The following is a 140,335-nucleotide window of genomic DNA, read 5'->3' on the forward strand; positions in this document are numbered from 1 at the left end:
CGGACGCGGGGGTGGTTTTCCCGTTTGGGGCTGAACGCAGAGTCCCTGAGATTTAGGGACGCTTGTGCTCAGTCCCCACTCGGGGACGCAATGCAGGGGCCCCTCTGGCCTGAGGGGCACTGAATGCCGCACCGCCCCCCTTCCTCTGTGGCCGAGAAGCCCACGTAAACGGAGTGGTGGGTGCATTTAAACAGCCTGTGTGCCCCGCACCCCTGGGGGGTCAGGACCATGGGAGGGACCTGGCCTCGGGGGCAGGAACATCCCCTGATGACAAGCCACCCCCTCCAACAGAAAGGGCCCTTGTGCTGAAGCTGGAGGCTCCCCCACCCCTCACCCCCGAGCCCTGCTCACTGATTGGCCCAGAAATGGCGCCTGGAGCTCTGTGCTGAGGACACTGGGTGGGTTTGTCCTCGTACACATCGGTTCACCCCTTCCGAGACCGGAGCTGCGGTGGGGACAGGTCACTGCAGGACTGGGTGTCATGGGGCCCGCAGAGGAGTGCACTCAGAGGTCGCGTGGCTGACGGGACCTTTCTCTCATGGTTATTCCTGAAACAGCGCAGAGCAACCACCGTTCACCCAGGCCCCGCGTCCTCGGTGTTGTAGCGAATCGAGAGAGGGTCGAAGGTTGACGGGGAGGGTGCAGGTGGTGAGCAAAGGCTGCGCCTTTCCACACAACGGGCTGAGCATCCTCCGGATCCTGGGCCCGGCCCCCCGGGCACTGAGGACGACGTGCGTTTGTCATTTCTCCCCTGCGAACTTCCCAGTGAGTGAGGTCTGCCCTCCTGTCGCTCCAGCTTCCTCCCGCCAGACGGTCACGTGCTAGAGGCAGTGGCTGATGCTGTTTCTAGAGCAGCCCCGGCCCACGGGGGGCACGGGGCAGGCCCGTGGGCAGGCACCCTCCTGACCGTGTGTGTGGGACGAGAACACACACGCCTGTGAGAGTCCAGCAGCACTTTCATCTCCTCACGTGGAAGCCCACGAACTTGTCGTAGGTCCTCCGAGACTGAACTGCCTGCGGTTTCGGGCAGAGACCCGGTTGGCACCGGTCACCGGTGCCTTCTGCTTGAGCAGGAATCATGTTTGCTTGGCCGTGGTGACAACCGTCTGCCTTCCCGCAGCATTTAGACAGAGCGACGCCTTTGGGGCTGCCAGAGCAGCTGCCATGCTGAACGTTCAGGTCGGGGGTGGTGGCCCCGCGGTCCCTGCTCCTGGGGTTCTGCAGCCCCTCTCTCACCTGTGCTCTGCTCTCTGGCCACATACACGCGTTAAAAACTTGGGGACGTGTCCGTTGGATTCGAGGTAAAACCCACACAAAGCCGCTGCCGCCTGTGTGTCGTCCACAGAAACCGTGAGTGAGCCACATATGTGTTAGAAACTTGCCGCAACGCGTGACCAAGTGAAGACCAGTGGGCCAGGCCCTGAGCCTCGGCCCTCAGACTTGCCGGCACCTTCCTGAACAGAACGGAGCAAAGAAGCAGCCCCTGTGGCCCCGCAGGCGGGAGGGCGACCCCGTCTGCTGGTCTGTGCCCGGCTCAGCAGCGGCTCAGCAGCGGAGAGCATCTGAAAGCTGCGTGGTGCCTCCTGCGCCCCAGCCCTCGGCAGCTGTGGCGGCGGCAATGAAGCAACGGAAGGTAACAGTTGTGGACTTGGTGAATCGCACTCTTCTTATTCCGAAACATCACCAAAAAGGTTTCCTAGAGAGAATTTCGAAGGTGCAGCGGGACATAAAGTCCGAGTTGTGTCTGTCTCTCTGAGTTGTAAGTGCGGCAGGAACAGCAGGGGTGGGGGGCAGCCAGCCCGGCCGCGCAGCCGCTTGCGGGGTCAGGAGCTCATGTTCAGGAGCAGCGCCCTCGTTTTCCTTCCGGGAAGTGACCCAGCACGTCAGCCACGTGGCCCAGCCACGGGGAGCGGCCCCTCCCGCAGGCTGAGGGCCCACCAGGACTCGCGCTGGGTGCAGTGTATCCAGGTGTTTTCTCTCCTTCATTTTCGCCAAGTGATGTTTTGGGGGGATGCGTGCCCACCATTCCCGGTTCCCGTGTGGGCTCCTTCCACGCAGGTCGGTGTGCCTCCCCTGTTCTGCCTGGCAGCAGGGACTCGCGGCCTGAGCCTTCTCCACTTCCCTCCCCCGACGGGGCTTCTACAAGGGGGCTCACCTCCCCCCAATCTCCTTCCGCTCTGTGTGGGTGCTCTTCCATCCACTCCCTGTCCCCACCACCAGGTGGCCTCCCCGAGGCCCCAGGCAGCTGTCCCCAGTCACCCCAGGGGTCCTGTCCCGGCCGGCCCTCATTTCTGCGCCCGCTGCCACCTGGCCTGCGCAGGTCTCGCCATCACCGTCCCCGCCCAGGCCCCACCTGAAGCATCATTCGCCCGTGAGAAGGCCCCGTGCACAGGCAGGTGCGGTCGGCACGGAAAAGACAGCGTGAGGTGTGTGACCAGGCGAGCCTTGAACTCAGCTGTGTTTCTGCTGTGTCATGGTCCTCGGCCTGCGCTGTCCCCACTCCAGCTGACGTGACCGCCACCCCAGGCCGCCCTGGGGTGTCATTGTGACCACTGTCCAGGCCGACACTTGGTGTCCCTTCTGAACACACTTTGCCTCACACTGCGGCCTGACCGCCACCGCTCACACAGGCAGGGGACAGAGCAGGTGGTCAAGGCCACCGGTCAGGGGGAAGTGACGGTGAACACGGGCTTTACGTTCTCCCTCAGCCGCCGGCTTTATTAATGGCTTCCCCGGGTTTCCTCGATGAAAGTTCGCATGATTGGGGGGAAACCCGCCCCCTCACTGCAGAGGAGCTGCCGTCGGACAGACGCTTCTCTGGGGTCCCGGGTCCCTGCAGGGCGGCCGCGCGTTGGCCGTCTGTCCCCTGCCAGCCAAGGTGGGGCTGTTGCGCTGCCCTGTGTATTGGGAAGACATCCAGCAGCCTGTCACAGCCTCGGGGGACTTGGTGAAGTCTGGATGCCAGCCGGTGATTTTTCCGTTATCCCAGTGAGTCTGTGTTCTGCTCCATACGTTGTAGTTCTAACAAGGCAGCCACAGAGTCCTGTCTGCCCCTGTGTGCGAACTTGGGGTAAAGCGGGAGAAGCCCGTCCGCCCTCCAGCAGCGCGTCTGACCGCCGAGAAACCCGTGCTGGCCGTGACTGTCATTGCAATTACGCTCTTAGTTGTGTTTATTGGAAATGGTAAAATTATTAGCTTTAATTAAGGCAGCCATTTAGCATTTCAAGATGATAGAAATGAAGGTTTTCCAAAGCTAAGTAAGAGCTTTAATTTTGTAGTGTGCTTTAAAAATGCACTTCCTTTCAACACAATGTTCGCGGGTAAAGTTAGAGTGTGGTTTCTCTGGCTCGTCCTACCAACGGCCCGTATGGCTCAGGGGGTTTGGGGTCACATCCAAACACAAAATTTAAGTCAGTTCATTACTCTACAGGGTGGTCAGTTGCGTGTAGCGTTTTGTCTAAACCCTGATTTCCAAATAAAGCCGAGGCATCTTGAGCCACCAGTGTCAGGGAGGGAGGACTCCGCTGCCTACAGACCTTGGTTCCTGAAGTTTCCCTGAGGTCCCGGGAGGCCGGGCTTGTGCACAGCTGTTCTTCGACATTTAGAACCCTGCGCGCCAGACTCCGAAACCTCCACTTCCCTCTTTCCTGACTCGGTGTGGGGGGGGGAGCTCACCTCGCCTGCCCCCATGCCTCTGGCTTGTGATGCTGGGGGCCCCCTGGGATTTGTGGGTGCCGACCTCCGGAACCCTCCAGCTGTGGGTCTCCGTCCGTGCGAATGCGCAGCTACAGGATTTTATCAAAGTCCTTCCCTCCACATATAAAAGGGGGAGCCCCACTCTTAGTCATTATTCGACTGGTTGGGTTGAAAAGAGGACCGAGGGGAAGCCGGGTACAGATAGGATAGCCCCCCCCGCGGGTCCTCAGTAAGTGGCCGGCTCACAGGGCCTGGGGTGAGCGCTGGACAGAACGAGGTGGCCCCCCTGCCCCCTGGAGCCGGGCGCTGCCCCTGCTCTGTGTCCTCCATCCACTGGCAGTGCCACCGGGTCCGGGCGACGCCGCGTTGCTGTGGGGAGGAAGCGCATTGGCCTGCGCTGTCGGTGGTCCGTCCAGGTCTTCACGCCATCGCTCCTGCCGGCTTGGCGGTGGCTGCCGTGACGACGCCCCGGTGTGTGGTGGGGGCCGTCAGGGTGGGCGCCCTTCTCCCCATCGTCTGGGTGACAAGCCGAGGCTGAGAGAGCGCAGGGACCCGTGGAAAAGCCACGCAGGCTTTGGGACGAGAGCCAGGGACAACAGCCCGGCCTGTTTGAGAGGACAGCGATGGCCCGCGTCTCCGGTGTGAGTGAAGGTGAGCATGAAAAGCAGGCGAGTGAGTCGGCGGTTCTGCGCCCGGGTCCGCCCTCCACGACAGGTCTTTCCCGAGCTCGGGTGAGACTGCGGTCCCACTGGCCGCTGAGCGCACAGTCCCGGGTGGTGCGTGTGGTGTGTGTGATGAGTTCTGACCGATGACGGCCTGTGTCTGGCGTCATTAACTGCTCACAGGGCCAAACGACTGGCCGGCGTTTTCCGCGTCTTTCTGGGGTCGGACCCCATCCCGCACATCTGGGCGCAGAGCCCCTGACCCCTCATACCCCCTCCCCGTGCAGGAGGAGGCGGCCTCTTCTAAATGTGGGTCCCTCGCACACACACGTACACACACACGAGCACCGTTCCTTCTGCACAGGTGCTGGGCGTCTGGGGTGGGAGCTCAGTCGGAGCCCACATCCTGGGGTCACCGGGCGCCCTTGTCCGCACAGGCCCACCGCCCCGGTCGGGGTTCTGGCCCCACCTCCCCGCCCACCTGTGTCTTCCATGGCAGCCGTCCCAGCACCGGGAAAGTGTGTCCTGCCCGGGGTTTAATCTGCATGACTAATGCCGTTAAGCATCTTTTCATGGGCTAATTTGTCACTTTTATGTCTTCTTCAGGGAAGTGTTTGTTCAAGTCTATTGCCCATTTTTATAGGGCTTTTTATCTTTTCGTCATTTCCTTGTATATTCAGCCTACCAGTGTGCTGCCGATTTTCTCCCAGACCTAATGAATTTTCTTAGTAATTAATTTTCTTAACGGTATCAATTTTCTTAATGATGCTATTTATGACAAGAGATGGTTAATTTTGAAGAGACCCAGTTTATCATTGTTGATAATCGCAGACACAGCCGCACACCTTTTACTGGAAGCTTCTTGGTTTCTGATCCCACGTTGGCGCCGTGATGCGTGGCCGGTGTGTGCCTGCCGTGGAGCAAGCAGAGACAGGGGTCCCTCCACGCAGACGCTCCGTTCGCAGCGACTCTCCTTAAACACCCTGCCCCCACGCCCTGCCGCAGTGCCTTGGTTCAAAAAACAGAAAACAGGCCCTGGCTGGTGTGGCTCAAGGACTGAGCACCGGCCTGTGAACCAAAGGGTCCCTGGTTCCATTCCCAGTCAGGGCACAGGCCTGGGTTGCAGGCCAGGTCCCCAGTAGGGGGCGTGTGAGAGGCAACCACACTTCGATGTTTCTCTCCCTCTGTCTCCCTCCCTTCCCCTCTCTCCAAAAATAAACAAATTCTGCTGAATCGTCTCAGGTGGAGCTTGGCCCATGTTTTGCAGCTGCCGTTTCATCCGAAGGGCCGGCCGGCATTGGAAGGGAGCGACTTGGGAGCGTGGGGGTCCCAGGGCCGCGCCTCCCTTCCCCCCTGCTCGTGGTCGGCGGGTGGTCTGCGCCTCTCTCAGCGGGGCTCCTGGTGGAGGGCGCGCCCCACACGCGTTAGGCTTCTTCTCAGATCGTTGGTGTTTTATACGCCATTATGAGAATGACTTTTACACTTCCGTTTTGCAGTTACATTTAGAAAAACAGTTGATTTTAGTAGCGTATTGACCTTGTGTTCTGCAGTGTTGCTGGTTTGCATTACAATCCAAGTGGGCTTTGCTTTGACGGGTTTTATGGGCTTTTCTTGTATACAGTCATACTGTCTGTGAATAATGAGCTTTATATTTTTCCCATCCGAATGCCTCTTTCTTTTTTTTAAAGAAGGCTTTTTTTTTAGATTTTATTTATTTATTTAGAGAGAGAGAAACACCAATGTGTTGCCTCGAGTGCACCCCAACCAGGGAGGGACCTGACCTGTCCCGCAACCCAGGCATGTGCCCCGACTGGGAATCGAACCAGTGACCCCTCGGTTTGCAGGCCTGTGCTCAGTCCACTGAGCCTCACCAGCGCGGCCTAGAGGCCTCTTCCTCTCTGGGCGAACGGCGCAGAGAGGGCCTCCGGGCCTTCCCCGGGGGGAGGGCCGTGTTCCCCGTGAGAGGCAGGTGGGTGCAGGCTTGCCAGCCCCACCCCTCGCCGCCGGGGCCGCCCCCTTCTGCGCCTGCTTGGCTGAGACTTCGTCCCGAAGGCGGTGACGTTGTCCTGACGCTCTTCTCCCTCCACTGAGAACCTTGTGTTTTCCATTTCATTCTGTTAATGAGGCATTTCCCAGGACGGGTATTTTAAATGCTAAACGAAGCCCGTTGTTCGGGGACAAGTCCCATTTTTCATGACATTTTACCCTCGTTTTAATATTGGTGTTTGACCTGCTAATATTTTCAGGGATTGTTGTGTTTTTAGAACTCTCTGGGGTCCTTTACGTGAGAAGATACCAGGCTGTGGTTGTACTGGAACGGCCGTCAGATGTTGGGTGTCCCGCGTAGGCCAGCCTCCCCGGGCGAGGGTGGGTGTTGCCTTCTTCATGTTGGAGCTCCTCCCACAAAGGGGAGGCCACTGCCGTGGGAAGGGTTTCGACTGCGAGCTCAGTCTTGTTCATCGAAATGCGGTTCCTTTGATTTTCTGCGTCACCTCCTCAAGTCACCTGTAGTCCTTCCTGTGTCTGAAGGCGTCGTCCTGTTACCAAGTGGACTGAGTTGGTCTGCAGGACATTGTTTCGGAATCTCCCCTCCCTGTGGTCGGTCTCCGGGAGTGTGTGGGGTCGGTTGCAATGTTGCTCTTCTCCCTGCAGGGGGCGTCGCTTAGGCTCTGCCCTCCCTGGGCTGTGTTGCCTGTGGTTTATCAGCTGTGTTCACGTTTCTGAAGAAACGCTGTTTCACTGTTGTTTAGTTTCCCCTGTTGTTTGCCCTCTACGTTTTTAGTTCACTTGTGCGCTTATTTTTTTAGGTTTTCTTTGTTACATTTATTTTGAGCTTCATTTGCTTCTCAAAGTGGGAATCGCAGACTTAATTTGAAATCTTTCCTCGTTGCTGTTAAGAATTAAAACTCTAACAGAGAATGTGAACCTGTTTTCATCATTATTCATTTAAAAATGGTTTGTATTTCTTCTTTAATCTATGGGTTATTTAGAAGCATATAAATTTTAATCCTGGTGAATTTATGAATTTGCCCTGTTATTAATTTTTCATTTATCATTTTATTGTTAGGGAACATACCCTTTGTTTCCATTCTTTGGTGATTTTAGAGCGTATTTTCATGGAGCCGCCTGCAGAGGTCGCTCTGTGGAGGCTGCGCAGGCGCCGAGCAAGAAGCGTCTCTGGGTTCAGGACAAGGTGATGTAATGGCCAGGGAGTCCAGTCGCTGACGCTGGTTCCCAGGTTCCTGTGCCTGCTGATCCGGGGGCAGGACTGCTCTGCTCGTTCTGTCCGAGATGAAGAGGGCACTCTGAACATCTCCACCGCCTGGTGGGGTGTCCGTGTCCCCGGAGCTGTCCGTGTGGGCGTCCAGTACTGGAAGCTCTGACAGCGATCAGGTGGCCGTGCACTTAGAGTTGTCACCGCCGTTGCCTGTTGCTTCTGGTAACACTCTCTGCCTTTAAGTTCTACTCAGACTCTGGGACATGACCCTGGCTGCCGGAGACTTGGCTCGCACACTCGCTTTTCACAGCCGTTCCCTTCGAACGTGCCTGCCCGCCTATATTTAAACTGTATTTCTGGTAAACGGCACGCGGTTGCTGCTTCTCCGCCCGGTCTCGCGGCCTCTGCTCCTGCTGGCCGCGTGGGGTCTGCTCGCATCCCCATGTGGCTGTGGCCCGTGCTGGGCACAGGCGTCCGCATGGGAAGCCCGAGTTCTCTCTTGACACTGCTGAGGAAGAGGACGAACTCCAGGGCTCTCTGTTTCATGCACCTAGTTTTTCAGCTCTACTACGGCAACAGGACAGACAAAGCCTTGTTAATGGACAAGGGTCTAAGATAGTTAAAGCTTTTATTAAGTCTTTTGCAGCGAGTGACTGACACCCTGCTGTTTGGGCCCCGTCCCTCTGTCCTCTCCGGAGCCTGTGGAAAATGCCAGGGGAGCCGCTGGGGCGTCCGTGGCTCCTGGCTTCCTGATGGGCTTCCCCCAGCCCCCCAATGGCACCGGCTCTGCAGCTGCTGCCTGGGCGCCCAGAGCAGGGTGCGAGCCGCGGGCTGGGATTTCGGCCTGGCCTTGACCTGGACAAGCTGGCAGGGGACAGCCTGTGGGTGGGAGCGAGGCGTCCCCAGGTGGGCAGCTCCTGGGGCAGCTGGGTATTTGCAACTTTGTACATTAACTTCTGACCTTGGGACCATCCGGGGCCTCCGGCCGTAAGTGGCTGGGCTTCATTTTATTTATGTCCTTTTTCCTGCAGTGATCTTAGTTTTCACGTTTTCTCTCGCCATTTATAACCCGAGTTTGCTCAAGGGGTTGTTTATTATTCTGTTGATAACTTGCCAAACAAAAGCGTGAATTTTAAGTATACAGTCCTATAGGCTTTCTTTAATAAGAAGTTAATAAATAGCATTAACTTCACCTCAGGAGGAAGTGGATACTTTCAGCATTTACTTGCAGATTGGTAAGGATTTATCTTAAGTTTATTGCAATGAAAATACGGAATATTTAGAACAGGTATCTTTTCTGCACATGCAAGGTGAAGCTTCCGTCAGTCGGACACGTCTGCCAGCTGCGTGTGCGTTGAGAACACAGTCGACGTGGAACATCTTGTCACAGGCTTTTGTCAGTGACATCCTTCGTTGGTGACAGATGAAACGTCTGGCGAAAGTCAGTGCTGGGGTGTGACCAAGCCGCGGGCCCACAGTGGTTATTTTCTGAGGCCGCCTGCCCCCCTCCACTCATGGAAAGCTGGCGAAGGAGGCGGCGCCATGGGTGCCGGGAGTGACTTCAGGGCCGGCATGGGAGTGACGAGGAAGCTCACACGCTGCTCTGTGGGTCTGCGGTCACCGTGGTGACACGTGGGCCCCGAGGTCCTTTCTCCCGCACTCCTGGAAAGGGAGGAAGTCATGCTGGGGTCCCTTGGGGAGGTGGGACGGGCTGACACAGCAGCTCCCGACAGAGCAACTGCTGACATCACTGGTCTAAGGATCCGTTTCAGCGAAGCCTCTTTGTGGTCGTGCTCACGTGTTCCGCTGGAACCTCCGGACTTCGGGGGGCTGTGCTGTGACTGTCCCCCGGCCGGTGCCTGGGCCCCCTCAGGCAGGGACACAGCACACCTGAGAGGTGTCTGTTCAGGTGACTCTCAGAAGCCTCTGCCTTCTACCGCGTCAAGGCCACCTCTCCTCAGAAGGTCAAGGGCGGTGAGGAGACTCCACAGGGACCAGTGGTCAATCTGAGGAAGAAAATGAGCTTAAAATTGGGAGTTTGAGCCCAGAAAATAGACACTGCGTGTTTCTAGGAGGGAAGTAGGCTTTAAGGCTTCATTTCAGTGTTTTTATTTTCAAACCATGTACTTTAAAAAGTATATAGTAATACTTTTTATTTTCTAAGTAGAAAACGAAATTAAGCATCAGGATATGTGCCCCTCTTTTTTTACTTAGTGTGAACTACAACTCTACACACACACAACAATCCAATAAAAAATGGGCAGAGGACCTGAGTAGGTATTTCTCCAAAGTGGACACACAAATGGCCAACAGACACGTGAAAAGATGCTCAGCGTCACTGATTATCAGAGAAATGGAATTAAAACCACAGTGAGATATCACCTCAGGGCCGTCAGAATGGCCGTCATCAGTCAACAGACGAGAGCTGGTCAGGACGTGGAGAAAGGGGACCCTCCGGCCCTGCTGGGGGGCGTGCGGACGGGGGCAGCCACGGCGGGTGCGGCGTGGAGATGCCTCACAAATTAAACACGAATCTGCCTGCGACCCAGAGAATGCACTTCTGGGAATACACCCAAAGAAATGCAAACGTTGATTCAAAAGAATATAAGCACCCGTGTCCGTCTCAGCGCTATTTATAATCAAGCTATGGAAGTGGTCTCAGTGTCCAGCAGTACGTGGGTGTGTAGAACCACTCCGGACATTTACACAGTGGAATCGGCTGTTCAAATGGGTGGACCCGGAGAGCATGACGCTCAGTGAAATCAGCCCGTCAGAGAAAGACCGTATGATTTCACACATATGTGGAATCTAACGAGCAAAACAGACAGACAAGAAGCAGACCCTTCGGTACAGAGAACAGACTGGACGCTGTCAGAAGCGAGGGCTTCGGGGGCTGGGGGAGACGGGATTAAGCCAAAACAAACCATGGACCCCCACACAGTGCGGCGAGGGCCAGAGGCAGGGGGCAGGGGAGGTGGAGGAGGGTAGAGGAGGGTGGATGCTGGTGAAGGAGACGAGACTTGGGTGGTGAACACACGGCACAATAACATGCAGTTGATGTGCCATAGAATTGCACGCCCCAAACCTATATAATTTTATTAGCCAGTCACCCCAGTAAATTCAATAAAAAATTATAATGCGAGAAACACAAAATGCTATTTAAGGGTGTTTTAAATAGGATAATGTAGGATAACTGATTTTTTTTTATCTCAGCCATAAAAAGAACTTCTTTTCTGGTTTACATATAAATGATTAATGCAGTTTCAATTTTTATCGATTTATGAAGTTGTTTCCCCCTTGCTTGTGGCTTGGTCAGGAATTACTTTTTCTGGGCTCCAGAAATGGCGTGTAGCCTGGTTTGGGCAACGAGCCTCTGTCCTTCTATTTTGAGTGGACGGGATGCAGACTATTGATTTCTTCACTTTTTTAAATGGACAGGAAGAGGCTATGCAGACCAGCTGTCCGGCCTCTTCTGCTTTATTGACGAGGACACGGGCAGTTCACCTGAAGCGCTCGGGTGGGAGACGGGGGTGTCCTCACACCTGTGCTCAGCCGGATGATCCCCGAAGACAGGAGTCTGGGGGACCCCTCTGCGCTCCGCACAGTGTCCCTGCAGACGCTGGGTTCGGGCGATGGGGTGCGGGGTGCGGGGCTGGGAGGGAGGAGGCTGCCGGGTCTGGAGTGGGGGAGCGTGCTGGGGCCACCTGTCATGGGGGCGGGGCCTACCCTCGGGCTGTGGGTGGGGCTGCGCTGGGCGCCCTGGGCACCATGATGCCCTGTTGGCAGAGAAGGCGCTCAGCCCAGCCTGGCTCTGAGCCGACTCGCTGGACGCCCAGGAATGGGAAGGGACCGGGGGCCCGTCCACAGTCGGTGCCGGCAGAGGACCCCCCGGGAAGACCCCGGCGTGTCGGGCAGGACACCCAGGGTGCAGGGCACAGAGGGGAAGCCAGCCACAGACGTGCCTGAAGCAGAGGCCCAGACGGGGGGACCTGACTGACTGCAAAGAATGGCCGCTGGCTCTCGGCAGAGTGACCAGTGTCATTACAAGTGAGTGACAAAGTGCTGCTGGGAGGGGCATGATCTCCCGCCCCTGGCCTTGAGCACGGTGCCCCCTGACACCCGGTGTGCTGGGCGGCAGCTGGCCTTCTCACCAGCCGTGTGGGCGTTCTCGGTGGTGACACCGGGCCCATGGAGGGAACGTGTGCCCACAGGGACCAGCAGGAACGGAGCTGGAGGTTGACCTGCTCAGGGACCCTGGATGCCAGCGCCGTCGGTGGGTCCCGGTCCATCCACCTGGGCCGCTGAGTCCAGCGGTGGACAAGGGACAGTCGGTCAGGGACGGGGCCGCCCGCCGTCAGCACTTCCAGGGGCTTGTTCCTCAGCCTCACCCGGTCACTCGGTCATTGTGATAAACTGAATCCTGAAATTCCCAGGTGACACTTCTGCCCAGAAGGACTCGTCAGACGATTGCGTCTGGTTGTCACTCCCTGTCATGTGTTAGACTCTCGCCCCTTCGCGACGGACTCACATCCTGGGGACCCCATGTGACAGGAAATGGCCCACCGGTCCTCGTGAGGACAGTATGTCACCTCCACCTGGCCCGGGGGCAGCGACGGGGCAGCCACAGGCCCAGAAGGGGCTGCAGACGCAGCAGTTCCCTGACTGGAGGTGCTTTCGCGTCCGCAGCTCTCTCTTCCTCGTCTGCCCCATTCCTGCCCCCGGAGCAGGTCCCACAGGGAAGCACACCCCCTACCAGGGACCTAGAGGTCCCCACACCCTTTGAATCCTTTATCTCATCAAATATTTGGGTTTTCAGAATGCCCCAGTGATAAAAGCATTATCCACTCCAGTGCAGACGCTGGCGACCTGGGGCGTCTCTCCAATGAGCGGGAAGGTTTCATTGCCGTTCCCATTGGACCCCATCAGTGCCTGAAGCTGCGCATGGAGGCACCGGCTTCACAGACGACACCACCGTCCTCGGCCCCGGCACGTAACCAGGCTCTGGAGGAGAGGGCGGGAGACGGAGCTGGGGTCCGAGTTCTCCGGATCTCCTTAGGGGCACGGAAGCCCAGTCCCTCGGCTCTGACACTGGGAAGTCAGTGATTATGTAGCCAAAGAAAGGAGCATTTCCCCGCCACCCACCAAAGCGTTTCACCACGGGTGCTAATTAACCGGCATGAAACCCTTTCAGGCAGGCAACCTGGGAGGCGTACCCAGCGGGATGGGCAACCCACCTGCCCATCAAAAGCCTCCCTGTAGACTGTGTTCGGGCCGGAGCCGCCCCCCAGCTCAGGCAGCACACGGAACCCGCTTCTTGGGTTCCTGTGACTCTGTTCAGGTGGTTTTCCGGTGGCAGACCCTCCGCACCCCCAGCTGTCCTCCTGTGGTCCCCAGGGTCTCCCAGGGACCACGGCTGTGGTGTGACAAGGATGAGCCACATTCGGAGGGTGGTGCTGGTCCTCGCCCTCCCAGGCTGCCGGGGACCACGTGTCCCTTCCGGCCGGGCGGCCTGTCCCGGCTTCTGTGTCTCCGTGCCCTGGGATCATCCGAGAACTGCAGGTGACCGGTGTCCTCTGTCCCCCCGTGGCCTTCACAGCTGCAGGCCCCACAGCCGGGGGCCCAGGGAAATTCCTCTTCCCTGCTCCTGTTTCCAGCCGAGAGCTCGGCCGAATCCTCCCCGTGGATTTGGAAGCACCGTGTGCTTTTGGGGACAACTTGGCCTCCGCCTCTGGTAAGGAGGGACCACAGAGATGGCAGATAAGCCCGCACCCCAGGGGACAAACCGCCGCAGAGGCAAAGGTGCGCGTCTCCGACACGCCTGGCCAGCGTCGGAAGCTCAGCCGGTTCCTGGGAGCGTGGGCATCCCCAGGGCAGAACTGCTGTGGGGAGTTTAGAAAGCAAACAGCAGCGATTCTGGGCCCGGTGCCTGGGAAGGATGAGGCAGGCAGACAGGGGACCCGCGTTTCTGCCGAGCTCCCCCAGACGGTCGGGGACGGGGCCAACTGTGCAGCCAGGGCCCGAAACCCGATGTTCATTAATTCCGCACGTATTGTTCAGCGTGTCTGCTGGGGCCCCGCGCGCGCGAGGCAAGGGGCGGCGGGCGGACGACGGGGCGTGTCGGCAACCGCCCGGCGGGATGTGAGCACGGCGGGCTCAGCGCCACTTGAACAAGTCCCCGCAGACGGCGCCGCTCTTGCTGCCCTTGTGTGGCTTCTCCTCTCGCTGCGGGAAGAGACCACGGACCCCTGACCTGCAGGCCACGTCTGGTCTTTTTGTTGGGCCGGCCTGTGTTAAATTAAAAAAATGAGTCGTCAACACGAAAACCGAGCAGTGAGTGAGCACCTGTCCCCTCAAACCGGGAAGCAGCTGCCCCTTTGTCCGGGTGGCACGGGCCACCCTGGGCCGCCCACCGGGCCCTGTTCATGAACCTGAACCTGCAGCACCTGCCGGCCCTTTGGTGCCCTCACGTTCTGCTGTGCCCGGAAAATGGGACGTGTTCCTGGAGACGCTCACTTGTCTCTGTCGGTCTGGACCGTGGAGGCCCTGTGAAGGGGCCACGCGTCGGTTCTGCTGCTGAGATTCCTGTTTGGGGGTCCACGGGGCAGGGCCTTCTCCGGAGGGTCTGCAGAGGCCGGGAGGGAGCGGGGCCCGGGGTCTGGACCCCGGGCCCACCCACAAGGCAAAGCACGTGTATCATAAAGTGACTCCCACAGGAGAACCGGGGAGCCCAGCGACAGCCCGCTGTTCAGAGCGGGGAGACCCCTCGGGTCTGCAGGGAGCGTGTGGGAGAGTCCGGGCCGTCTGCCGAGGCGGCGCCTGTGGGAAGATGGGGCTCCGCTGCCCCTCAGGGTCTCCGTTAGGGTCTGAGCTTCTCCTGCCAGTCCTTCCCCCGCATCCCGGTCCTTCCCGTGGCAGGCGTAGCAGAGGTGGCATCTGTCCAGTGCTCGGGGGCAGCGGGTGGGCTCGGAGGCCGAGGCAGCCCATGCACAGGGCCCAGAGAATGCCCTCTTGGGGCACCGTCTTGGGGACCCGCTGAGCCTGGGCCACCCATTAGGCTCTGGGACAGGAGCTCTCAGGGGACGAAGGGGGACGGTCTTGCTGACGAGCACGTGGGTCCCCCGGTGTCACGGGTTCCCTCCTTTGGATGGTGGGGGAGCCCCCTTTCCCCATCGCCGCCCCCCCACCCAGGGAAAAGACTGGAAAGAGTCTCGAAGTGGGTCGGGTACAGTGTCGTGTGTCCCCGGGCACTGGGTGACCCAGGACCCGAGTCAGGGTCTCGGGTGGGGAAGATGCCTTAGGCCAGACGTTTAGGGAGGGGCGGTGTCAAGGTCGCAGACACATGTTGTTCAGTCCACATGAGTGTTTGGAAGTTGGGGTGTAAGTGGGCTGCTTGCTCACGGTGACAACGAGGGGACCCCTCGTAACACCCGGCACATCGGCTCTGTGGGGAGGGGACGCCCCAGACCGAGTGAGGCGACACAGCCTCTGGTCCCGCCCCTCCCGGTGGCCTTGATTCTGGGCTCTTCCAGCTCGTTCCACGCAGGCAGACGTCCGAGGCCGCTCCCCACCCCGTGTGGTTGGAGGGCTCGGCCCAACCATCGCAGGGAAACGGAGGGGGCGTCGGGGCTGCAGTTCTTTTCTTTGTCTCCTCAGCCAAACCCGTCCTGTGGGTAGAAATCCACGGTTTGCCTCCATTTGGATTCACGCTTCTGAGCCGACAGCGTGGGCGGTTTGCACACCTATAGGTGCAGCTAATGGGTGTGAATTCCAGGCAGGTAGCTATTCATAGCCGCGATTAGCATCTCCAGAGGTGTCAAAATCACTCCATTCATTGTGGAGAGAGGCAACTTTTAAACACACAGTTAAGCAGAATAATAAGCGTTAGGAGCAGCTGATGTCTCATTGAAGCCTGTGACTTGTCACCAGCGAGGGTGCCAATCATACTTAATTTCCGGAAGCCTCCCTGGGGGCTGCCGGGTCCTGAACCCCAGGGCGCTGGGTCGCAGCCTTCCCGCAACAAACCAGGCGTGTGCCTCCGCACCTGCCCCACCGCAGAGGTGCCAAGTTCAGGGCCAACGGGGCGTAACTAACAAGTCACTTGCCTGATATGGTACACGGCAAGTGTACCACATGTAAATACATATGTGTACACATATGTGTTTACCCTGCAGTTACACAGGCACACACACACACGCCCAGTTTAGCCACAACTTAGTCCGCTTCTCATGGTGCTCACACTACTTTTGACCACCATTCACAGAAAGGAATTCCGGTTATTTCAGCTTAGCACATAATCCGCTGCAATTTCCCAGATTTCCTGTGTACACCCAGAGTCTCCGGTTTGCCTCAGGGCAGCAACCCCGGACATCGCCTGGGCGGCCGCCCCAGACACTCAGCAGAGAGCCCGCCCCCACTCCTGGGTGGGAGTCGCCCCCCACACCCTCTCCCGCCCGGCAGCTGGGTTGTGAGCCGGCTCAGAGCCACACCTCCAGGCTCTGTCCTGGCGCCCGCCCTGCCTTTGGCGGTGACCCCCCTGTGGGCCCTTACAGACAGACCCCTCCCCTCACTCTGGAACCCTGGGTGGGACGGTCTCCGTCAGAACGCTTCTCAGAGTGGAGGGGCTGGGGGGCCACAGGGGTGATTTGTATTTTAAAATAAAATGTCCTCTCCGCACCCGACGAGCCGGGGGCCCCCCTTCACCCCGAACCGCAGGCGGGGACGCCGCCCTCTCTGCTCCCGCACGTCCGTGGCTCCACCCTTTCAGTCCCTCTCCCCGAGACGTTATCTCGTCGGAAGAGAATGAGGTTTCCCCTTTTTAAACATGCTTGGTCATGTCTTCATCCGTGAGCATGCGTGTTGCAGAGGAATGTGTGCCCAGCGCAGGGGGGGGTGTCTTCTCTCCGCCCCCCGGTCCTGCGTGCCCGGCTCCCCGGGACACACCTCCCTCCCGCCCGGTGCTTCCTTCCACATGCCTGTGCTCACGCGTGTGTTTGTGGGTGGGTTTGTGAAAGGTGTCATGCCTTTCACATGCATGCGTCCCGCCCCATCTCTGTAGCCCGCCGTGTCTCCTCGATCTCGTGACTCAGCCCCAGGGGTGGCCGCGCCCTCCGACCCCGGTGTGCTCGGAGGAGCCAGCGGCAGCCCCTCCCTGCGCAGAACCTGGTCAGTGCCTCCAACGCGGGTGGAGTCCCTGCATCGTCCTCCTGCACCTGCTGTCCCTGCTGCAGAAACAGGGAGGACACCGGGTTCCGCTTTCCGGGTCCCCAGGGTCGGGCCTGGGGACGCCTGTGGCGGGCGGTGACCTGTGGGAGGTTAGGGTCCTGCCTCCGCCCCCCCAGAGGGGGACGATTCTCACCTCGTCTGTGTCTCGGCCTCTTTATCCACCACAGGGGGAGGGGACAGAAGCCGCTCGTGGGCTGGCGCGAGGACAGAGGGGTCAGGACCGGCACGCGTGACCGGCACGCCGTCCGTGCAGGCCGGAGGGAGACCCCCGTGCTGCGTGAGCCCCGCCATTGGGACCGCGTCTCTGTGTAGGAACATTCCCGTCGGACGGGGCAGCGCAGCCGTGTGAGAACCCCAGCGGGGTCTGCGGCGGCAGGGACGCAGTGGCGTGGACCCGAGGAGGGCCGTGGCTCCCCCTCGCGGTGTCCGGGCCTGGCGGGGCCTCTCGTGGGAGAAGCAGCAGAGAAAGCCCATCGGCCTCTGTGGTTACAGGAATCTGCTTCTCTGGTTCCTCGTTTATTCTGGGAAATGCTGGGGATGAGAATGTGTCTCCAAGCTGGTCAGCTCCGTCAGGCTGTATTTGGAGACGGGGCTGGTTCTCCAAGGGGCTGAGCACGTGAGGGCCCGGGTCACTGTGTCCGGCAGGGTGTCATCCGGAGGCGAGAGTCGCAGTCGCCCTCCAGGGAAAGGCGAGGGAGGGTGGCCCGGGCAAGGAGGTGACATGCGGGTGGTGTTCTCCGCAGCGGGGGGTGGCTGGCGGCACGGACCTTCCACGTCTGTGCCGTTGTGGACACAGAGCCGCTGGGGGAGCGGTGACCTTGAACAGGCTCCCTGCAGGGTCCCCTCTCCTACCCTGGCACACACTTGTCACCTGTGGGGGGACGTGCGTGGCGTCATCCGGACTCTGGGAGCCCAGCGTTCAGTCTGGTTCCATCCCAGCAGCAGACACCGGGTTTGTGGGCCGGGTGGACAGGCAGGTCCACGGGGAGGAGTGGATCCTGAGCGAGAGGGTCTCACCCGAGACCTGCTCAGTGGGGACGCGTGGCTCACTGTCACCTCAGTGCCCCAGCGTGCAGGTGGCCTCCATGCCGGGAGTTGGAGACGTTCTGGAAGACTCCGTGCAGACGGCGCCCGGCCAAGAAGCTCTTCCCAGTTTGTGCCTGTCCCTGCACTTGACTTCTCTAATCTGCTCAAGGGGGTGGGGTCTTTTTGGAGGGGGCGGGTTGGGGCTGCTGGCTACAACGTCTGTTCGAGAGTGGAATTTGCTTCTCGGCGTCGAAGTTGGAGGTGAGCCATGTGTTGCCTTGGTCTCTGAAAGGACAGCGCATGGCAGGAACCTGCCGGTCTGGTGGGAACGACCAAACTTCCCACCCGCAGAGCAGCCTCGGCCCTGGGCGTCCGCGGGCCCGGCTGCAGTCAGCGTTGCCCACTTGCGTGCCAGGTTGGTGTGCGTCGGCGCGTCCCGACCCAGAGTCTCAGCGGCAGTTTGGGGGTGTGTATGGCTCAAGCCACGGACGGTCTCAGAGCGGAAACGAGAACCGTTTAGAGCCTCTCTGGTCTCGGGTCCGAGGTCTAGCATTTCTCTGAGCTCAGCCAACGTTGAGAGTGGCTGGTCCAGTCTCCAGGCTGCAGCAGGTCTGGGGGCTGTTCCGGGGCAGCCAGAGGGACGTGGTTCGGCTCAGTAAGCTCCAGCCACTGGATGCAAATGTCTGTGAGCCGAGGACACTCCAAAGGGCACCCGCCTTTTCTTGGGCCGAAAATATTCCCGTGAATAGCGAAGACTCGCAGCGAGCCGATGGCATTTCGATCTGTGTTTGTCTTGCTTGGGCGGCTTTGAACGCAATTATTTAGCTTGGCAGTTCCGGGCGCAGGACCAGCTCTTGCTCGGCCCCTCTCTCTGCGACGGCTCTCGACGGAGCAGCGAAGTCGGGCCTCCATTGTCCTAATTGCCCTCGTTATTTAGGAAGCCGGTGCTCTACTTAGTATCCGTGAAAAACGAGCAGTGTGGTTTTGAACGTGGTATTCTGGGATGAGACACTTTTTCATCTTCTCACTTCACACAGTGGGTGCCTTTCTGAGAGCATCAGAGGGGCGCGATTTCCTCCCGTCAGGCCAGTGGCCTGACCTTTCCCACTGCGATTCGGTGAATTCGAGGCGGAGGGGGGGGGGATGGTAACGCCTCCGAAGTGAATGCCCACTGCCCGCCTGCTCACGTGGACGCCCAGTCAGAATCGCAGTGACTCTTCAAAGGGCGTCAGCCCGAGACGGGGGGGCCGCAGCCGGGCACTGGGGTCCAGCCCCTCAGGGGTCGGCATCCTCCTTCCTCGAGTCTCTTTCACGAGTCTTCCTTCTGCTCTTGGGACGAGTCCTGAGCCCCTGAGTCACAAGGTCTTTGCGAGACATTGACCTTGAAGTGGGTGCCTGCACTGAGCACTCACCAGGATTCTGCACCCCCCACTCAGTCCAACGTTAGCCCTTAGGTGGGGGAACCGGGCGTGGGAGTGGGGTCTGGGCAGCCTGGGGCGGGGAGGGGAGGCGGCCGTGAACAGGGCAGGTGTAGGGGGGCACCCGCCAGCCCGGCCCCCCACACACACAAAGTTAGAAGGAGGGGCGGGGGTTATGCAGCGCCGGGTGTGCGTTGAGTGTGGGGTGACCCAGTTTTCACTCAGGCCTATGGCTGAAAGCAATCATTGGCCGGGAGCATGTCACAGACGGGGTAGAAGAGAAGGGGGGCAGGCCGAGTCTGCACGCTCGGTCCAACGTGCAGTGACTAGGTGGGCAGCGTACCCCCCACCGTGGGTGGAAGGAAGCACTCGGGCGTCGGCCCTCTGTGCCTGGCACCTGACGCCACTGAGAACAGCTTCCCAGCCTGTTTCACCAGCCCCGTGTGCCAGACGCTGCCGGCGCCCAATCCCAGGGCTGCCCTGTGCCTGCCGTCACCGATGGCAGCGGCTGGGCAGTTAGTGGGCCTGGCAGTGATGGAGGGGTGGGCGTGTGTAACTGCCCGGCCCTTGCTGGGAGACAAGGAAACCCTGGGCACCCTGGCTGGTGCAGCTCTGGATTGAGCACGGGCCTGCGAACCACATGATCGCGGTTCAACTCCCAGTCAGGGCACATGCCTGGGTTGCAGGCCAGTTCCCAGCAGGGGATGCACGAGAGGCAACCATACATTGGTATTTCTCTCCTTCCCTTCCCCTCTAAAGATAAATAAATAAAATCTTAAAAAAAAAACCAACCCTGGGCAGCCCGAGGCCCGCCCCAGGGGGCCCTGCGGCTGCACTCTCCGAGTTCCCCGGGCCCCCCGCAGTTGGTGGCTGCAAGTCTCATCTTCATGGCCTCCCGCCTTTCCCGCCCACCTCCTGCGGCCCCAACTGTGCTGTCTTTCACCTGCCAGGTGATCTGCTTGCACGTGAGGTCATGATGTAGCCTGTGCGCTGGGTTCCATGGGTGGGGCCAGAGCTGCCAACCCCGCATCCAGCCACAGCTCCCCCCCCCCCTCCACCCCGCCGTACACTGGAGGGCAGGGAACACGCAGGGTCACTGCCGGAGCCCCCGGCTCGGTTTGTGGTTTTGACCGAGTAACTGGGCCGTTGCTGCACTTTTCCCTTCTGACGGGCTATTTGGGACACGGTGCTGACTGAATGCGTCACGTCCCACATCTGATCCTATTTTTAAGCACCTCCGTCTTGGGGAAGCTGAGATGTCTCTCCCTGGCTCCATGACAGCTCACCCGGCCCCATCTGTCACGGCTGCGGAGTCCGGGCGGGGCGCCTTCCCGCCGGCGTGAGGACCCCGCTGGTGTCCCTGTTGGAGCAGGTCCCTGGTTCCAGGTGTGCAGCTGGCCTGCCTGCCACAGACCACGCAGGGTGACTGGGCTTAACCAGCCGCTGGACAGGACCCGGGCTGCTCCCCTCGTTTGTCCTCTCCACCAGCGCATTCAGGTCGACGGGAATGAAAGGCGGGGAAGGAGGACTCCGCCTCCTCTGCAGGGCAGTTGGACCCCAGAGACTCCCCCTGAGCGTTTGGGGGCAGTTTTAGGCGGCGTGGCGGTCGGGGGCTGCCCGACAGTGCGCTGACCCTGCGCATCGGAAGCGACATTTCCAACTCGAGGGCCTCGGTTGGGGCCACCGTGAGCTGCGCCCGGGGACCTCTGCTGGTGGGACTCTGGGTTTTACCAAAATGTCATCGTTAGAGAGAAGGAGAAAAGTTAGCATTTCGGGTTATAGTTTATTTGCTGTATTTATTATCTAGCCAAAGCTTTAATATTTAATACCTTAATGTTTACTATTTCAGCATCATTGCACATTTCTGATATGGTGAAGCTACTCCCATCTGCCTCCCTGTAACATAAAGTGTTTTTTTTTAAGTGTCTATGTTTTGTATATCTTCTCTTTCGCATTCAAAAAGATTCATTTGACTTAGGATTTTGAGTGACTTACAGTTTTATGAAAAGAAGAATATCTGTTATTTAAGGCAACTCACTTTTCAAGTCTTAACTTCCTTGTACGTATCTTTTACAGATTAAGGGGTTTCCCTGAAGACAAAGCATCCTGCTCCTCAGAGACTGGACCAGAGCGGTCCTTGCTCTGGGCAGTGAGAGATGATGTTGTCATGGAAACAGCTGGTCCTGCTCTCCCTCATTGGCTGCCTAGGAGGTAAGAAGGCGCCGTGTTCTGAGTCGAGGTTAGCACGGTACTTGAGTCATATAGTCAATAATTTGAAATGTTGAAGTAATACTCTGCCAGCAGCAAAGAAAAACAAATTTTTTACAGGGGAAAAAAACTCAAAGGCCCTCTTCTGCCTATCAGCTTCTCATTTCAGCTTCTAATTTTGGCACATCGTTCTATTTCCATAGCAAATGTAATGCCTCCTTATATCACAGACGTCCTGCGGTGCACAACAGTAGCCGTTAACCAGAATTTGAGGATATTAATTTATGACTTTTTTTCTAAAAGGTGCTACAACTTATCTCTAATGCAAAGGGAGCATAGAAATGTTAAAGGAGACCGATATTTTAATATCTTACCTTGAAGACAGCACAGTTTTCCTTGAAGCAAATAACTTATTTAAGGGAATAAAGATAAGCATAGGCTTTTTACTTGTTAATTTGGAAATTTTGGAGTTGAGAACAAAATGGAAAGGGAAAGAGATAATTTTCCAGCTGTCCACCATATGAAATTCAGCTCCTGTAAGTAAATGTGGGGTTTTTTGTTGTTCATTTTGTTGTGTTTCCTGAAGGAATGCATAAGAGAAGAATTTTTTAAGTACTTTTGAGTTCATTGTTTTTTCTTTTTTATTGTAAAAATTCTCCAGCATCTAACAAATGTAAAGAACAGCACAGTGAACACCCATAGAAGCCCATTTAGATGGAACTGCTATGTCGTTTTACTGCATTTGTTCTGTTTGTGGACATGTGTGGATATACTGTTTTCTACTGATTAACTGATTGATGGATGAAGCTGTTGGAAAGAAAGTTACAGAAGTCATGACCTCTCACCCTTAAACATCTCAGCACCTGCCCTGGCTGGTGAGGCTCAGTGGATTGAGCGCTGGCCTGTGAATGAAAGAGTTGCTGGTTTGATTCCCAGTCAGGGCACATGCCTGGGTTGTGGGCCAAGTCCCCAGTAGGGGGCATGCAAGAGGCAATCACACACTGATGTTTCTCTTTCACACTTGCCCAGCTCTAAAAATAAATAAAATCTCTTTTAAAACCTTCAGCACCCATATCCCGAGAAGAACGACTTTCTAATACACACAGTGTCCTCATAAGCAGGGAACCGACTGAACATGGCCAAGTGTGTAAGGAGGTCACACGCGTGGTCGGGTGAAGCACGTAGTCAGCAACGTGCTGCACGTGTGGGAATAGACATCCGAGCCCTTATCTCAAACTGGAAACATGCCTCAAAAATTTAAATGAAGTGACAGTCTCCAACCTTTAAATTAAAGTTTTTCGGTGTTTCGGGTTTTTCCCTGTGGCACCTCAGTTCCGTTCCTAGAACGTTTTCTTTGACGGCCACGCCTCCGGCACTGAGAGGAGTCGTTACTTCCAAACACCTGCCTGTTTCCCTGGACGCTGGGGAAGGACCGGTACAGGCCTCCCCCCAAAACGTGTTCTTCTAGGGCTGTTTTCTTCACTTACAAGGTGTCAGCCTTGAGTTCTGTGGTAGAAGGAGGAACATGATAGTATTCACGACTCTGCTTTGATGGGAGCAACCTTCAAACGCCCCAGTTAATTGGAAGTAGGAATAAGTGAAGTGTGGCTAAAGGGAAAGATCCGTTTTTGAAAGGTTTAAAATTTTGAGCTGTGATTTTACACGGTGTGCAAATTGAATGAACTGTTTTCAGCATTTTTGAGAAATCTTTTACATATTTATGAACGAATTTACGGAAAAAGCAGTATCCATTTTGCTAAAATATTAATAGCTTATTAAAAAATTGAAAGGCCAGCCCTGACTGCTATGGCTTAGTTGGTTGGGTGTCATCCTGTGAACCAAAGGGTCGCCCGTTCGATTCCTGGTCAGGGCGCATGCCTGGCTTGCAGGCCAGGTCCCCAGTAGGGGGCGCATGAGAGGCAACCAGAAGTTGATGTTTCTCTCACATGGATGTTTCTCTGCCTCTTTTTCTTCCTCCCTTCCCCTCTCTCTAAAAATAAATTAACATCGTCCTTAAAACACTGGAAAGGCCAACCCAAGTCTCTGGATATGTTGATAAGGGGGGCGACTGGGTGAATCGGGCATCCGTGTAATTGTAGCCTGGAGCAGAATGGGGTTCCTACGGCTCTGGAGTGTTGGCCGCACTCGACCCTGCCCCTCCCGGACCTGTGGGAATTTCTCACTAACAGGCTGACTTGTTAATGGGATATTCTGAGAACCGGCACTGGGTCATTTTTATGCATTAAAGTTAGAAATCTGTTCATGATTTAGGGATGATCTCATAATAAAGGGCAAGTTAAAACACAGGATGCAGCACAGGTCACACTGCTTTTTATTATGAAATCATAAGCATGTGAGTCTGTAACGTCACAGTCTCACACTCGAGCACAGCCCACGGCATTTTAGGTGAAACGTTCACGTTAGGACGTGAGTTCTTCCAGTCCGGTTACTCCCCGGCCAGCCACACCCAGCAGGCGTGGCCTCCGCGGGGCCCTCACTTCTGTGTGTTGTGCCATTTGCTCGCTTGCAGAGCAGTGAGCAGCCGGAGACCCGGGCTCAGTAAATAAAGCAAACGCTCCCAAACGGGGTTCCCTGCCTTCCCTGGGGGCGGAACCACTGGCAATGGCAGTGACGTCAGTAACAGTGACGAGGCGATGAACGGACCAGGGGAGCTTCTCGTGGCCTGTTCGCTTTCCCCACGTGCAGTGAGGGAGCTATTTCCACTTCGGAGACGAGGACACGGTCTGAGAGCTCCGGGAACTTTCTCCGTCTGTCGTCTGCGGTACCAACGTGCCGTACCCCAGTCACCGGCATTCCCCGCTCCGGCAGCTTCTTCCTCCGGCCTGAAGTCGGGGGACAGGCCTGAGCTGAAAACCATCGAGGCCCCAAGGAGGCAGTTGGCTTTCTTCCTAACTACCTGCTGATCGCGTAGCCGAGTTGGAGACTCGGCGCTCACGGCCCTGCGGGAGGGCGGGGGACGCTGGCCACGGGTGGCCACGCATCTGTCCGTCCTCAACTCAGAGGTGGCGTCCATGTAAAATGGCTGCGGAACCTCAGGCCTCTTTCCAAAAATATGAAGGGTAATAATAACCAACTAAAATATCTCGATATCTTTCTGTTGACTAAATGTGGAACTGATACTATTGTAGATATATTTGGTCCAGTAAAATTAGTCTTAAAAGAACTGTCACTTGTTCCTTTCAACCCTGTCTACTGCGGCTCCTGGCAAGTTCAAAGGGACATGGGTGTGGCTTGCGCTGTACTTCTGTGGGTCGGCCGTGACGTCGGGGGAATAGAAGTTGTTCTTCAAAGGTTCCGTGACGTCCATCATCAGAAAGAGCCCCAGCGCAGCGAGATCCTGCCGACTCTGGGTTCCATGTGAGGAGCAGCAGCTGCTCCCCGAGTCCGTGTGGCCGCAGGGCCTTGACCCTCTGACCAATGAGCGCGAGTTTTGGGTGAACGTGAGCGTGTCCTCGATCAGGACATGTGGGGATTCCAAACTTGGCAGGGTCCAACCTGTTTTCAGTTTTAATCTTCTGGGGGGACTAGCTAGGTAAATGAAACTCTTTATATATATTATAAATAATCAATAATATATATTATTGATTATGCTACTACAGATGTCCCAATTTTTCCCCTTTGCCCCCCTTTATCTGATACCCCCTTCCCCCAGCAGCCCCCCTTAGTACACGTCCATGGGTCATGCATAAAGGTTCTTCGGCTTCTCCATCCCCCACACTATCCTAACCCTGCCCCTGTCTACTTGGTACCTGCCATTCATGCTCCTGGTTCCCTGTGCCCTCCCCCATCCTCCCCTCTCCCCCATCCTCCCCCTCTCTCACTCCCAGCTGATAACCCTCCACATGATCTCCATTTCTGTGGCTCTGTTCCTGTTCTAGTTGTTTGCTCAGTTATTGTTTTTTAGGTTCAGTTGTTGATAGTTGTGAGTTTGTTGTCATTTTACTGTTCATATTTTTGATCTTCTTCTTAGGTAAGTCCCTTTAGCATTTCATGTAATACGGGCTTGATAGTGATGAACTCCTTTAACTTGACCTTATCTGGGAAGCACTTTATCTGCCCTTCCATTCTAAATGATAGCTTTGCTGGATAGAGCAATCTTGGATGGAGGTCCCTGCTTTTCATCACTTTGAATATTTCTTGTCTGCAAGGTTTCTTTGGAGAAATCAGCTGATAGCCTTATGGGAACTCCTTTGTAGGTGGCTGTCTCCTTTTCTCTTTCGGCTTTGAAGATGCTGTCTTTATCTTTAACCTTGGGCATTTTAATTATTCAGTGTCTTGGGGTCGGCCTCTTTGGGCTCAACTTGGTTGGGACTGTCTGTGCTTCCTGGATTGTATGTCTCTTTCTTTCTCCAAGTTTGGGAAATTTTCTTTCATCATTTTTTGAAATAAGTTTCAGTTTCTTGCTCTTCCCCTTCTGGCACCCCTATGACTCGGGTGTTTGGAGATGCCCCAGAGACTCCTTCGCTTATCCTTGTTTTTTAAAATTTTCTTCTTCCTGTTCTGATTGGATGCTTGTTTCTTTTTTGTGTCCCAAACTGTTGATTTGATTCTCGGCTTCATCCGCACACAGTGATGTGTGCCTGGCTTGGTTGATTGGAGCATCATCCCATAGACCGAGAGGTCACGGGCAGGATAGTGGTCCGGGCGCACACCTGGGCTGCAGGTTTGGCCCTGATTGGGGCCCATGTGGGAGGCAACTGATCCATGAGTCTCTCACATTGATGCTTCTTTCTCTCTCCCTTCCTTTCTCTTTTTGTGGAATCGCTAAATGCATATTCAAAAAAGAAAGAAAGAGAAATGTTCTGAGAGAGAAACATCAATCGGCTGCCAAAAACCAGGCATGTGCCCTGCCCGAGAACTGAACCAGCGGCATTGGCTTTGTGGGACGGAGCCCACCCCACTGAGCCACCCCTTCCCCGGCTGATCACCGAATGCTGGGAAGACAGAAGGCTGTTCCAGTTTTCCCCGAAGTAGCCAAGGAGCCCCTTTCCGCTGGTTTGCACACTAGCGCCACCCTCGGCGTCCCTGGGGAAACGCTGGCGGAGGTGCTGTGGCCGCGGCAGTGGGAGCTCCCTGACTGCCGTCTCTCCCCTGCGTCTCTGCAGTGTGGCACCTGGTGACGCGGAGACAGCACCGACTTCTCACAGACCCGGCACCTGCGAGTCCGTGCGACACGCCCCTCCCTCGCAGCGCCCACAACCGTGAGGGCGTTCCGCTTCCCCACGCGGGTTTGGCGGTTTCTCAGAGAGTGTGCGTGTGGAAGCCAGAGAAGCAAGGTGAACATGTATGTGCATTTCGTCTCTGTTACATGGATCGGTGACAACTCCGTGCGTCAGGTCCTTGTACGCTTGGAGGCGACTAAAAAGGCATCTGGGGAACTTAAAAGTCATTTGTATTGAAAATGCTATGAGAGAGAGCTCAACGGACAGAAGGTGCAGCAAAACCCGCAACTTCGTTTAGCTTTTAAACCACTTGCTGTCTCCAAAGTGCCTCTCGACGGCTGCGCCGGCTCCTGCAAGGAACTGCTTGTTCAAACCGATTTATCTGACGGCTGCCTGAGTGTTGCACACCCTTGAGGACTCGTCATGTAGAAGTGTGTGCCCGTGTATGAGCGTGTGTGTGTGCGGGAACTGTGTTAGCTGAGTGGGGTGGAGTGGCCCCCACGCTGGACCGGCACAGGTGTCAGGTGCCCACGCGTGGAGGATGGCGCATGGGGCGGACGAGACACTCACACGTGTGTGCATACTCACGCATGCACACACACATGCATGTAAGCCACAGCAGAGGAGTCTCCGCTGGTGAGCAGCACACATCTTCCGGACATGCTGGGGGAAGGAGCAGCCCCGAACGTCAGCTCCTCGCCGTCCTTCCCTGTCCCCACGCGTGGCCTTCTCTCCGCAGCAGCTCGGGTCTCAGCTTCTCTCACCAGCTGCCGGCCCTGGCCTCACGCCCCCGTCTTTCCTGCCTTCCCCGGTGCACCCTGCACGGGCAGCCCGCAGCTCCCAGCACCTCCCCGGGGCCTGGCCCAGTGTCTGCTCGGTGTAGTGGCGCATGGGGACGAGAGGCGGGGAGGGCCTCTGGCAAACCGGGGTGCTGTCGCCCCACGGGCCACCTGCCCACTGTGCACACAGCTCCGGGGCCGGGTTGTGGTGCCCTGCAAAGCCTCAGGCCTCCCCTGAGCCCTGCGGGTCATCGGCCACGCTTTATAAAAGAGGGCCGGAGCCTCCGACAGTTAGGAAATTTCCTAAAATTCATGTAGCGAATACAGGATTGAGCTAGAATTTTTTTAAAAATCAGAACTACCAGGCAGCCTCTCGGCACAGCTCATGGACGTGGCAAGCCTGACGCTAAAGCGGGACCCGCCCTGACAGGACGCGGCCGTGTGCTGGCCTGCGTGGACCGCGCTAGGGATGTCCTCGGGTGCCGTGACGCTGCGTCCCGTATGATTTCGTAATCCCGGAGGTTCGGACTCCCAGCGCCCGGTGCCGGCCGAGTCCCAGCCCAGGGAGGCCCCTCGGTCCCGCGGCACAGCCGTCTTCCTGCCGCGTCCCACCAGCAGGGCCCCTCCCTCACGGCTTTGTTGAGACCTAAGTGACCCCCAGACCCCCCCTCGAGTATGGTCAGGCTGCAGGCTGAGGCTTCCACACAGTGGTTATTTCGGGGGGACACGGCGTACGGTCCAGGACAGGCAGGACACTGATTTAATCCCAGGGGAAGGGGTGGCCTGGAGTCGCCTCCTGGTGACACGTGGATGTGACAGGCCTGCGGCAGCTTCGATGACGCCAACGGCCTTGCCCGTGGGGACTGTCCCCGGGCTCCAGATGTGTTTGTTCAGTCCCTTTCCCAGATGAGTTTATGGGGTGGGTCTGGACACCGTCGCCTCACACGGAGAAGCTGAGGCACAGGTCCGGTTCGGAAGGGGACACGCATTGTCTGCAGCTCCCGCCCCCCACCCCCTTCCCCAGGACCCCCGAAGCAGGCCAGGCTGCCTACCGCCCCGGGGCCCTCTGGGTGTGGTTTATTCGCTTTCAGGTTTTGAAGCAGAGCTGCTGGGTTTTCTGGTCTCCCAGCGGGTTTTCCATTATTCACTGTTCTGTCATCGGTTTTCAGTCCTGTGAGCGTGTGGGAGCTCTGGGAGTGGAGTGGTGCCCGAGCACGTAGGGACACGTGGGGGGACGGCCCCACCGGGGCGTCAGGAAGGGGGCGGCTGAGCGGGGAGCCGCCTGTGTTTCTGAGCGACCATCTGTCTCCTCGTTCCTGGCCGTTCTCACTCAGCACGGCCCACCCGCGGGCGCCTTTTCCCCCTTGACTCTGCAGCCGGGCGCAGCTGTCGGCAGGATTCCTGTGGGGTGGGAACCCACCCACTCAGCTACAAGCCGCATAAAAGGCTGTAACGTGGTGTTTTGTGCTTCTCGTGGGGTTTTCAAAGCTCTCGGCTGCTCATTTGCCGGGTTTCCTGTTGGCTCCGCCTGGGCGGTGAGTGGCCACCTGCGGGCAGAGTGGGCAGTGAGTGCTTGCTGGAGGTCCTTCTCTCTGTGGGGACCGATCGGTGGCCTCCGTGGCGTCCCTGGTTTTTCCTGTGAAGCTGTGTCCCTCTGCAGGTTGGTGAGGGTCTGTTGTCTCCGACGCAGCACAGAAAACCACAGTTTCGCTCACACCCGGCGGCTGCGCAGAGTTGCGCCACCCGCCACCTCCCAGAAGACTGGCGGTCCTGTCCTGGGGTTCACGCCGTGCAGAGACAGTGCCCTGTCTCCCAAGTCGCTCTTCCTCAGTTAGGTACGATGAAAAGTCTGGCACGAGGCCTGAAAAACACGCCACAGCGACATCAAACACCGCTCCTTGCAGTGCTGCCGCCTTTAACACGTTGCCGGTCCCCGACCCCCACCCCCACGATGTGGCGGCTGTTGTGGCGTCTCCACCCAGCGGACGGGCCCCTTCGAGAAGCGGGGTCGGCCCACTTCAGGTGGCGATGTGGCGGCTTCCGGCCCGTGCCCCCCGGTCTCTGCGTCATGGTGTGCGCACCCGGGCGCGCGTGGCCGCGTCCCGATACAGCTTCACGGACGGACGCTGACCTGTGCCTGTGCTGCCATTTACACATCAGGAACCCATCTTCTTCTGGTCCCCAGGTCACAGTAGCTGTGGGGGTTCGAGGGAAGACACCTCGGGATTGGATGGAAGGGCTCGTTCGTCCTGTTTGGAAACGCTCCTGGCGCCCGGCGGTGGTTGGGCCCCGGCTCCTGTGCCCTGGGGGCGATCACGGGTTCCCCCATTTCTGCCACGACCATCAGTGTGGCGTGACTCCTCTCTTGCTCTTATGGTGAACCTTCCCTTTGAATGTCATCCCTGCCCGACGTGGCGGGAACACACATTCCCGGTTTCTGGGCCTTTTCAATGGGCTCCCGGTCTCCCTCTGTAGGGCCCTGTCCAGGGCGCGGAGCATCTGCGACAGGAGAGTCCACAGCTTTGTCTCCTCTTTCCTGGGAGTTTGTTTGCTCTCAGAAACCTTCTGGCCGTGGTCTCACAAGCCCAGTGTCGGGAGCAGGCGGTGGCGGCATCACCTCCTTTCCTTCTGAATCCATCACACAGAGAGTGTGTGTGTGTGTGTGTGTGTGTGTGAGAGAGAGAGAGAGAGAGAGAGAGATAGAACTCTCCTGGGAGGATGTCCTTCTCCTAACCAGAGTAGAAACAGTTTTTAAAGGACATGCGTTCGGTGACGTGTCTGTCCACTCAGTGTGCCCATTGTGACACAGCAGTCCCACCAAAGGGAGGAGATCTTGGTTCCGGATGGCGCACGACAGCCACCCTAGTGGGCAGTGCGGCCAGGCGGAGCGGATGAGAGGGCCCCCGCCTGCCGTGAAGCCGGCTCTGGTTTCTCGGAGGGGCTCGGCCAGGGCTTCCGGCGGCCGGTTACCCACCAGGGAAAATGCAAGGAGCCTTGGTCCCAGGAAGAACCAGGGATGCCTCGTTCACACCTTTAAGTAGCCTCACTGCTGCGGACGTGACTTTAGACCAGGTTTGTCATCTTGCGTGTGGCCAGGCTGCTGGCGGTCAAGGGCACCCGCAAACAGAGCTGCCCCCGCAGAGGCTGCCGGTGCCTTTGTTTGCCAAGAGCAGACACAAGTCCTACCTTTCCTCTTCAGCTCTGGAACACAGCTTTTTAAAAAACGATTTAAATTTATTTTTTAAAAGACTTTATTTAATTGTTTTTAGAGAGAGGGGAGGGAGAAAGAGAGGGCAAGAAGCATCAGTGTGTGGTTGCCTATCACGCGCCCCCTACTGGAAGACCTTAACTGCAACCTAGTCCTATGGCCTGACTGGGAATTGAACCCGTGACCCTTTGGTTTCACAGGCCGGCACTCAGTCCGCTGAGCCACACCATCCAGGACTGGAATGCAGCTTTTTACCTTCCACTGACCAGGATGTTTCTGGCTGTTTCCCCCCACAGGTGAGGGGCCCTTCCACGGCCCTGTGTTCGTCCGGGAGCCCAGCAGCAGCATGGTCCCCGTGGGGTCCGAGGATAAAGGGGTCACTCTGAGCTGTGAAGCAAGAGGCACCCCGGCGCCTCATTACAGGTACGGTGAGTGAGACTCGAGTTAAGAACACGGCGGTGAGGAGACGGGGGTGTTTTTGAGTTGCTACGCCGATGCCTTCGGAGAGAAGCAGCACAAAGCTCCAGTCGCAGCTGGTGTTCACCGGACCTGATGCATGCACGCCAGGCCACGGGCACAGAGACTCCTCCACGTCCCGGGAAGGGCTCTGGGTGAAAGGGAGACCCGCAGAATCTCTTCTGCACACAGTGATTCTTACGGACTGACGGCGCGATTGACGCGGGAACCTGGACTCCGTGCAGGGGCGGGGATGAGAGTAAACGTGCCTGAAGGGGCGTGGGAATCACGGTTTAGAAACACAGTCTGCGGTGCCTGACCTGCTTCCTCGCCGTTTTCCTGGCGTGCGTGGGGAGGTGCATCGCACACAGAGGACACTGCGCTCTTCGTGAGGTCATTCGCTTCTTCTTGAAGAGGCAAACGTTTATCAGATTCTTTCACGCGGAGTCTGCATTTTGCAGGTTACAGAAGTAACACCTGTTCACTGGTGAACTTCCCACATCCCAGAAACGTGTGGACAGAAAGAGTAAAAACCTGATCTCTAGACGCCTTCACATGCAAACACGCGTGAGCATGCTGGGGACGGGGTGGGCGGCATGGGGGGCGGGGGTTACTATCAACTGACCGAACTCCCACAGGGCGCTCCCTGGGGGCCCGTGGGCCCGTGCTAGTGGGGCAGGACTTGCTGATCATGCTGATAAGTGGCACAGGCGCCGTCTTGGAAGGGCATAAGAGGACATGCCGGTGGCTCTGGAAACATGTTCTTACAGCCCTGAGAGCGTTTGTCTGCAAAACGCTGTTGGCAGAAGGGGTCTGTCTGCTTGGCAGCCTTTGCCGGAAACCCACAGAGCAAGCCGGCTTCAACCTCATCAGCCAACGACCCTGTGGCCGTGCAGAGTAGCCCTGCGGGTCACAGGCAACGGTCACCCAGTTAAAGCTCGCAGGCCGTTGGTGCCAACTGCTGCTGGCAGCGGGCACGGTGCTGGGTTAGGTCAGCCCCCACATGCCGGCACCTAGGAGTCTCCCCGGTGGGTGACGTCCACCAGCCTGTGTGCTGGGCGCCTGTGCTGTGTGTCCCCAGCACGGTCCCAGGTGATGGTCTCCGGTGGCAGAGCCGAGAAAGGGGCCGGCCCCTCCAGGTCTCCCCCTCCCTCCGGCCACAGGGAACGTTTAGCAGACGGTTACTCGGTGAGGAACTGCGTTTTACCAGCTACATTAATCACTCAGACCCCTGGACACAGTTCCTTCTTTGGGGGGAAGATGAGCGTATCGACTTCACAAGACATTATTACCCTGGAATAATTCTTCCAGCATTTTCACAGAATGTCCTAACCCCCATTTGTTCCTCCCTGGGATGTGGCCGGTTCTCCTCCGAGACTTGACCATAAACCTGACTCAGAGGCCGGCGAGGGGCTGGCGCTGCCTTTCTGCTGTCAGTTAATTCGTGTTTCCTGGCTTCATCTTCTGAACAATTGGGTGATAAATATGTTCAGCTGAGAGACTGTCCAGGTACAGGATTTTTCATACAGGGGCATCTCTAAACGAAGGATCGGGTTTGAAGTCCAACCACACCGTGAGGAGCACGGAGCTTAAAGGGGCAGGCGCGGCCTCTTGTCTTTACTCCTTGTGTGCCAGGCACGTGTTGGAAAACCAGACAGAGGGTTTTTAGATATGTTGGTGGCATGCACACGTGTTTATGACATGGTTCTGCCCTTTACCAAGTACTTCTGATATTTAATATTCGGCCTGGGGTGTTGTGATAAAATTTAAACAGGACCCGTAACTGAGGAGATGGATGACTCAAATCGGTTCATCAGTTTTACGTCACATGTGGAAGGAGTTAACGTGCAGGGTGGTCGAACACGCAGGTGTGGTGTAAACCCTTCGTTAAGGGCCAACACTTTCATTAAAGCTGTAAAGGTTTTCTAAAGTTCAGACTTGCAGCCAGTATAAAATTTCACTTCAACTGAAGGTTTATAGCCCCCCAGACCTTACGAAAAGCGCAGGAACCTCTGTGTTTTGGAAACATTCACCTTTGTTGTAACAAGCGACGGCTGCCAGCTGCGTGTCGCCCACTCGGGTTCGGCGGACGGAGCCCGTTAGCGTGTGAAGTCACCTGGGCGGGAATCGCAACTCCGCTCACACATCCTGTCCTCGGGGGCCCGATGTCTCCCCAGGGGTTTGACTGGAACAGTCGACGGGTGATATTTCACATTATTCTCTAAATGTTCCAGAAGAAAATGTGCTTTCCCATTCTTAGGTTTTTCCTGCCCCTCAGAAAAATGCTATAAACATATGGTAACGTGAGGCCATCAAAAAGGATGCGAGGGACTTTCTCCAGGAAGCAAGAGGAAGAGTGTGTATTTGTGAGTATTTGTAAATGGAAGCAGATAGGTGGGTAGTAGGCGGACGGCAGGTCAGTGCACACGCACACACACACACACACACACACACACAAATGCCCAGGCAGGGAGGGAGTCGGCAGAGAATAGACAGACACACACACGTACATAAATGGGTGCTTAGGCAGTAGGCAGATGACAGGTGCGCACACACACACATATATGCGGGTGGGTGGGCAGGGAGTGGGCAGGCGCACAGGTAGCCAGCAGGAGGAGCATTAGGGGCCCCAGGAAGGCCCGGTAGGTGGAATACACACGCCTTCCCCACGATGCAGAGCAAACTTTGATCCCCTTATTAAAGACTGTCCGCTGGGCGCCCGAGCCGGTCCCCCGGGACCGGAGCCACCTTGTCCAGGAGAGATGTCTTTGACATTGCCCCCTGGGTAAGAAGAGTTCTTAAGTGGCCATGTTAGAAATCAGAGCGGTTAGACGCTCTCGAGACTCACTTGTCTTAGGGTGTAACTGGCGGTTTTATTCTTCCCGTTGCCTGTCCCTGCCAGGTCCCCCGCCCCCATTCAAAGGTTAAGGACTGTTCGGTCTCACTGTACCTGCTGGTGACGCCGGAGGAGGTGGCCCTGGGTGGCCTCGAGAGTTTGATCCAATACCATGTGCTTTCCCTGACTTGCCATTGGGTGACAAATGCTCATTGAAAGGCCCCAGAGAGCAGGGTCTCTGGTCACTCCAGTGCCTTTTAGCCCTGAAGGCACCACCATTCAGGGCTGGATTGAGTAAAATGTGCCAGTGCCCAAACGGACCAGGCGAGTAACAGAAGGGAAGGGGTGGCCTTCCAGAGCACCCGCAACACCCGGGCCGGGGACCGGGACTGTCCCGCAGCGGCCCCAGCGCCCCAGGTCATGGGGGCTGCTCCGCGCAGCCATGACCACACGGCTTTCCAAGCAATGCTTTGAGATGTTTCTTTTGGCCACCTCTCCACTTCCCATGTTGACTCTCCTTTTCCCACGCGACTTAGGCCAGAATAAACCAAATCTCGGAGCGGAGCATGGCCCACGTGGGCCGTGTCCAATGTGGGCTTTCGCTGGTCACGGGAGTCACGCTGCCCGACACGCAGATGCCGGAAGGACAGGGAGTGAGCGGGGCGTTCGGGGTCAGGTCAGGAGTCAGGGTTCGGGTGCTGCTTCCGTCTGGCTCCAGGTTCTGACATTTTCCAGGAGGTGACAAGGTGGCTGCCCAGCGAGCCACACTGACCTCAGCCGGGAGAGAGGACGTCTCCCCTGTCGGTGCCACGGAGGGTCTGCCCCCGTCGGGGAGACGCGGAACGCAGACACAGCCGTGTGGTCAGGGGCAGGCTGGGTCTCGGCGGTGACAGACAGCAGAGGGAAACCATTCTGAGTGGTGGCTCCTGTCATGTTTCTGAGTGGGGAGAGCGGGCTGGCAGGTGCGCCCCAGGTGTCCTTGGGCCGGGCTCCCGGGGGCCGTGGCCTCGTGGAAGGACAGCTGCTGCCGAGAACCCCAACCCGGCTGCGGGAACACAGGAGTGACAGACCCCCACCTTCTCCCCTTCTCCTCGGAGCCACCGAGCCCGTCACCGGCCCGTGGGAACAGGCCTGTAACTATGGAAACTGAACTCTCGTTTTTAATCCCGGTGTGGCTCTGGTCTCTGTTCTTCCTTCTTTTAAATATTTATGTTTAAATTGTCCAGTGAATGACGAAACGGAATCTATATCCTAAAACACACTCCAAAAACTCAGTTTTTAAAAACACGGCATCATGACTTACCTCATTTATATCTTCGGCAATTATTGCCAGAGCCTCACTAGCTATTTTTGGATAAAGTGTTGAATATGCAAATTCCGAGACGTGCACTTTCAAGGGCCGCAATTATTCTCATCACTTCAGTAAACACATTAACAAGCGCCGCGTTGGAGCACAAATGCACTTGCTTATTAACTCGAAGCCGCATCTAAAACCACAAATTGCTTCTGTGATTAAATTCCTAATTTTCCTGTCAAGACCCAAGTCAGGGGTTGCCTGTTGGTTGAAAAGGGTTTGGTGTCGGCCGAGGTCCGAGACCCGGCCCAGCCCCTGGAGGAGTTTCGCACGTTATGTTGTTCTGTTTGCTCTGTTGGGTGTTGGAGTCCAAGATGACATTCCTCCTTCTCTGGAAGATTGTTTCCAGCCCCCTTTCCCTCAGATTTGGAGTGACAGGGTGGGCGTCCAATCTGTGGTGTGCTGGTTTCACTTTCCAGGGGTGACGTCCTCCAGCCCCGCTCCCCAGTTTCGGTGGAAGAGCGGATTTAGGACTCGGTGCCTTCAATCACGCTGGCGACAGATGTGTCTCTAGTTATCACTGCCGTTTTGCCCCCCTCGGGGGCGTTCAGTGTGGGAGGCTGCCCTGCGCGCTGACACCTAACGGGGCAAACGAACCGGGGTCAGTGGAGTGAGTGAGAACGGCGACGCCTGCCGTCCCCATCTCAGAGATGTTTGCTGACCGTGTGGGCGGCCACCGTTCGGGACCATGACCTGCGTGGGGTCGGTTCCTGCCAGGTGGGAGGGCGGGGCCGAGCCACGTGGTCAGGACGCGCCTGTGAGCAGCTCCCATCGCTGTCTCCCCGGCTTCGGGTGGGAGTCAGCGGGGGGCCAAACAGGTCGTTCAGGGGAGCTGACAGTCGGGGCCTTCACAGGGACTGAACTCGCTGTGACGCACACCCGAGCTCACACACACACACCTGCACAGCGGTGTGGCCTCTGTGTGGGAAGCAGGGGCGACTCACCCCTTCACCATCAGTGCTTTCAGGGTCGGCCGAAAAGTCCATCTGGTTTTTTCTGGAAGATGGTTCTAGGGGCACTCAGTTGTTTTAACCTCATTCAAAACTGTTTTGTTAGATTGTATTGTGACAACTGCCATGTCTACGTGAATTTGAAAAAAACTTATCAGAATCAGAGAAGCTTCGTGTGGCCATTTTAATATCGAAGGTGGAAGAAACTATGCAACATTATTGGTGTGTGATGCCTTATTATTTCAAGAAAGGTAAAGACACAGCTGAAATGCATAGAAAAGATTTGTGCCGTGTGTGGAGAAGGTGCTGTGACTGGTCAGACATGTCCACAGTGCTCTGGGAGGTTTGGTCCTGGAGACTCCGCGCTGGACGATGCTCCCGGGTCGGGTGGGCCAGGTGAAGTCGAGCCGATCAGAGGGAGACATTAGTTGAGAACAAGCCACATTCTACCGCTGGGGAGAGAGCCCACCTGCTCCAATTACCCACACAATGGAGTTGTCGGGGAGCCTGGAAAACGTGTCTGTGGTTTTAGGGACAAACCTACAGACTTCACGGCCAACCCAGGGCATTGTCTCCTGGACGCAGGGAGGATGGTTTCCATCACCCAGAAGAGACGTCTCCTGCATCAGCAACACCTGATGCTCTGCGGTCAAGGCTCCAACCTGCTGTTTCGGGGACGTGCGTGATACGTCACGTCAACTGTTCTCACATTGCATGGGGGGACCCCCACCGACGGAGCCTTGGGCTCCCTGTCCCCTCACTCACTTCGCCTGCCCAGCCCCGGGCCGGTCAGCTCGGCGTCCACTTGTGTAGATGAGTAACTGACATCCGGAGGCGGAGCCATGAAACCCCTGCTGCCTTGCTCTGTGAGCAGACGTCTCAGCCCGAACTCCGACCCCGCCCCGGGGCTGCCGGCCCAGAAACAGACCCACGCGTCCCCTCCACTCCGCCACTCCCGGGCCTGGAACCTGCAGCCTGAGACGCAGTGGGTTCGTGGAGTGGGGATCACAGGCAGGTTCTCACCTGCAGACCCCACAAGCAGATCCCAGTGCATGCGGAGCGGGCACCTGGCACCGAGGGCTGCGTGGGAGTGTCTGAGCTCGCTCCGGCGGTCACCGCGTGACCACTATGTGGAGAGGCGGCCCCTCGGCTGCAGGTCACCGCATAAAGCCTTTGGGAATGCGATGCTACTTCCGTGACATTTTAAACAATTTCTGTATTTCAAAAGGATTTCGTTGTAAGCTTCTCAAGTTCCTTATAAACTGCAAAATCCCTTTATAACAGTGGGCTTCTGCCCTGGCTGGTGTTGCTCAGTGGATTGAGCGCAGGCCTATGAACCAAAGGATCACAGTTTGATTCCCAGACAGGGCACACGCCTGGGTTGCAGGCCAGTTCCCAGCAGGGGACCCACGAGAGGCAACCACACATTGATGTTTCTCTCCCACTCTCCTTCCTTCTCCTCTGAAGATAAATAAATAAAATCTTTTTTAAAAGATTGAATTGTGAATCATTTTTAAAATAAAAGTGGGCTTCTGCAACTTTTACAAAGGCCCGTGAAGTTGTGAAACTAAAAGAATACCTTCCCCTAAAAGGTCCCCCAGTTCACGCCCTGAATGTCCCCCTCAGTCACAGTTCACTGCCGAGTGCGGTGCCCCTCGGCCCCGATCGGCTGGATTACACTTCACCGCAGAACCCCAGGCTGCTGTGTGGACACAGGCTCAGGAAAGAAAGGGGGGCTATACCCCCAGTTTTCTGGCGCATTTCCTAGGCAGGTGGAAATGTCAGGACCGTTTACAAATCAGGCTGAAGCGGGACTATTTTGCATTAGTATTTTCTCAGGATAAAACCCAGGCCCAGAGATTTTTTCCATACTTGAGATTTTAAGCAAATATGACTCTTTTGAATTCGCATACTTTCAGCAGGAGGAAAAGAATCAATATTTAATAAGGTATTGACAAGTTCGGTATCACCTGAGGCTGAGTTCCATTAGCGAGGAACTCTGTTGGGAAGGCGAGAAATCATTGTAAGGCTTCGCTAGAAGAAAATGAATGTTCTTCAAGGAATCTCAAGTGTGCGTGAGCTCGGAGAGTCTGTGGGAAGAACGCTACCCCGCTCGGGGGCGGCGGGGCCGGATTTGAGAGCGAGTCCTTTCTGCCTTTTCGGTGGCAAGAGAACGCAGGACTGTGACCGCATGATGAAGACCAAGCGGAAGGAAGGGAGAACATTCGTGTGACTTGGACAAACCTTCTCCACTTCCCTCTTAGTCAGAACTTCGGGGCGATGGCTGAGATGAGGTGTTCGCTCACCCACTTCCTGGCCTCTGACTCTTCCCTGCTGTGGGCGACGGGAGACGTGTTCCTCCGAGTTTTGTGCGTCGTCACGATTTCCCACACAGCCGCTGTGCCTTCGGTCCCCATCAGCTAAACACAGAAGCACAGTTTTCCGGGCCACAGACCTGCTCACCGCAGAGCCAGCACCTCCGCCCCTACATGAGCCGAACTTTGCAGGAGGTGCAGACACAGGTGCCCTTCCTCATGAGACCGCCCATCAAAACTGGAAGTAGCCCCATCGTTCCGGACTTGAGATGTGTTTCCCGCTGCAGGCACGAAGCCCCCCTGACCGATGACCGCTGACAGGTTAGGTTGCAGCCGTGACATCCTGTCCGGCTTACTCTCCCAAGGTCGAGCCCAGCACAGGTCTTGTCCCATGTTCGCTGGCTTCTCCAGCAGGTGCCTGTGCAGACGCACCGTCTACGGAGACACAGTCTGCTCCACGTGAGAGGGGGTTCTGGGGGCACCGAGGGGGGAGCTGACGTGGAACCAGCGGGCACTTGGAGGAAAGAGAGGCCTAGAGTAAGAGCTGGCGGCCGGTGAGGGCGTCTGCTCTGCGTTAGCAGTGGCGCCCCCTGTTGGCTGAATGCCCCCCCCCCAGTTAAGAACTCGGTATCACTGTCTGCAAAAGGGAAGCCCTATGGCAAAGCGGACATTTTTTTCAATCTGCATGTTAAAAACTTAGGTCTATGGGGGGTTAGCGATTGGCCCATGGTCACAGAGCTGGTGGAGGGTCGGCTCAGCCCACAGAGTGGGGCGCATTTGGGTCGAGTCCCTTCGGGGTTCTTAGGCTGTTACCTGGCAGCAGTGACAGGGGCCTGGGACCCAGATGGAGCTCAGGGCGGGAACCAGGAAATGGGAAAAAATCCACAAACGTGAAGCTTTCTGGAGGCAGGGACCCATCTCTCCGTGCGCTCAGAAACCAGAAGCTGGCCTGACACACAGGCGCTCAGTGTTTTCTCGAAGAAGGGAGGGCTTTCCGAGTGCCGTTGTCGGACACAAAACGGGCCAAGTGCCGGCTCTCCTACCAGCTCGTGTCCCCAGGAGGTTGCCCCTGGTGGCCCCTCGGGGAGAATGTGGACCAGATCGTCTCCAACTTAGCTCAACATTGAACACCTGGCGTCCTGGTCAGGAGGCCAGCTCTGTCTCAGTAAGTCTGGGGCAGAGCCCGAGATTCCATGTGTCCAACAGACTCCCAGGCAATGACAGTGGCGATGACGATGACGATGGTCCTCAGAGCACACTGTGTGTAAAGCGAGCAGAGGCTTCGGACAGAGTGCCGATGGACAATTCTCCCGTGTTTCATTTCCTTTTCAGAATTTCTGTAGTTCTCGGAGTTGGGGAAGAAGAAGATGAGGGGGGTTTAATACATACATATTATTAAAACTCTAAGGGCAGAATTAAAGTTAGAATAGAAGAAAATGACCCAAAGTATCCATGTCGATACAGACTTGCCTTGGGAAGGATCCTGAGAGTCGTTCTACACACAGAGCGGAACCCACAGCAGCCTCCGCCACGAGAAGGAGGTCACAGCTCTTTCTATTATTCTGTTTTTGTAATTTTCTTTTTAAATTCAGAAGAAAAGAGTTGGGTTTTTTTCTCTTAATTGTAACTTGGTCTCTTAGGAGAAATGCTGGGTTAGTAGACCTGGGCGACTTATATAAAGAAGAAAGACAAATCAGGGAATCCTTGACTTTGAAAAGGAGCAAATGCTAAAATACTTGTTGAACACCGAGAGTGAGCTTACGTGTTTGTGCATTTCCCAGAGTCCCCGTCATCACGGTCGCACCGCGCACTGTGTCAGACACGGAACACGCGCGGACATGCAGCCGAGTGCAGTGACGGACCTTTTCACGGCCAAAAAGGCCGAGTTTCCTGCATCCGCCCCTAACCCACTCTCCTTTCCGTCCATGAGAACTATTAAAATACCTTTAATTGAGGCGTATCACGTCAATACACGAAAACGTTTGTTTAGAGTAGTCCTAATGTGAGTATGTGTGTTTTTAAAACTTGATGTAAATGGTTTCAAACTGCATGTTTTATTTTGCAGTTTCATTAAGCATAGTTACTGAGACTTTTTCATGTTAATACAAGTTGCTACATTTCCACAGCTGTTTAATATTTCATTTAACTTCTGCACATTCACTTGGGGCTATGTTCACACTTCACCTCTCCATGTGCCTTCACGATACGCCATGTGTCCGGGTTAAATGTTCCCTGTGTTAATGACACACCTTCCGATGCCCCAGGACGTGACTCGGGCTAGAACCGACGTGGGTGTCGCTTCCGTTCGGGCAGGTTAATCCTCGTGGGGCCGTGGCCGACTCACCCAGCCGCCGGGCCGAGCGCCTCACCTGGGATGCGGGCTCGTGCCTCCCCTTTTCTCAGAGCTGCCATAAAGAGCAATGAAGGTGGCTGTCGTAACGTGCTCAAATTTGCGGAACGGGTAGCAGTGTGACTTTATTATTAGGACGAGGGCTTCCTAATGAGAATAATGGAATTATTAGGACGGGAGGTGGGTGGCTGGGCTGTGGCGTGGGTGTGTCTGGGGACGGTGGCCCATGGGTGGGTGTTTAACGAAGACGCCTACCTCCGCGTGTCCCGCAGACCCGCTGGTTCCAACTCCCGGGGCTCCTGTTAGAAAGCCCCCGTTGGAAGCCAGCTCCTTTGTCCTTTTATTCCTTTGCCTTCCCGTTGATGAGCGCGCCTCTGGGTGCCCCGCCTGGTCTGTCTCCAGCCCCCGGTGGCCACTGAGGTCCTTGACTCAGTGTCCTGTTCAGCAGGTAGCACGGAGATGGGCTGGAAGCGCCTCGGGCTGGTGTTCACCCAGACGATGGAAATAAACAGCTGAGCATGTTCCCCATTAATTTATTAAATGTGCCCCGTCCGTCAGGATAATTCACAGGAGCGGGCTCTCCGGTTCCAGGCCGGCGAGCGACCGCTGTGCCCGGGGAGGTAACTACCTCAACTTCCTGCCTCTCCCGCTGCCCCGGCCCAGTCCAGTGAACGAATGAATCCTTCCCGCCCCCTCAGGAAATCCTGAGCAGTCTTCAACTTCTTGCCACCACGCTGCTGCGGTTTCCCCTCCGCGTCACCTCTGGTTGCCGATGAACATCGTGGGTGCAGTCGGTCTTTGGCTGTGAAAGGATTCAGGGACGTGTTTGTTGCCTGCGGCGTCTGGGAGAGGTGAAGGGTACGGTGGGTGTTGGTGCCGATTTAAAGAAGCTCACCCTAAGGGGGACACTCCTTGACTCTTTCCCAGGTGGCAGCTGAACGGGAGTGACATCGACCTGCGTGAGGACTCCCGGTACCGCCTGAGTGGAGGGAGTCTCGTGCTGGTCGGCCCCCACCGGGGCCGGGACGCCGGCAGCTACCAGTGCTTCGCCACCAACTCGCTGGGCACCGTGGTCAGCAGAGAAGCCAGACTCCAGTTCGCCTGTAAGTGCGGGTTCCCCGGGTGTGGGTGGGACAGTGGGACTGCTCAGTGAAGGTCCCTGCAGTGTGCTGACCAGACCCCGTCCCCTGTCACCCACCTGAGGGGCCTCCCCTCTTGGCTGGGCAGCAGGGAGGGGACCTGTCGGCCCCCCCTGGCCACGCCCTGCCCGGGGCCTGGTGTCCTGGTGGCGGCCACCCAGGTCTGGCTGGGCGGGCACAGGGAGAGGGGAGGGCCGCTCAGTGTCTAGTGCAGGGAAGACGGTTCTGTGCAGCCTCCAAGGGCCTCGGGTGCCCATGCGGCGCGGCGGGACCGAGGGCAGGTCACGGTGTATCTTTAACAACAGCTGGGTTGGGATACACGCACACGGCAGCCAGCTCCCCAGACAGGGCGTCCCTGTGTGGTTTGTAGTGTGGCCACAGGGACATACAAGTTCGTCTGTGATTTTGCTCCATGGAGAAGTTCCCCGTCATCATCCCCAAAAGAAACTCTCCCCTGAGAGCCACCACTCCCGTCCCCCCGAGTCTCCCCCCTCGGCTCTGGGAAACCGCGGGCCTGCTCCCGTGCAGGGACTCGCTGAGAGTGGCCAGTGGTCCTTGGGGTGAGCCGTGCGGGGTCCCTGGGCCGACCAGTCGGGGTGTTTCTGAGATTCGCTCGGCGTGATGCCTCGGACACTCAGGTGTGTGTGACGCACATCAGCACCGCGTGCACTTTTACTGCTGAGCGACACTCCAGTCTGAGACAGGCTCCGTGTTGTCCCCGCGTCCACTGACGGCCCCTGGGTTGCGTTCCCTTTGGGCCCGACGGGTTCCGCTGCCGGAGGTGTGTGCGCGAGGGTCTGCGCAGGTGCGGCTGTTCACCCCGCCCGCGTCCACACCTGAGGCCGGGCTGGCGGGACGGTGTGACCCACACACAGCCTTCGGAGGGTGTGTTGCGCTCGCACGATGCCCTGCACACTCACGTCTGCTCCGGCGAGTCTGGGGGTCCCGCCTCTTCCAGCTCAGGGGATGTGCGCTGTTTCTCTTTTGGACCGTGACCGTCAGCGAGGGTGCTTCGGGAGATGTCAGTGGTCACGTGGACTTAGGGGAGTGACTGGCCAGTTTACGAGTGACACGGGCGTCTCCCCACCATGTATATTCTGATTCAGCAGGAGGCATCATAGTTGAGGGGCGGGCACGGGGGTTTGAGGCACATCCGATGCCTTATGCTTTTGAAGCAGAATTGAGTCGCAAAAATGATTCTAACGAGAAAATATTTATCCATGAGTTGGCCGCTTCTAAAATCACTCCACGGGCAGACTCCCCTCCCCTGCCGTGCCCATGTCTCAGGGCTTTTCCCTCTTGTTCAGCTGTCGGTGGTGACCTCCTGCAAGTCCCCAAAACCGTGCTGCGGGTCAGACACAAAGACTCTGAAAAGTGAAATCCTAGTTTTACCAGAGACCCCAGATCAACACATCCAGGGCGGGGGCAGATAACGTGTGAACCCACCAGTCCGTTTGAACCTCACCCCCAGGGGCCTCTGGACTCAATGCCACAGAAAGTGCTCGGCGCCGCCTGTGAATGACGGTGAATGAAAATAAATGAGTCAGTGGTGCCAGTTCTGGCCAAGCCGCTGGGTCAGACCACCAGCTCAGGGGATGGACGCTCAAGTTAATAAATAAAACCACAGAGATGCAATTAGCCCAAACCACGTTGTAATCACTCCAACGGCACAAATGGCCCATTTTCTTTGACTGAGTAAAATGGTGGAACAAAGAAGGACGGGGGGGGGGGGGGGGGAACAGGAGGGAGGGGGGGTATCAGGAGGGGGGGGAACAGGAGGGAGGGGGGAACAGGGGGGGTAACAGGAGGGAGGGGGAAAATCCATGAAATGAAACCCCTGCTGGACCAGGAGCTTGTGGGACCGCTGTTGCCACGGACGGGGCGGCCGATGACAGCAGAAATGTCCCCCTGCAGTTGTCCGTCTGCGTTGCCAGGTAGACATGGGGCCAGGATCTGCTTCCCAGGGACCAGCCGCCCCCCTCCCACCTCGGGCTCTCTCAAGTTCCATTCACGGCGGGTTCAGCGAGGGTGACCACCGGTCCCCTTGTGTCTGGGGCGTGCATTTACTCACGCCACTCGTGTTCAGAATGGTCTCGATGCCGAGTTAAATGGTCGATGACGAGAAAGCTCGCACCTCGCCCCGAAGGGGCTGCCGGCGGGAGCAGCCAGTAGCCCTTCCCAGCATGTGCCCAGCGTCAGGGGGCTGCCGGTCACCCCACAGAGTCCTTGGCGCGGGGACCTGTAGGAGTCGGTTGGGATCTTGGTATCGGGTACGGGCCGTGTTTCACCTGCAGAATTTAAAACATAAAAAGCCAATTTCCGGACACTGAGAGTTATTTCTCTGACCAAAGGACCTTGAACATTGTTGGGAAAATCAGAACAGGATTTGTGACCCAAATATAAGTAATTAGGACTTTCTCACAGTCCCTGACTGTGCTGTGGAGTTTTTCCTCCTTTAAAGTTTTTAATTGGTTGGATTCCTCTAATTTGCATGTTGTCATATATTAGCTACCTTCTGAGCTGTGCAAAATACTTCCTTAAGCAGTGGCATTAAAAATTTAATGAAGTTTGTGTGCCATCAGACTTTATAAATGCTCAGTGCCAAAGACGTCCTACTCTTAATGGCGATTGTGCATGCGGCACCCTCAGAAGGAGCCAAAGGGCACATTTTTCTTTGGCCTCATTATTCGGAAGAGGGTGGAAGGAATGGCCCATAACACGCCCCCCGCGGTACTGCAGATGATGTGGAAATCCGAGTGCGGGGCTTTTTGGTGGGGAGTTTGGGGGAGGGGCCCCTCATGAGGAGATCCAGTCTCGGAGAGGGCAGGCCCCAGGCCGCCGGCTCGGCGCTGCGGGTACAGCGTGAGCCCCGCCGGGCCCGTGACCTGTGATCCAAGGCTGTGACTCGTAGGCATAGTCCACCTTGGGTGTCGTGTGGGAAGTTACTTTCTAAAAATCTCCGCCTGTTTGGAGCCCACTCGGGTTTCAGGAGTGATCAGAACGCTCTGATCTTCTTCACACCGACAGTGGCCTTGTCTCTCCACCGAGGATGACTGTGTGATGCGGTTTATCATCGGTTTCTACAGAACATCGGGTTCTAATAATAAAATAAACCATTAGCTTCCGCAATATTGGCCTTATCCAAGAACATTATTCGATATGCTATTTTAATATTAAAATAAATTCCACCAGTAACAGAGTGTAGCATATCCGTGGAAGAAATTTTATCAGATTTGCGTTCATTGGTCTTCAGAACTATTTTCTTTGCTTTCTATGTGTCGCCTGTGGAAGTGGATTCATTTCCCTTGTGGGTCCTCATAAAAGTGGCCGTTTCCACATAAAAGGAGCGTGTTACGGCTGGATGAAATGAACGCGTGGTCCTCGGCCCCAACGGCAGTGGCCTTAGTCACAACAAGGAAAGCAGAGAAAGTTTGTGGTTTTTTATTTCATGGAAAATGCCAGTTTGCTGCACTGAAACTTCCGACCAGTTGTGGGCTTACTCGTGGAAAATCGCTGGACAACCCCACAGTCTCAGACAGTTGACTTTCCGCCCGACGCTGCGTGACGGTCGGTCCACTGCTGTCCCTGCAGCAGGGCCCCCGGTGGACGGACGAGCGGGCTCCCCTGCTCTGCTGCTTGTGTGCTCAAGCCAGCGTGAAGGCACCATGTTAGCCCCGTGCTCCGCTCTGAAAAAAACATGCCGCATTCACGTCTGTCCCCTCCTTCTGAGTGGCCCAGACCCCAGTTTTGTGACCGCAGTGCCTTTGAAGTGGGTGGGCCCGGGCAGGGAAGACAGTGTGGACTTGAAGTCAGGTCGTCCCTTCCGGCTGTCTTCAGCTGCTTTTCTGCAGCTGCTGGACTTCAGGTGGCGTGTGCTCTAGGCGCCGTGGAGAGTGGGCCTCCTCCCCTGCCTGGGTGCGGGCCTCCTGGCGGCCAGCCCTCTGCTCTCCCGCGGTGTGGCCAGGTGTGCTCCTGCCCAGCACCTGGCGGGTCCCATTCAGCCCCTACCGCAGAGTATTTGGTACCGGGACACAGGGCTCTGGTTTTCCCACATCTGTGAAGTGGTCCAGAGCCCAGACCTGAGGATTCGGAGTCCACCCCTCGGACCAGGGCATCAGGTCCCCCTGGAGACTTACTGCGGACGCTCATTCCCGGGCCCCACCTCCGACCTGGGGCAGCAGACCCAGGGGGACAGGGGCCCAGGAGCCAGCATTTCAGTGAGACTGCAGGAGTCCCGGTGCCCAGGGCTTCTGCCGGCCATGCAGGTCGTGCTTCAGGGAGGGAGTCTGTGTGCGTTCGCCGGGGTCTGTCTTTCTGAGCAAGCTTGCTTCCATTTCTCCTGCGGTCTGGTGACTGGGGCCTTCAGAGACTTTTAAACGGAATTTCAAAAACTGCACATTTAGAGTGTGTGGCCAGGAGCCTCCGAGCAGTCATGGGTGATGAGTGCCACCAGGGCCTGTGTGCAGAAATGTGCTGTGTGTGGCCCTCAGGTCACCCCCCCACCCCCCACGCCAGGATCTTTGCAGTGGGGGGTGGGGGTGGGGTCTTCACTGGTTCTTGCTTCCTGCTAATCATCACACCCCAAGTGGTTTTTATTCTTTTATTAAAAATGATGGCTGGTTTTCTTCTTAATTGCGCAAAGATGATTAAAGAGATTAGTGCTCTCGAGAAGTACATAAATAATTCAGATTCAAAGTCTTCACTGCAGTGGTGTGATTTACTTAAGACTCAGAACCTCATCTAAACGTAATTAGTGTGGTTTTCAGCCGTCCTCTCTCACTCTGCGGCCGTGGAACCGGCCCAGAGCAGGCCTGACGAGAGGCCACAGAGCCCCTATTAATTTCCTTGTGTGACACGTAGGTATTTATGAACCACGCTCCGTGGCTGCTGGAGAGACTGGGATCAGCTCACAGAAGGAAATCAGTGTGAGAGAGGACGCACGCAGGTGAAGATACGAGGGGACCCTTTGCCAGGATTAGAGGCGGGTGGGGGGTCGTAACTCTGACGGCCGGGAGCTGCCCGGGGAGGAGGCCCACAGGTCCACCAGTTCCCACCTTGCAGGAAGGACACCTGTCCAGCTGTCAGACGGGCTGGCCCTGACAGCTGGACGGGCACTGTTTGCTCAGCCTTCTGGCGTCTCTGGGCCACACCGGACAAAGAAGAGCCGTCTTGGGCCGACCGTTAAACACACACAGACACTCACGGAAACTGATCAGCCAAAAAAAGGTTTTAAGTACATTTACCGTTTTGTGTCGGGCCACATTTATAGCCATCCTGGACCGCACACGGGCCACAAGCTGGACACCCCGGGTTTGACGGAAAACGGGGGGCGCTTTGCAGAAGATGCGGGACGCTGTCTGAAGGGCTTCCTACCCCGTGTGCCTTTCGGTGCCTTAGAGTTTAACGAGGAACCTTGGTGAGGGCTCTGTGGGCACCGATGGCAGGGACCGCGTGCTGGGGGTTCAACGATGGGGGTGTTTCCACGGCAACGAGCAGGCCGCCATGATATTTACATCCAGCCATCACTGTGCTCCGGTGCGTCGTAGGGTACGGTTCTAAAGTGACACAGTGATACACACCTTCCCTTCTTCTTTAATTGCTTTACGCTGGGCTGATTTTCCCCTCCGTTCAATGTTCTTAAAGACGCTGTAAAAACTTACAGGCAGTCACTACTGCAAGTGCGACTTCTCGTTACTCTCCGTTAGTCGTGGGTTGCACACTTCTGTCCATTTAATTAACTTTTAAAGTGAGTGGACGTGACGCAGCAGGTCTGACCGGCGCCGGGTGGAGGGGCAGACGCAGGGGCCCCTTTAAATCCCTGTTACGTTCCGAGGGGGCTTTCCCTCCACTGCCTCTGCCTCGTGAGCTCGCAGTTAGTGGTCGAAGGGCCCTGTGGCAGGATGAACACACTGTGCGGGGCCGCGGCCTCGGCTCCCGTCCGCCTCCTCCACCCACCCACCGCAGCCAGGGCTTCGTCGTTTGTGTGGGTGTGCGGTGTGGGCGTGGCATCTGCTTGTACGGCTTCCTCGTCACCTGTGTGCCCAGGACACAGGGATGAAGCGGAAACTGGACTCTCTCTCCTGAAGCGCACTTTCTGGCCAGGGTGGGGCTGGACAGGCCCTCAGCAAATTCACACAGCCAGCGACACTGAGTGATGACCTTGAAGAATCCGAAAGCCGCCTTAGATTGCCGGCAGCGATGCCTCAGCGGAGAGCACGCACACCTGAACACGCGTCCCCGTGTGCATTCCAGAGCCGGCGGGACCCACGTCAGGCCCGGGTTCCTGGGCAGGCGGGGCCTGCTCGTGGGGGAGACGTGGGCCCTGAACCCTCGGTGAAGGGCAGGCGGAGGCGACTTTCAGAGGCCGGGACGCCTTCTCCCGGCCCAGCCTGGAGTGATGGACAGAATGACCGCAACTACCTGAAGTGTGAGCTTCAAACTGAGCAAACACCTTGGGTTTCAATTTGCGAAGGCAGAGCTTCTGAAGATTGAAAAGGCGGGAGAGAAGCTTCCACTTCAGTTTGGAGGCGGTGCCCCTCTTTTTCTCTGAGCTGGAGATCGGGGGGCGAGGGCACCCCTCGGCTCTGACAGTTAGTTGGCGGCGGGACTTTCGCCCGAGCCCGGGCTTGCCCGTGTAGAACCTGGGGACAGTAAGAGTACATGTCGCCTGCCTCACAGATTCATTTGAAAATCGGTTAAGAGATGTGTATCGTTAGAGGTTCATGCTGTGAACACAGACTCACGGACTCGCAGAACAGACTGACAGCTGTCAGAGGGGAGGGGTTGGGGCGGTGACAGGGACGAAGGGATTAAATGGAGAAAAAATGAGATTCTCGGACTCAGAGAGCAGACCAAGGGTGGCGTTTCCTGGAAGGAAAGGGGGTGCAGGTTGGGAGGCAGACGAGGTGGGGGCCCAGCGGGGATGGAAGGAGACCTGACTCGGGGGGCGGATGAGAACACAATCCAGGGACCACCTGTTACAGAGCCGCACCCCTGAAACCTGTGTGACCTTGCCAACCACGGTCAGCCCAATGCAGTCAATAAAAATGAAAGGAACGTCTTCGTCTAACTTGAAATCAGGTATTCTTTCAGCCAATTCATAAGTCATCCTGATGTCTCTTACTTAGATAAAAACTTTCAGGATGAAGTGGTCACATAATTAATGAAAAAATAAAGCTAATTAGCTTCGCCCCACGGAACAAGGGGGCTCTTCACCCAGGGGTCCCCTCACCCTTCGGCAGACGGCCGTGGGGGGGGGGGCACCAGAAAACGAACGGCGTCTCCGTAGAGAGGGTGGGGCCTCGCTCTTTGCTGTCTGTCCTCTGGTGCCCGGAGAGCCGGTGCCTTGCTGACGCGTTTGCCCTTCCCAGGCTCCTGCGCTGGGTGGCCGGGCCCCGTCCGCCGCTGTAACAGAAACTCGGGCTCCGTGGGTGTGAGTCTCTACGGTGTTGCTGAATTTCTAGGACCCTGATAAAGAAATCAGAATCTTACTTTTCCTTCTCAAAACAGACCTTCTCCTGAGACTCCTAAGAAGGGATTTCAAACACTCTCGTACAGAAGAAAGGCGTGTCTCTGTGCGGACATTTAAATGTTGTGGTTCTTTCTGAAATTCTGTCCTGTTGTGTTTCCCAATCAGATCTGGAAAATTTTAAAACCCAGATGAGAAGCACAGTGTCCGTGCGTGAAGGCCAGGGAGTCGTCCTGCTCTGCGGCCCCCCGCCGCACTCCGGAGGTAAGACAAGCCCCTTCCTGCTTTGTGTCTTTATTGATGGCGTTTCTGGGCTGCGGCTGCGTCTGTCGGTGGCCCCGGGCCGAGGGGCTCTGCCCGCGAGGTGGCGGGTGAAAAGCTCCGAGAAAGGTGGTCCCACCGGAGTCGGTTGTTAACACAGCCTACCGGTTCCGGTAGCAGGTCCCCAAGGTGGGTGAGCTCACATCTTTTTCAGCCGCCGCAGGGCACTGGGTTCGGCTCTGGCCTTGTTGGTGGTCGTCGATTCTGGGGTGGCCGACGGGGCATGTGCCGGGGTCTTGCAGTGTGTGTGCACTCGGTGTGTGTGGGTGTCTGTATCCACATGGAGATATCTACATGCATGTGTACACGTAGATACCTACATATATATAGATACGCACGCACGTTCTCACAGAAGCGTGTTAATGTTGGACATCTTGGTTTTTGAAGAATATACATGAATCAGTACGTGTGTATATTCACAGCATTTGTATCTGGGTGCTGGCATTGCGGATTTTTATCCTGCATTGGTACAAACTGAAATACTGCTAGACAGTCTAGCGCCGTAACTGGCCCTCGCTCAAACTGCGTGAAACATCTCCTCTTGGTGAAGTGAATGTCGAACTTCCTTTTGTTCTTCAGCACAAAAATCGGACATGTTCTTCCAGTGTCGACCTGGGCAGTGGTCCAGGGAGGTGGCTGCAGGGGACCCCGAGATGCGGGAACTGTGCCCACAAGCCGCTCAGCCCCTGGCTCGACCTGCCCCGACCATTCGAGACGCTGGCAGCGGCCCGGGCTGCGTGGCTGAGAGCAGGCGCCGCGTGCTTGATGCCAGAGAAGGAAGCCTGCTTCACGGTTGGGGGCTCCTGGGAGTTTTCCCAGACTATTCCCTGTCCCTGCAGAGCAGCCCCGTGGTTCTCCAGGACCAGAGCGACTCACTGCTCCTGGAAATGGGTTGGGACCTGGGAGCTGAGGAGACAGGAACAGGAAGTGCATGGACTGTGGCTTCATCATCAGCCCCGTTACCGAGCGTGTGCGAAGCTGGGCGCCGTGATCACCCCGAGAAATGCAAATGTGCACAAGAAAAGCTGCCCTCCTGTAAATAAGGTTGCCCAGCTGCTGCCCGGGCCCTTCCTGACGAGCACTAATGAGACGTTAATGAGACAGTAATGGCTTAGACAGTTGCTACCAGGAAGTCACAGGTTCAGCGAACCGTCCCTGCTCGTGGGATCAAAGTTGGTTTTGTTGGAAGGTGACTGACAGGTTCTGCTCCCCCAGTGTCTCTCCAGCACACGCGATCGGCCTCCGTCCTGCAGGCCCGGCCCCCCCAGGTTGGGAAGCACGGCCCTGGGCCCCGCCGCCCGTTCACTGCACCGTCTCGGGGTGCGCGGAAGCCTGGGAGGCGCCCCAGAGCAGGGACCTGGGGCCGAGCCTGCCTGCGGACCGGCGCCCGAGGGGGGCCCGCCGGCCCCTGAAGCAGAAGCCGTGGGACGCACGCCCTCCGTCTCAACATCTCCCTCCCTTCCTTCCCCAAGACCAACACCTGAAAGAGTTGCCCCAGCTTGGGGGGAACCCGAAGCAGAGGTGCCCTGAGGGTGTTCTGGGAAGACTCGTCCAGGCTCCGGGCCCTTCGAGGAGCCGACGAGACTGTTACTTGGCGTCTCTGGTTGTGATCGGGACTCAGTGTGGGAATTTCCCCAAATAACCAGTCCGCCATCCTGGCTTTCTCCAGAGTGCTCGGGTGTGGGAACTTTGGACTGTAAATGTTGGCTGCGCCCCCTCCCTCCCGTCTCCCTCCCTCTCTCACACTCTCCCTTCTTTCTGCCCATCCGTCTGTCCATCTGTCCACTTGGTTATTTGCTGGTGCATTCATCTGATACCCACCGGTGCGGTGAACACGGCCCGTCACATAATGACCTCAGCCTGGAGCAGAGCAGACTGACGGCATGTTGCTGGTGAACTTGAAGGGAATGTGTTTGCAGGGATATTTGTTGACCCCCCGCCAAGCCGCCACTCCCGGGCGGCACCACCGAGCCGACCTGCAGGAAACAGCAACCGCTGGGTGCTGGTCCGTGGGCTGCGGAGCCCCCAGGACTCGGACAGGCCGGTTTGCGGTGGCAGCTCACCCTGTAGCAGCACAAGGGGACCATTTCTGGCCAGACCCCGGGCCGGGGCCCACCACACCAGGGACGGCACTGCTCCCGCTCCATATCGACCAGCTAAGACTCGAGCAGCCAGGCCACATGTCCACTGGTCAGACGTGAGCGTCACCCAGAGGGGCGCAGGCCACTCGGGCCCCGCGGGTGACTGCCACAGAGAAAGCAGCTCTGTGGGTTTGCAAGGAAGCCAGAAATTTCCCAAAGTGGTTGAACAGCCTGGGCCAGACAGCCCAGGGCCGAGCTCCCCCGGCCTGCGGCCCGCAGTGGGGTCCTTCTTCAAGGTCACTCAGTGCGAACTGTCTGAGGCCTCGTTTATGCAACAGAATGAGGGGGGCAGGGCTGGGAGACGGTTAAAGCAGGGCGCAGCCTTTAAAACTCACTCTTATTCGATGCAGAAGTGCATAAATTGCTTCCAAACGAGACTAATTACACCGCTAATTAAGGGCCCGGGAGGCTGCAGTATTGGGGGCAGCGCGCGTTCCCCCCGGAAATGGCTCTGCAGACCCGGTTTGTGTTCTCGTTCTGAAGCGGCAGCGACGCGTTCCCCGCTTCTAGTCCCGTTCACGCCTCTGTGCTGTTTAACAAGTTGTTCGTGACCCCAAATCCGGATCAATCTGTCAGCTAAACAGAACAAAGCCAGGGGGGGCTCCCATTTGTGATTCCGCTCTAGGTGAGAACAAACTCAGTCTCTTTTTTAAAGACGGAATGTAATTTCACTGGGAAGAGGCTCGTTTGGGTGGTCAGCCGTGTTCACTGCGACCCCGTTCTGGGAAGGAGCGCCATGTGTCCAGGGAAACATGGGGGCCCCACAGAAACATGTATGGCCTCCCCCGTGTCCAGCCAGGGTTCTTGTTCTTCCTGCTGATGTTTCTATGAACCTAGAAGTTCAAGGACCTTTTCTCCCACCTTCTCACACAGTCTTAGTGCTTGTCTTATGTGGGAATATGCTGTTTTGCCGCCCACTCTTGTTAGTTATTTTTTTAACCCTCACCTGAGAATTTGTTTATTGATTTTTTGGGGGGAGAGAGCGCACAAAACATCTACTGGCTGCCTCCCCTGTGTGCCCTGCTGGGATTGAACCCACGACCTTACAGATGACGCTCTAACTAATGGAGCCACCCGGCCAGGGCAGTCTTGCTACGTTCCTGTCTCCTGGTTGACCTTACGGAACGTGCCGGAACTCTGCCCGCCCCTGAGCCACCCCCCAGAGCCGAGCCTTCCTGCACCCGCCTCACCCGGAGGCCCTACTGCAGTGCAAGCAGGAAGGAAAATGCCGGGTGTCCGTGTGGGTCTCCACCTCCGTCAGCGTGCATCGGACTCAGAGACCCCCGTGTGACACAGGGCCGCGTTTGTCACCGTGCAAAATGCAAGGCACTTACAGGGAAACACAGTTTCCAGCCTGCTGGGGAAGCAGAAAAGCGTTACCTGGTCACTTCCCGGAGCTTCGACCAGGACAACACTAATTTCACATTTTCCCTGAGAGGACGGTTCCCTGTGACGTCGCCCACACTCGCTCCTCACCCAGCAGCCCCAAGGGAGGGGCACACCTGTGGGGACGCCCAGCTCCATCCCCCAGATGTTCTCGTACCCTCTGCCTGGCACCTGCTGGGTGGAAGTTCTCAGGGGCACAGCTGAGGGTACAGACCTTCGGTCCCCACTGCTCTGCAGGGAGTGCGGGTCAGCTCTCACCCATGTGAAGTGGCCAAGTCCACAGGAATTTCCTTATAAAGTGGGCACCGTGCTGACCGAGGGGACAGGAGAGGGCGGCAGAGGGGAGGAGGGGCAATACGCCCAACTTTATCCGGGAGCAGGAGAGTCGTCTCCTGAATGTGTTCAGATCCATCTCGGCTGAGGGGGCCTCGATCTGGGCGGTGGGGGTGGGGGTTCTTCATCGCGTCATCCCGAGAAGGGGGGCAGGAGTGGAAGGGCCCGTGCACTCCGAGCCTTTTGCGAATTCCATGGTTTAGGTCCCATCACACCCGTTACGGTGGCAGCAGCCGAGGGGCTGTTCTGGCGGGGACACGGGCCCTCCCCTCCCCCATCCTCATCCACCGTCCAATGAGGGGCCCCATGCACTGGCCCTCGGCGCCCACGGTGCGTTTCAGCCCAAACATGTGCTGCTCCGCAGTCGGGTCAGGAGGCCAGTTCTGGGCGGCTGGAGCGTGGAAGCGGCGTCGGACCTGGGATGTGTGTGGGCTCCACTTGGCTCATGCAGCTTTGCCACGTCCCTGTGAGCGCCCCCCACGCCCCCCGGCCACGTGGCCTCTCTCTCCGTGTTATGGGTTTTGACAGCTCAGACCAGACACTGCCAACCTGGCATCTGGTACGAACACGAGATGCTAATTCTTGGCCCCAGAAGGTTACATTGCCAACCACTCAGAGAAGCGTGTGTGGTGTGTTTTCTTGCGGCTGTAACACCGAGGCCGTGAGTTTCCTGAGCCCGGGGCTGGTAAGCACAGGGATGCTCCTGGGCTTTCCTCCGCTGTGGTGCCGAGTCTCGGTTCCGTGCTGCCGTTGGGGTGCGGGTGGGTTCAGCAGCCGGGGACACTCGGTGAGAGGCGTGCCCCCTGCAGCGGCAGGTGGGGCGCCAGGGAGGCGCAGAACCGTGGGAGCCTGTCACACCCAGAGGGTGGCGGAAGGCACTGTCGGTTGTTGTGTGTGAGCCAGAGCAGAAGCAACATGGGGCCGTGGGGCGCAGGGACGCCCTGAGCAGCCGAGGCTTCGGGTTCTCGGGGAAGCCCGTCCCTGCCGGAACCTGCTCCCCGTGGGGCACCCTGAGCCTCCGCAGCTCCGCTGAGGGAAGCGCCGCGCAGCCTGAACCAGGCCGTGGTGATCAGAGCGTCCAAGTGCCGCGGACGTTTTGGCCGGGTGGGGGTGCGGGGGCTGCCCAAGGTGCCAGGGGGCCGTCAACCCAAACGCAGCGGCTGTGCGGGCTGTCACCTCGGAGACCTGCGCACAGGCGGAGCGGCTTCCTACTCAGAGGAAGCAGGCGTTGGCCAGGCCCGGGAAGTGTTCTGTACAGGACATTTGGGATCCAGGCCGTGAGGTTCTGCCCCGGGACACGATCGTGGTCCCTCGGCACCTGTGGGGTGGTTCCAGGGCCGCCCACCCCAGACGCCCAAATCCGCAGACGCTCAGGTTCCCCATAGAAAGCCGCGTAATGTCTGTGTGCAAACCGCACCCACCGCCCGTCTGCCGGGCTTTCCGTGCCATTTGCTGCAGCTGGTTCGCCCCTTTGGGCGCTGCAAACGCTCGGCAGCTGTCCCTGTGGGTGAGTGGTTCTCCTTCCCGCCCCTGCAGCTCACGAGAGGCTCTGTAAGAGGGTCTTTGTGGGGGAAACCTGCATGTTTTTGTGAAGTTGGTCTACTTCCAGGTCTTTGTTTTTTAAAGGTTTTATCTATTTATTTTTAGAGAGAAGGGAAGCGAAGGAGAAAGAGGGGGAGAGAAACGTCAGTGTGCAGTTGCCTCTCTCATGCGCCCCCACTGGGGACTTGGCCCTCCACCCAGGCTTGCGCCCTGAATGGGAATCGAACCCATGACCCTGTGGTTCGCAGCCCGCACTCAATCCACTGAGCCACAGCAGCCAGGGCCACTTCCAGGTCTCACACACGTGATCGGGGACAGACTCCTTGAGTCTGTGTGTAGGCACCGAGACAGTGAGCAGTGGCGCTGTTGGGGCCACGCCAAGACATCCTGGCAGGACACGCGTGGCCTTCCCGTGTGCGCAGAGTTCTCGCACCGGTTGCGTCATGGAAGGCCCGTCTTCTAAGCCACGCGTGGCCTGTCGTCAGAAGGACCCCAGAACCCCTGCACACAGAAATGGAAAACCACAGAGTGGGCCGTCGAGCAGGGAGTCACACCCTGGGGGGACGCCCCGCCGATGGCCTGGACCTGGGGGAGGGTCACAGGGAGGCGAGGGGGGAGCATTCCGTGAAAAGTCTCCTGGAACTGTGGAAACATGAGCCTCCAGCACCGCGGACTCGTCCCAAAGACAGAGAGACGGAGAGGGGACTGTGACAGAGCCGCACACAGGAGCCCAGGGGACTGCAGGACGTCCCGAGGGCCCTGAGTCACTGGGGGAGGCTCCGCCCGGTCTGTGCCCAGGGCTGGGTGTGGGCTGCGTGTTCGAGGCCCCGTCCAGAATCTTCTCGGTGGGCAGAGGCGTCCAGAGAGGTTCAAACGTCACGCAGTTTTGGCCTCAGCCTCGTCCACTCCAAGGACTGGGCCCCCGTCCAGGCAAGGGCGGCTGCGAGGATCTGCAGCCCACTCCCTCCTGGGTGACCCCTGTCCTCGCCCTTCAGGTCTGGCACGGCTCTCACACAGGACGCCACTGCGGTGCCAGGGAGATAACCCAGGGCACGGTTTTCGCCGAGGGGGCCTCTCGTTGGCACCAACGGCGTGTGTTCCAGAGAGTTTGTTTTTCTTCCCTCAGACACCACTTGGATCAGACTTTCAAAGGCCCGTCGGAAATGTGGCTCCTTGTAAATCAGGGGGATTTATGTCACGCAGTTGTGACAGCAGCAGGGAATTAATTTCCTTTGAGGCGCGTTAGCTTGTGGTTTGCCGCCTCCCACAGCGGAGCAGAATCCGCCCAGCTTTGCCAGTGACCTTGGGGCTTCCTCCCTGTGGGTCACCGATTGCAGGAAGCGGGCGGTTTTCTGGGCCGTTCTGGCTCCGCTGGAAATACCAGGTCACAGAAAGGTCAGCTGGAGACATGTGTGTGTGTGTGTGCGCGTGTGTGGCTCCCAGCCCCCAGCCACCAAGGGGACCTACTGTGCGCATCCAGGGTCTCGGGTGTGCGTTCCTGCACTGACTGGAGGGGCACGTGGCTCCCTTAAATGCCGACGAGGTGTTACGTCCGAGCGACCTGAGATCCCTTTGAGTGGAAGGATTTCGTGTTACGTTCCACATGCATTTCCCAGGACATTCTGAACCTGCCATTTGCAACGGTTTGGGGTGGGGGCAGGGGTACAAAACGTTCTCGCTCTTCAGCAGTAAGACTGTCTTGCTTTCTTATCCCCTGCGTGTGCACCGCGGCCGCACTTTCAACGTCCGTGCGGAAATCGTCTTTTCCGCGCACCACGCGTCCGACCGTCGGCGGAGGCCCGGCTCTCTGCTGCCTCAGCTTTCATTCGGGGCCCCTCCTCGCGGGGGGCCGTCCTCTCCAGCTTCTGACTTACAGCAGGGGACACGCAGGTCTACCTCTAACGCCACAGGGAGAGCCTGTGTCCGTCATTCATCGGCCTCGTCTCACCTTGGTCATGTCTGAGGGACCAGGGAGGCCCGGGGTGAAGTGGAGGGACCGGAGCGGCGAGTGGGGGGGTCGCAGCCGCAGCAGCTGCCAGCGAGGTCCACGCCACCAGTGACGTCACAGATCACTAGTCCCAGAGCGCCCGAGCGAGGGTGGCCGTCCTGACAGTGGAATGTGGAGTGAAGCACCGACTGTGACACCAACATGAAGCAGGTGCCGGTGGACAGCGCGCTGGACGCAGGGCCGCCGCCAGCCTTCGGTCTGTGATGTAACACTCAGCGTCTGGGAAGCGCTGTGACTCTGGCCGTGCCCGGGAAAGTGTCCCTCCGCTCACTGTCTTTCCAAAGCCCCTCTCGTTTAATGATGCCCGCCACGGGGAAAACTGTCACAAATCCCAGGTTAATCCTAAAACACAGTTTCAGCGAGGCTCGGCCGCACAGTCCATCACCGGCCCTGAGGACCTCGGCGTCCAACACAAGGGCTCTTCCTCTTCTGTTTTCTTCTGTGCGCGATGCAGCGTGACGAGCAAGTGGGGTTGTCATTTCGGGACTGCAAGGAATTAATATGTACATGCTCGGTGCGGAAACTCCCCTATACATCTTTCCTTATTGCTTTCTTCCTCTGGCAGAAACGAAATAATTACTGGCCATGAGGAGTCCTGGAGCCGCTCCGTTCTAGCTATTTATTTTCTTTGAGCTCGAACTTGACGGCACACGGCGTTTCTTTCCCTTTCGGCGAGATTATAGATTTGCTGAGGAAGGAAGCTGTCTGCGCGAAGAAAATTGCCCACGGAGGAGGGAGGCATGTGTTTCTACGGCTCATTATATTTTAAACGCTAAACCTATTTTAATTCCGTAATATTTGAGCAATCTGGACATCGAGTTCCCAGTCCATGCAACTTATTTGGCCAAAAAAGCGAAAAGTATCATCTTTCAAATGCATTTCTCCGAGAGCACATCAGAGTCGTCACGTTAAAAAAGGGCAAGACCTCGCCTGGAGTGATGTGATGTTCGCGTCTTATTTTGGGAAATCGACAACGACGACATTCAGTGTCACATGCTCCAGCACTGAAATCGCAGTGGCCTTCAGTAAATTGCACGGCTTTTTCTGCGTAAAGGGCCACACTCATCCAGCCCGTGATTGTATCTCTTTCTCCGAAGACTGCGGCTGGTGCACGAGAAGACCACCAGCATCCCTGTGACGTGCTGACTCTCTGGACGCTCCCGGGAGATGCTCGGGGGTCCCCAGAGGATGCGTAAGAGCCGTCTCAAAGTCTCCCTGGGTCAGGAAGGCCCCCACTTTCTGCTGGTCAGTAGAAAACAGTCCTGTGGAAGGAGGAGCCCTCTCCCCCCCCGCCCCCCCCGCCTGGCGTTGTCGTGCGGACCCCTGTTGGCTGCGCTCACGCTGTGATGTACGTCACCATCACCGCTACAGGGCGGCATCTACCACCATGACACTTCTGAAGCGGAAACAGTGACCGTCGCAGTGGCCCGCCATGCCATTTCTCATGCCACTGCCCAGAGTGAGTCTTTCTCAAGCGGGAATCCTCCGCCCCGGGGCCCTGCACGGGATGCCCGCTCCACCCGCTGCGGAGGCGTGTTCGTGACGAGACAGCGGGTTCCACCCAAAAGAGCACACGGAGTCGCCAGACCTCCCTCCACCCCAGCGGGGACGGCCCCGGGCTCCCTCCACTCGGGACTGGAGTCCCCACCGGCTAGTGGAGGCCTCGGGGGCGCTTCTGTTTGACGGTGAACAAATGGGAAGGTTGAGAAGGAAAATAACGGGGCCTTTGAAGGAAAAGAGGAGGCTCGTGCTAGTCTGGAGAGCTTCTCTCCGTGTGGAACCGACTGACAAGTTTTACCTGGACGGCAGTTCATTTTTAAGTACTTGAGACCCCGCTGTAGACCCTCCAACAGCCCAGCCTCTCTGTCTCCCCGAGACGGCCACGGGTGGACAGCGCGTCCAGGGCTGACCCGCTGGCCGGCCTGGGTTCAGTTTTGTTCCCGCTGCAGCCCATCTCGAACCCTCCCCGAGTGCCAGGCGCCGTCCCGATGCATGACGGACGCGTGTGTGTCCACTGGCCTCAGACTCCAGTCTGCCGGGCGCTGCTCTCCGTCCGGGTGTTTGTCCTGGGACCGTTTGTCCTGGGACCGGCCCGCGCGCCTCCTTTGCACAGGGCCCTCTGGGGCGGCCGTGCGTCTCGGCTCCGGCCCGAGGACAGGAGCCTGCAGCCACACTGCGCACCGGCCCAGGTCTCCGCCTCCGCTGCGGGGTCCTCTCCACCGGTGCCTCGCCTTCTCCTTTTGGTCCTTGCGGTTTCTACAGAACGCGCTAGTCGTTGCCACGGTGATTTAGTGACGGCTGCACAGGTGTTTGCTGGGTGAGTGGGAGGAAGGGAGGTGCAGAGTCGGGAGAGCAGGTGGAGCCCTGGGCACCCGGGACCTGCCCCCTTGTCACGGTTTTGTGCCCAGCTCAGCCCCTGGGCTCCGACCTCGGCCCCTCAATCACACCCCCCCACCCCCGTCCCCAGCTCAGACTCTATCCCGTCCTCTCTCCTTCCTCGCTCCCTGCCGTCCTCACGGAGGGCGGTGCCTCTGTCCTTGCACCTAAGGCGGCCTCGTCCTCGGGAGGGGGTGCTGCAGGCGAAGCCCGTGTGCGGGCGGCCGATGGCGGTGTGAGTCCCCACGGCTGTTTAATGAGGCTGCCAAACCCAAGTTGCTGCAGCCCCCGCCTCCTGTTCTGGGCCCCTGTGTGTTTAACCCCCCGGCTCAGACGCGTCTCCGCTCATTCACGGCCAGGACCCGGTTCCTGTTCGAGTTTGACGAGTGGGTCGTGGCCGGGAAATGGGGCCTGTGGAGGAGGACACTTCCAGAGAGGCCTCGGCCACTGCACGGCCCGCTCGCTCGGCCCTGTCCCTTCCCCGCGTGTCGGAGCGCTGACCTCTGACCTGCCTGTGGCCCGGCCCCAGTGGGTGGGCACGGTGGGTGGTCCTGCCCGTGGGGACACCCGGGGCTGACGGTCTGGCAGTGACAGTGACAGGACAGTGTGTCAGCAGGGCTCCCGACGGCCCCTTTCCTCTGTGACTGCCGTTTGGCTCACGGCCGAAGCTCCCAGATGGGTTGTGTCTGCTTTCCGGTTTTTCTTTTCCCAAACGCAGCTCCAGGCATCCGGGCCTCACAGAAGAGAGAGCATGGACGCAGGTAGGGAACTAGGAATTCCTACCGGATCGAAAGGTCTCCGTCAGATTTGGAGACTCTCCCGGGATGTGATCAGCGAGACTCGAAGGGCGCTTCAGACGGGGTGGACGAGGGCAGGAGGTGCGGTGGGCCGACTTCACCTCCCGTGGCCGCTCGTCCCCGGGCCGTGCGTGTCCCGGGAGTCGCTGACCCCCGGCAGCCTCTCACACGGGCTCTCTGACAAGCCCAGAAGTGGCACCAGTCAGGCCTGGGGGCACGTGGTCTGTGTCATGTCTGTTCAGGACACGTAGCAGCAGGTGTGTTCACACGGTCAGCTCACCACCCAAGCAGCTTGGGACCCAGAGTCCGCTGGAGTGTGAACACAGGGAGAAAGCGTCCCTTCCCCGTTCCGACCTCAGGGCCCTCAGTGTTGGCCTCACGGTGGACGAGGCGTCCAGGCTGAGCCAGGAAGCGCTCTGTGTGTGCAGACCTCGGCCCAAACACCCACCTGGAGAGCAGCTCCCGGGACAGGACACGTGGCCGGGTGTGTCAGGCGTGTGCACAGGTGCCAACTCTAAAGCCCCCAGCATTGGCCCTTTGCTCCTCACCACTTAAATCGTCCCCAGTGAGCCACGTTGCTTCAGGTCCTCCCGTGCGTCCCACTCCCCGCCCCCGCCCCCACCCCCACCAGCCCAAAGTGCCGAGTCATCTCCCGCGTCAGAGCAAAGCTCGCTTCCCGAGTCCGAGAACGTGAGAGCCGCCCGCAGGCCCCCAAGGGGGCATCCGACCCTTTTAAATTCTTCTGAACTAGGTCACTCTTCCCATGGGCACCCCCGCAAAGGGCCAAAATGTCCTGTACGATTTTGTCCAGTGGCAATTTCTTCTTCTAGAAATTGTTCTAGAAAATGCAGGTGCAGAGGGTTGAGTCTCCCTCGTGACGGGATTTCTCAGTGGCCGCAGCCACGTCCACGGTGTGTGCGCTGCGCGTCCCCGGGTGAACAGCTGGCCGGCCGGTGCGTGTGTGCCCGGGAAGGCGGTGGCCGCCGGGAGGAGGGTGTCCCGTGCTCCCCACCTTTTAGAAGCAGGGTTTCAGGAACTCGTCTTGTGAATTTGTGGCTTTGATCACTAACCCTCTTGGTTCTCGTATAAAAAATGTTTCCCGATCCTGATATCCAGGTCGCACCATTAATAGGAACCCGGCGCCAGGCTGTGCAGGCGTAACGTGGTTTTATGATTGACGCAGAAAGTGGCGGGGGGTTTTGTAAAGTCTGGCTCGACCGAGTACATAAAATTATCATTTTTATGGTGGCTTTGTATTTATCATCCTATGTACAATTACGTTGAAAAATCTCCAGAGGACGCCGAGATGATGTATATCCTACTCTGCGGTGCGCGATTAACATTTACTGCGTGTGCAGATCTGCACGAGCCTGATGTGGTTGCAGCAGGTGGGGCTTCCTCTGCCCCGGACGCAGTACATTGTGTAGTTTTCCAGCCTGCGCTGCATTCCCAACGTGGCCCTGGAACCGCGGCCCCCGGGGCTCGTGGAGGGAGGGAAGGGTGCATCGGCCTCACCGTCATGGGCGAGAGTTGGTCCCTTGGACCCTGAAGTTCAAGAAAACGCCCAGACTTCCTTTGGGACTAGTTAGTGGTGTGAACTTACTACTTTCGATGAACTCTGTGCAGGTGACTGAGGGCTGCTCCGTGCGGGTGACTCCTGCCCGCTCGGGGCGGGCGTAGGAGGGCGCTGCTGGGTGGGGGAGGGCAGGCCACCCCATAGGGGCAGGCGCAGGGCAGTGGAGGGAGGGGCAGTGCTGCCCGGGGGCCACAGGAAGGAAGACTCCCTCACCTATGTCGAAACCCGCCCGGTGTTTCCGTAGCAGTGGGGGGAGGAAGCGGAAGGGCAGATGCAGGAAACGAGCAGCACCTCAGGCTCTGCAGGGCGACCCTTGTGGTGCACGGGCTCCTCCGGGGGTCTCTGCGCTGCGCTGCCTCACGCCTGAGACCCCAGACACCCCAGTCCGTCCACCAGGTTCCTGGGGCTCGTGCGGTTTCCTATGTTGCCGAGGCCACCGCAGAGTGTGGGGGCTCTGGGTCGGGAACCGGTCGTGGAAGGAGGTCACGGGCGCGCAGTGCGGTCCCCAGTGGAAGAGGCCCGGGCTGGAGACGCTGTCGGGGGAGGGGTCTGGGGGCACAGGTGCCTGGACGGCGACAGGCCCCTCCCACGGGAGAGCCGTCCGCAGGGCCTCCCTCGCCACACAGAAGGGAGGCACCCAGTCCCCGTCACGGGCCCTCGCTCCCCAGTGCAGGTGGGTCGGTCCATGTCTCACGGCCCGTGGGCGACGGTCCCCACTAACGGCATCGATTCCCTTCTCTCCACACATTTGTTAGACCTCGCCTACGCCTGGATCTTCAACGCGTACCCGACCTTCGTGGAGGAAGACAGCCGGAGGTTCATCTCCCAGGAGACGGGCCACCTATACATCGCCAAGGTGGAGCCGTCCGACGTGGGCAACTACACGTGTGTGGTGACCAGCACGGTGGCCGCCGGCCGGGTGCTGGGCGCACCCACGCCGCTGACGCTGCGCGCCGACGGTAGGGCGGCCCCGGGGGCGCGTCGGGAACGCGGGCGCAGGCACTTGGGGAGAGCCATCGTTTCGTGTGTTTCAGAGCAGGGTACTTACGGGTGCAGGGGCCGAAATGAGTCCCTGACCCTAGGTCCCCGTTGGGGTCCCCACACAGGCACAGCCTCGTCATTCGCAGGGGCCGGTGCAGAGTGAGCACCCGGGGCCCGTCCCCCCACCGTCACTGATCGTCCCCAGACACTGACCCGTCACTCCAAGCCTGGGGCCCAGCGAGCCTGGCCCACCAGCTTCCGGAGAAGTCAGCTGTCCTGACCTTCACCAGCTTGAGGCCCTTTGCCACAGGCTAACAGTTATCTTCATAAAAAAATAAAGAAAAGATGCGAACATTAGATCCCCAAACCCACTCGTCTCGTGACTGAAAGTCTGCCCTGTGATGAACGCGTCATTTTCTCCGCCGCCAGCGGCGTGGCAGTCCGTGGTTAATGGACAACACTGCATTGTGCACTTGGCATCGGCTCGAGGTGCAGATCTGACGTGGTCTCTTCACAAAAACTGTACAAGTTAATTAGAAGTGGCCCAGCCGGTGCGGCTCTGTGGGGGGGGTGTCGCCCCACAAACCAAAAGGTGGCCAGTTCGATCCCCAGTCAGGGCGCATGAGGGAGGCAACCCATCCGTGTTCCTCTCCCTCTTTCTCCCTCCCTGCCCCTCTCTCTAAAATAAAATGCTTAAAACATTAGAAAATGCACCAAAGAAGGTGTCTCTGGGAGGGGCTCGGTGCACCCAGCTGCCTGAGGAGCGTCATTTCGCAGCACGATGTGTGTGAAATGGTCGCGTCGGGCAACCTGAACGCAGGCGGCATTTGTCCGTCACCCCTCAGTACAGCTGGGAAAGGGTGTCCTCATCCCCTCGCTGCCGTCTCAGGGACCCTGTGAGCCTCCTGGCGCCCTGAGCACAGCTCCTGGTTGGTGACAGTTGTCCCAGACCTTCCCCGGGCTGTGTGTGGCTGCTTTGCATCTGCAGGGAGCCATTCTCTAAGTCTGGGGCCGGTGTCTGGGTGCCACCGGGAGCGGGTCAGGAAACGGCTCTCCAGGGCATTTCGGGAAGTCCCGATGCCGGCCGTGCCTCAGTGGGCCTACGGATGGCCGCACGGAGCGCGTGACGCCAGAGCCACCCAACCCTATGTGCCATGAGAGGCTTGCCGGCTTTCTCGGAAGGCCCCGTAAACGGTAACTTATGAGTCTCGGGATTGGAGGACGGGTATTAACGTCGCACGTTTGGCCTGAGCCAGCACGGCTTCCAAATGCTCCTAACAGGCGGGGATGAGCGATCTCAGTCGTCGGGACAGGCTAGTTCAACAGGCGGCAGGAGAAAGGCACGGGTGAGGAAGAGGGGGCGATTCCCGGGGACACAGTGACACTGTGCGCTCCTTGGGCTTGCAGGTGCGATGGGTGAATACGAGCCGAAGATCGAAGTGCAGTTTCCCGAAACTCTGCCATCCGCCAAGGGCTCCACCGTGAGGCTGGAGTGCTTCGCCCTGGGAAAGTGAGTCTCCCTGGGGCGGCGGGCGGCTGGCAGCGGGAGATCACTCTTGACGGGCTCTTTTTTTCCACAAAGGAAAAATAAAATGCAGGGGAAATGCACATATATAATTTAATTTACAACTTTCAACGGCTCTGCCTCCCTAGTTTTGTAAACTGAATTGGAGTTATCTTTCTTTTCCTTGTTCATACGACAATATAGTAGGTATGTTAGACCTTTTACACTAGATCAGAATTTAGAAAACACAGCATTCGTTGTATTAAACCGTCAACACAAACAGGTCCGCCCTGGTGCCAGGTGTGCGTGGTGCGTAATGGAGAAAAACCGGGACTTTTTTTTTAAGAGGGAAAGGGAGGGAGAAAGAAGAGAGAAACATCCGTGTGTGGTTGCCTCTCATGTGCCCCCTACTGGGGACCTGTCCTGCAACCCAGGCTTGTGCCCTGACTGGGAATCGAACCCACGACCCTTTGGTTCACAGGCCGGCGCTCAATCCACTGAGCCACACCAGCCAGGGCCAGGGCCTTTTTCTCAACCCAAACCCAGGCTTTACTTCACGACTAGATTTTCACAACAGCGAACCACGCGGCACTTCTCCCCGCAGCCCCGTGCCCCGGATCACGTGGAGAAGGAGTGACGGGCTGCCCTTCCCCAGCAAGATGCGGCTACGGAAGTTCGGCGGCGTGCTGGAAATCCCCAGCTTCCAGCAGGAGGACGCGGGCTCCTACGAGTGCCTCGCGGAGAACGCCCGCGGGAGGAACGTGGCCAGAGGGCGCCTCACGTACTACGGTGGGTGCGCCCGCGGGCCCGAGGGGGGGGCCCTTCACCCAGCACCGTGGGACCTGGTGTCCACCTTGGGCTGCGTGTCGTTCGGATGCAAATCCCAAAGGAGTGGGCCAGCAGTAGATTCTGCACTTGGAGGCTCAACTCGTTTTGCATTTTAAAATGATTCACATGGTGATAAAATATCTCACGTTTTCTTCCGAGAACAACCTTTTAGGCCTTTAACCACATCAGGGGAAATGCCTTTTGCAGAAAGTGTGGGTTTTATATGTTTATTATCCGTGCTCAGCGGGAGGGAACTGCCGCCGGGCGGGAGCCCAGCGCGCCCGGGTCCCTGCTGCTCGGGGACCCTGCTCATCCCACAACCTGGCTGCGCCCACGATTCATAATCACATTTATCTGATGTGCTGCTCAGTTCAGGAAAGGATAATAATGTTACCTCCATTTCGAGTTCATTTGTAGGAAAATTACATTGCATTTCCATTCAAAACTTGTTTGCCATACCTTTCATTAAAAATGCCTTCAGTTTTTGATGAAAGTGCATTTTAGAAAATGTGAGCGGACGGTTTTATGGAGCGTGCTGTGTAAACGCGGGCGCGGGAGCTGGGGAATCCGAGTTCGTGGTGCGGCCGTCGGGAGCACCGCGACCCCCGTGGACTGGCCGCTGTGTGCAGGAAAACCGCACAACGTTCCGTGACTCTCAGAGGCTGGGACTCTCAGGTGGCAGCCTGAGCAGGTCCCTCGTGGACCTGGCAGGGGGAGGAGGTTCACGGACACACGAGGCGGCGGTAGGGTTCCTGGTGGCCCCCCGAGGCGAACGGGTGCGTGACTCAGCTTCGGTCTGATGGACGCTGTTGTGTCCCGGAAGATGTCGAAAGTCAGGAACAACACGGAGGCTGCGTGTGACCCCCGCCACCTTGCGTGCTGGTGGGCAATACGGAGAGGCCCCCCCGGACCTCAAAGCGCTGACTCCTCCTCCTATCTTAGGTTAGCTCTTCCTTCTGAGCCGCTGCAGCCCGGCCGGGTGCAGAGTGGCCGTTCCCGGGGCGCAGGGTGGCCTCACCGTCCCCCTGTTGGACGGGAGGGTGTTTTTGGCTGCATGGGACAGCAGCCCCAAGTCAGTGGCGCACACGGCAGGACGAGGAACCCAAGGCCAAGCGGGCGTTCAGCCACCTTAGGTTCGGCGCTGGCTCAGCTTCTCGGCGATTTTTGCTCCATTTTTATCTTGCATGTTAGTTTCCTCTGCATGTTAGTTTCACGCTAGGCTCAATGGGGACACCGGTGGTGGCCGGCACACCCATCCTTGTCCTCCCTCCCTTCCTCTGCGACACCTCGGATTCCCTCTCCCGTCCCGATGGCCCCACTGTGCCCGTCACCTCCAGGGGGACTGGCCCGAGACAGCAGAGGTGCTCTGTCTGGGACAGGGAGCGAGTCGGGACTCCTGGTGGTAGGGACAGTGTGAGGAGGGGGACGAGAGGACGGCCTCCCGAAGAGCCGGCCGTTTCAGGAATAAAGGGGGGAGAAGGAGGCGCAGCAGGCGACCCTGTGGTGCGCGCGCGTCACATCTGTTGTGTGACACCCGTGCCTGGGAAGTGAATGAGACGCAGTTTCCCGAGGTAACCACAGCTGCCTGCATCTCTGCGTGCTGTCCCACGTAAAAGAGGGTCTGAGGGGGCATCTCAATGAGCCCCAACTCCGGGGGCTTGACCGGCAAATGCCTGTCCCTCGGGGGAGGAGGACAGTGGGGCCGCGAGTGGGAGCTGTCCTGCAAACCGAGGGGCCGAGGGGCCCGTGTGCCGCCTCCGTCCACCTGGGCAGGGGTTTCTGGGAGAAGAAAATGTGCTTTAACAGAAAAGCGATTTTGGACCGCACCGTACTTCAGAGTGGGCGAGTCGTTTATATATTAAAACAAGAAAAATGAAATAAGGTAAAACTCAGGTCCAATTTCTCTGAAAGCTGAAAAGCCATATTTTCATTTCGATCTCATCTTTCGAGAAAGCAATTTGGGGAGATAGAAATGGAAAAGCAGGTGTTCCCATGGCTGCAATTAAGTAGAACTGGATGCACCGCCGCTGCACACGGGGTGGGGGTGCAGACGTGACCACCCACCCCACTCCGCACACGTCCCACGCGTGGCCAGTGAGATGCCCTGCCTCCTGGTGTGGGTGCCGCCGAGCCTGGGCTGGGCACACGTGTGCGCAGTGCCTCTCACCGGAGGTGGAGCGAGCTTTAATCTCGCTCTTGGAAAGTAAAAAGAACTTTCCAAGCAGCGTCTTCTGAGTGAAAGAGATAAATCCACTCGCTGCAGCTGATTCGCACACATAATCGAGGGTGTGTGGGTTACTCCTTTTCCATCAAACCTCACGCGACCGGGAGCTGGCCGACGCCACCGTCCTCCCGGCGCTGGTTTTAATTAGCGCTGAGCCTCTTGAGATGCTCACCGGTCTGCGGCTGATGAAGAGTCATTTCTCGTCGAAAGGAAACACTGCTTCCTCCTCCGAGGACCGGGAGTTTCAGTGTGTAATTCAGACCAGCATCTGCCACCGTTCGAGGTGCCATCACCTGCGACCTCCTCGGAAATCCGTTCTGCATGCCTGCGTCGCACACCTGCGCCCAGATGCTGGAGGCTGCTGGGGCGGGGGGGGGGGGCAGTGGGGTGACCGCAGACAGAGCAGGGAGGGTTTGGCTGAGGAGGGCGCAGGTGGCCCCTCCATCCGCAAATCTGGGAACACCCGCGAATCCACACGGGGAAGCGTGGAGAGTGAGGCAGCAGCCCGGGCCCTTTGCCCACAGGCCTGTGTCCCTTCGGGTGCCCGTGGGGAAGTGTCTGGCGTCTCTCGGCCGGGGGTCTGAAGCCCATTCTCGTTGCAGCGAAGCCTCACTGGGTGCAGCTCATCCAGGACGTGGAGGCCGCCGTGCAGGACGCTCTGCGCTGGGAGTGCAGGGCCAGCGGGAAGCCCAGGCCCTCCTACCGCTGGCTGAAGAATGGGGAGGCCCTGGTGCTGGAGGTGAGGCCCGGCCGGGGGGCCCACCCTCCGCCCCGAGTCAGGGGCATGCCCAGAACCTCAAGTGTGTGTGTGTGTGTGTGTGTGTGTGTGTGTGTGTGTGTGTGTGTTGGGGGGGAGCCCCATCACCAGGGCGGGGGTCCCAGCCTTGCATTTCCCTGGGAAAGGGTGAGCTTTGTGAATTCAGCCAGTGAAAGGACCGGGCACTGTTTTGGTTCGAAACTAGGGAAGGACTTCCTTTACTCAAGTATAGAACGTAGCGCCCTTTCTCCGGTGTGGCCCGGCCCCTGGAGGTAACAGTGTATCTCACCTCCGCGCCTGGTCACCTCCTTCCTGGGCCGCGTGGTTTCGGCTCACTCTCAATTGTGTGCGAAGTGACCGCTCTCTCTCACATTTCCGCACATGACGGTTCACGCTGCCCCTTCACACACGGGCCCTTCCCAGAACCGTTTCCAACACTCAGCATTTCTAGCGGCTCCAGTTGATTTTAGAAATGGTGAAAACCTTTCCGGTTGCCGCGACGGAAGCCGTGGCTCCTTGAGTCCGTGGGGTCAGCTGGAGGGAGAGCGAACGGCTGCCGCATTTCGCCACTGCCCACGCGGCGTGTCTCACCCGCACGCTTTTAGCTTGAAGGGTGTGGGTTAGCGTTCGCAGAGTGTGGCTCTTGTGTTAAAATCACTCTCCCATTTTCAAGTGCGGGAAAGTTTGAGTCTCGGGTCAGACGGTCTGAGTAAACAAAGGAGGGTTGTATGTGGCCCAGTGCCGGTCGGCGGTGTTCGCTCTTCTGCCAAGATGGTGTCAATGTTCTTGTTCGCGTCTAGGAGAGGATTCAGATAGAAAACGGCGCCCTCACCATAGCGAACCTCACTGTGGCGGATTCTGGAATGTTCCAGTGCATAGCGGAGAACAAACATGGGCTCATCTACTCGAGTGCCGAGCTCAAGGTTGTGGGTAAGACTCGGCTTCTCTTGTCTTATTATTTTCCTTAAACCCTCTGTTTCACTGGCAGCAGAAATCTTCACTTTCCCATTCCCACATCTAACAAGGTTCCCGCAGAGTGCTCGGGGCTTTGATCAAGCTTACGCTCCAGTGACTTCTAAGGAAAGCGGGGGTCATGGCCGGATGAGGCCACAGCTGGGAAGCCGGCACTGACCATGGCCTCCGGTCCCCACGCCGCTGTCACGCGGAGCGGTCCCCTCCCAGGGAGCGTGTGACTGGTGTTCTCTGCTGCTGGGCCGCGGAAGGACACCCGCAGTCCCAGTGAGTCACTTACTGCTCTGGGAGGAGCTGCCGTTCTTTGGTGAGGCTGCTGGGAGCAGCGGGCGGGGTGCGGTGTGGCGCCTGGGAGTCTGAGCTTCCCTCCTTCCTGCCGTTCAGGTCCTGGGGGACAGAGAGCGTGTTGTGTCAAGTTTAGGGTGACTGGCCAAAAAAATACTCTGTGCTGTGAACGACTGAAAATCCAGCTGCAGCTGAGTGCGGAGTCCAGTGTGGCATCAGTCAGTGGGGGAGGGCGGGCTGCTGGCCCACATGCTGAACATAAATCTTTGGGTTTCAGTGCAGCCTGATCCCAACTCCCATGTCACCGGCGACACCAGGCGTTAAATGCTGCTCCCCATGCATTTCCATGACTGCGGTCAGTCCAGGGGACAAAGATGGCTTTCTTAATGGCTCCCATGGAAGCCACGGGCCTGCCTGTTGCTGGCCCAGGCAGGGTGTGTGGGCCACACCCCTGACTGCCCCAGTCTTCACGTCCTGGAGCCGGAAGGCAGGAGGGTCCCGGTGCATCTGACTGGGCCTTCCTCAGCTGGGGGCGATGCTGCCCCCCGGGGCAGTGACTGGGCACCGGTTTGGTTGCCATGGTGGGCGGGGGAGGGGCTGCTGGCTGAGGCCGGAGAGGCTGCTGATTGTCCTGCAGAAACACGTACAGGACGGCTGTCCCAGCAAATGACCCTGCCCGTAAGGTCAAGTTCACCTTGAAAAATCCTGACTTAACAAAAGCAGGTCTCTCAGCCCCTGAGTCTGGAGGACAGAAGCATGTCCATGGCACTCGGAGGGTGACCCTCGCTGAGAGGCTGGGGCGTGTCCCCCCGGCCAGCAGTGGTGTGGGCTGGGGACAGGAGTGTTCTCGTGAGAGTCTCAGGTCCAAGTGCGCAGCTCTCTCGTGTCAACCTCGCTTTACAGACACGACGCGTCCCCACCAAACATGCTGCGTGGCCTTTTGGGGGGGGGGGGTGACTGATATATTTTTCTTTCATGATTTTATTGCAATACAAAGGTCCTTTGGCTTGTTTCAGTAACACTGATTCTCTCGGAGTCGTAATTTTTAAGGCTGACCACCCCTGGAAGCATCTTCTCTGTGGACGGTGTAATTCGTGGTGTGGTCTCCACTCATAAAATAAGTCACGTTCCCTGGGATTTTCGGAAAGACAGAGCTCCCTCCAGGTGGTCTGGGAGGGGCGGTGGGTCCCTGACCATGCCCCGCACTCGGAGAACCAGGACGGCCCACTGGTTAAGGAGCAGTTCCCTCCCTCGCCACGCGTGATGAACGCGCAGACGCTTCTGGGTCAGGGTCCTGAGCATTATCACTCATTTAGCGTCTGCTCCAGGTGACTGAGTGTCTAAGCGACCTTGTGACTTCCCAGGAGAACACCCGTTGCAATGCACTCTCCAGACTCAGAGGCTCGCGGGGCCGATTTGTGGCAGGTCTCGGTGGCGTTTATGTGAGAGGAGAGGACCCGACACCTGGCCGCCGTGTACGACTCAGGGCTGAGGGCCCGGCCCTAGGCCGTGGTGACTCGGGGGAGACGCCTGTCATCCTCGGATGAATGCGTTTGATTTTTCCAGACCCAGGTGGAGCGACTGTAAACTTCCGTGTGAAGTGACTGTCTCCAGGGTTAGGAGTGGGTGGGAGACCCCGCACCGGGAACAGTGTGCCGCTGTGTGTGGTGCCCTGGCAGGCGTCTGTCACCAGGGGCTTCACAGATGGCCGTCCAGAGCCACCTGCGAGGTGTGGGGGACGCAGACCCTTCGGGCCAGACCTCGAGCGCTCTCCTCTCTCCCCCCTTCCTCCCTCCGCAGCCGCCGCCCCCGACTTCTCCAGCACGCCCATGAAGAAGCTGGCCCAGGCGCAGGTGGGCGGCGAGGTGGCCCTGGACTGCAGACCCCGCGCCTCGCCCCGGGCCCGGTCCTCCTGGAGGAGGGGAGAGGTGGCCGTGCGGGACACTGGAAGGTACTGACCCCGGCCCCCCACAGAGAGACCGGTCGCCTGAGAACAGCCCAAGAGCCGGTCATTCCAGTTATTCCGCCAACAGTCCGGGTTTGCTGGGGAACAGCTGAGGGGCGTCACCGGGAGGGGCCGGGGGTGAGCGGGGTGCCCCGTCCATGAGACCAGATGCAGGGAGGACCAGCAGCTGAGGGGGCTCAAGGGGAGGCAGCGCCTCATGGGCTGGGGGTCGCCAGGAGCCCGCCTGCCGCAGAGGGTCCTGCTGGGAGGAGAAGTGCACCCTCCCTCGGGCTGTCGGCCCTGCCCTCCTGTCTGGGGTCTGGTGGCCGAGCCTGACGACATCCCCTCAGGGCTCCCGACTCCATTGCCAGCCAGGTTCCCCTGATTTATCCTCCACCTGCCCCAGTGCATGGCCCACAGGAGGGAAAGGTGTCTCAGAAGCGAGACAGGCAGGGCTGCGGTGTCGTTCTGCAATCCATTCCCGACGAGGTCGTCCGTCTTCGAAACCTGAGACTGCAGCTCCTTCACACCTGTCCCCACACAGGGCACTTGCATGCAGACAGGTTCCCTCCCTGCCTTGGGCGAGGCGCCGCTGGGGTGAGGAAGGGAGGCTGCTCCAAAGCTCATTTTGGGGACAACGAATTCACTGACATGTTCAAGGATAGGAGGAGGCAAAGGTGGTTGACGGCGTTTACGGCCAGATTGAAAACCCATCCGTTCTTTAGGGTTTCTTCGCTGTTCCTGGTGGTGTTCTGGAGATGAGGTTGGGCTTTTCAGTGAATAAGAGACTTATGATAAGTGTGAGCGCTTTCTCAAGCCTCCCCTAAGGCTTGTTGGCAGCAAATGTGCTTTCGATGAGGCCACTACGTGAATGCATCGTGTGGGTACATACAGATACACAGATAGATGTGTCTGCTCCTCTCTGTCCGTCCGTCTGTCTACCTATGTGTCTGTCTGCGCTTTCCTGTCCATAGCATCTTTCAAAGCTCAAACCGGGAAAGAATACCCGAGAGCTAAATGTCTTCGTGGGGTCACGCAGGCCGCCCCCCACGTGCTGCGTGTAGGTCACACGGTCCGTCTGGGTGACTGCTGCCTCCCCGGCAGCGTCAGCTTTGCGATGGGGTCTCAGGCGCCGAGAATGACAGCACAGCGTGGAGGAAGCGGCATCGCTGCTGCTTTCGGGTAGAGAGCGCCTCTCGAGCCCAGGTAATGCGGGGATTAGTTCCGGCCGGTCTCCCAAACGCGGCTGCAAATGTCTCCTCCCGGCCTGTCCCCAGGGCTGTCCCCAGGACGCTCAGCGACTCCCCGTAAAGGCCGGGTTTCTGGAGAGGGCAGCGTCCCAGGGAGGAGGGCGGGCGCCGAGGCTCCGGAGAAGCGGCCGGGCAGGGAGAATGCTGGTGCGGAGGCTCCGGGGCCGGGCGGCCTGGGCGTCTGAGTGACGAAGGCTTCCTGCCCAGGGTGGACGGGCTGTGGGGGGGCAGAGGGCTGAATGGGGTCTCACGGAGGGACCCGGCCGCCCAACTGATGAGTCTGGGCCTCCTTCTGCAGCCACCAGCAGAGACAGAAGAAGGCGAAGTGGCCAAGCCAGAGGATCAAACTTCTGTGGGAAAACACCACGGAGGTGGGGGGGGGCGTGGAAGGGGGGGAATGGAAGGAGGCGGGGCCCCGGCAAGTGGCAACTGCAGCCTGAACTGAACAGAAGGCAGTGGGAACAGAGGGAGGCGGCGGGGCTTGAATCCGCAGCACACCCGTGCGGATCTGGTTGAAGATTTGAAGCGAGAAGACAGGGCGAGTCCTCGGTTTCCAGCTGGGGCCCCAGGAGGGTGCGAGGGAGACCCACCTTTTCAGGCAGACGGGGCCGGCGAGGGGGCAGGATGGAGCACCCTGCCCCGCACAGTCTGCGGTTGGCTGAGTTAGAGACGCCTCTGTGCACCTGGAGGCCGAGCGAGTCGGGGACTCCGGAGCCAGGCCCGAGCCGCAGGGGGGTGCAGGTGCGGCGAGCAGGTGGGCAGCAGCGGGAGGCACCAGGCCATGGGGGGTGGAGTCGTCCTGGCAGGTGCCCGTCAGCACACGGACTGGGGGGGGGGTCTGCCTCTCCCTTCAGGGCTGTTGGGAATGTAACTCAGAGCGGAGGAGGTCTGTTTAGGTGTCTGACGGTCACAGTTTATAAGCCGTGGATTTATTGTCCACTTAAGTCAAAGGTCAGCGTGACTCACCTGGTGGACAGGCAGCCTGAACTGTGACATCACAAGCATCAGCAGGGAACAAAGGGGTTTTGTTTTGTCTGGGGTTTATCATCATCGTTATTATTTTTGCTTTGCATTTTCTCTGTCCCTGGAAAGAGGAAGCAGCGCCTTCCTCACTGCTGGAAGCAGGCTCTCAGAGCCACCGGGGCCCTTCGCTCCCGTGTCTGTGCGTGGCCTCGGAGTTAACTGGCGTTAACGGGCCAGGTTTTCCCTCCTTCCAGCGAAGTAAAATTGAAAAAGGCCCCAGAGAGTGCAAACAGGCACAGACGCAAGAAGAACGTGCCCAATGGCACATTTTAAAGAATGTTTAGCCTTTCTGTGTCACTTTCTGGTATTTAAAATGCATCGGCCAATTATTTCTAAAAGGGGCGCTTTCCCTGAAACCCTGTTGCCTGTGCTGGCAAATGTTTTATTGCAGTGGCCTCAACTTGGCTTATGCTCTATGCAGCAGGCAACACCGTGGACATTTAAATGCATTTAAAAGGAGGAAGTAGTACTCATTTTCTCCAGATACTAATAACCACAATGCAGACCATGTTTTAAAAACCTAGCCAATTCTCAATGTTCTTTTTTCCCAGATAGTGAGAAGCTGGCCTTTAAAATGCAGTGAGCATTATACACAGTAGGATTCTGTTTCTGTGCCATCCCTGGGACAGGCGCAGCTTTGGGACAGAAGAGAGCCATCACTGCTTGCCCAGGGCGGGGCGAGGCGGGGAGGCCCACTGGGGTCCTGGGGTTGGGGGCAAGGGGACAGTTCTGCCCTCGGCTGAAGCAGGGTGCGCCCGACCTCACTTACGTGTTAAAACTCACAGGGCCGCACAGCAAAAAGAGGACTTAGACTCTGCGGGGACACCTCAGTCTCCTTCCACAAAAGCACACGCGGTTCTGCCCCCACTCCTTCCGATTCCACACGCAACGTCGCCTCATTGAAAGGCTCCCAGAGGGGCCCTTGGCCCTGTGGGAGGTGTTGGGCCATCTGCTTGGTGAGATCACTTGGGGCAGAGTCTGAACTGGGGCCCGTCGGGGGAGACTGGTCGGAGAGAGCGGCCGGCGCTGAGACGGCCAGTTTCCCTGTGTCCCACGCTGCCGCCCCCAGGTCCCGGCTCCTCTCTCTGTCTCTCTCATCCCAGAGGAACCCACTGTTCCTCCACACCCAAGTCACCGCTCCCTGTCCGCCCACCCCTCTCGTCCCCTTCGCCTCCCTCCTGTGCCCAGCTGCCCCGCCCGATGACGAGTTTGGGTCAAGCCGGCCTCAGGCACACGGCTCGTAGCTCAGCGAGCCCTCTCCGGCTGCCCCCTTAACTCCCGGTTTTTCTCCCACTGCTGACCTTTCCGGAACGAGCAAGGGTTGTGCGTAGTCTGTGTGAGGCCCCGTGTCAGGACCCGGGTCTGGTCGGGTGGAGAGCTGTGTCCTGCATCCTGTCTGCAGGGAGGTGCCCACACTGTCCACTGGCCCGTCCTGCCCTCGCGCAGTGGGGGGGCCGCGCCCGGCACCGGCAGCAGGCACCTGAGTGAGGTTCGGCACCAGCCTTCCCAGGGCTCCACAGCCTGGGTGGATGCAGGCCACCGGCCCCCAGTGGCAGTGAGGTGACCACGGAGCTTCGTATACTGGGACCCCTGGGAAGAGAACGGGTGCTGTTTTCGATGGCCTCCAGGAACCTGGACATCGCCACCCGTCCGCAGCGGAGGTGCCCGCACGGAGCCTGAGGGGAGACCGAGGGGGGGCTGCACCCCAGCCCTGGTGGGGGGCGGAGGGAGGAACAGCCCCCTCAGGCAGAGTGACCTCGGAGCCGCGTCTCGGCGGGTGTGTGCAAGTGAGCAAACAAGCGAGAGAGGAAATGCCGTCCGGACAAGCGGCTGCGTAGCCCAGAGCGGGGAGGGCCTGCCTCTCCCAGGTGTGGCCAGGTCAGGGTCCCGGGTCAGGGTCATGAGGTGAGGAAGCCCGAGCTGCGTGCTCCCCCGGACAGAGATGACTCCACCCAGCGAGCTGGGAGCTGAGCCCCGGGCTTGGCAGACGCGGACCCTCCTTCCTGTGAGTCCCTCGGCTCCCGGAGAATCCCCAGGGCAAGCAGACTCTCCAGGAGGGGCGGGGTCCCAGGACAGCACGGGACAGGGTGTGTGGCGTGGCCCGGCACTCGGCGGAGGCAGGCACAGCACAGACAGGCCCAAAGGACACTTGCGTGTGTAGGGCGTCCAAGGAAGGCTTCCCGAAGGAAGTGACTTTGGTCAGAGGGCTGCCAGGGCAGCAGCCACAGGTCAGGCCGAGAGCTGGAAGGACACCCTCCCAGGAGGAGGCGCGGCAAGAGCCAAGCCAGGCCTGCGCAGGGGAGAGGACTGACTTCTGGAACCAGAGGAAACCGGGGCTCCGACACCGGCTGGTCACCGGATGCGCCTGCACGGCGCTGGTCCCCTTCGGTTGCAGTCTCCACGGGACGGGCCCCTCCTCGCCCCTCCAGTTTCCCAGACCGTGCGGGCGTGGGAAGGACCCCTCGGATGTTTGGGGAGGAGCCCTTCAGGTTTCCTGGGCTCTTCCCACGCACCTAGAGTTTTCTTACTGGATTTACTGCTGCTATTTCTCAGAAATGTGTAAGACTGATTTCTTTATAGATTTCTACTCGAGACTCCCTATCAACATAGGGAAGTGCTGTTCTGGTAGATTCTCCCTCTCCTGCAGCTCTCGGCCGAACTTGGGGTGGACGGACGGATGGACGGATGGACAGACGCAGGGCTGGGCCGAGGCACATCCAACGTCGGAGTTCCCGGGACTGATGGCCCGTTCTGTGCACTGTCCCGTGTTGTCCCCGAGTTGGGTTTTTAATTTGTCGTGGGACTGGACTTCCTCCGTGTCCGGTCTTCTCTGTGATGTTTTCTGATTCTGTCTCCCCACAGTCGTGGCTGGAGAGGGTTCTGTGGGAAGAGCAGAGTGTTTGGCTCTCTGTGAGTCTATAATCCTGAAAAACTCTATAATTGAGTTTGAACATAGGAAAATTGATTTTGTTTTGGAAGAAAATGTTTACCCTCTGACACTCAAATGCTAGGGAGAGAGACATCTTAGACTTTGACTTAAGATTTTAGTAGGTACCTGGTTTTCATGTTATATATTAATTCACTTAATGGGGAAAGTCATCACATTTTCAAAACACCGGTACAATTGGCGCCTGAGGTGCTTTAGGAAGAAAACGATCCGCCCGCGGTCGGTGCCCTCAGTGGAGACCCAGGGCTCTGGCTGCGAGCCTTCTGCTCACGAAGGAGCCGATGAGACAACCCACGGTGTCCAGGAGGCAGTGGGCAGGGCCCGCAGGAGTCCTCCGGGCCACGGGGCGCTGGCAGGCCTGCTGGGTGACCGGGCGCCGTGTGGAGAGGACGCTGCCGGCCTCGGGAATGCAGGGCCCGGCCCAGGGGCGGCTTTGAGCCCACAGGGACTCCGAGCCCTAGAAACACGGACAGACCAGCTGTGTTTTACCTGATGTTCCGTGAGTGTGTTTCGAATAACCTTGCAGCGGGACCCCTTCAAGGTCGTGCCCTGCGCCCTTGGGGAGGGAGAAGGAGCCGCTGGGCAGATGGACAGTCTGATACGTGAGGAGTCGCCGCAAAAGGGCTCCGTCCGTGTCCTCTGAGCCGTGGGCCTCCGCCGGATCCGGGTGGGAACGGACAGGGACGGCAGCTCCGCACGGAGGGGGCCCGGGCTGAGCAGTTCCTCAGAACACGGCGGGACGGGAACACGCCGCTCCTGTCCCACTTCTGCGGCCATCGCCGCTGTTTCTGTGCCAGGTGGCGTTTAGGGAGCCTGTTGCTAAACGCGGGTCACCGTAAAGGAAAACCTCGCTGAAGCGCACCTGGAAAGTGGACAGCAAAGCACCTGGACGGGCAGGCTGCGCGGTCACCGGGGGGTCATCGCCGCACGAGGTGCCGACTGCCCTGCCCGGGGGGCCTGCGGGCTGCGGGGGGCTGGCCCCGGAGGGGTCCCACCTGTTGTCCCCGCCGTGCGCGAGGCTGCCGGCCTGCTGACAGCGTCCTCAACGTCTCCGACATCAAAGGCGCCGTGTCCCTGATGGTTCAAAAGGACACCTGAGATTGTGAAAAGGCCCCGAAATGGTGCCGGGTGAAAACAGGTCCTTGGGCCGGGAATGGTGGGGCCAAACCATCTGCCATGACGCACTCTAGGAGCGTGGCTGAGAGGACACCGGGGTGGGCTACACAGAGCCCCTCAGCAAGGGGCGGGGATGACTAGGGTGGCCGGGTACAGGGTGGCCTCGGGTCCCTGCGGCCGCAATCTCCACGTGCCAGCGCTGGAATGAAGGTACCACCATTGTCCTTGCGTCTCCATCACAGATCAGCTCTGAGGAGGGAGCGTTCAGAGGACACTCTTCAAATGCTGTTTCTCGAAGTGCGGTGCCCCTCAGCCCCCCGTCCCATGGGAACTTGTCAGAAATGCCCCTCGTCCAGGGGCCGTCCAGACGTCGTCCGGGTGGCCCCACGGTGGGAGTCGGGAGCCCTGCAGGTGGCAAGTGCCCAAAGGGGCCTGGGGAGCCCCCGAGGCGTCCAGAGTCCAGCCCTCACTGGGATCGGACGGGGCCTGGACTCACAGCCCTGCACAGACGGGCAGGGCAGGGGGGTCCCTGACGCAAGACTGGTGTCATTTGTCAGAGAAAGGGGAGTCGGTTCTGGGCAGCCCAAACCCACTCCTTCAGGACCCCTGAGCTGATGCGGTAGCCCGTCTGGGCACGGCGTCGGCAGTGACGGGGCTCTGACCCTCCCCAGAGGCAGGGTCTGACCAGCGGCCCCCAGACGTCTGTGCAGCAGGGGAGCTGGCCCCACAGGCCCCGGCGCTGCCCGGCCCTGGGGTGGGCGGCTCTGTGCCGGCTCCTTGTGTAGCTGACATTTCCGCCCCTGCGGGTCCGACTCGTGAGCCCATCACGGGCAGAGAACATCAGTGTCAGGTGCGGGGGTCCCTTCGAACCTAAACCAGAGTTTTTTGGGTGGTTTGCTCTGCGTGAGCCGCCCTTGCAATGTTTGTTTTTACTGCAGCGCGCGCCCGGGTGTTTATGGTCCTGGCCGATTCCCTGTTGCATAAGGGTTTGAATGTTTCGGGTGGGCTGCTGCCTCGGTCTCGTGAATTGCCGAGGAGAGTCGTTTTTATGAAACCATCGAAACCAGAAACGTCCTTCAAGGGGCCTTTCAGAGCTCAATTCGTTTTAGAAAGAAAACCACTGCGTCACTGTCATCGAGAATTTGGCTCCCGATGTGTCTGTCACGACGGGCAAGCACTCGAGACGTTTCACGGGAGCCGTGAAAACACCCCTTTGTTTCTGACACTCGGGGACGTGCAGAACTGTCTGGGGGCTGCGAGACGCGTCACGCCCGTGTCACGGAGCGCCGGTGCCTGTCCCGCAGGTGTGCGGTGGCCTGGTGCTCACCCACACAGGGTCCCCAAAGGCCGGACCCTCTCTGCTGTCCTTGGCCTTGAAATCTCCTGACCCCTTCTCCGCACTGCGGCGTGCCGGCGCCCTCTGACCTCGGAGCTGTTACCGCCCGCGTCCCCAGTTCTCCTGCGTTTCACCGACTTCTGTTTGCCCCTCGCACCTGCCATCATCCCCCCATTACGGCTGCGCTGGGGGTGCTTCTCCCACCGCCGATCCTAAGCGTCCGTCTCTTGGAAGACGTTCTCAGAGCGTGGAGCCCCAAATAGCCGCGTTGGTTCCCACCAGCCCTTCCCCACCGGGCTCCCGAGGCGCAGAGTTGTGACCTGGCGGTTCAGGTCACGGGACGGTCGCAGTGAAGCCAGCGCACAGGCCAGGGGACTCCTCACATGACAGCACCCACACAGTCCCCTTTAGAAACACATGGTGCTGCTCGGTGCTGCCTTCAAGTTCAGGTCCGCGTTGCCCAGGCAACTGTCTGTTTTCTGAACAAACCGGGTTTCTGAACCGGGTCAGTGGCACACCACTGAGTCACAGACTGGGCCACCGGAGAGCCGAGCGCCATGGCACACGCTTATCCCAGACGCTCCACAGCGGCACCAAGTCACGGGAAGCCATCAACCTCCGTCCCTGCGCGGGGAAGGCCGGTGTGAGGGGACCTGCCGGCGCGAACTCTGGGGCTGCCCAGGACACCTCACAGCGCAGCTCAAACCACCTTCTCCTCCAGGCAGACGGAGCCACCTTCCGGAACACTCGTCTCGCGACTATTTCCCCGCTCTCAGTGCCCAGACCAAGGTCCCTCACTGTCACCTTGTTCCCACCTTTGGGCCCCAACAGAAAAGTGTTGAGGGCAGTTTCCCTCCCGGGGAAACAGCCTGAAATCTGCCCTGCGCATCCCTGGAGGGGGGCACGGGCTTCCGAATGCCATCTGCTGAGAGACAGTCGTCCCCTCCATTCGCTGAACAGAGTTTATTTTCTTGTCCCGCAGGGCCCCGTGGGCCTCGTAGAAGTTACTGGAAGAACCAGTTTGGGAGGAAACTACCAACTAGCTCAGGTTTTTCCAACAGAGCTGCATCTTTGCCAGCCAGCGTGCCCAAGGCCTCCCGCACGGGGGGGTCTCGTCCCCAACACTCCCGAGGGCTCCAGGCTTGTCCCGGGAGGTTGGCTTCACACCCAGTCACAACCTGGGGAACGGCTGGGATCGCCCCGCTGCTCTCGGCACCCGACCAGAAGATGTTCGGGCAGCTGAGCGCCCGTTCTGTCCACGGGAGGAGTTTCTAGGGGGTCTTGCCCTCCCGATCCTGGAGGGCGGGTGCCCACATCCCGGAGCTTCCGGTGGCACCCCTTCCTCTGACTCGGAGCAGACGCCTCCCCACCCAAAGGCCTTGGAGGCCTCCCTGGGTTTCCTCCCCACTCTCTTCGGGGGCGAAGTCGGCAGCAGAGACGCGCTTTCTCCGCAACAGTGAAGGCAGGTCACGCGTATCGATCGGCCGTGGCGCAGGTGCGGTTCTGCTCCGCGGTCTCCCAGGCGGGGTTGGCAGTCAGGTGAGCCCGCTGCCACGGTCACTCGTCTCCCTCCGAGACTCCCGGCCCGGCCTGGCTCCTCGGCCTCCCGCCCGCTGACCCCTCCTCCTCCTCCGCAGCCCAAGTGCCTTCCCCACGCCGCCTCCCTGGGAAGGTCGTTTCTGGTCTTTCACGCAGCCTGCACCGCGCGCCCTTGCTCTGCTCCAGGTAACATGCTTACATGTAGGGGGAAGTGTGCATACATGTGCACACACGTACACGTGGAACACACCTATGTGTGTGTGGGTGTGATAGTCTGCTCACTTTCTTAGCTTATCTTGGTTCACGGAGCCCCCGACTTCGCTGCACCCCAGAAGCGGCCGATTCTTCAGCAGGGTTTGGGGGTCTGCTCCGGCCCAGGCTGGGCGAGGCTCGGGAACGCAGCGGGGTTAATCCAGATGCTCTCGCTGGTTTCCAGAGCTCGTGGCCTGCTAGAGAAAAAATTAGTCCGGGAGCACGTAAAAGGTACAAAGACATAATGGTCATCTGGGGGATGACCTCGTCCGCGGGCCCAGGGAAGTGGCCGGAATCTGACAGTGGAGGAAACGAGAACCAGACTCGGAGCCATTTCTGCAGAGGCCCCAAGATGAGACCACACGTGACAGTGACGAGCGGAAGGCTGGTGTGACCAGAGACCAGCCAATGGGGTGGGGTCCGCAAGCCTCAGGACATCGGTCAGCACCACCCCAGTGGGGGAAAATGGCTCGGACAGCCCCTCTGCGTGACATCACAGGGGTGGTGACAGGACTCCACAGTCACGGCTGCAGTTGCAGGTTGGCTCCCGTGGTCCCCAAAGTGGTCTCCACACCCCAGGTTCCCCTTCATGGGACCTCTCCGTGGCTCCTGGCCCGTCAGCACTGCCCACTCCTCCAGAAGGCCTGTGTGTGCCAACAAGCAGGGCATGGGCTCCGCTCCGAGCCCCTCCCAGAGAGAAGGGACCTGCTGGCCCTTCAGACCAGGCGTCCATCACAGATCATGGAGATCGGGCAGCGGCCATGGCGACCAGGGAAGAGCCTGGTACCTCTGGCTCCTTCGCCTCACTCCCCACATTGCAGGACGGGCTCTGCTCCAAGCAGCTTCCTGGGCCACGCTTCTCAAACCCTTGTGTTGAAAAGGGGCCTTGCAATTTAAAATAATACTAATAACATGAGCTGCAAAGTGTCCTGGGTCTCCCTGCCCCGGACCGCCCACGGGTCCCTGTGGGAACAGCTCACCCACGACGTCTCACAGAAGCGAAGCCAGGATGCAGGCAGGGGTGAGGAATGGCGGTTGAAGGGGTACGCGTGTACACACACACGTACAGCATGAGAGACCTGGCGTGTGTATTTCTGGTCCATGAACTCAGATGAATTGCATGTCCACATCCACAAAAATCATACCGCTGATGGATGACACTCGGAGACGGAGTCGTGGCCTCCACGCTTGTCCCTCGGGCTCAGCGTCCCCACCCCCACCGTGCCACATGGCCCCCAGGCTGGAGGCGGCCCCGGACCCCCGCCGCACCTCCCTTGTCCTCCGAACACTGGACTGCAGCGTTCTGAAGTTTGCCATCGGCCCTTCGGGAACAAGTGACCCCTCTCACACCTGTGAGCCAAGACCGGGAAAGCGCCTACTGCGCACCAGGGGCACGTGCCGTGGGTGGCACAGATGCAGGAGTTGAGGGAAAGGGGAGATGGTGCAGGGTGGGCACCGGGGGCAATGCCGATCCTGGGGTGGGGCCATGGACAAGCAGCCTTCCTCGTTCTCACTTCTCGGCTCCAGTGACGCCTTTCCTGAGACTCTCCTGCAGCTCCTGTTGCAGCCACAGCCGCCGTTTACCCCGCCCGTGTCCCGGGAGCGGGTCTCACCTGGGCACCTGTGCCGCCCAGCAGGGCCTGTGACCCCGGCAGGTGGGCTCCCACCTGGCTCGCAGGGCCCAGCGTGTGGAAGGCACCTGCTGGCCGGCACTCCTCACTGATGACTCGGGGGCGCACGGACCTGGAGCTCGGCTTCTGCACAGAAGCCCACGGCGACCACACCAACGTTCTCCCATAAAATCTGGTTGTTCTCGGGTCGCACACGCCTCTCCCAGGCTCCAAATGGAAGACCAGTGGGTTTCTCGTTTCTCGTTCACTGTTTCCAGTTGAAGGGAAATAGTCTCGTACCTACTTTCTGTTTTCTCCAAACCGCCACACCATGTGTTTTGGAAAGTATTGCCCACTTATTTGACGAAAGAATCTCCCAAGTCAGCTCTACCATCCAGTGGCGCTGGGTGAGGTCCTGGTGGGCCGTGGGGGGCGGTGGGAATGGGCACCCGACGGGTGCGTGTGGAAACATTTCATTCTCTATTTCCTGAGACGACATGGTTTCCTGGCCTTGACAGTTGCCAGCTTAAGGCAACAGTGTGTTTAAAACCTTGCTGTGTATTTGGGGGAAATGCGACCACCATGCGCTCATCGGTCTAATTTGCATTTCCTTTAGAATCTCTCTTCTACAAGACGGAGGCCTCAAAATAGCCAACGTGACCAAAGCTGACGCGGGGACTTACACCTGCTTCGCGGAGAACCGCTTCGGGACAGCCAACGACTCCACGCGCCTGGTGGTCACAGGTGGGTGGGTGGGCACGGGCCGTGCCCTCTGGAGACGGTGGGGGGCGGGGGGCGGCGAGTCCCGGGGAGAAAGAGCAGAGACCGAGTGCAACTGCCGAGCTGGAGACACACAGCGAGCGCAGGTTTAGGAAAAGGCGGGGCAGGAAGGGTGCGGCCGGCAGGTGGGAGGAGCCTGGGAGGGTTGGGGAGGCGGAAGTGGCAGAGAGGCGGGCGCGGGGGGGCGGGCGCGGGGGGGCGGGCGCTGCCGCCGCTGAGTGGATGAAGTGGGAAGAGGGGGGACGTGGGCCGGGGGAGCCTTGATGGGGTGGGCAGACGGGCTCCGATTTAGATCAGCACACACGTGTGCGTGTCCAAACATACTCTGACTTAGGCCAGCACAGATGTATGCTTGTACAAACACACACTCTTAGATCAGCACATATGTGTGTCCAAAGACACATACTCTTAGACCAGCATGTGCATGTCCAAACACATGCTCCAACTTAGATCTGCACACGTGTACATGCCTAAACACACGCACTCTGACTTAGATCAGCACTTATGTGTGTGTCCAAACACACACATTCTGACTTAGACCAGCACACACATGCTCCAACTTAGATCAGCACATACATGTGTGTCCAAACACATGCTCCGACTCAGACTAGCACATGTGTGTACATGTCCAAACACACACGCTCCGACTCAGACCAGCAGTCTGCCTGTAAAAGTCGCTTTCGTCAAAACAAGATGGTGACATTCTGCCCGAACCTTGTCGCCCCAGAGCCCACGCGGATCACGGTGGCGCCACCCGACATGGACGTGGCCGTGGGCGAGAGCGTGCTCCTGCCCTGCCAGGCGCGGCACGACCCCCTGCTGCGTGCGGCCTTCACCTGGTACTTCAACGGGGCCCTCGCGGACCTCGGCGGGGCCGGGTCCCACCTGGAGAAGGTCGGCGGGGTAAGTCCTGAGCCCTCCTTCTGCAGACGCGCTGCTCGGGCCCTGGTGTGTGGAGAGGCCGCTGGTTACACGCATGGGCAGCTCCGGAAATGCCTGTCACCCACATGACTCGGGGCTCCCAGGTCTGGTGGGACTGAGCAGAGTCCTCAGAATCACCAGGAAGTGAGCACATCCACTGCCCCCTGGAACTCGCGGTTTCAGTTAAACTCGGCGTCCGAGACCACGCCGTCCCTGACGGTTCTGTCGCTGGCAGCCCACGGGAGGGACAGCGTCCCCACACGGTGTTTACCATCCCATGACAAGCTGACCAGGAAGCCCCTCGGTCTCAGTGAGTCCCACCTCCTTCGCAGCCAGTCCCCACGACGGCACCAACCTGAGCCGTGGCATGGCCGTGTCCCAGGCACACAGACTGAGGGTTTGAAACATGTTTTTACGTGCCCGACGCTACTGAGTGGTGAGCGCCATCATTGAGACTCAAGCAAAACACAGATGCTTTCCAGTGGTCCATTGTCTCCTCCTTTGTGACGGTTCCACCCGGCCGAGAATTAATCAGGAAGGCCAGTGGGTTAGAGCATCATCCAGATATGCCAAGGTTGCAGGTTCGATTCCCTGTCAGGGCACAGGCCAGAGCCAACCAGTGAATATGTCAATGAGTGGAGCAGCAAATCAGGTTTCTCTCTGTCTGCCTGTCTCTCAAATCAGTCAATCAGTTAATAAATTTAAACAAGAAGAACTGCAGTTTCGAGGAGGGAGGGATGGAGACTTTGTGGAGAATCGACCATGAGGTGGCACCTGGTGTTGGTGATGCACCGCCTCCCCGTGGCTGCAGCCGGACCAGCAGATTGCAGAGCAGGGTCTCAGAACCAGCTGCATCCGCCGGTCGGGGAGTCTGCTCTTGGCCGGGCCAGCCCCTGTCTCCGTCACCACAGGCCGTGACATGATTGGAGCAGCCGGGACCCAGGTTCAGACTCACCTGCGAGCCTGGGTTCCACTGCCTGCAACACTGGACTGTCTGTACCCCCTTTTCTTGTGTCTTTTGCACAGTTTCTAGAATTTTCCACGTTCCTCCCATCATGCAGTGTTGCAGACTTTCTGAGGGCTCTTTGCTCCTGGAGAGACCACTTGTCGGAAATGGGGGCAAGTCTGACAAGTACAGGGAACAGGGGACCACTCTGCCCCCGACAGGGAGGGGGCCGGTCCCTGCCGGTGCTGCTATGTGGATGCCGGTGTCCTTAACAGCGTCACCGAGAAGTCACTCACGTGCCACATGGTGCAGCCACTCAATGTGAGCAGCCGGGTGTTTGGGGTACAGTCACTGAATTTTGCATCCGTCACCAAAGTCCATTGCAGAATATTTTAATTCCTTCAAAAGGAGGCCCCAGGCCCTGTGCCCGGAACTGCCCCACGCCAGCTCTAGACGACCTCCGCTCTCCGTGTGTCTGCGTGTGTCTGCGTGTTTGCCTGCCGGGCGTTTCCCATCCACACGGCCCATAGTGCCGGCAGTGGCCTCGCCTTGGGGTTGAAGGCAGACGGGGCCCCGCACGGGGGCACCGGCACCACTGTGAACCTGCCTTTGCTCATGGAGCTCAGCGTCGTCCTGAAACTCAAGGGCCCCCCAGCCTGCCATCTCCCCAGTTCCAGGGGCTGTGGGTTTGTCTGTGACGTCCCTTCTCTGCTGGGCCCAAGAAGAGGTGTTGGTTTTCTCGTTGGTTCAGCTCTTTTCCTCCTGTCCGGGTGCAGCCAGGACACTCGGCTGCTTTGGTGCTGACTGGCAACGAGCCCGGGGGGTGAGCCCAGGTTGCGTTTGGGGGGTGCTCGCCTTTTTATCGTTGAGTTGAAGTTGTTACACTGGCTGAGATTTTATGCTCCAGTTTCAGAAAGAAATTCATTCACTTTTCAAGACATAATGTTTTATTGCACCATTTAATTGATGTGAACATGAATGAGGAAGTGAAGGATGAACAGTTTAGGCAATTTAAAACGTGGCAGTCAAAATCAGGGACTTTTTTATCACAGTAAAAGCTGACTTTTAAGCTGTGTTTCTTATACTGCCTTTAAACTTTTAGATCATGCTTTTCACCAGAAAGTAGTCTGATGATCGTCGTCCTTCACACCGAACCTAGTTTCTGTCCCCTTCAGCGAGACGGGAGATGAGAAGTGTGCCCGGGAGGCGTCGAGACGGCCGTGGGGCACCCGGTCTCTGGTCGTGGCCGATCAGCCTGAGCCCTCACGGGCTCCCACTCGGCTGCTGAGGGGAAGGGGGTGTCCAGGCCAGACCTGGGGGGCTTTCGGTTTTTGTTACAATCACTCAGAACAATCCTGCGGGGAGGAGTGTTGGTGAGCAACCCCCCTCGCTCACTGTGGGCCCTTCATCAGACCTGTGGGGGGAGCCGAGGAAAAAGCCGGGGTGAGGGACCTCCTCACGCACAGCCTGCCCCCCGATGGGGCAGAAGGGCAGGGAGGGGGCCCAGAGCAGGTGCACACCCAAGGTTTGCAACACGGGCGGCGACTCCTTCTTTGCCCACACGTCCTTCCTGACGACAGGCACACGCCTCTGCAGGGGACACTCTTAGGGAGGGACTGGTGCGAACGTCCCGTCTCCTTAGGTGATGAAACAGCTTCCAGGGTGGCTGCCCGCCCACACGCCCACCCGCTTCCCTGGCGATAACACGGCCAGTGGCCCCACGTCGGGAGCAAGACCTCTGTGGCCCCGTTCATCCTGGGGTTCCTGCACGGGGCCTGTGCCCGGTGACATTGCTTCCTCTTTACTAAACTTCCTGGATCCGTAAGAACAACTCCTTCCCACGTGGATACCTGTCCTCTGACTGGGCTTCCGGTCCTGAATCAGCACCGAGAGGCGTCAGCGTGAGGGAGGGACCCCTGGGAAAAGTACAGCACCGAGGGGTTTTCCTGAGCGAGGGACACAGGCGGGGGTCCCTCCTGGCTTTTGCTGCATTTTCTTTGATGGGGTCACCCAACACCAAGACGGTGGCTGATGAGTTATCACTGGTCCCTACAATTCTCGAATCTCCGTTAGCCCTGTCTGCTCCGCGCTGTGCAGCGTGAAGGAAAGATCGTCACATCCTGTCTCCCCAAAGGTCAAACCCACTGCAGGAAGCTGGAGTGGTACGTTCGCCAGCTGGCCACGGGGTCCCTCTCGCCACCTGTCAAACCGAAATTGAAGAAGCGGAGCCGCGTGCCCGGAGGGCGCACGCTCGGATCCCAGGTCTCACAGAGAGCACGTTCCGGGCCCTGCACCCAGGTGCCTCCAACACTGCTGAACGGCCCGGGAAGAAGAGTGACTGCCGCCGCCATCGGTGCCTCGGTCGAGTTTGGCAGCAACATTGCTCCTTTGCTGGACGCAGAGATTCCCACGGAAATCAGAGTCCAGCTGCTGCCAGTGGACAGAGCCCCTGAAACCTGACAGCTTTCTACGGGGCAGCAAGCAGGGAGGATTCCGTTTGGGGGCAAACTTCTAAATAGCGCTGGGTGGGAGGCGGAGAGGGCGAGGGAAAACCGAAGTTCAATGTGGCAGCAATGACATTGCTAAGCGTTTCTGGATTGTCGTTGAATGACAGCCCTCAGTCACCTCACATCTGCCTCCTCCCGGGACCCGGCGGGCTGGCCTGCAGAGAGGGTGCGGCCCGTGGGGCGGCCCGAGGGTTGAGGCCACAGGCACGGAGTTACCCCACGGGGGATCGCAGGGATTGCCCCAGAGCTGGCCGGCAGAACCCATCTGCGCACGGGTCCTAGGAAACCTGAGTCACACTCTTTTTTTCATAAGCAAGATAAACACAGTTGCTTCCTCTTCTGTGCCGGCTTAGAGACGTTGCCGTAAGTGATCACTTTGAACGGCTCTGCTATTCGAACCGTTTTATGTCAGTCTGTGCTTTTACTGGCACACGATGCTGGCCTGCAGTCAGTCATTCTGCAAACGTGGTTTTACGTTCGTCTAAAATGAAGACAATTAGAAGCTGAGCTTTGCGAACCAGCCACGTGGGCTCCGGTGACTGGCTCCAAGGCACCAGAAGCCTCTCGCTGGACAGCCGGTCCCTTTAGGGCTGGAAACGTTCTAATTCCTCCGTGTGAGGGGTTCTCGTTCACGGTGCCTACGTTCTGCAGTGAAGCCGAATCCAGCGGCTTTGGTGTGTAAGGCCCGGTGGGGCCGGACCACGGCAGCCCCTCTTCTCGGGAGTTTTGCTCAGAGATGGGGCACGGAGAAGGGAGGGAGCAGGTGCTGAGCGTGGGTGTGCAGACCAGAGTCACCGGCGGAAGGAGAGGACTCTGGGACTGCAGTCCGGCCCCTCCGCAGGCCGGTCGGGGTTCCCCGGCTCCGATGTCCACACATTCCGGCGGGTGCGTCTCCCCGACACAGTCTCACCCTGGGGTGCAGGCTCCGCCCGATGGGGGCGCACACAGCCTTCAGGGGCTGCACACTCGCGAAGCAGAAGCGAGCTCAGTGCGTGTTTGCCCAACAGAGCTCGTCGGGCGACGTGCTGATCCGAAACGTCCAGCTGAAGCACAGCGGCCAGTACGTCTGCGTGGTGCGGAGCAGCGTGGACAGCGCGTCGTCGGCCGCCGACCTCGTGGTCAGAGGTAGCCATCCACGCGCCCCGCCTCCGGCTGCAGGTCTCACCCGAGCCTCCCTCGTGCGGGAATCTCCGGGATGGGGAGCCTGGGGGCACACAGGTTCTGATGCCGACTCGTCCCCCGACCCCCCGAGAACGAGGCACAGTTGGGGTGAACACGGTCTCCTGGTAACGAGCAATCTCAGCCACTGCCCGGCCGGTGTGAGCATGGCAGTCACGCAGAAGTTGTGTCTGCTGTGGAAGGGAATGGTGACAGTGCCTGTGAGTGTGTGTGCATGTGTGTCTGTGTGTGCACGTGTGTGAGAGTGTGCCTGCACGTGTGTCTGCGTGTGCCGGAGTAAGCCAGGATCCGGTCCCCCAGGATGCCCGGGGTGAAGGATCTGAGCCGCTGTCCGAGGTGCTGATTTGCTCCCAGGCTGGGCAGGCCCCGCCCCAGAGAGCAGAGCAGCCCCGGCAGCTGGGGAGCCCACGCCCACACAGTGAGCGGGCGGAGGGACCGGCTGCCCAGCACAGGAGAGGACACTGCACGTGGACAGGAGCGGGAGTCCCGAGTGGGGGCCTCTGAGCCGGTGCTGTAGCCGTTGTGGGGTGTCCTGACCTCGGAGTTACTGCCTCACAATTTAATCTCTAACCACAGACCTGTGGCAGGGAGGGAGAGATGGGGGGGTGGGCCTTCCCGGGTGGTTGGAGACTGGGGGCCCTTGGAGGTGTGGAAGTGGCCCCGTGGCGTGGTCTTCCCTTCGGTGGGGGAGGACGGCGTGGCCACACAGCTCCCACCGCGGGTCCCCGGCCCCTGCAGGTTCCCCGGGGCCGCCCGAGGGCGTGAAGGTGGAGGAGATCACAGACACCACGGCCCAGCTGTCCTGGAAAGAAGGCACCGACAACCGCAGCCCCATCACCTCCTACTCCGTCCAGGCCAGGACCCCCTTCTCCGTGGGCTGGCAAACCGCCACCACAGGTACAGGGGCAGGCGGCCGCCGCCGGCACCGGGCAGCGCGCCTGGGCGGCGCCGAGCGCCACGGACCCTCACTCTCTGACCCGCCCCCGCGCAGTGCCCGGGCTCCTTGACGGCGACACCCGCACAGCCACTGTGGTCGAGCTGAGTCCGTGGGTGGAGTACGAGTTTCGGGTTGTAGCCAGCAACAGAATCGGAGGCGGAGAGCCCAGTTTACCCTCAGAAAAAGTAAGAACTGAAGAGGCAGGTTAGTGTTCTGTTTCCTGAGTAACGGGGTGGCAGGTCTCCCGGGTGTGGATCCCATGTCCTTCGGTGGTTCAGCCGCAACACTCCAGCGTGGCGATGACCCGACACCCCCATGGCAGGACTGGGGACGGCCGGGTGGCATCTGTCAGGCCTGATGCAGCATGGCACGGCCAGGAGTCCCGGGTGCCGCGGCGTTCATTGGGGAACGAGCACCATTTCATCACTTGTGGTGACAACCACTCCCGACACAGTCACCCTGTGGACCGGGGAGGTGCCGTTTGCATAGACGGGGGCCCTGGCGGGTGGGAGGGCAGTGACATCCGGAGCCAGCAGCTCGGGGACAAGCCGAGGCTGTCGCTGTGGAGGCACACATTGGCCCCGTAAGCGTTCAGTTGGGAGAGAATCGCTGTCCGCGTTCCCCACGTGGGGGGCTGCTCATAGTGACCACAACACCGGCTTACCATTCTGGAAGCGTCTGAGCGTGGCAGCTGTGCCCAGGGTCACGTCACTGAGGCGCCTGGTGTGACCAGGGGCTTTCCCTGCAAAGTCTGTGATGTTAAGTGGTATTAAGTAAAATGACATTTCAATACGTTCTCACATTGGTCTGTGAATGGAGCCAAGTAGGGGTCACAGTGTAGGTTTCAGCAATTTCAAGGACCCCGTTTTACCTGGAATGACACGGACCAATTGACGCCCGGTGTTGGGGACATAGGGGACCTTGTCTGAGAGGTGCTGTGCTCACTCACGTGACCCGTGGAGGGAGTGTCTGCTGTGGGCTCTGCACTTTCTCGACACCGTGGGCACAGCTGGACCCGGCCAGCTGGCGTTCTCGCGGTGCCCAGGGCTGCCCAGCCCAAAGCCTCTGAGCCCGTGAGAGAGCAGCGTCTGGCTGAGGGTTGGGAAGGGCAGCGGGTCACAGGACATGAGGGTTCGGGTCTGGGCACCTGTGTGTAAAGCCACCTTTGAGCCAAGGATTGCGTCATCCTTGGATCGTCCCCGGGGAATCACTTTCCTCGTGTTACGGACCTTCAGCCATTCGCTCCTGCCGGTTGAATCTTCGGTGACGTCATGCAAACACAAATGACGGGATGATGCCCCCGAGACAGACGCAGCTGACCCGTGAACAAGGCGGCGCACGGGCCCCGCGGGGTTGACGGCCCGGGTGGAGCCTTTGCCTCCCCAACAACTGCAGCTGCATCGCAGCTCCCACTGGGGACCGTGGGCGAGGAAGCACGAGGAAGCCGCTCGCTGCTGCGGGAGGCAGTAGTTCAGTGCGCACCGCTGGCCCCTGCACCTCAGGCGCCCCGACCGCTGTCAGAAATGGCCCAGGGCTCAGGGAGGAAAACCCGTGTCTGAGCCTGCATGTTCCCGGGTCAGATGTGCACACATAAGTGCATGCATCACCGATAGACTTACACATACGTGTAAAATGTGCCGGCGATGCAATTGCTTCAAACACCAGAAAAAGCCGGACGGCATCTTCTCCAAGGGCCTCACCCCTGTCTCTCTCGCCCTCAGCTCCAGAGGTGCCCCCTTCCGAGGTCAGCGGCGGAGGCGGAGGCCGGTCCGAGCTGGTGATAACCTGGGACGTAAGTGTTGGCCCCCCCCCGCTCCCCAGTGCTGGCTGTGTCCACAGCTGCTGGGACTCCCGGTGGCCACGGCTGCAGTCCTTCCAGCAGCTCAGGCTCTGAAAGCCCACCCTGTGCTCAGCACTGTTCCCACCATTCTGTGCATTTTTAAATTGCATCCTTGCAAAAATGTATAGACAAGACACGAAGGCACAGAGTCGATAAATAATTTGCCTGTGGCCATTGGGTTGGCAAACCAAGGGTCCTAGCTATTGACTGTCCAACTGGCCTTGTGGGTCTCCACACAGCTGTTGCCCCATCGCCGGTGACGGCCACCCACAGGGGACACACCTTTCATGGATGCTGGCAGGTGCTGGCCTCCTGGTCATCCTCTGAGCTGCTGCTTTCTGTCATAATTAGGGACAGCCTTAATGAACACGTTGAAAGCCAGAAGGCACTAACTACAATAGTCTGTATTATTTGAAGACGTTGAAAAAATGAAGAGATTCTGATGGAATGTCAGGAGGGATTTTGACACAATGCAAATACAGCTTTGCGTTTAACACACTGTTTTTATTTCCTTGTTTCCTAGTTTTACTTTTGGGGGCTTAATTATCATATCAGTGTGGGGATTAGATTATTCTTATTTGGCATGAGAGATGAGGTTATCCAATCACCATCATCACCATCATCGCCATCATCACCACCATCACCATGATCACCATCGCCATGACCATGACCCGCGCCAGCACCATCACCATTCAGGACTCAGACCTTGGCTTCAGGACGCTCCCAAGTCCCCGAGCCCTGAGAAGGGCCCCGCAGGCCCGGCTGAGAGAGCACCGTGCGTCTGCACCAGGACTTCCCCTGTCGTTTACGTGCCCGCTTCCACTCCAGCGCCACCCACACGCCGAGGACCACGGCTGCCTGTGCTTGGCCCTGTGTGGCAGTCGGGGCCGCTGACGGCTGTGTCTCTCCTCCCAGCCGGTCCCCGAAGAGCTGCAGAATGGGGAAGGCTTTGGGTACGTCGTCGCCTTCCGCCCACTGGGGGCCACCAGCTGGATCCAGGCCGTGGTCCCGTCCGCAGACACCCCCAGATACGTCTTCCGGAACGAGAGCATCCTGCCGTTCTCCCTGTACGAGGTCCGCGTGGGCGTGTACAACGACAAGGGGGAGGGGCCCTTCAGCCCCGTGACCACCGTGTTCTCCGCAGAGGAAGGTACGGGGGCACCTGGCCTGTCCGTCAGCTCCACCCACAGGCCCGCTGGCCTGTCCCTGAGCCGACTGCCTGGGGGTGGGAGGTGGGAGGTGGGAGGTGGGAGGAGGCGGTTCCCTGTGACTTCAGGTGTGTTCCTTCAGGTGCATGATGTGGGAGTCACAGGTTCCCAGGGCCACTCATCAACAGGAAACTCCAGGCAGTTAGAAGCATCACCCTGGGTGACAGTCTGTGTAGGGAACGTGCTGAGTCCCGGCTGTGACTCGGGAGGGGCACTGCCTGCTGAGCGTCCTCTTCCTGGCTCAGAGGAAGAGGTTCCCCGGGAAGCGCCCTGCTCTCCAGTGTTAGAGGCTCCACTGCCCTTGACCACAACTGTGACCGAGCAAGGGGCTGAGCGGGAGGGCGAGGCCATGACTTGGTGGAGGCCAGGCAGCCCAGGCCCAGCTTGGAGCTGTGCCCGGTGGGCACCCTTTACCTGGACCCAGCCTCCCCACTGCGTCCACCCCCACCCGGCATTGCCTCTCGTCACAAAGCATCGCAATGTCAGGAGCTGCTGGAGCCACAGCCGTCAGCAGGCGTTGGGTGCAACCGGCGGCTGATGCGACCTCCCAGGGCCTCTCCCAACCGGGCGACCTGCAGGGGCTGAGGGGGTCTTGTGCACACGTGGGGCAGTGGAAGCTGGTGACCGACACGGATAAACATGCCTCCATCGAGCCGACTCACCGAGCTGGCACGTTAACCACACCGAGCTGTGAAACACGCCGTCAGCTGTGTCCTTCGCGGCCACTGCTTGGCCCCTAAAGATGAGGACTCTGTTTCCCTTTGCCCCTCACAAGGACCCCTGTTTCTCTGAAACACAAACGTGTCACAGGCAGCTTTGCAGAGGAGAGCTGTCCTGCTCCCATCCAGACCCCGTTTCCGAGCAGCGCAGGGCTTTTGGGACCAGGACAGTTGGGGTCCGGGTCAGGTCCCAGTGAAGCAGGGGGTTCGTGGCACCCCGGCCCGGAGGGCGCCGTGGGGAGGGGAGATGCAGCCTTGACCCTTCCCACACCCACACTTCCCTTCTCCTGTGACCCCTCCTGCCACCCCAGAGGACTCGGTGACAAGTCCTTCAGTTCCAAGTGCCGGAAACAGAGGGTGTTTGTCTGTGAAACACCTGAAGGGTCTTTTGGGAATTTCTGGGGTCTCTCATGGAAGTGGAGGAAGAGTTAAACAGAAAGCCTCATCAAGAGCCTTCGTCAGCAAAGGCCTGGGCCCCCAAACGGGCTGTCCCCACAGCACGCCAGGCTGGGTCAGTGGGCCCTCAGCCCCCCTCGTCTTCCCAAACCAAGTTGTGAATTCCCAGGAGGAAAATCCAGGAGCCCAGCTTGGACCAGGGCGCTATCTGGGAACCCATCAGCCACGGCAGGGAGCAGGGTCGGCTAACGACAGGGTGGATTCCGGGGGAAGAGGGTCTCTGCTCAGGGCTGCGCCGAGGCGGGAGGGTCCCTGGGCTGGAGTCTGCTCAAGGGGCCCCTGACTGTGTGCACCCTGTGTGCACCCCTTCCAAGGGCGCCCCACCCAGGTCGGGGTGAGAGCGGCTGGGACCAGAGCAGCCCTCACCAGTGCAGAGGCGACGTCTGTAGCCTAAGACCGTTGTCGGGAAGTTGGGAAGCGATAGCCAGTAGCTTTAGTGGGTGTGGTGGGACCCAGGCAGGAGCCAGGAGAGGAGCAGCGGTGGGTGGGGAGCAGGAGGAAAAGGGAGGAGAAGTGGGAGTCCAGGGCCAGCCGGAGGGGGCGCCCAGGCCGCTGCGGCCTCTGAGCAGGGAGACAGTCGTGGCTCCAGTGCCGTCAGGTCCCCAGAAATGGATGTCGGCCGGTGCCTCTGTTTGCGTGTGACGGTTTGTGTTTTCACTGCCTGTTGTCGGAATTTTCCAATGTGCTGCCCAGCGCTGGGGACTTTGGTGGGCTTTTTAAACGCGCTCCCAGCATTGAATCGCACTTCCCCTTGTGTCCCCGAGCAGAGCCGGCAGCAGCGCCGCCGCGGGTCTCGGCAGAGAGCCTGTCCGCCTCGGAGATCGAGGTGTCCTGGGCCGCGGTGCCGTGGAAGCTGAGCAGCGGCCGCCTGCTCGGCTACGAGGTGAGTCCTGGGAAGGCCACCAGCTCGGCCCACGTTCGCCTGTGTGTTTTCGACAGCAGCCTCTCGGCCAAAGTCCGGCTTTTGTTGAAATTCTCCCAACACCTTGACCCGCACAAGCATCGTGGGTGTCGTTTGAGCCTGTGGGGCTCTCTGTCCCTTGTGCCAAATGGCACTGACCTGAGTGAGCGTGACAGAGAAAGGATCCGTCAGCAGCGTGGCGCTCACTGGTGTCCCGTGGACCTCGGTCATCAGATTTACCTGAATTTTCCGCTAAACATGAGCTCCCAGAACCGTCTGGATCCGCTGACCCCAGACACCCGGGCCTGGGTCTCGCTCGTGGACACTTCAGGCCACACGCGTGGGGACATCCATCAGTGTGTTAATCACAGGACACGGGCTGAGCTCTCCGGAGTCGGGAGCGCGGATCTGAGGAGGGAAAGACCGGCGATGGCAGGGCGGAGCAGCGGGCCACCCACACAGGGGCCCGGAGCCTGGGCTGGGAGCCCCTGCAGTCCCCTGGCTGTGCACCCGGGTGCCACGGACGGTGGCAGCCGGGGCTGCGCCCCACAGTGGGGAAACGGCTTCGCCGGGACAGGTGGGGGGACACGGCGAGCACACCTGTAACGGAGAGTGGCCCTGAGGCCACACCTGGGCCACATCCGGTCCTGCCACCTTGGGGCTCTGTTCTCGCACAGCCCTTGAGTGAGATGTTGGCGCTGTCTCCAAAGTCGTCACAATGAAGATGACGATAGTAAACTACCTCACAGCCACTGTCAAGCAGCCAGAAGAGACTCGAGGGCCTCCCCATTTGTGTTTCAAATTTGGAGCCTCGGGGTGGATCTCCCGGGCAGGGAATCTGACAGCCCGTGAAGTCACGTGGAAACCGCAGGGTCCGAGCGTGTGACTCGGCCGCGTTCCCCCTGCGCTGCCTGTGGTGGGAGGCAGGTGGGGGGCGGGTCTTCCCGGGGGTGAGTCCCGGGTGCAGCCTCGCAGGCGGCGCCTGCTCCCGAGCAGCCAGCGGCCGTCCACGGGGCCTGGTCCCAGTTCCGAAGGAGCAGCCGGCGCGTTTCTCTCCCCGGGCTCTCGGAAATGTGAAGAGAATGGAGACCAGCTCAGACGCAAGATGTCCTAACTGGGGACGTCTTCAGAAGTGGTTTATATAATTACACCGAGAAAAACATCGGTATCTGCAGCGTCACTCATGACGTAAACACCAACCTGGAAAACTGACGGTTCCGCAGGGCACGAAGCCCCAGTGGGGGGTGACTGCCTGGGCGCCGTCCCTCCCACGTGGCCTTGACCGGGTCGGACTCCCCCGTGAGGGCTGCACACGGGCCGGCTGCCCCTAGCGAGATGAGGTCCTCACTGAGGAGCTCATTTCCTGGGGCTGTGGCTGCGTCCCGGCCGAGCTGGCACGCCCCTGCGCCTGGGACAGAGGGGTGGGGTGCCGGCAACAGAGGGAGGCCGAGCTCAGAGCTCCTGGTGGGGGATGTGGGGGGGACCCCAGGGACCCAGTGTGCTGTCCACAGGCAGCGTCCTGAAACTCACTCTGGGTCCGGACCTTGGGAAATGGTGGGAACCGACGTCTGGACTTAGCAAGCAGCACAGACGAGCATGTTTCCCAGCACCTCTGCTGCCTCCCCCTCCACAGCTGCGCAGGGTGTGCTTGCTTCCCAGCAGCGTAACCGGAGTGGGAAAGAGACGGCACGTGCTGGAGGAGGTTTTGGAGAGAGTGCCAGTTCCACAGGGAAGGAAAGGCCTGCTGTTGCGCCCAGTTCCCTGCTGTCAGGCGAGGGGCCAGCTTCACCCTCGACCCAGCAGAAGAACGGAGGAGAATGGGAGAGCCCCTCCGGGCCCCCCAGACACGTTTGCAGAGACGGGAGCAGGCAGAGGCCAGGCGGCCCCAGCACAGCTGCGTGTCCCTGCCGCTCAGACACCCAGCCCCGCCTGCCCGGGGCGGGGTGGGGGGGGTGGTCAGAAGGCAAGAACGCCCTTCAGGCCTGGGCCCTCCCCGGCCCGAGAACTAAGCGAAAAGGAAGAAGAGGCCATAGATCTGATTTCTCTTCCAAAATATTTATCTCTTCCTGATATTTATTTAAATGCGGTCCAGCAGCTCAATTGAAATGCTCGTCTCTGAAAATCTATACATATAAACAGAATTATTTTAGCCCATTAAAGTAGCAGTCTAGACCTCATACCTGTACTTTAATGGCTAAAAAAGGTGCCGTTTTTCAACACATTATTTTTATAAACTGCGTTTCATTTTAAGTCTAAATTAAGTGCAGTCTCAGCCGTAGTGACATTAAGGACTCTTCCTGGAGGCTGTTTGTCTCCGGAACGGCCGAACCCCTCGCAGCAATAGCAGTCGCATTTTACACCCTGACGTCCTCCAGTCTGTTTCTGTTCACTCTCACACGTGAGGACACACTGGTTTTGTGGTCTCTCATCCAGAAAGGGGAGCTCCTACATGTCAGGGTGTCAGTCCAAGTGTGTCAACCTCCATCCCGAGATATCGAGCCTGGTGTTCCACCGGCCTCTGAAAATGTAACAGAAACTGCGCAGATTGGCACCGCAGAGGTTTTGGTCTTACACCGTCTGAGGGGCACAAGGTGTGAGTGCTGTGTGGTTGGTGGTTCGTCCCCTACCGGGTCCAGTTTGTAAATCACTCACACACGGGTGTGCGTTTGCAGGAAGAAACAGTATCATTCAGGGCCGGTCCTACGGGCGGCTCCGGGCGTCCACCGGGCCTTGGGAAGGTGCCCCCCCCGTGGGGCAGGGGGTCTGCGGCACCCGCGTGATGAATGGCAGGAAGCTGTGCTCCGCACCGAGCCTGTGGGTTTCCCCCGCGCCGCCCGACTTCCCAGCACCCGCGGGCGACCTGCGTCATTCAGTGCAGTTCTGAGGCTGCGTCTGTGGGCAGGTGCCCAGCGTGAAAATCCCCGGGTCTCGTCAGTTCTGGGAAATTCTCAGCCGTTTTCCCTCTGTTGCCTTTCCCCGGATCTCGCCTTCTGGTTGGAACGTTCACGGCGTCCGCAGAGCCCTTTACCTGCGCCTTCACGGCGCGAACGTCTTCCTGCAGGGCCCAGGTTCTTTACTTACCGCCGATAGCCTTCAGTGGAGTGTCCCATGCGGATTTGAGTCTTTACCACTGACGTGGGCCTTCCCTGCGGTGGGCCTGCCGGTGGTGCAGGCGCATCTGAGGGTCCGCTGCGGATGCGTGTGCCCCCCCCCCCGCCCGCCGGCCTCCTGGTCCGCGGGCTCCTGTGCACTGAGATCTGCCTCTGCCGCCTCCTGGATCCGGCGCCTCCCGTGTCCGGCGGTGCCGCACTCTCACCCCACGCCTCCCTCTGCCCAGGGCCCGGCAGCTCCGGGCGCCTGCCCCACACTGTGGCCGTGCCTCTGAAGCCCCAGAGAGTGGGGGTCGCCTGCTGTTCTCTCCGAGCAGGACCAAGACGACAAATGGGTCTTGGACTTCGGCCACTCCTGGCTTTTCCTTCTTTGTGTAGAAAACAGTACCTAGCCTCACATGAATATTTTGGGGGAAATTTTCACAGAAATCTGGGATATCAAGGCCACTGCTTATTCTTTCTTTTAGTTTAATGCATATTCACGTGGTTTTTAAAGGAAAGCCAAGTAAGATTCTATAATCAGTTTTAACCAACACCACGTTCAGTGTGGCGGCATTTTCTCCCCGGTGAAGCATTTCCACTTGAACCTGAGAAGGAGACCTGAAATCATGTCCGGTTCTGCGCAGCAATCGGCCGCCGGAACCTCCAGCTCCTCCTGGGACGGACGCGTCGAAGGGCCTCGGGGTCTCCCCTTCCATTCTGCCCCCTGTGCGACAGCGTTTGGGGGCTTCCGATGAGGCGATTTCACAGGGAAAAGGGGGGACCACGGGTCGGAGCCCGGCTGGGGACCAGAGTGAGTGGCAGGACGACCCTGGTGGGGCCACATCACCCCCTCTGCTGCCCCCCGTCCCCACTGTCCCCGAGGGTCCTCGGAGCCCGTCGCTGTCAGACTGGCTCTCCGCCCCCATCCGTGCTGCACCTCAGGGCACACCCTCCAGGCCTCCTGCCACGCTCGATTGTGACCAGTGACCACACATCGTTCTTTGCTGACAACCAGGGGGCACGTCTGGGGGGGCGCTGTCTCCTCGTTCTGGCCCCGTGCCAGGCACCCTCACTGGCCTCGCTCACCGTCGGCACAGCCAGGACCCGCCCGAGTCCCAGCCCCACCCGCCGCGAGCTCAGTGGTGGCTTCGGAGCAGGCGCCCTGGCCTGTCGCTCTCGCCTTGCCGACCTGGTTTTCTCCCACAATGGCACGCGGGGTCTGTGATTTATGTGCTTTTCTTCTGGCTAAAACGTCGAGTTGTACTGTTAACTCAGTGCTTTAAAGCTGTGGAAACAACACGTTCGATTTTGCCCCGGTCGTCGCGGGGTTCACGTCCCTCTTACAGGAACTAGTGACTCCTTTCCAGGGAGACACAGACATGCAGTGCATACAAATGCATGTGCACACACGCATGTGCAAACATACACACACATGCACATACACACAGGGGGGAATGCTGGGCTGGTGTAACATAAGTGTGCTGGTTTGGGACCCCTGCTGAAATCCCCGAATTTGTACTTCGCTACTGATCTTTTTACAGAGCAAACTGATGGCTGTTCACTGAATAAAAAGCAGTAACTTCTGGTGTTTCCTCAGAGGACAGGTTTCACCCGACGCAGCCCACAGCCGCGTTTTGTTCAGCCCACACTGTCTGTGAGAAACGGAGCGAGCTCTGAGTTTGGGGCATTGCACCTTATGATCAGGGTTTCTGCTTTCTTTAAAAAACCACACACACAAAGAAAACCGCCCTCGCCCGGCCCCCCCCCCAATCAACCAGAGCCATGAGGCGACTCTGTCCCCACGGGCGGCCTGGCTGTCCCTCCTTCCACGGACGGAGCCCCGCAACCTCCCAACGCTGACGTGTGGGGACGTCACCACAGGGCAGTCGCTGGCTCCGTCACGGTCTTCTGTCCCCTGGTCCCTGCCCTGCCTGGGGGACAGGCCCCCGTCAGGGAGCTGCAGCAGAGCGTCCAGCGCTCTGGACCTGGCCTTGGCCCCGAGCGGCCGGGCAGGGCCCTCACTCCGCTGAAGTGGGCAGTTTCCCGTCCTGTCCCCTTGGTAACACGCGCCTCTCCTGGCGTGTCCTCTCCGAATTCTCCCGGTTTATCTGGGCACTTGTTCCTTGTCTGCCTCTGCGACACCCTTTCCGCTAACCCCATGCATGGCCCGGAGCCTGGGCGGCGCAGCGCACAGTAGGCGCCCCCTGAATACTTTCTCAGTCAATGAGGAGGACACGGGGCCCACAGCGCCCCCTGCAGTGGGAGTCCCCGGCCTGAAGGCGGCTCTGCCCGCTGTGCCCTCAGGTGCGGTACTGGAGCAGCGGCGAGGAGGGCCCGCCACGCAGGGTGACGGTGGCGGCCGGCAAGACCTCGGCCCGGCTCCACGGCCTGCGGAGCCACCGCGCGTACCACGCCGCCGTCCGGGCCTACAACAGCGCGGGCGCCGGGCCCTTCAGCGCCACGGTTAACGCCACGACCAAGAAGATGCGTATGTAGCTTCTGTGTGGGTCACGGCCGGGGGGGGGGGTGCAGGAGCGTGTGTCTGGGACAGACCGGCCTTGGCAGCCAGACCCACAGTCTCGAGCCACACGTGCCCTCCTGACGTCCCCAGGCCCTCGGGTTTGGCGTGAGGGGGTGTGCCCAAGTCCCCCCACCCCCGACCCGCCGAGTTGCTTTATCTTCATGTGTCTCTGCTCCAGGGAGGCGCCCCGCCCCCGCACTAACCTCCCCTTCCTCCCCCAGCCCCCAGCCAGCCGCCGGGCAACGTGGTCTGGAACGCCACGGACACGAAGGTGCTGCTGCGCTGGGAGCGGGTGCGGGCGGCGGAGAACGAGTCGGAGGTGACCGGCTACAAGGTGAGCGGCCCCTGGGCCCCGATTCCTTCTCCGCCCCCGGGCAGCCGGGCCGGGTCCTCCCTGCGCGGCGGCCCGGCTTCTTCCTGTAACGTGATTCTGCCGTGCCCGGGTCAACCTGTTTGGGGCCCGGGGTCAACCAAAGGGCCCTCTTCCAAAACATCTGATTCCTTAAGTGCACGTAAAGTGAGATAAGTCTGCTCACGGCGGATCGTGGAGAAAATGTGCATCATTTATGTTAGTTTGCTGTGTCTGATCCCGCCCGTGTGCAACGCTAAGAGCAATGTTGGGTCTTTGTGATCACACGGTCCTGTGTCCCCCGTCCGGGCGATGGGGCCGGACCCGCCCAACGCCCCACACAGCCCAGCCTGGCCCCCCCACAGTGACCTTCCCTCTGCCCAGCCTCCGGGCCTGAGGACTTGGTGACCTTGCCACGGGCCAGCCTCTCTGGACAGAGCTGTGACAAACTGAATAAGGTCACAGCCGCAGGCTCTGTGAGAGCACGGGAGCCCGCCCGTGGCGAGCACACGTGTCCCGTGTTCCAGGTTTTCTACAGGACGAGCGGCCAGGACAGCGTGCGGGTGCTGAGCACCAACGGGACCTCGGCCGAGCTGCGGCTGCCCGTGGAGGAGGGGGGCTACATCATCCATGTGCGGGCCACCACGGACGGAGGGGACGGCGCCAGCAGCGAGCCCGTCAGGGTCCCTCGGATGACCAGTAAGGCTGGAGGGGCACCTCCGTGTCTGCAGCATCCCTGTCGGGACCCCCGTCCACGGTCCTCCCACCACACGTTTGTGGGGGCGCCAGGGAGGTTTGGGGGCAGGGGGTGAGGCGGGAGTCGTGCAGAATTAGGAGAAACATAAAAGCCGGAAGATAGAAAATTTAGCCAGTATTTAGCAAAACTGTGAATTTGCATTTTCCCCCCACATGCTGAGCCTAAATTTGCCTTTGGATTGGGTGTAGACACAGAATTCCTTAGGGGCCGCATCGAACCCACAAACCATTTAAGATTCTTAATATTCAGGTTATTTGCTTTCTAGAAATGATAGTCACTTCTTACCGATTCCTTTTAAAAGTGAAAAAATAACTTTATTAAGGTCATAAACCACTTGGCCAGACCAAAACACCTAAAAAAATTCCTTGTTTCTGCTTTCAAATGAGGTTCACACTAACTTTCCCTTTAAAAACTCAAATGCGACCTGTTTCATCGTGGGAACCCGCTATCAGAGGCTGGGCAGATAAACAGGCGTGGATTTGTGTTTTATCAGTGACACTGATGGAGAAAATTTTATATTTTCTTCTAAATCTCAAATCTGGAGTTTTCAGGCCTCAGGCTGAGTACAGCTGACCCTTGACCTGCACAGGTTTGCCCCTTGACCTGAGCGGGTTCACTTGCGAGCGGGCTTTTTCACCCTGGGCACAGTGGGCCCTTCGCGGCCCTGGGTCAGCGTTTGCAGGCCCACCCGCCCGTGGGTGAAGACGGAGTCCCTGTGCGTTTGGGGACCCGCGGGTGGGAGGCTGGCTGAACGTCCACTGGGGTCCAACTGCAGGGGAGGGGCGGCTGGCCCCACCGTCCGTTCTGCGGTTCTCAGTGACGTGAATGCCCGAGTTCCCTGCCTTTCCCGAGCTCCGCCGCAGCCCCATGTCCGGCACTGAAGGCTGAAGCCTGCCCCTCGGCCTTGGAGAGCTCGGTGCAGACTCGCTGGCTGACAGAGAGGGGGACTTGGGGGGACGTGCAGGAGAGTGTCTCTGTGTGTGACCACAGAGACCGCGGAGCTCAAACAGCTCACCGGCCGCACGCAGACGAGAACTCTTCATCTCGGAACGGGGGTGGGGGTCCACGGCAGGGACCCGCCAACGCCCGGGTGGGCGGCAGAGAGGCCCGGAAGGGCACGTGCTGGGAGCCAGACCGGGAGCGAGCCGATGGCGATGGTGATGGTTTTAAGATGGTGCCGACACGCCGTCTCGTTCTGAGGACACCGCAAGGGGCAGAGTGGAGGTTCTAGGGCGGCCCAGCGAGTGTTCGATGGAACGGGCTCTAGGCCTCGGTGGGGCCAGACGCCCCTCGAGCTGGAGGGCGGAGGAGTCAGGAGCCGCCCCGTCCGCTGATGCCGGCCGTCCACTCTGACGGTGCGGACAAGGCCTCCTCTGAGGAGACGGGCTGTGGTTGCTTTTGCCTTGTGTTAAAGGTGACGTCTTATTAATCGTGTGTCTAAAAGGTATGCAATAGAGACAAACGCAGGTCTCTCAAATTCTTACCCAGTGAAGCATCAAACCCTTGACTCAAAATCCCTAAGTTGTTTTTTCAGCTTAACGTTAGATAACGTAGATGAACAAAGCCTAGAGCTGTTTAAGAAAACTACACCGGTGTTTTCCTACATACGCTCGGCAACCAGCACAGGCAGGGGGGCTGATCCCGCGTGCGGCCCCAGGGAGCCGGGCTGTGGCCCCGGTTTGGGAGGAAAACGCTCCTTCCGCCCGAGCGCGGATGCCGGTGTGACCCGCGCTAACGAGCCGTTTCTTGTCCTTGGCAGGCTCGGATGCGCGGGGGTCCACGTCCGCCCTGCCGAACGCCCACCCCGTGGCCAGCTGCCTGCCGCTGGCCCTGCTCTTCGCTGGCCGCGCCCCGTGGTGACGGCGACTCTTTCCAGCCATTTCCCGGGAAGTTGATTGGTTACAAAAAAGTGCTTTCATGAGATGCGGTGATTATGCATGTGTTTTTCCAACTCTGTATTTTTAACTTTCTACGTAGGAATGATACGAATATAACTTCAAATGCAGTGCATCCTCCAGGAGACTCTGAAATGCCTTAATACTTGACATAAACCAAAGGACTTTCCATGTTACGAACTCGGACTTCCGACACGGATGAGCTCCAGCCGCCGCGTCGAGCGCTGCCTGTGGGTGAAGGCCCCCACGCCACCACGAGGAGACTCGCAGTTATTGTTTTGATCGATGTAGAAATGCTCATGTAGTCCCCCGCCACAGCGGCGGTGTTGGGAAGGCCAACTCAGGGTCACGCCGAAGGGGTCACAGATGCGTCTGAACCGCCCTGGTGGGGAGCGTGCTCACGTGATTCACAGAAGGGCTGGGGGGCCCGGGCCCGGGAGGTCGGGGTGCTGTGGGTCCCGGCTGGGGTTTGGCCCGGGTCTCTCTCTGCCGCTCCACCCACTGGAGGGGGCCGCGTGGCCTGCTCACCTGCGTGTGCCCTGGAGCTCCCCGTACCCGTGCCGAAGGAAGTGGGCGGGGGCCTGGCTGACCCTCGCGCCCGGCCTGTGCGGAGGTTCACGTGAAGGGACGCGTCAGGCCTGGGGAGCAGGCAGCTTTAGGAAGCCTCCATTCCATTCTGGATGGTGCTTTCTTGTTTCATTCAACGATATGAATATCGAAACAATCTCACTTCATCCTTTCTCAAAAATAAGGGAAAATGATAAAAATGAATTGTTTCCCTCACACCTGTGAGCAAGCTTTCAGGTTTATGAACACACGGTGGAAAGAATAAGGAAGGCCCAAATCTCAACCCAAACATTGGGCAAAATTCGCACGATTGTTCATTCCCCACCTCTGATTCCGTTCGGAGACCCTCTCTGTTTTAGATGACAGGGACGGCTTTTTAATGAAACCCAGCCGGCCCCCCGCGTGAGTCTGGCGGGTGTTTTCGTTTCCGGTTAAGTCTGTAACAGAACCGGGCGACGCGGCCGGCTTCGATGTGTGCAGCTCGGCCCTGCAGCGCTTGGTGTTCAAAGCGTCCCCGCAGCCTGGCTCCGCAGCATGCGTAATGAACCCACGGACGCTGCGGTTCGTGCAAGACATTGCAAAATCAATTTTGTGCCTCTTTTTTTTTTTTTTACCAACATCACATTTTGCAGAAGCTCGTGGTTCTCTGCAAAATTAGCACTGAAGCCAGAATTTCATGCATCAGGAAGAACAGAGCGTCGCTTTACATTTAGAGATTACATTTGAGATGAAGTCGGTATATGCAAAGGAGAAAAATCGTCACGGCTTTCTCTGCAAGGTCTGTACATACTGTATATAGCTAGGGAATCCTGACCATCGCTGCTTCCAGTCAGACGGGGAGACGCTGTCTGCAGCACCCGCATTTCACGTGCTGTCTCCTCAGTGCCAGCTCCTCCAGTCCCCGTGCTCGTCACCTTCAACCCGGTCGCTCGGTGTCACGGCGCTTCCAGCAGTTTATCTCCGTGAGATCCGTACTTTGTTTCATATTGAAAAGTATGCAAAGTATCTTTAAATTCCTGTGCGTGTATCCTATGGTTATCTGTATGTACTATTTTCTATTATTCTAATAAATTTATAACAGTCAACCGCCGGTGCCTGATGAACTGTGGTACAGTGAAAAAGAACGTGGGCAGGGGAAATAGGAGGGATAACCACCGTTTTCAGCCAACTTTTAGTCTTTCCATATCTCACAGGACGTTTTGTACTTACTTGGGGCCCTGGCCAGTAAGTACCCCATATGCCAAGGTTTTGAGTTTGGTCCCCAGTCAGGGCACATACGAGAATCAACCAGTGAATGCATAGAGAAGTGGAACAATGAATCGATATTTCTCTTTCTCTAAAAAAATCAATGAATACAATTTTTTAGAAAACTACTTGTGCACCCTACTGACCGAGTGAAATCGGCGTCTGAGGCTGGGCCCTCTGTGTCCGGCTGGGGGGGAGGGGGAGGGGCGAGGCAGGGGTCTCAACAGGAGGAACCCGGCACCTGGCTGACCCCGCCCTGCTGGGCTTGGCGGCCGCGCCCCCGTCTCTGACGAGTATTCTCTTAGGGCGAACATCCGTCCGTCACGTCCTCTGTGGGCTTTGTCACTGGAGTCAGAGTTTGAGCCTTGTTTTTAAACAAGGCTCATGGCATCAGAGACTCTAAATATTTGGAGAATGTACCAGAGGAAGGTGAGTGTCTCCTCAGTCATGAGTTTCAAATGTCCCTGTCAAGGTCAGGAGAGTTGGAGCTAGAATAACGACAATCATTTTCTTACGTGAAAACCCAAAGATGTATTTCGAGGCAGGAGACTCAAGTGGGGGAAGCATGCGTAGCGCTGTGCACGTGTGTGGATGTACGTGGGTGCACGTGTGTGTGGACACATGCGCCTGTGTGTACACACGCGTGTGGGTGCGGTTTTAACTTAAGCACAGCTGCACCGGGGCACTCGTTACCCAGACGAGGGCCGAGGACCAGGGGCAGCAGACGCTGGCCTCTCCACGGGACCGGTCCCGGCGCCCCCTCGGCTGAAGCCGCTGCTGTTCACTCGCAGGAGGATCAAGGCAGCCGCGGCCCAGGCACTGCCTTCACTGTTGTTCCCGCCCGGGCCTCCGTTCCACCTGCAGAACGGACACGGGAAGGCGTCCTCGCCGTGGTCGGGACCCTCAGTGAACGCTCGGCTCTCTGTGCAGGAGGGTCGCTGGCATGCCCAGGTCGTCAGTGACGCCCGCGGGAGAGGCTGGAGGTGTGTGGGTGCCTGGGGCCGTCACCCTGCTCTTCAACATTTTCCAGTTACAGCTGACTTCTGATATTATCCTGTACTGGTTTCAGGGGGCAGCACAGTGGTAAGGCAGTCACATACTTTGTGTCCCCTGATGCTTCTGGCCCCCGCCTGGCACCACACATGGTCACCACAACGGTGTCAGCTGTGCTGGACGTCACCTCCCTGTGCCTCTTCTGTGGCTGCCCCTCTGTCCTTCTCGGTCCCTTCGCCTCTCTCACCTGGGGTTCCTTCCATCGTCAGCACACCCACGGCCGCGGGAGACAAGACAACATGTAAGGCGGCTTTGGCTCATGTTGTGAGTTCTCCTGGAACGCACACCGGTTTCAGGTTATTTTGTTTTTCCTGAGGGACTCGGTGTTGGTGAGGGCGAATAACCTGTGTGCTGGCCTCTGAGGTCAGCCCTCCAAATCTGCTGCATCTGTCTTCCCAAGCCCATTGCACAGGTGAGCAAGCCGAGGCTCGGGGGGCGTGAGCGCATTTTGCAAGCCCTCGGGATGCAGGGACTCGAGCCTGGCCCTACGGCTGCAGCTGCGGTGGGACCGGTCTCATTAGTCTGTCCGTCCAGTCGTCAGATCTGCGGGCTGAGAAACTGCCCATCCCGGGTGCCAGGGGTGGGGCGCGCTCCACTCCTGTTATCAGTCATCATTCCCATCGGGGACCCGAACCTGGGGGGCCTCCTGGGTTTCCAGAAATGTTGGCATTCCGTATTTCTCACATGGCATGCTGAAACAGGCTCGGCTTCAGAATTCTCTAAGTGAAGACTAGAGAAACATTTGTTGTGAAAATATTTTCTACATTTTATGTTTAATTTTCACCATTCACTCTCTTTCCATTTTTTGAAGATAGTTTGGGTTGATTTCCAATCACTTTATCATTTTCAATAGAAACATAATAGTGTAATTCAATAAAATAAACCGCCAAACCATTAGGATGTTACAAGGTGTTTTTCCCCCCAATTAAACCCCGTCTTGCCATTGTATATTCTTATAATTCTATATTTTTATGTTTAAAATTCATCTTAATTGGGGTCATGTTATTCTGCATACGTTACCCTTTTAAAAATGAACGTTGACCTGACGGCCCCACAGAGGCTGCGGCAGAGTCGGCACAGGCAGCACCGTCTGAAAGACACAGGTCAGGAGGTTGGGGTGCGCTGCACTGGAACCGTTAGCTGCGTGTGCGTGAACCCTGTGCCCTACCTCGGCTCGTCTGGCCCTGCGGGGAGGTGATAACGAGCTCTGGACCTGGCACTCGGGACGGACGCACCGGTGCGGACGTGGAAAGGGCGTTCCGGCCGGTCCTCCTTCTCCGCTGCAGCTCGCTGTGCCCTCTGGCGCTGCCTGACGGTCCTTATCGGGTGGGCTGAAGGTCGGCTTCTTCTCCCAGCAAGTAAAAGACCCATTTCTCGTTTTCACCAATAAGTTCGTTGATTTGGATATTTGGAGTCTGTTGGCTACCTCCTGCGTGGTAGAACATGGGTTGTTCTCAACTAATGTCTCTATTCAATTACTATAAACTCTGGTCCATCCGACCGTGGAGCACGGTCCATCGAGGAATCTCCAGCACGAAACCTCGCAAACCACTTTTGACACATTCAGTCAGTCACAGCACCTTCTGTACACGGCACAAATCATCTTTGGTGTTTCAGTTGCATTTTTACCTTTCTTGAAATAATAAAGCATAGTATGCCAGAAAGGTTGCTTATTTTCTCCCATCTTCGATACAAAAATGGTTACACCAAAATTCTCCAATTTCGATGTTACTTTTTAAATGCACACAGATATGACAGCTGTCACAATGCAACCTGACAAAACTGTTTTGAATGAAGACAGACAGCTCAGCACCACTGCGGCCGTGATACGGAAAAAACGCATCAGACCCTTTGCCCAACCCAGGACCTGGGTGGTCCTGTTGGGGGAAGAGAAAGACAGAACCCGTGCACTGGGACGTCCCCTGGGAAATGCAGGAAAAAGGGACACATGAGAAGAGTGTCCAGGGAGAAGTGTTCTGTGACCAGACAGCAGAGTGTGACAGGCTCACAGCTCCTGTGGAGCGCATGTCTCCACCAGCTAAGGAGGGCGTGGGCCTTTATCAGCCGCCCTAAGTGTCCCCAACAAGAACGGCCCCTCCAAGGCCACCTGTCACAGTCACACGTCGAAATGCTCTCGGGGACCCTGGCTCCAGCCCGGAGCAGCCTCGGCCCACAGAGCTCAGCTCCACCCACTCAGTGCTTACGTGTCGAGTTGGCTCAGTGAGTTGCCGTTTCGTGCTGCCTGTGCCGCAGGTAACGTGACAAGGACACGGGCGGGTGAGGGAGACTGTGAAGTTGCACTGGCATCACGGTGACCGGTGGGCCACCTGACCTGGGGACGCTGAGCCGTGGGAACGAGGTCCTGCAGGCGCTGGTACAGGCCTCGCTCCCAGCCTTCAGTCGGACGGAATCCCGGCCCCATCCCAAGGTGCCTGTGTGACCCTGGACGAGCAGGTGGCTCCACTGAGACATAACGCCTGTCTCTCAAATGCCACCGAGGGAGGACTTCGGTGGAGGGCGGTGACAACAGGAGCTCCTCGCACAAACGTTGACTCTGGAGCGGGGATGCTCAGTGCAGAGTCCGGTGACTTAATAACGTCTCTGCTGTTATTACAGGGCTGTACACACCGGCTCGTTCTTCCAGGGTCGCTGCTTCTCAAACACATGTAACACACGCATGCGAAGGGTGATTCGTTCACCCCCCACCCGCAGACCCCGGTGTCTCAGGGGGGTAACCTTCAGGCAGCGAGGCAGGACACCGGACCCAGCGGCCCGAGGACAAGGCGGTGTGTCTGGGCGCACAGTGAAGGGCGGGGGGCACAGCAGTGTCCTGCCGAGCTTCAGACACAGTTCTGGGCACACTGACCCGCCGTCTCTGGGGCACACGATTCACCCGAGCAGGATACGCCCGGCCCACGGCCCCCACCAGCCCCCCCCTCAGGGCCAGCGTGTCACTGGGGGCTGCTGCTCAAACAGAGGTGACGTCTCAGATGGACCGCTTTCCCACGGCTGCGCCCGGCTGTGAGCACAGCCTGTCTGTGGCCTCGGGTGTTCCTCGTGACCCTCGGGGACAGAGCATAGGCGCTGTGCTGGGCGGGGTCGGTCCAGGCGGCAGAGAAGGTTCTGGATGTTTGTCTGAAGAGCCTGAGGGGGGAACGTGCTGAGCAAGGGGGGTCCTGGGGGGTCCTGGGGACAGTGACCAGGCCCACGTGCTCTCCCTGGAGCGGGTCCCTCCGCCTGCTGGGCCACTTCCCACGGTGACGTTCAGTCCTGCAGGGACCAGGGAGATGTCAGCTCCTGTGGCCACAGGAAGGAAAGCGCTGTCCCTTCAGCCACAAAGCAGGGCTGTCCCCAAGCCCCGGCTGGGCCCTTTCTGTGGGAAGCAAAGCCGCTCCTGCCTGGTCCCCACTCTGTGAGGAGAATTCCGGCAGCCACACATGGGCTCGGCTGGTTCTCGCAGAGAGAACGGCGGACGGCGGTTGGACTGAATCTAGGGCCACGTCCAAACAGCGTGATGAGCACCACGGAACCTCGTTTCCACGCCCCCTTCACTGGAAAGCCGAGTGACTCCCTCTGAGAACGTTCCCTTTAAACCCGCAGGTCCCGATGCCCCAGGCCAAGGCCAGTGGGTGGGGGTGGGGTGTTCTGGTCACAGCCCTCTGCTGGGGATGCAGCTGGTGGGCCCAGGTGGGCGAGGGGGTGCCCCACCCCCCACCAGGACAGGGCGGGGACCCAGCAAGCAGGGGGTGGGGGAATGGCCTGCAGGTTTCTGGATCCCAGGACCCCACGGGCAGGGCATCACCTGAGCTGCAAGCTGAGCAGTCAGCCCGGCAGGTCCACCTGAATCGAATTTTCAACGGGAGGACAGAGCAGGTGTGGGCACGGCTGGCGTTACGTGCTTGGGGGACCACAACCTACCAGGGCCGACACCCCACTTACTTGCTCAGCCCCCTGAGCAAAGCCCTCGGCCCCTCACCTGTGGGATGGAGCGAGCCTGATGGACCTACTGTGCGCTAACTCCACCGCACGATGCGTGTAACCTCGGCATCACACCTGAGATACAGGGCCCCGCTCTCCTGTCTCAGAGCCCAGGCCGCCCTCCCGAACCCAGAACCTTCCAGAAGGAGGTCAGTACTCACTTCGAATACCTGACATTCTCAGTGCGTGTGACTCCCTAGCTGGTGTTGCTGTCCTGGGTCCCCTCTTGCTTGTGGCTCGAGGTGGCAACTGGCAGCCAGGGCTAAGTTGAGCAGGGCCGCCCGCAGCCTTCTGCCAGGCTCCTGGGGGCGGTCAGTAGTGGCCTTTGGTCCTCTGGTCCTCTGCGGGCCCAGAACACGGCCCCAGTGGTCCCGGGTACCTGATTTTAGGGGCCTCGGTCACCGGGTACTCTCAGTGATCCTCCGATGAGTCTGACTGGTGTGTTGAAGGAGAAACACTGAATTTAAGGACACTCCAATCGCCCCGTTTTCTCAAGCAGATCTCGGGGTCCCGTGGTTTGAAACCTTTTCTGTCCAGAAAACATGCTCTAGGCCCCGGAGGCCTTCCCGTCCCCACGGCAGAAACACCACGACTCGGACTCTCCCCGAGTGTCTGGGTGCCGTCCAGGGCCTGAGTCAGGCCAGCCTGAGCATAGTCGACTTTGGCCTTGAGGCTGTGATTTTGAGAAGGGAAGTTTCCATGTGAGACGTGCCGATCGAGATTTGTTCCACGGTCAGGCTCAGGTCAGTGTCGGGTCCTGACGGATGAGTCACATTCCCGAAACCAGACGCTCCCAGGTGGCTCTTTGGCCACTAAACGGGGGGCAGCGTGTCCCCGGGGTGTCCCAGCAGCCCCTCCCGCCGGCTCTTCCCTTGGCCGTTTCCTGGGCCCCGAGCAACGCGGAGCTCGGCGGAGGGTGGTGTGCGGACTGTCCGCCGTCACAGAATGGTGGGGGCTGCTTGTGGGTGTCTCCCCCCACGCCGTGCATTGCATTTGGGTGCAGTCCGGCACGGCGGCTGCCGTGCCGCCCGGAGCACCTGGGAAAACTGTCCCAACACACCGTGAGGCGTCCTCACCGGGACCTGGGGGGCTTGGTTTGGGGACCGTTTCTCTGCGGGAGTCTGCACGCCTCCCTGGAATCTGCCTCCCGGGCTGAGGCGTCTGCAACTCCACCTCATGGCATGGTGGCCGACGTTCTGGAACAAGGGGCGAGTGAAAGGGGGTGAGACCAGAGGAAGCAGGTCTTAAGACAAAGAACACGTGGAGTGAAAGGAGACACCGTGATCAGGGCTGCGGAGGAACCCCTAAAACACGGAGCTTTAGGCTCCAGCATTTGGAGACTGAGAAGTCCGCGGAGTGCTGTCTGCAGAGAGGGGTCACAGACAGGGGGACAAAAAGAACTTGGGTCAGAACCCACATCAGCACACAGCAGCCACCTCGCTGGTTCACACCTAACTCTGGAGCACCAGTGGGCTGTGTCCTTCCCGTGGGAAACACCAGCGAGCCCTCGCAGGACAGGGCACGCGGACACTGGTCTCCTGTCCTCCACGCACAGAAGAGAAGCAGCCATTTTCTTCCCGGTTTGGGGCGTCTTGTGGCCTGAAGGACAGACCCAGATTCTCTGTGTTTCTCACCCCTGAACTGACGGGCGTGGGGCCGGGGCAGGGGTTTGAGTCGTGGACCTGGCTCCGCCCACTGAGATGTGGAATCTCGTCCTCAGGCCTCCTGTCCCATCTGTGGTCCCGGCTCTGAGACAGAACATCATCTTCCCAGCCGGTCGGCTCCCTGTCCCGGCTCCAGGTCCTGGCGCGGCCGTGGGCAGGCGTCTCACAGCGAGAGGCCTCCCCTTCTGTCCTCGTTGGTCCAAGGAGCCGACGAGGGGGACCAGCTGGCTTCCCTCATCGATACTGAGAGACGGAGGCTCAAAGTGTAAGGTTTTCCTGCTCTGACCTTGAATCATTCTTGGGTCCATGTGAAACAGGACCAGGATAGGATTGGAAAAGTGCAATGGCAGCCAATACAAACCTGCGTCTGCAGGCAGAGGGCACCCCGAGGGGGGGTGGGGACTGGTGAGAAGTGGTCAGAGGAGTTCCCGACTTGCCAGGGACGGGCCCCGAGCGCCCGCCACACTCAGGGATGGAGCCCGAGGGCAGGCGTGCGAGGTCTCAGCGCTGGTGACTGTTTGTGCTTCACTTACTTCCCGTTCTGCGAGGGCTCTGTATACGCGCATTCTGTATGCAGCCCCTGGAAACCGAGACAACCTACAACAGACGCGCCAGAAAACCAAGCTCGGCGGTTACGCAAGAGCAGGCCGTACGTGTGCCGGTGGAGGGAAGTCCACCCCGATGAAGGGTGATAATGGGAACACAGTCGCTGCAAAGTCGGGGAGGAGAAGCGTATTTCAGGAATGAAAGTGCTCTGCCAAGCACTTGTGTACGTGGCTGTGACCTTTGCAGCAAGATCAGGCCGCAGAGATGCCTTATCGTCGGCATAAAAACATCACTCAGTTTGCAAGGTAATTGACTGTCCACTATGTCCCAGAGCTTTGCTGGACTGTCCATCGCTCTCTTGTCTGGACGCTGATTTCACCCTTAAGGATGGTGGAAAATCAAATTTAGATCATTTGCCTGGAAAGAAGACATGGTCTCTGTCTTCCCATCTGTCAGGCAGAGGCTGGGGGGGAGGCACCCAACACCGTTGGGACCAGGCTCCACAGGCCGACGCAGGTTAGGCTGACAGCTTCACGTCCGCAGTAAATAACAGCGCCGTGCAATTGGGGGAGTGCAATGGGTTTGTAAACGGCCAGGCTCTGAGAAACATATTTTCTTGTTTCACGGTAATATGGATTTTCCTATTTTCCTCTGAAAAGTTTCTCCTGTTATCTCTATACTAACATGATTTATAGAATTGTGCTTTTAACATTTCCACCGTCTCGTAACAGCATCGGCGGCGATTTATGTTGCACGTTGCACGGCCCTCTCTGCTCAGGAGCGAGACGTACACTGACTGGCTCTCGGGAAGGGTCCCACCAGCACCGGGTAGCGGCGAAGTCGTCCGAGCACGCTTGCTTCTGTTACTGGCTTCTCGTCTCGTCCTCTCGGATGTCGGGGGCTGTGTCCAGGCCCCGGGGAGATTTTCTGAGGCTCCGTGTCTCGGACACACAGCGTCCTGCTTGGGGGGTAATCAATACGTAAGGGATTAGTAACATGAATGAATGAATGGGTGAGAGTTTTGGATCCACTTCAACTCCTGTCTTCCCCTTCCTGTTGCTTCCTGTATCGGCTTCCAGGGGCCGACATTCCCGAGTAACAGGAGGAACCGTGAAGCCTTCCCTCCTAAACAACAGCACACGGCTCCACCGCTGCTCTCTGAAACCAGAGACAGAGTCACACGGTGTCCCTGAGCGAGCCCACACCGCTGGGACCCTGGCATCCCTGGCTCCCCTAAGCCAAGCAGACGACCTGCCAAAATAGTCTCGTTTCCGCGCCTGCCGACGCCCAGGGTTCCAGGTTCCCTGACCCGCAAACCGAGGCCGATGCTCTCGGCCCCTCAGGGAGGGTGCAGGGCGGGCGGGCACCGGACCCCGAGAGCACAGGCCGCTGCTCCTGGTGCCGATGGCTGTGCCTCCAGTACTTGTCCCGAACTTGGCCTGTTGGTGAAGGACCGCTCCTGATGGGGCGCCACCCACTTTGGGGCCAGGCGCTCAGTCCCGCCAACAAATCATTCTGTTCCTGAACTTCCTCGTGCCTTGTCAGTATAAGCAAAAGTTTTATGTACTTTTTAACCTTCCTGATTGTACCACCTTCCCTACCATATCCCTGTGTTACCTCCTGTGGAACTGTGCCATTTTCAAGAGACGCCTCCCCAGGATGTGACTTCAGTCAGAGACACCCGCACGGTTGTGCCTGTTGTATTGTCATTTCATTCCTAGAGTCGGGGACCTGTTGTCCTCCGTGCGTCTGATTACTCACCGACACCCCACTCGGCTCCGGGTGGTCAGCGTGCTGCCCCGGACGGAGCCGCCTGCCCAGTCCCATGCTGGGTTCTCACAGAGCTCCTGCCCCGGGAGGGGTCCCCGGCGTCACCCGGGGACCACACAGGGACCGAGTGGGGTCGGGTTGTGACAGAGGTGGCCAGGCAGTGGCAGTGAGCTCAGGGGGCAGGGGCTTGAAGAGCGAGAAGTTGGGGGAGGAAGGGGATCTCGGCCTGGGGCCCAAGGACGCGTCATTTTCTAACCTTATGAGGAGTCAGGGCCCTGGTGGCACAGACAGCAATTGTCGGGTGGACGACCCCGAGGCCCGAGGACATTCTGGACGAGAGAGAACGCTGAGGGGGAGCCCACAGCCTGCTGACCTGAAGGGCATGATCGGGGAGTTGAATTTTCTATGCAGTAAATCAGGGAGCCTTTTAATGTTTAGGCAGGACAGTGGGTGAGTTAAATACTTAAAAAAGCCATCGTGGCCTCCGTGTCCCGTGGATTGAGGTGGGGAGGCCGGTCTGATCACCCGGGGAGGTCTTAGGGCTGGAGAGAGGCAGTGGACGGAAATGAGTGGGGTTGCTGGAGGGGCCACGGGGCGTGGGAGGCAGGACGGCTCACTGGCCAGGAGCTAACACCACGGCGCCGGCCCCAGGGAGCTCCCACAACCAGACTGACCAGCCAGGAGGCCGGAAGCAAACTCGAGTCTGTCTCCGACCTGGGGTCAGGGCTGCACTTGGAGGAGACGGGGGTTGAGTTGGGCATGTTCTGCAGAGTCGGTCATTTCAGCGCAACAAAGGCGCAGTGCGCCGGCACTGGGGGATCGCAGCTCCTCACATGGCACACACGTGAATTTGGGGGCATCTAACTCGCAGCTGGTGGGGAGTTCAGCCTGGTCAGGTGAACGGGCCACCATTAGGACAGAGGTTCCTTCTGTGCGGCCTGCGCAGCTTGGCTGAGACCAGCAGAGTCCGGGGGTCCAGTTCAGAAAACAGGAGGTTGTTCCATGTCCTGTGGGCCGTGACCTGAGACCCCCCTTCCACTCGTGTCCGGAGGGCGGTGGCTGAGGCCTCAGTGCTCAGGGCCAGTGAGGCTGTCTGCCTGCCCACCCTCAGGACTGCACTCGGCCGGGCTCAGCGTGGGGAGACGGGACCGAGGGGAAGGATGCGTCTCTTTGTTTCACGTTTTCGTGGTCACCCAAAGCAAACTCACAGGCCAAATCCTTTAAAGTCGTTTCTAAAACTGCCAGTAACCCTGGAAGGTTTTCATTTCATTGCACACCCGGCGTTTTTAGCTGTACCACACGTTATAAACGTCGTCTTCTCTCCGGGCAGATTGCAGGCCGTGGTCAACAAAACTCAAGGAAACCCTCCCACCCTTAAGTCGAGTTGCTAGTTCTGGTCCAAAGTTCAGTTTCATCTTATCAAAATAACACCTGCGAAGCTTAGTTTTGCAAATTGAGTTTATTTTAAAGGGTCGTGTTCAATGTTTTCCAAATACAGCAGCTTCGGAAATTCAGAGGAGGTCCTAAATGTTTGATACTTTACCTGTGGCAGGATTTTTTTCAGCATAACAATGTTTATTTGGTGATTGGAAAAGGTGTGTACTCCTACCAGCTGCTGTGTCTGCCCGGCTTTTCAAATCCCTCGCAGAGTCGTTGGTGGGCCTTCTGTTCTGCAGGGAGAAGGTTAGTGTGCGCTCATGTTTCTAACTGCCCAGGGAAGGCACCACCTCGGACACGTTGTTTGTGGTCACAGATCGGGTCAAAGGGGGATGCTTTTCAGATCCGGGTTGTCTCTCCCGTCAGTGGCAGGGGCTTCCGGTTTCTGGTGGTCTGCGCTGGCGGATGGTCGGACCACCATTAACATGACTGCGGCGGTCGATCCTGGCCTTTTATACGCAGCTGTGGGAGCGACTTCCTGGCGAGTCCCCCCAGGTGCCACGGATGAGGAGTGAATATGACCGAGACATGATGTGATCTGCTTGGGGAGGAGAAGTGAGCAGTGGCCAGTCTCTCCAAGGAGACAAAGGCCTGGAGCCCCCTCCTCCAGGGCCTTTTATTGGGTGGTAATACACAGGAACACAGGGCGGCAAGGATCAAACAGTGGATAACATTTCAAAGAAATCTGAGGGCTTAGTATGAGTCAGAGTCTGTCAGGAACAGAGTTTTAGGGTTTCCTGCTCGAACCCTTAACATATGAATGAAAGCACTCTCAGCAGAGCAGATTTCACAGGTTTATCAGGAAGTCTTTGTGATGCCAGATTTTTCCCCCAGGACACGCTCTAGCAAGGGAAGGAGCTGCACCCCTCCCCATCAGGTGTTCAGGCTTCAGGGGATTAGAGCCAGGCTGCGCTTCTCCCAGAGAACATGGGGACTTGGCTATGTCAAAACCGGGGGGCGAGAGTCCATTGCTCCTTGTTGCAGCCTCCCCCCCAAGTCCTTCCATGAAGGCCTCCCAGGTGATCCAGTCTGGCATAGGTTGCCCCCCACTGTGAGGGGTCTTACCTGTCATTGACTTCTGACCAAGCTCTGGGGGCAGGGAGAGGAAACTGAGGCAGCGTTTGCTACCAGAGACAAGCTTTGTCTCCTGCGGCTCCCCTTCCAGAGGTCGTCCCTCGCCCTCAGCCACAAGGGGTCGAGGTACAATTCCTAGAACCAGGCAGAGCGTCCACAGCACCCAGCCTCGGTGGGAAACACGTCCTGGATGCTGCTCCTTCATCAGGCAGTTTTATCTGGCAGTGTCAGCAAAGGAGAGGCCACGATCACCAACGGCACCGCCCGTTCTGCCGGCGCCGAGGGCCACGTGCGCCCGAGCCCGCACCACAGAGGGCGCTCAGGGTCCTTTCACTGCCCCGTGACAGCACCTGCCGGCGTGTGGCTCCACCTGACCTTTGCCACTGCTGAGCCTGCGTCCTCATGCTGTGCCCGCCGCTGGCTCGTGTCCCTGCTGTTTTCAGACGCCCCCTGAGGTGAGAGGTCAAGGACCGACAACGTGGGCCGAAGTGGCTCTTTCTGCTGCCCGCGCCCCTTGCTGCCCCTTCTCACTTTGTCTCCGTGCGCCGCTGATGTGCCCTGAGCAGCTTCTGTGTCCCGTTCAATGCAGAGTGGCCTTGTTCACCCCCCTGTCCTTGAGGGGGTTCTGTCCCCAGGACCCGAGTGCTCAGGGTGCATCTCACTCACCCCTGGACCGGGGATGACTCGGTGTCTGACAGCGGCGCCTTCAAAAACCATGGCTTCCTGATGGAAGGGAAGCCCGGCCTGTCTGCGTCCGGAGCATGTGCTGGTGGCAACCGCAGGGACTGTCAGCTCTGAGGCGTGCGCCGTGGAATTTGGGGAGTGCAGGTGGCACACAGCAAAGTGGACCATGAACTCCCATCCCGGGTTAAAGGACACTGGACTGGCGGAAAAGTCCCCGACGTCCTCCCTGTACGGTGGCTCTGGTGGCTCTCGGTGGCCTCTGACTTCAGTGCAAACACTTCGTTAGATTATATCGTGCTGCCCACGTGCCTTTAACCAGTGTCAAAACTGGTGAACTCTTGTGTGCAGCCTTTTTAATACTGGAGACAGAAGGTGGCACATTTTGGGCATCTTACGCTTTATTACCTCCAAAAAGGTCAAAATGCAGCGGACACGCAACAGACGGTTTGTGCAGATTGTGGGGAAGATGTGGTGACCGGTCGAACGTGTCAGAAGTGGTTTGCGGATGTTCTCGGTGCTGTTGACATTCTGGCCATGTGATTCTCTGCCGTGGGGCTGTCCTGCGCATTGGGAGGTGGTTAGCAGCTCCCCTGGCCTCCACCCACTGGAAGCCAATAGCGGGTGATGGCCGACATACTCAAAATATCCAAATCAATAAAGTTACTGGCGAAAATGAAAAATGTGTCTTCTGTGAAAAAAGTCACAGACTTTGGCCAACCTGATACGAAGCCCACGTTAGTCCACGGTTGTTTGTGCCTCCGAAATAATGGTCACAACCAAACATAACGGTTTGCGTGGGGAGGGGAAGGAGGAGTTTCGGCTTTTCACTCCGCGGACTATGGCGATGTCAGCGCATCTCCACGGTAGTTACGGGTCCATTTTCCTTTAAGGTGATTTGCTGTTGTGGACTCTGTACTAAGGACTCACCGTAACTGCCCAGCAAGACGTGTGCTTCACGGAGGGATCTTCAGGGGTCCCCAGAGCCACAGTGACTGAGTCCTGTCGCTTCGCCTCCATGTGACAGACACTGGACCTCTGTGGTCAGCATGTCCCCGCAGCCCCAGCACAGCCAGTGCCACGGGCAAGGGTGTGACCAGCTGGCATGACGGTGGGGAGGCCGCCACACGGCCCATGTCAGGGTGACCGCTGCCTGCTCTCTGGGGGGCGGGTGCCGTTACCCCCGCACCGCAGGAAGAGGCCAAAGGAAAGCCGGATTTGAGTGGCTAAGTGTTCGGGCCCCACCTAGAGGCTAGACTTTCAACGCCCGTCGCCAAGGCCCCCTCACCCGTGACAGTGCGGGCCTCTCAGGGGTAGTGTGGGCGCATTCGGGGTGGAAACTGTCGGTCGAGAACGTTTCAGGGGCTGTGTCGGTTCTGCGCTTTGAAGGATCCATGACGCCCCATGTTATTGCTCTCCTACCTTCCCCCAGACCCGTGCTAGAGGCCGGGAGGAACGTTTTCACAGAACCTTCTGTGTGTGATCCTAAAAGAGGAGGGACGCGAGCCACTGGTCTCTTCTCCTCCCTAGGACAAGTGTGTCTTTTCTAAGTACCCTGGCCAGGCTGCGGGCATGTCTGTAGGCTTGGTTCTGGCAAGGAGATCGCAGGGTCCGGTGACTGGCACCCCAATGCCAGTGGACATCCCCAGGCCGCCCTGAAAAATGCACATCAGACCAAAAAAGCGGCTTCGCTCACGGAGTGGGCCTGTCTAGTGCCTGCGATCCTCCGTGGGCCGTGGAAATGCCACCGGTTCTAATGAACTGACGTAGGGTAATTTTTCCAAGTGGCCTTGGCACATTTTCATGTGATCAGCACCGACTTCCGAGCAGGTCTTTGGAGACCCAATGACACCAGAATTACAAGCAGAGTCTGCAGTGAAATTCCGTGCCGATGTAAAACCAACACTCTCGGAGATCTTGTGTTTACAGATGAAGTTTTTGCCCCGGAGCAGCCTCTGTGTGGCTTCGTCTTGAGTCCACAAGTTGTTCTGGTCGGCGATGAAGTGCTTGTTGGAAACACAGCACTTTCCTTCTGAAATTACTGCTTGCAACTTGCGGTCCAGGGGATTATACGGGTTCAGGCTGTTGTAGTCTCAAAACCAGTACAGAATGTACAGTATTTTTAGGACTATAAGACACGCTGGACCATAAGGTGCATCTAGGTTTTAGAGGAGGAAAATAGGGGAAAAATTTTTTTGAAGCAAAAAATGCGGTAAAATATTTAACAACCTGTGACCCCGCTCCACCCCCCACCCCCCAGTGAGCCAGGTAAGCTATATTCAGACTAAAAGATGCACCCCCATTTCCTCCCAAATTTGGGGGGGAACATGCATCTTATAGTCCAAAAAATATGGTAAGTCTCCTTGTGAGCCTGTCCAGGAATCGTTGCCCCTCAAAGTGCTGAAAGGAAGTTACAGGTTTTCACCAAAAGGAAAAATACATTATCAGGGGGAGGATGAAAATATGTTCAATTTCTGATATCAATTTGAAGTTATAACATAATCCAGGTTATCTGTACAACTTTCCTCTCAAATGGATTTCAGCAAGTGCACGTCGGCCGAGGGCCTGCCCCTGCTACATGGAGAAGAAGGGGTCCCGGCAACACCCGGGGTTCATTCTGCTGTGCTTTGTGTTTCAAGGCAGTTACTTTACTCTCCACTGACTTCGGCGTCTTCCCTGCAAAGCACACGGACCGGACACCGCTACGGAGAGCCCGGCCAGCCGCAGGCCGGCCTTCCCGCTCTTGTGGGAAACTGAACTTGCTTCCCAGACTTCTCTTTGCTGTTTGTGTGCTTCTGTAATAAAATGAGTGGCACCCCCAGAAAGACACACACAATACAATGCGTGCCCGGATTAGTGGTCCCGCGACCCCGCCCCGGTCTGAGCACCGGGGACCTGTCCACCCCACCCCCGGCCCCGAGAAGCCCAGTCCTGCCTCCGTGCAAACACGTGTCCCCGACACCCCCGTCTCGCCCCTCCGCTCACTCTGACGGTTCTCTTCAGTGCCCCACGGTCTGCAGGCCGTCTCTCTACTGTCCGTCTCCAACTCGGTTTATCGGTGCCACGCTCCCCACCGTGTTCGGTGCTGCCAGACTCAGCCCGGGACAAACTTCGGCTGCTGGACGCAGGCAGCCACTCTCTGGTCAGAGGTCTTGAAGCACCTTAAACCACAAATAATTCTTAAAAGCGGGTCCCCAAAGTGGCTATTCCTCAACCTTTACATGCCTCGATGTGACACGGTGGACAGAAATTGCACGGAGGCAAAACTTGGGGTTTCCTGAAGGAATGAAGTGGACTGAACGGTGCAGTGGGGCCGCAGGGCACCCCCTGGAAGCAGGAGGCAGAGAGCGAAGGACAAAGCGTGGTTTGTGACCGAGACCCAGGAGTATGTCCAGAATTCACAGGTCGGGCCCAGTGGGCCCCCCGTCCATCTGTCCGTCCGTCTGTCCATGGTGGAGTGCTCTGGGGTGACGCATCCCCAAGGGAAGTGCACTTTGGGAGAACACAGGCTCCGATGCAGTGGGTCTTGGGCAGGGCGGGGCCAGGCACCCTGAATGATGTGTGGGCTGAGGCCTCTGAGAAAAGACAGGCCCCCCACCGGCACTGGCCAGCTGGGTGGGGTCACGGACTTGGCCATGGATGCTTCCACTGTGTTCACAGATTTCGGGAGTAGAGTGTGCCCATGAGACAGCGGAGCCTCTGCAGGGCCCCCCGGCACAAACCCTGGAGACACTGTTTGTGTTGAGAGCAGAGAAATGGGCGCCAGCCTTGGAGAAGTCATACCTGGGCGGCATCGGCGGTGCCCTGCCGCCTCCACCGAACAGCTTGCCCCCACCTGTCGGTGTTCTCTGAAGTGAAGTCAGGGCCGCGGTCAGCCTCGGCCCGGAGGGGCCACCCCACGGCCAGCACGTTGCCAGTCCTGAAATGTGCGCAGGAGGCAGGAGTCGAAAACCATGAAGCGAGCCAGCGTCCTGGGTTTAATACGGAGCCGTGCACGGCCTCCTCATTAAGCGTGGATGAAGTAACACCGGGCCTGGAAACCACCAAGCAGGTGTCAGAGAGGCACCAGCCGGCACTGCTGCGCGTCTAATCAGTGTTCCGATGCGCTTTGCGGCGTGCTCCTCCTTATTCCTTCCTCATTAGTTGCTGATAATGCATCTTGTAAAAATGTTCACACCAACTTTCAGAGGATGTGAGTGTTCCCAGGGCAGACGGGCTACAAATGGGCATTCTTTCTCTTAATCCCCCCTCAAGGCTATGATGTGGTTATTGACTTTAAAGAGAGGCAGAGAGAGAGGGAAACATCCCTCGGTTGCCTCCTGCACGCACCTTGACGGGGGATTAAACCTGCAGCCCGGTGACTGGGGATGCAACCAAGTCAGCCACTTGGCCGGCCACCTGGCCAGGTCAAAATGTGCTCTTTTAAACATGCGCATGAAATATGTAAAAAAAATACCGTTTGTAATCCAGGCTTAATATTTATTTGCATGTGGAAAGGAAACGTGTAAATATTTGTATCTGTGCACATTCTCTGCTTGGTGCACCATCGGAAGGGTGACTCATAACACTGCCAGGCCTGTGTCAGGAAGCCACTCACCAATTAGAGGGAGGTGTCCCCTCCCATCACCAACCCCGCCCTGACTGCCCACAGTGCCAGGGGCAGCTGGGGGGGGGGTGCAGCCATAATTCCCTGCCCACGAGCACATGGGTCCCTTTTCACTGATTCTTTCCAGCTGAATTGAGATTGTTGGCATGCACCACGGTGTACATCTACAGCGCGCCACACATCGGTGCGACAGACGAACACACAGCAGAGCGACGCCCTGAGCAAACCTCCCTGCCAGGTCAGGTGACGACATTCGGGGAGCGGTGACTGCAGGGGGGCTCTCCGCTGTGAGTAGCTGCAAACGAATCACACAGCGTCGCTGACTCCGTCCACCGGCTGTGCGTCATCCCAGGACTGACCACAAGTCGATGCTTGTCCCTGACCGTGCCCCTCCTTTATCTTGGCCCCCTACCCCTAGAACCTGCCGATTCCCATTTCTGTGGACTTTGTGCATCTGGGTCCCCGCAGGGGGACTGTGCAGGGTCCGGGAGCGCGGGGCCCTGTGGGTCCGTCTGTGCCGTGGCAGACGCAGGGCTTCCTTCCTCTGCGGCGGAGCAACGTTCGATTGTACATGTGAGTGTGTGTGTATGTGTGTGTGTGTGTGTATAATTTTCTTTATCCACCCCTCCTTGGCCGGTCATGGGCACTGCCTCGTGTCTTGGCCGCTGGGACGACGAGCGTGGGGCCTGGGACCCCCATTCTTAATGCGCCGGAGGTGTTTCTTCATCCCAAACGCCAGAAGACAACCTCTCCTTAGGGAGTAACGGAACCTAAGTTCATGTCAATCAGTTGATGGATTGATTGATTAAATCCGCCAACCGATCCATTTTAAATACATTTAAAGTAATGTGCTCTCTTCCCGAGGCTGGTGTGGGCGGGGGGCGGGGCTGACAGTGAAAAATGATTTGGAGACGTGCGAACGGGTGTAAGGGCTGAAGCCCCGCCAGCAGGTCCCGCAAACCCGGGCCAGGCCCCCGCCGGGTTTGGGCAGCCGGGTTGGGGCTCCCGGGGGGAGAGAGAAGCGACCGGGCCCCGGAACGCGGGAGACGTCCCCGTTTCTGCCCACGGGACTCCGGCGACAACCTGGCGAAAACGAGCACGGGTGTCGTCGCACCTGCGCAGAAGCCCAGCTTTGGGGGGCGGCGCTGCCCCCCAGTTCCCCTCCGCCCACGGGGCCCGGTGTTCCCAGTCTGTGAGTTACTGGGGCGCCGGAGCCCATCGCCGGAACGCGGACAGTCACAGTCTATTTGCCCCAAACACGGACGTCACTCGTGCTGGTGGAGCCCCGCTTCGCCGTCGCCCGGCTGGGGTCGCGGACCAGACCCTCCCCTCCACCAGCGCGCGCTCCGCAGCAGAAAGCACCTTCCCGGCTCGCAGCGCCCTCCCCGCCGCACACCCGCCTCCGTCAGTCATTGGCGAAGAGCGATGCCTCCAGAGTTGCATCCACCAATCACCTTACAGTAGAGCTCTTCCGAACGGCTTTTAATTGGACGGCTACAGACCCCTGAGTCAGCACACCCCAGATCGCAAAAGGAGAACCTTTGAGCACCTGCCAAGTAAATGCCGCAACTCACGGCGTGTATTTATCATCCAAAGAGATTACGGAAACAGCAAATGTGTTTGACGACTCGCAGAGAACGTGTGTGAAAAGTGACAGATGATGTAAGTAATGAAAACAAAAAGTCCTGGAAAAACGTACTTGTATTATGTATGTTTTTTACATTTTTGTGTTTTTCTTCCCAACTCATGAAATAAGGTGCTTTAATAAAAGCATAATAACTTAATGAGTGGGCTGGCAAACTGGAAATAGTGGAAATTCCAAAATTGGTGGGATTTTAAGGACAGCCGAGAATTTCAGTTTTTAAAGTAAACTTTGTATTCACTCTGCCGTGCGGGTGGCAGTGACGCAATTTATCTGGTGCAGCCCGATTCCCTGTCCCACAAAATGAGCCCAATCGTGGGGACAAGCCCCTGGGAGAGCATCAGCTCCCAGCGACCTTGACCCCTGCCCCAGTCTCGACCTCCCAGAGGGAAAAACACCCTAACCTCCAACATTGCACGTTGGCTCCGTTTGTGCCTAAAACAAACTTCATAGCAGGTATTCCTTCGATTCTGGCTTTTGGGGTTCAGCATTATGTCTGTCTCACCCACACTGCCTGCAGCCGGGCCCGCTTGCTCCCCTGACTGCAGGGTCTTAGGTTGATGTGACACATCGTAGCAGGGCACAAATGTCCTGTGCCCACTGGGGGTCAGAGCGTGGGGGCGCTTCTGCTTTCTGGCCACTGTGAGTTGTGCTGCTGTGAGCGTTCCTCTACGTCTCTGTTGAAGGTCAGATGCACTGGCTTCGGCGTAGCCCGAGGCAGGGGTGCTGGGTGGACGGGAGCCCACACACGCAGCTCCCCAGGAAGCTCTCAGGCAGCTCCCCACCTGGCTGAGCCGATTTACAGTCTGAGCAATCCACAGCCGTCCGTCCGCTCGCTCTGCACCCTCATCGACGCATGGTGTCCTCGAGTCTCCTTTCAGCCGTCCCCTCTCCCTGTGGTTTTCGTCTGCACCGCCCGGTAATGATGGAGGCCAAGCCCCTTTGCTGAGGTTTGCAGGCTGTTTTCCTGCTCTCCTTTGTGAAAAGGCACCTGTTCACGACTTGGAGGGCAAGGAGTTTGCATCCCATAAACTCAAAATAAGCTACGGTTCGCTGCTCTCTTGCTCCGTGCTCCTGGACATGACTGGAGGCTGCACTGGGGTTCATCTGGGGCGAGGCCTGGGACAGGTCAGTGACTTTGCCCTGGGCTGCCCCTCCGGTCACTGTCCCAACCCACCCATGATTGATGGTCCCTGCACTCCCTGGGCTCCAGCTGCACTGGGCTCCACAACCGAGGACGCTTCTGCCACTGTCCCTCAGCGTCCCACTGGGTCTGTCGTGGGTCCCTCCTCCTCCATCTCCTGGTCCCTTCCGACATGGCCCCTCGTCCAAGTGCCTTGTGTGGTCCTGACGCACAGTCTCGCGTTGCTTGGGCCCTCGTTTTCACTGGCTGGGCCGGGCTGGGCTGCGTGCGGGCTGTGTCCCTGTGAGAGAGGGCTGGTCACAGCAGGTGCTCCGTATCTGTGTCTCAGGAGAGTGAGTCCACGGCTGTCGGCGCTGGCGGTACAGGTGCGTTCCAAGAGCCGCCCCAGGCCGGGCTGCGTGTGGGCGACCAGGTGAAAGGCAGAGCCGCTGCTTCCCTGGCGCCACCTGGGATGGAGACCTAACACCTGAAGGTTCCAGGTGCTGGGTTCTGTGTGGCCGGGGAGGGGAGGGAACGCGGGGCAGCGGACGTGACGGCTTCGTCTTAGTCCTTCGATTCCTTCCCAGTGTGCGTTGTTTTGACATCCTGTTTTAGGTTAGCAGTGTCCTCTAGGATTCAAATATATACCGTTTCTCTTCTGACACCATTACCCACTTCCAAAAATAATACATATGACATATGAAAACGGCCAAGGCGTTCCTTGAAATACCCAAAAGACTCCACAAGACCTGGGAAACCATAACATCTTTTAGGGAAAAAAGCGATGTGACCAAATATCTGTCACATCACTCACCCAAAATGCCCCGGAGCGGAAATAGACACAGCAGTTTGGAGTGAGTTGCGGAGGCCGTTCCGAATCCCCACCGCTCGCGTGGCACCGAAGTCGCAGCCCGTGTGGGCCCGGCCAAGTCAGCACAGAACCTCGCCCTTCGGAAGCCGCCACAAGGTCTGTAAAGCGATCGACAAAGGGAACTCCTAAGTAACCCCACTTGTTTAAGTTTATCCCCAGACATAATCTCGCCCATGTGCATTGAGGCTTCAGAAACTTTCACATGTGGGGGAAAGATGCACAGACGTATCAGCTGAGCATCCGAAGCCAGAAACCAGAGAAGGGTCCCGTCGTAGTGCCCAGGGCACAGAAGAGCCCAGAGCGGTCGGGTGGCCGTGGCCTGGCCTGTGGGTGTGGGTGTCACACGAGCCGACAGCTAAACACAGACGGGGGAGCCACAGAGCTGGTGTGTGGGGCTGCAGTTGCCTCATCGTCCCAGGAGGCCGAGGTCGGTCAGTCGAACGGGACACCACGGAGGGACGTCACTCCGAGAACACGTGAACGGGAGTAGCCGTTCCCGTTGACCTGGGTTGGGGGGCTGAGGTGCTCTTGTTCGTCCGTGTGGGGCCCGCTCCACAATGACGTCACACAGTGTGACGCCGGCGCCGGTGGACCTCACGACAGACTCTGCATGTCAGGAGGGAATCCAGGCATGACCGGGCTGCATGTCCCATGTTTTTAAAAACGAGCTGCAAGGGCCTGAGAGCAGAGGATGCCGTGCGGTGGGTGGGCAGCAGGAAGACCGCAGAACGGTGAGCGTGGCGTGTGGGGGATTAGCTCCCGCAATAAGGCGAATGGGGCTGAACTGGCTGTGTTTGGAAGCCCGTGTTTCTGGCCCTCTGCTTTCCAGGACGGGAGGCGCACTGACGCTCCTGGCAGCCCCGTGCGTGAGTCTCCTGACCCACCCGCGACGCGTGGGCTCCGTGAGTGAGCCGCCGACCTGCCCACCAACTGCGTGCGGGGAGACGGCTGTGTTCTGTGAGCTCCAAAGTCATGTCCATCCCTGTTCGTGACCCATGGAGGAGGGTTCGAAAGCCACCAGCACAGCGGTGCGTCACATTCCTGATTGTCCCTGAACAGCCAGTCCTGCCCGCTAACAGGTGTCTGAGACCCTTCCGGGCCCAAAGGGCTTGAAGGTGCACAACACCTCACCCGTCACCAGCCACCAAGTTCACGGGACGGCTTTCCCTCCACCGATCTCTCATTCCCTGTCCTCCATTACCACCAGCGGCTCTTGTCCCACTTGTCTCCCAGATTGAAGCCAACACCCCAAAGCCACAGAGCTCTCCGGGTCCCTCTCGCGAACACAGAGCCACCCTTGGCCCATCTCTGACGTGAGACCTGGGGCTTTGACTGGCGAGTGTTGGACACTTTCTTCCCTTCCAGGCCAGCCCCTTGCCATTCAGACTTTGTGACGTATTTGAACCCTGACATAAAGTTGTGGATTTAAATTCCCTTTCAAACACTGTGATTCAGCCCTGGCTGGTGTAGCTCAGTGGATTGAGCATGGGCCTGTGAACCAAAGGGTCGAGGTTCGATTCCCAGTCAGGGCACACGCCTGGGTTGCAGGCCAGTTCCCAGCAGGGGACCCACGAGAGGCAACCACACATTGATGTTTCTCTCCCTCTCTCCTTCCCTTCCCCTCTAAAGATAAATAAATAAAATCTTAAAAAAATTTTTTAAACTATGATTCAGAGAACAAAATCCAAAAGTTTCCCCTAGAAACAGAAAGGTTCTGTCTCTTCACTCCTGAAACCACTTCCCGCGCTCACTTAGAAATGCATTCGTTAGGAAGTCAGCGAGGCCCCGCCCCGGGGGGAAGCACCTGCAGGCCGGGGCCAGGCCGGCCGAGCCACATCCAGGTCCACGGCCTGGGCAGCGTGCGGCCGTGTCTCCCGAAAGTCAGTGATCAGCTGACTTCCTAATAATAATGAAACGAGCACTTCCTCCCTAAAAGACAAACTTGACCTTTTTTTCTTTTTTGCTTCTGATTTCACTGAAACACTCCTTCCCCTGGCCGAGTTGGCCGACTTGAAAAAGCAGTACCAACCGCCTAATCCTGGGAGTCTAATGAAGATTCCATTGCGGTGAGGCTTTATCCAAAGGCAGAGGTCACCGATTCAATTACGAGGTCAGCTGAAAAATTGGAAGGCTTTTTAACGTGCGGGTGGAGCAGCCGTGGTGCGTATCAGAGTAGTTAGTGCCGAGCCGTGCAACTGGGCTGACACGTGCTGACGTGTACCTTTGTTACCCTCTAATTTGTGTGATTCGTGGAAGTCGCCAGCCAGCAAAACTCGTACTAAATTCCGTGTGCATTACAAATAGCAGAGCAGTGAATTGTGAAGTTATTAACACCCGTGTCTGCTGGAGTGATTAAGTCGAACCTGGTCGTACAACAGCACTTAATCAGAAGAATCGCTGAAGGTCGCCGAGCATCCTGCGGTGCCTACCCACGCGACGCGGCAGCGGGACCCCAGTGGTGCCTCGGCCCCAGAAAGCAGCTCGCACCTTTACGGATTCACGCCTGGCCAGGTCCTGCGCTGTGTCCCCAGAGACTCCGGGGACACCCACCTGCTTCTGGAACCGGTCCCAGGGTCCTCTTACAGACTTTCACTCACTGTTGGTGCCCTGCTTGCTGCGGGCTCCCCCCCAGAAGCCCTGCCCAGTGTCTCGGAGAGGAGTGTCGGGTCCCTGGGCACCGTGTCCCCACTGCCCTGATCCGAACCAGAATCAGGCAACTCTCAGACGGTTTCACTGAAAGGTTATAAAGTGTCCAGTCAGAGAATATGAAGCTGGGTATCCGAACAGTGTTTTTGATGAAATGGGACAAGGTTAAATTGCTAGTATTTCCTCCGTTCAGTACACGCTTGTTGAATACATTTGTTTTCAAAAAAAATATCTAAATGTACACACAGGGAAATGTGCCTATCACAAGTGAAGAACGATGAGTTACCGTAAAGCACAGATGTCCATGTATGCACAGTGTTTTTAAAGAACATTATCCGGGTCCCCAAAGCCCCTCACCCCCTGTGCCAGTTGCCCCGCAGGCCAAGGGCGCTGCAGCGGAGCCACCCTGCCCAGTGTCGTTCGGGCGGTTTGCCCACACACGCTCACCAGGTTGGCGGGTGTTTGGCAGCTCACCCGTTTGGAGGGAATACTGTGTTAAGATGCACTTATCAGTTTTTATTTTCCTAAAACAAGACGTTTGATATTTTTAACCCATTTAAAAGCAGTAGGACTGGCTATACTTCAGGAGGTTATGGCCTGACCTGAGATGTCTGGGGAACGTGGTAAGTCTCCAGGCAACAGGCTGGTTTTTCCAGCCGGACCGGCCCGTGCGCCCTGGTGCACGCGCACGCAGCCAGGGCGCGCACACACTCCAGCCGGCTGGGGCGACGGTGTCGAGGCCACCGAGCCGGCAGGTTCCGCACGGTTGAGGTTGGGTAGTTTGGGTAGTTGGCTCTGTGGCGCTGAGCACGGATGAACATCATCCTAAATCCTCTGCGCTGACTCTCCGCCGCAGGCACACGCGGTCCGTCCGTGAGGGCAGCGCGCTGATCCGAGGAGCCGAGAGGACGCGGATCAGACCAGCCTCCGCACTCCCGCAGGTGGCCAGCGCCTGCTGCTCTCAGCGCCGCCCCGAAGGCGTCTGTCACAGCGTCCCCAGAGGCACGCATTTCCATCGCGGTTGTTTGGGTCTCAGCCTTTCCTCTGTGACTGTATAATCTTAGGGAACAGATTTGGGGGTCCGGGCTACAACGGAGACTCCCCTGCATTCTAGCGGTAATCATTGGAACTGCCTGATGTCAGCGGGACTAACAAGCGTGGAGCGCTCGGGAAGGTCTGCAGCCGGGTCTGCTTTGCGCTCTCACTGTTATCTCACTTTGGACCTAATCTCAGTTTCCTTTTAATCTACAACACGGGGTTCTGCCACCGTAGGGAGATTAAGGGCCACTTCTTTCCGTGTGTGCAGACAGCACAGTGCCTCGTGCCTGGTCAGGATTCAACACCCTTGGACACATCTCACCAGCTCACAGGGGGCACAGGGTCTCCGCCCATATTCGCTCATTAACCCCCACCCAGCCCTGCCCCGGCCAGACCCTGGGGTCGTCATGAGGGGGTGGTGGGGGTGGGCTAACCCTTCATCTCACACCGAATGTTTTAATTCACAATGAGCTACACTGCAATCATTGCTGATACGAGTTATAAGCACAGTGTTCAGACGGGGGCATGAGACCAGACAGTCGAGGGTCAGCCAAGTGACTCAGACCCCGTCCAGCCCTCAGAGAACCTGAGATGGGCAGAGGGCCTTAATCAGAAGCGCCACACTCCCAGGGTGTCTGGCAGTGTCTGGAGGCATTTGGGGCCCCTCTGGGGGTGCTGCAGGCATATGGAACCTGAGACGCCACTCAGCACAGTACAAGGCACAGGGCAGCCACCAGCAACCACAGGTCATCCACCCACATATCAGCAGTGCCTCGGCGGGGACACCCGGGGCGCGGGAGTGTAAAGCGGACGTGTGCGGAAGGAGCCCACGGAGTGCGCTGCCGGCAGCCACCGTGAACGTCGCTGGCCCTGTTGGGCTGCGGTCCTGGAGCCACAGACCCCTCGGCGCCCTCTCGGGGGCCTGTGTGGTCGCCCGCTCAGGCTTCTTCACAGCTCTGACGTCGGGTGTGGTGGTCCAATGCGTCCCACGGGGGAAGCTGAGTCCAGGGGGACCCTGTTCGTGGCTGGTGGCCGAGTAGGCACGTGGCCGAGTCAGGCTTTGTCCCAGGAGGTCAGCCCCAAAGCCAACGCCCCCACCCCTGTGCCGATGGCTGAAACCATGGGGACCTCCCCTAGTAGCCACAACTTCTATCACAGTGGCCCTCTGGGGACTTGGACTATGGTCTCGCTGTGGCCGTTGTCCCTCTGGGCTTCTGTCCCCAGAAGGGAAGCCGGAGAGATTGCAGGTGGTAGCATCCTTGTTCAGTTCTCCTCCAGCTTTACACTGTACGATTCTGGTGCTAGGCAGACAGAGCTCTCTAGCAGTTGTTAGAACGCCTGGCATGGCGTCGGCCGTGTCTGGGTGCCTGGGGGACGGCGAGATGTTATTGTCTGTGACATAAAGGATGATAAAATAAGGCTCCTGGATGTAGAGGTTTTTCATACTCAGTAACAGTCTACATTTCCAAAAGGCAGACTTCTGTGCACACACAAGCGTCTCTCTCACCAAGTGGGACATGACGTCCCATTTTCCCAAGAAACTGAAGGCAGAGCATTTGAATGATGTCACCAATAACACAGATCAGATTTTAGTACGAGCTGTATTTTAAATAGGCTTAAAGAAACCGTGCGTTTAGAATTATGATCCCTCGTATTGTAGTCATGGCTGGAATGAGGGGGCAGCTTTCGTAAGTCAGTGCCGAGGTGGGATAATGTCAAATCCTGTCTGGTGGAATTCGCCCTTGAAAATGTCTTATCTTTCCCATAAATTACGGATTTCTGGTGTCCTAGTTCCCTAAGGCTGTTGTAACAAGCGCCATAAGCCGGGTGGTTTAAAACACAGAGATTTATCCTCCGGTTCCAGGGCAATGTCCCAGATTCGAGCCCTGGGTCCAGGCTCCCTCGGAAGCTGCGGAAGCTGCGGGGCAGAGCCTCTCCTTGCCCGGCCCTGGCCTCCGCCGGGTGCCTGCAGCCCCGGCCGTTTCTCAGCTCTCGGCCACAACCCCAGGCTCTGCCTCCGTGTCTCTGCACCTTCCGTGTGTGCGTCTCTGCGAGCTGTCCCTTCTCCTGCGAGGATGCCAGATGGCATGTTCAGGACCCCCGCCCCGCCCCCGGCATGGCGTCACCTTAACTGATCACACCTGCCAAGGCTCTATTTCCAAACGAGGTCCCTTCTGAGGTTCCTGGTGGGAGAGGCTTTGAGGACCCTCCTCACCCCTTGCGCTGGTCTCACCGAACACTCTGTGGGGACGGAGGTGTCTGCAGGTGCCAGGTGCACCCAGGGGCCTGGCCCTGCCCGCGGGGCGTTTCCGGCTGTGTCCCAACACCGGAGCCACCGGGAGACCCGAACAGCCCATCCCGACACGGCCATGCGTGTGCAGTGACACAAGCCTGCACTGGTTTTCTCTCTTCACGGTGCCTCGTTCATTCCGCCTCATTGAAATGACATGGGATGTGTTTTCCTCAAGAAAGATGATGAATTATTGTAATTATTCGACCTTTTTGAGACTTTTCCCATGTACCTAAATGCTTCTATTAAAATAAGTATGACTGTTTTAGATCACAATGCTCTAACCTTTATTTTGCACTTTCCAAAATCCTGGACCCCTCCGTCTGCCATTGTTCTGTAACAATCTCCTTGTTGAATATCGAGCACCCCCACTGTGAAAATCTGCTTATTGTAAACGGCACCCCTGTGGAGTGAAAATCTCATGATATCCGTCGACATGGCCATTTTTATTTGATGGAGTAAATTAACTTCCACATCGAGTGACAAGGGAAATATTAGTTAAATGACTGCTCAAGAAAGCCCCGTGCTGACAGCAATGGAAAAAGGTAACCGGACGCAAAAATGGAAAAGCAAACCGGAAGCAGCCCCTCTGGGAGCCCAGGAGGCCTCCCAAATCTGCCCCTCCTTCTGGACAACAAGAACATTTGCAAAAACAGTAAAAACCAGAACGTAGGACATCAGTCAGAGGCTGCAACAACAGGAGACAGGTGTGTTCAAGGCAAAAGCTGACTCAGGGCAGCAGCAGGCACGGTGTCCTGCTAACCCGCCAGGACCACAGCCGCCACCGCTCCCTGCCTGTCAGTGGGAAGAGGTGGCCCGAGGGCCGGGAGGGGCCATGCGGGGCTCCGCCCCCGGTCACACTCCAGAGCATCCTCACTGCCCGGCCTTGGCCTTTCGGACAGCTCCCGGGACAGCTCCCCGGACAGCTCCCCGGACAAGCCTGGAGTGACGAAAGAAATTCAGGAGCCTGGGTCCCAGAAAAAAAAACTCAGAGAGATCTTAGAGATCCGGGAGGTCCTGGGACAAAAACCTGTTCATGACCAGGCTGCGGCCTGGATAGAGATCATCACTAGTCAGGCTGGACCAATGAGAAACCTTGCCTGACTTTAATTAACTAACTCCCTCCCCCGAGGGAGGCGTACCCTTTGTGTTGTGCAAGGCTGCTCAGCCCTGCTCTCCTTCATGATGCACTAAAGCATCTCTCTGCAGCCCCTCCTGTGAACTCTGACCTGAGCCTCATACTGCCACCCCCTGCCAGCTGGCCACGTGGGGAGGGGACCCCGTCCCATTCTGTCCTGTGATCAGGCCTCATCAGGCGACCTCTGTCCTGCCTGGGCTCACTTCTCTTCCCTCGTCACCTGTGCATGATTCAGGGTCTGGCCCACTCAGACGCCTGTGCAAATGAATCCACACGCTGCTTGTCACCTCACTTCACAGCCGTGACCGGGAACAGAACCGACCACAGGGCGAGGCCCGGCTGCCTGCTGCTCAGAATCCCTCCAGCACCCCCTGCGGTTCCCGGGGTGCAGAAGGCACGCACCCCTGGCCCGAGGGAGTGAGTGGCTGTACTTTGTGCAGAAGGGAAGTCTCGCGGTTTTAGGGAGTTTGGCTCTTCCTCCTGGGCTGCCGGTTCCCATTTTCCCCGAGCATGTGGAGCTGATTTCCAGTAAGCGGCCTGGGCCCACTCTGCTGCTTGAAAGTGAGTACATCCTCGTCTTTCAATGGAGTTAAAGTCGTCCTGACCACTTCGGGCCATTGAATGGGCCGAAAAATTCCACTTATGGAAGGCAGCCGTCACGCTGATTCACTTGTTCCGCAGGGAATGGGGTGGCGGGATCCCCCCTCCTGTGACCTGAACGGTCTCTTAACACACGACCAGTGTCCTGGGGGTTCAAGTGCACTTGCCCCTCGGCCAGACAAAGTCCCAAGTAAAGTGCGGGTTGGCTTGCGAGCACTGAAAAGAGGCGTAGTGATCACTTAAAGGGACTGGAGAGCCAATAACAAGTCCCACGGGGACCCAGGGCAGGCCCCTGGTGTTTCTGAGACCAGAGACTGGGAGAAGGACACACGTGCGGCCGGCTCCGCAGCCTAACCCTTCCAGCCACGCCGCCACGGGAGCCGCCACATGGCTTTAAGCACCAGGTGCGGGGAGCTTCGGGAGTGTAATCGACCACAGATCAATAAGAGGAAACAGTGTGACAGGGTCCCTTAAAGAACAATTTCTGCTTAGTCTGAAGGCGACTGTAGAGGCGTCTGTTCCAGCGTGAGGGGGGCGAAGCTCTGAGTCCATCCGGGCTGAATGCAGTCCTCTCCCGACTGTGGAGCAGGTTTGAATGAACCAGGAGGAGCCAACACCTGAACATGTGACAGCTAATGGGCGCGGTAAAGGAATCCTTAAAGAAGCCCTGGGCCGAGAGGCCGGGCGGACGTGAGGAGAACCTGGGGCCGAGGACCACGCGGAGGAGGACCCGGCCGGGTTTCAGATCCGGGGTGAGGGCCGGGGAAAGGCGGGTTCAAGCAGGACACACGGACAGCCCGCGCGGGTGGGGTGCTGAGTCCAGTGTCCACGTGGGCAGGCGCGGGCAGCTCCGGGTCTCTTCAAAGGGGGGCCCCTTGGGACTTTTGTCTTGTTGTCAACATCTGAGAGCTAATTTCTGAGCGAGGGCCGCTCGATTTGAAGAACGTACATTTAGAACCAGTGGCAATCCTCGCGGGTGCTCCGCAGAGGATCAGCGGCGGCTGCTGCCGGTGCAGCGCGGTCCCTGGGACTCCCCCAGGCTGGTGAGCCTCGAAGTCCCTTCCCCTGACAAAGCAATGCCGGCCTAGACCCCGAGGAATTATCCCCGTGGCCTTGTTGAATCATGAAGCCGAGGGGAGTCCAGGTCCAGAGAACAAGGCCACATTGGAAGGGGCCTTCCCTCTCACGCACCGTGTGGACCGGCGCCGTGGCCAGTGGCTGCCTCCTGCTGCACCGCTGCCGAGACCGGAGACCAGGCCCGACATCTGTGTCGGGAAGGGTGCTCCAACACGGTGCAGGGGCACCGGTGCCCTGGATGCACACCCGTGAGATCAGACGGTCCGGCGCCAGCAGAGAAGAGCGTCCACGTCAGGCTGCGAGCTGCACGGTTTTCCCCCGGAGCCCCTGGGCCCGGCCTCACAGTTAGGAGCCTTCTGAGATACGAGTAATCTTTTCGGATCTCTCTGTAAGTTGTTAACCAGAAAGAACACCCCTGGGTGCATGAGTGTAAACCACCCAGAGTCGGCTGTGCCTCCAGGGAGAAACGGGCCCCAGCGCTGGGCTCCCCACTCCTGGGCCAGCTGGCAGCCTGAGCTGCACACTCACAGCCCCTTGGGTTCAAATCCAGGGGAAGCACTCAGAATGTTGTCCGCTGGTTCCTGTGATTGGAGGAACCGAGGTCATGTGACCTGGGGATTGGCGTGGCCTAACCCTAACCCAGGACCACGACCAGCTGCAGCCACCAGCTGGGTGCCGTCACCAGGGCACAGATGCCATGAGAATCTTGGCACTGTTGGTGGCTGACAGGAGCCCGAGGGCCCCTGAGGGACTGTCTCTGAGTCTGCGCAATTCTGCTGGAGCCACGGAGGGAAGGCGTGAAGCTGCCGTGGTCAGTTACAGTTAGGCCACCGCACTGTCACCCAGGCCTGACCCCCAGGCCTGTCCCCTGCATGGGCCAGGAAAGCCCTGTGGGTCTGTGTGTGCCCTGTGGGAGGCCCGGGGGTCCTTCCCTTTCTCTGAGCCACAGACCCCTCTGAGCTTCAGGCCCCGCCTCCGAATAATGTTCCTAAAATCATAAAACAAATGCATGGATTACATACTGGGACAGCCATTCGGCAGAAACAGCTTCCTGTTGTAACCACATCTGTGATAAGAATCAGGTGGTCCCTCAGGAAAACATCTAATTCTTCCGTGGCCGTGAATGTTATTTAGTTCTTTTCGCTGTCACGCTTCACAGACCTAGGGGACATCAGGAGGCGTCCAGAGTCCCGCCGAGAGTCCCTGTCATGCAGACGCCGGAGGCCTTCCAGCAAGGACAGGGTGGCGCCCCCGGCTCGGGCCCTGCTGCCCCCGTCCCTCCCCGGCTCCATCAGGATGAGCCGGGGTCCTGGCAGGACCTGGGGGCGCTGTCGGGGCTCAGGCCCGTGTGCTGCTCCTCTGCGCTCCAGCCAGCGCGCCCCCCAGGCATGGATGGGCTCTTGTTTTCCGTGTTTTCCTCCAGACCTCCTCACCTGGGTGTACGTCTTTCATGCGGGGGCACTCCTCGCAAACGGGTCTCCCCGAGCTCTGTCCTCAATGCCTGGGACGATGGCCCAGGGTTTAACAGGCTCTGGCGCGTCCCTGCGGCAGGCCTTGCTGCAGTTCCCCCGTTTGCCAGCAGGAGGCCTTCACTCTTGGCCGCTGCAGCGCCTGCCACTCCAGTCCTATAGGGTCCCAGGGTTTGCTCCTCGGGGGCAGGACGGTGTCACTGTGTGTCTGCCCCTCGGGCCTGAGACTCAGTGACACTCATCATCGTCCTTCCCTGTCCTGGTCGCTGCAGGAAAAAACACCCCAAGGCTGCCTCCCCCTGCAGCTGCCGTTGCGTTGTGGGGTCCGTAGCTGGGGGGCCTTCAGGGAGCCCAAAGCTCCTCAAACGTCCCGGTGGTTTCGGTGCAGTTGTGTGGCGCTCGTCCTGCGGGTGCCTGGCCAGCGGTTCCCCCGCGGGACCTCACTGGGTGCTGTGCTCTCGTTTGTTGTGGACAGAACTTCATTCCTTTACATCGATTCCCTTGTCTTTCCCCACGTCTCCTAAAATGCTTCCATCTTTTACTCACCCATCCCCGTGATAATAAAGAAAATCACTCAAGCCCAGGCACTGGCGAGCACCAGCCTCTGAACCAAAGGGTCCCTGGTTCAATTCCCAGTCAGGGCACATGCCTGGGTTGCAGGCCAGGTCCCCAGTAGGGGGCATGTGAGAGCCAACCACACACTGATGTTTCTCTCTCTCTCTTTCTCCCTTCCTTCCCCTCTGTCTAAAACTAGATAAATATTTTTTTAAAAAATCACTCGAGAGAAAATAATCCAACAATATTTGATGTTTTCCTAAAATCTCAATAAATTTGCATTCATTAAGAAGAGATTAATTTAATTCATTTAACCAGAAATTGCTTGTGGTTTTAGGGATTAATGTTGAAAGTGATTTAGAAATACCTTATTCTACTCTCTTGCATCATCATCGTGTTTGACATGCGACCCCAGAAGTGTTCCTCAGGGTCCAGGCCCCCGGCGTGGCAGGACCTGGTTCACGGAGCGTGAGCACAAGAGGCACCGTGGATTCTAACTGGCGATGTCCCTCCTCACGCCCTCGTGCCTTTTGCTCTTCATTTGTCCGGGTAAACTGTGCCTGCGATCGGCCGGCCCACCTCTGTCATAGTATTTCACATTTGGAGAATTTGCCATGATACGTCTTCACAGCCAGTAAACGACACTAAACCTTCCGCTGCAGCCACACGGCCTCAAGCCAAGGGTCTCCCGCTGCCGACCGTCCCAGGGGCCTTGGTGGGCCCCTGCGCCCCTGCTGGCTGCTGACCCCAGACAGACGGAGCCCACATTTAGTCTTACATAAAACTCAACACGTCAACCTTCCGGAAAGCTCTCATCAATGTCTAGGGAACACAGGGTTCAAATAACATAAATGCGAGTATTTTCGAGGTTATCACATGACCATATGCAACACCCCGGTGTTGGGAAGTCCGGAAGAACGGACACCGTCCAGGTACGGCGGAGTCTCGTTCTAGTAAAATCCCTCGTAAAGGAACCAACTGCTGTAAGGAAGGCTTCGGGGATCCCGTGTCCCCGTGGGACTGCCGTGCTCTCCCTGAGCCCGGGCTGGGCACTAGGTTAAAACGACCTCTCGTGCCCCCGTCACTTCGCGATGGAAAGGGGTGAAGACCGGAAAGCAAGTGGGGAATCTCAGCGCTGCCTTGGGCTCGTCGTTATGAATGAATGTGAGCGGAGCTTCAGGGCATCAGTTTGCTTTGTGAAAAGAGCCGTTTGCCTGTAAAGCGCTCGAGATATCGATGAATAGAAAGCCCCAGCTATTATGAAAGACGATGCTGCTGCAGTTTTCTTAGGAACGGGTCTAGAAAACACCACTGCACCTCGCATGGCATTCCTTTTGAAAACGTTTAGAGGGAAACGGTTCCCAGCAGCCTTTCATTGAGATGCGTCCTGCGTGACCCTCGTCACCGAGGAAAAGGAGGGAAAGGCCCACACAGGCTCGCTTTTATTCTGCATGGAGCTCTGAGTTCACGTTCGGAACCAGCCCAGCCCAAAACTCACACAGGGGAAGCTTTTGGTGCGAGCCCCTTTGGTTTCGATGCTGAAGCTGAGACACAGTTCGACCCGAAGGGGGAAAGAGGGATTCTCCCTGAGAGCCCAGTCCGTCTGCATGGCTCCCACGACTCCACAGCCTACAAGCCAGAGAACTCAGGGAAGCCCAGTCCAGCTGGGAGTCGTCCAAGTTTCATGAAATGAATGTCCTGGGTCAATGTCAAGAAATTCAAACCCCAAGTGCCAGGGCTGAGGATGATCTGGCTGCCTCTGTCCCCACGGCACTGCCAGACCTGTCTGTGTGCTGAGGGGACCACATGAGGAACACAGACCAGAAGCCACAGGGAATTTCTGTGAGCCCACTTGGCGGCGGTACCGGGGTGCCCAGCAAAACCTCCTGACCAGAGTGCTGGCAAGTCCAGTGCCGGTTCACGCTGTGAATGTTGCACAACTGGACAGATGACCCCTCCCGGGACTGCCACCAAAACAGCTCTTCACAGTGGAGCGTCTATGAGACAATGGAGTTTTGGGATTGGATTTGCACCAACTGATAGGCTTCTCACCACGGTTCCCCCCAGAGAGGGTGCGTGTCCCTGGCTGTCCGTGTCACTACGTTTGCGCACCATGAGCACGATCGGAGCCTGCAGGATTTCCCACAGGACCCTGTGAGCTTGCAGGGCGGGGCTCAAGCAGGACGTGGAAAAGCACCACTTGTGGGCGACGAGTTGAAATGGGCCCGCGGTGGACAGCGGTCCCAGGGCAGACCCGAGGCCCCTGTTCCTAGGAAGGGCCACCAGCTACGCTGGTCCTGGCTGGGCTCCGAGAGGGCTCCCTCCCTGCCACTGGGCACTGTTTCCGCAGAGTTAGCCATGCCCGTGGCCGGCCTTCCTGCAAGGAGGCCAGAATGACCGTCCGTGTGACCAGCCCCCAGGACACCCTGCGGGGAGTCCAGTGCCCCCACCCCAGACCGCGTGTCACACACTGTCACGGCTCGTGGCTGGGAACTGGCACATCCCATGGGACTCCCTTAGGGAGGGCCCAGGGCGCCCACGTCCACATTCCTAAGACTTCGCCCTGGGATTCGCTTCCCTTTGCTGATTGTGCTGTGTCCTTCCCTGCGACAAACCAGAGCGGTGAGCACCCTGTCGCTGGGCCCGCCCGCCAGCCATCGGCCTGGCGGTGCGCACGGGGGCCCTGGACCCAAGCACCGTCTTCGATTTCCTTGGCCCTCGCTTTCAAAGGTGACCCTGTGTGGCCAAGTCCTTTATCGGGTCAGTGGAAATCGGCCGAGCACCTACTACCAAGAACGTGTGCTTGGTGCTCGAGTCCGGGAGTGGACTTGGGAACGAGGCCGCGCGGCACCTGCCTGCGGCGGGAGCTTGGGCTCAGCGGGGTTGAAACAGACGAAGACGAAGACGTCCTTGTTTGCTTTCCTCCCCCCAGCCCCCCAGGAAGAAAACATGCCACCCAGTTACAGATCCGCACACAAGGGCCTCGCCCCTCACAGAGCAGGCAAAACTCTGCCCAGCGTGTCCATTTGCCCCGGAAAAACTAACTGGATCGGTAAGGCCGGCGCATCCTGTTGAAACTCGGTGACGAGGAAGAGGGTGGTCTCACGAGCCGCGTGCAGGTGTGCAGGCCGAGGCCAGAAGGGTCGACGCACGTTTTCAAGTCTGCCACGGCCTCCACCTGCAGGGACAGGTGGCAGGTGTCACCCTCGGATGACAGCTGGATTCTCTGCCGCAGGGAACTCTGGCAGCAAGTTCCAGCGATGAGTTCGTGAGTGGAGGCAAAATGTGCTGGGGGCTATAAGTGCTTTTTTAAAGCAACTTCAACTAATGAAGCCTGATATAACATTTGAAATAGGAGTGGGTTCTGGGAGACATCAAATGAGGACTTGAAATGTTAGCATTATTACTCCTTTGGAATTAAAAAAAGTTGCAGGGACATATTGGAAATTTAAATTGTTTGCCTGCGTCTGCTGCTTCCTACACAGCTTTTCTGGGTGCAGGTCCGCCCACGGAGTGTATTTTAAGATGCGCTTGGAACATATCAGCCAGCAGCTTCCATCCGCGCAGAGTGGGAAGGCTCAGTGTGTGGCACCGGCCAGCAAATGCCTCCTCCGCTGTGTCAGCTGGGAGAGGGAGAAACCAGGTGGGGTGCAAGGCGCTGCGGTGATCTGGTTTCCGGTCAGGACTGTGGTCCCTGTGGCGCAGTGTCCCATGTTTTATG

At 58.3% G+C, this 140,335-nt stretch overlaps 1 protein-coding gene across 1 annotated transcript; it reads left to right on the plus strand.

Moving 5' to 3' along the window:
• The first annotated feature begins 21,397 nt into the window (after positions 1 to 21,397).
• LOC119036657 (contactin-3-like) lies at positions 21,398 to 103,509 on the plus strand. The gene is made up of 22 exons (XM_053669292.1): positions 21,398 to 21,452; positions 30,916 to 31,042; positions 41,808 to 41,983; positions 49,656 to 49,751; positions 62,723 to 62,926; positions 64,356 to 64,458; positions 65,057 to 65,241; positions 68,107 to 68,243; positions 69,062 to 69,191; positions 71,319 to 71,469; positions 83,153 to 83,280; positions 84,044 to 84,219; positions 88,698 to 88,815; positions 89,608 to 89,766; positions 89,861 to 90,010; positions 91,528 to 91,598; positions 92,562 to 92,796; positions 94,797 to 94,912; positions 100,327 to 100,510; positions 100,765 to 100,877; positions 101,420 to 101,591; positions 103,409 to 103,509. The coding sequence occupies exons 1-22, from the start codon at positions 21,398 to 21,400 to the stop codon at positions 103,507 to 103,509; spliced, it is 3,087 nt and encodes a 1,028-aa protein (XP_053525267.1).
• The last annotated feature ends 36,826 nt before the right edge of the window (positions 103,510 to 140,335 follow it).

Source organism: Artibeus jamaicensis, unplaced genomic scaffold, assembly GCF_021234435.1.
Source record: "Artibeus jamaicensis isolate MK-2021 breed Jamaican fruit bat unplaced genomic scaffold, CSHL_Jam_final contig_519, whole genome shotgun sequence".
NCBI classification, from domain to species: domain Eukaryota; kingdom Metazoa; phylum Chordata; class Mammalia; order Chiroptera; family Phyllostomidae; genus Artibeus; species Artibeus jamaicensis.

What these genes read in the sequence shown, in the direction of transcription:
- LOC119036657 (XM_053669292.1), top strand. Translation starts at nt 21,398, where the DNA reads ATGATGTTGTCATGGAAACAGCTGGTCCTGCTCTCCCTCATTGGCTGC. An exon ending in GCCGTGCGGGACACTGGAAG is followed by an intron (nt 71,470 to 83,152) that starts GTACTGACCCCG and finishes CATTTCCTTTAG; the next exon opens with AATCTCTCTTCTACAAGACG. An exon ending in AGTAAGAACTGAAGAGGCAG is followed by an intron (nt 90,011 to 91,527) that starts GTTAGTGTTCTG and finishes TCTCGCCCTCAG; the next exon opens with CTCCAGAGGTGCCCCCTTCC.